We start from the raw sequence: 144,179 nt of genomic DNA on the forward strand, positions 1-144,179 counted from the left end.
GTGTTGTGCACAATGCCTAAGAACTTGTGAAATCACGCGAAGTCCATTGGCAGGCTGGTCGTGAAACAGTAACTCAAGGCCTCTTGGCAGGTTGAGATTATGTGATGTAAAAACATCGACCTCTGTAAAGTGCGGCGCGCAGTTAGGAATGCTGGACAGCAGCAGCATACAAGATGAAAGCAGGGTTTCTCTCTAATAGTCACTCTCTAATGGTGGAGAAGTGTGGCTCAATGGTTAGAGCGGCAGACCCTGCTGCAGAAATCTGGCCCGGGACCAGGGTTCAATTCCTGCCTTGGCGGGTCTTGGGGTCAATTTCCTCAGACCTGATAATTCTTGCATCGGTGCCTAATCTAATTCATGGGTCTAACTCTGGGCAATAGCTTGCTTAATCTCCACAACGGCCCCAACATCGCTGGGATGCCTGGCTTCACCTTGGAGGTTGTCCAGAAGTGGGCACCTCACAGGGAAACGCCAGGAGGGGTTCCACAGCGGTATGCGTACAGCGCCTTGAGACCCTAACGGGTGAGTAGTGCGCTATACAAGTACGAAGTTTACAGTTTATAGTCACAGAACCTACAAGGTTATTTGGGGTTATTTAGCCAACTGGATCGGTACTCGAATATTGGTATGACCATTAGTCTGGCACGTAGTATTAGGTGTCTCCAATTGTTGTTTAACTCCTGTTTAAAGTAAGGCTGCATCTTTGGTGATGAGTAGGAGTTTGTGATGTAGTGAACTTTAAGGCGTTACTGATTTTTTCCAAGTCAGAATTCCTGGATAGGGCCACCACCTGTTTTTTTAGAATGAGTTTAATAAAGTGGTGTGAAGTGATGGATGTCGGTGTCTCGAGGTCGACATGTAGCGCATTGGCCGAGGTGGTTAAATATGTTGGCCAGGCATTGCTTGAGGCCCTGAATTGTACAACAAGCACATTTTTAAGGTTCCAGAATTGGCTACAGCAAGTGAGTGGTAATAAGTTGACAAATTATGCCATTCATTTCAGGTCTTGCCTGTTCAGAACAAACTCAAGTCGCAGTAATGATTGCCACGTGTAGTTTAGCAGGTTCAAAATTCTTCTGTAGACTTTACACTGTAATTTATCAAGGATGGTGGAAAATTTCCAAGGGTAGGCTTGTTGGCTGAAGGAGATGGATGGCAACATTGCCTTTGTTACTTTTATGACTGCTTCAGCCGAGGGGCTCCAGAGATGATTATAAAGTTTACAAAGTGTGAATGTGACTGCTGCAGCTTTCTTTACCAAATGCTGTATATGAGTGTTGGCCTGGCAATTTTCTGTGAACCATATTCCTAGATAGTTGTGTTTAGGCGTGTTTTCAAATTTTTGGTGGCCAAGTCTCCATGACTGCTTGGATTTGTGCTTATATTTTCCAAAGACCAGGACCTTGGATTTCGTGGCATTTACAGTCAGCTTGCTACTTTGATTGTATAGAGTCAGCTGATCCATTGCACGTTGCTTACCAATTTTAGTGTAATCCAAAATAATCAGATTTTCTGCATATTAAAGGACTGGGAAGGCTGTAAGACTTGATCTTAGGTGGAACAGATCTGGCTTTGGTTATTGTTTTGTTAAGGTCTGCTCTGGAAAGGTTAAAATAAATAGGGGCTAACACACAAGTTTGTTTAAGGCCCTGTATGGTTGGTATTTGTGCTGTAGCCGCATTTCCGTTCCATAGTTTGATCCGAACTCATGTTGGAATAGAGGGAAATGATTGCTTTTAAAAGGGATTCAGCAATGCCTCATCATGCAAGCTTGGACCATAGTTTGTCACGGTCCAAGGAATCAAATGCAGCAGAATAATGTATGAAACAGGCAAAGATGGGTGGACTAACAATTTGGGAGGAGTGATGGACAAGATAGGATAAAGTGACTATGTTGTCTATGGTAGATTCATTTTGTCTGAAGCCTGTTTGGTAGTAGGGGATTACATTTTCGTGTGATGCCCATGCCTCTACTTCATGCAGGAGAATTGTTTCAGCCTTTTGTATGGATGGGACGCAGAATGGATTCTCTCCAGGACTGCAGGACTTGAGCTGCCTGAAAGAACAGGTTAAATAGCAAAGTAAGGATGTTAGACCTTAGTCTGGATCAGTCCTGAATATGGATCCTGGCCAGTCAATAAGGCCAGGAACACCATTCTCTATGATGTATTTCAAGACCTTGGCGACCACATTTTTGCAAAAGGGGCTTGGGTCCTTGCAAGAATAATTTTTTGGTGAGCACTCCAGGTTGTTTCTCCCATCTGAGTCCAGCTGATACAGACAGGGACAGCAGTTTGCCCCAGTTGGGGCACCAGCAACAGGCCTGGAGGCATGGGTGTTGGCTGTACAGTTTTCCAGGTTCTTGCAACCATCTAGTTGTGGGCTGTGCTCCTAACACACTTGCTCTTATATGAAAAACCTGTGTGAAATATGTCAAAGATAGTGAATGTGCGTAGGCATTGATCATGGGAAATGTAGCCCAGATTGGTCAAGGGAAATGTGTAGAGGTGTAGCTCAATGACGTAATGGTGTAAACTAATCGCTAGTGACACTATAATGCTGGATTACCTTCTGCAGTTAGTTGATGGTGTAATGTCTTCAAGTGTAATTTAGCACGATCACTGTTTTTACTATCCAGATCCATTGCCAGAAATAAAAGTGAGAAATTTAAATTTACCTCATGACTTCACTTACATCCCATGGCAAAATACATCTCCACTACGTATTTTTAAAACAGATTTAGTCATTCTTGACTTATTATGGCTTGAAAAAGGTAGATAGATAAATATAGGCCTTGGTCTGGTGGAGAGCTGCAGCTATAAACTTAAATAATAAATAGAAGACTAACGAAAACAGGGGTCATTCTGCCTCATTGTGATAAATAATGTCTCAGTTGCTAATATGTAGAATTTGTACTATGTAATGGTGTTGCATTTCTCTTGGTAAAAGTATGTTGAGTAATGAACAGTAATTGTCTTGGTTTGGCTTGCGTCACAGTAGCTGAGTCCAGCCTTGACTTAAACACTTTGACTTGCCAGTACCACCACCCAGAGTACGACAATGTTATTTCCATTTTGCATCCAAAAAAGCTTCCTAGAATATGTCACAATGTGCAAACACTTGACAGGCAGAGAATTTACAACAAATGTAATGTAAAGAGAGATCCCAAACTGGTCCATCTCCTTGAATTGTCCAGACTATCCTGAAATTGTCAAACAGGCAGATCACCACACAGCAACAAAAAAAAAAAATTAAATCTATGGTTTATTATTTTTACAAAAAATGGTAAGTGATAGATTTAAAAAATGATAAGTTTTAAAAGCAACAATCTTTCAGAATCTACACTGCAAAGCAGCTAAAATGTTTTTTAAGCTTACATGCCCGGATGCAGTGGTGTGTCGAGGTATCTAGTGAAGTATCTAAAATAAGTAACTTGATTTACAGTTAATTTTTCACAAAACATTTGATTTTTTTGCATTTCGATTTGGGATTAAAAAGGAGTTTACAGCAGGAGAGGCGAACTAAAAGAAATAATTCAGAAACAAGTCAAGGAAGAATAAGCAATTGAGTGTCAGGTGTGGCGAAATGCGTTGCACAGAGGATTTTAGGGGATGCTTGACATTTTAAAAAATACATTTAAAAATACTGAAAGAGCCACCATTAAAAAACACATATCTCCGAACACAGAAAATATGAAGTTACTGATTGTACCAAATTTATTGTAATTGTGACTAAATATTTCTCCTTAATAGATTCCGGTCACACGCATTACTTAATTTGTGTTATAGAGCTGTTCTTTCTCAACTAAGAAGAAAGGAGAGTAATGGGTCATTTAATTTAAAATGGCACAGACAAAAAACAGCTCTCATGCGAGACTATCGCAACTCAATTTCTTCCAAAGTCTACTCTGTCTGAGGTGTTTTACCAGACAGCTGGTAGATTTTTAAATAGGAAACTCAATTTTTTTTCTTTATTCTGGCATGTCTAAGAGGGGGTGGCTGCCTTGCGGCTGGACGAATGAGAATATAATTGATGTCAAACAACATGTGGAGCTGGGGTAGCAGTCACAAGCTTGTCTTTTTGTTCTAGAACCTCTTTTCGTGACAAGAGGAATTCAAAACAAATTTGATCCTTTGAATTTATACATGGAAGATTGCTTTTAGGCACGTTTGAGGTATCTCTTTTCCTTCAACCGTCTTCTTCGGAAGAACCATCCCTCAGTGTGCTGCCAAACAAAAGAAGATTGTAGTAGGTTTCTGGCCCAAATGAAGGATAATAGCCACTGTGGTAGAAAGGGAAGTAGGAACCATATTGAGGAATGTAGTATGGGACCTCGTGGTGCCTGATAGTTGGGATATAGCTTCTGAAAGGAACAAAAGGAGGCAAGTAGTAAAGCCTGGATTCCTCTTCTGTCACAGCTACCTGAGGCTTCTTCTTGGTTGTGGGAATTAATTTGATGTCAGTTGCTTCTCGCCTTGTGGTTGCTGCTTTGGTTGTGGTCCTGGCGGCTGCTTTAGTTGCTGGTGGAGCAATGACTGTGGGCATTGGAGAGGTAAGGTCAATGATTTGGCAGTTCACTTTAGTTGACTCAAAGCTGGTCAACCATGTGTCATAGGGGCTCGATCTTTTTCTCAATACTAGAAGACAGAAAAATATTGTTAAGAATCAACGAGTTAACATTCCCAGGTTTGCATTTGTATACTTTACAAAGGTCAACAAGATTGTATTAATGGGATTTAATTTTTTGTCCTGAGAAGCAAAACCTAATTGCAGTTTCCTTCTGATTTTGAGAACATACCTATGTACTCTTTGGTCAGATTTCAAAATCATCAATCTGAATTAGTCACAATGTGACCTACCTCCTTACTACTTATGAGATAGGCTTCAAATTGCAACTTACTCACATTGGAAACCATCACAGCGATTGTCGTCTGGTAGGGTCTGCAGATCACCATGCCTGCAATTGAATTTCAATATGTGTTGTTTAAGTAGCCCGTTTTCCTTAAAGTAAAGAGGGCTGCATTAAAAATGTTCTTAGAAAGTATGTTTGACAGTTGCAGGAGCCCCCTGCACCACTAACCACCCACTTACAAAGAAACTTTTTCTTGGAGCTCCTTCCCCTTTCCAAGTGGGTTGCCACCTCCTTTGACAAATCAGTCACCTGTCAATGGTTTGCAACCAAAACAGTAGTTGCAAACACTGAAACATATAATTCCAAATTGCAGTTTAGAAGATACACCCCAAACATGGCCCTTCCAAATTGCAATGTAGTATGCATTCCTAAACCCCAATTGTGATTCGAGAAGCACATACCAAGTCCCAAAATGGGTTTAATGCATACTAAAAAGCCATTTAGTGGTTTCAAAATTTGTGACCTAGTGAATCTTATGACTGCTAAATAGCTGCATACATCTAGATCCTTCTGCACCACATCTTTAAATTTGGAGAGACCTGCAAAATGTGCAAGCCTGATGATAGTTTCACTGCACAGCTGACATTTTTCGACCTAAATATTCTATTCATGTTCACTCTGAAATTAAAAGCTAGAAGCTAAAGCAGAAGTATATTTGTTTTATTTCCATATAGACTTAGATATATCTTGATAACAAAAAGAACCCAACAAAAATACATTTTAAGAAAGGAATAGTATGGCCATATTGTTTTACATCACAAATCTGTTTCCAACAGCTCAGTTACTGATTTTCCCTGAATTAAAACATCTTTTCAATGGCGGTTCATGTGATGAATCCCCCCCACCCCCCACACCCCCCTGGTGGACAAGATCAGATGGTCGATCCCACTCATATTTAGCCTATACCATTTGTAATGAACTCTTTCCTTTCATTGAAAAGTTCCTGATTTCCTCCCGGAGTGAGGGTGACCATCGTCCACAAATTGTATCCATCAAATCTAGATTTCCTGTACACGATGTCATGCGGGCAGTGGGTGGCAGTGTTTGCTCCGAGTCACTAAAGCATATAAAATAGAATGCTTCTATTGGCGGTATAGTATTGACTGAATGTATTAACTTTTTTGACTCTGAGGGATTGGGTTGTGTGTCCCAAACTAAGTTATGGGTTAAACTCTCTTGCTTTTTATAGTCAAGGCTCCATCAATCTGCGCATAACTGCGCCCCATCCCGGTCCTCTGTCATCCAGGGAAACGAGGAATCTAAAGAAAGCACGTAATAGGTTGGCACAGGGAATTAGAAAAAGCCCCGATTCTGAGTGTTTATTTACTGAATACAAACAACTGAGGAAAGATTATAGGAAGGCTGTTTACGATGACCATCAGACCTATCTTAACCAGTTTTGGGTTAAACTTTTAAGTGCAAGTAAGGTTCCAAATTCCACGAAATTTGGGTCCCTTATCAACAATCTCAATAGCAACCAAAGGGCCATTGGCGCTGTCATTATTTCAGGAGACTGGATGTCTTACTTGACTACCCACTTCTCCGCTAGCGAGCAGGATGTGAAACTGTTGGATGAGGGGGCCCATAGTTCTACTTCTGCTTTGTTTAAGACGTATTCCTTGTTTACAGGGTCTTCAATTCCCTCGCAGGGAGTGAAGAAGTTCTTTCAATTATGTCTCCCTCTGGCACTGTTCAAGCAGGATCCTCTTTTTTGGGCGTACCAACTCGCTCATCTGTTTGAGCACTGCCTCGTGACTTCAACAATTCCTGAGTCCTGACGTGGTGCCATTCGTCATCCTCTATATAAAAGTGGTTCAAGGTCAGACCCGCCAATTATAGGATGATAGCCCTGCTGGACAATGAGGCCAAGTACTATGCTAGCCTTTTGTTGCAAGATCTCTGTGCCTGGGCAGAATCAAAGGCTTTAATTCCCATTGTCCAAACAGGGTTTTCTGCTGGCTCAGGCACTTCAACTAATTTATTAGCACTTTCTATTCTGATTGACAGGGCGATTTTGTCAGGTATGATGCTTAATTGTTGTTTTGTGGATTTTAAGGTGGCATTTGATCAGATCCCACAGAGTGCCCTGTGGGCCAAACTAAAAAACTGGGGCATCCCTCCAGTACCCCTGGGTGCTATCATAGAACTCCATACAAACACCTGGGTCCGCATTAAGCTTGGTGATGGGTGCTCCCTCTCTAGAAAAATTCCCACCACCCGTGGTGTGAAACAGGGTTGTGTACTTGCTCCCCTTCTTTTTAATCTGTTCAATGCAGACATGTCAAGGTCTCTTGACGCTGTCAACTCCCATCCCCCCAAGATTGGTGGCTTTAGGCTCAGTCATCTGCTTTATGCCGACGATCTTGCATTATTTCGTTGCACTAAGATTGGCCTTCAACGGCTGCTTAACCAACTTGCATCTTATACTTCTGTGAATTAATTGGAAGTTAATTTTCTCCAAATTTTGGAGGAAAAAACACTTGGGCTTTAGCTGGTACTATAAAAGCTGTAAACTTGTTTCCGACCAGTGTTACAAATGTTTAGAGGTACACTTTGATTCCAGGGGCAGTTTTGTTAAACATAAGAAGGAAATTGAGCTCAAAGCTGTGACACTGCAGGTAGCTTTCTCTAAATTCTCTAAAGTTTTAAAGGGGCCGACCTGTCTTCCCTTAATGGAAGTTATGAGAGCAAAGTTTATCCTGTTGCTGGCCTATGGTCAAGAAATTTTAATTGGGTAAAGGCTCTTGCCTATTAAATAGGCTGGTCAATACAATCTACAAGAGAGTCTTTCATGTTCCGCGCCTGGCTTCACTCGCGCAGGTACGGTTGGAATTTGGGCTTTCGGATTTGGTGGCAGTTGGTGCTGGTGCTTTTTTGAAGCTTTGTTATAAATTGCTTCAGGCCACGGATGGTCATCTGGAGGCAGTCTTGTGGCACAAAATTAGTGAGTTGAAATCAAAGGTTACTAATTCTTATTTCATGGTTGAATGTAAACGGCGACTAGATGCTGGCGATCTTTGGCCAAGTAATCCCTCCTATTCTCTCTTTAAACTAGATGTAAAGAGGCTTATTCAACTGTATTCGTACCACTCTGACTGTTCCCTCCTCGTTCAACGGAAGCATGCCTGGGCAGTAATTGAATCCTTTAAGCCAGGTATGTCTTCTAGATTTTTCTCCTGCTCCTATGGGTTTTGGTTGAAAAAGGCCTTTATGGCCTTAAGGATGGGCAAATGTTTTTTTTTTTAAAACATCTACCCCAATGGCAGCTATCCTCAGGGGAAGGTGCGACATGCAGAGGCTGTAGTAATGCTGACACAACTATTGATCATGTGGTTTGCCTGTGCCCAGCTTTAATAAAGGAGCGTAGATTCTTGCTTCAGAGAAAATGGAATGAACTGGGAATTTGCTCCTATCGACAGGCTATCATCCAGTATTTGGACCCAGCCAATCCCATGCTAAATGTGTTATTAACTAAATTTATTAAAACTGCACAATCCAAATTCAGTGGCACTGCAAGCAATGTACAGGTATAATTGGAATTTCTTCTACGCTCTTGCCATATTGCCCGTTATTGGTCAGACCGTGGAGTTCCAAAAGCATATTTTGTATTTAATGTAATTACTATTTAATGCACCACGCACTTTAGGGTTGTGCCTTATGTGTTTAGTCTTTTTATGCATTATGCGGGGTTCTGAGCTGGGTGGTTTGTTTTATTTTCATATTTCAGGATTGTCTTACATTTCAGGAAGGAATGTCTTTTTTTTTAATGTGTCATGTGTGTTTAAATCAAGGCGTGTTTTTAGCATGAATTCAGTTTTTTATTGTATTTATTCTCGATTGCTTTTTTTGCTCGTTATTTGTATTAGATTTTATTATCTGTACAATAAATTATTCATTCATTCAACTCTTTTTCAGTGGGAAGCCAAACTAAACTTTAAATAGCAGCAGTTTTCTGATTACAAGCTCTACTTATCGTATATCTGTCAAATTCCATCCTTAAAAAAGCATGTGATTAAAGTTCTTGTTATCAATTATGTTTGACCAGTGCCTTGAAGTCACTCTGCAAATGTAAATTGGAAGTACCCATATTTGGCGATGCAAGGTCCACCATACTAGATATAGTTGGTGGAATAACGGTCATTGAGACTCTAAATAGGATAGCCATTCCTCTACTCCCACAGACGACACGTCCAATAAGGCCAAGTCTAGATAAGTCCCTTGTTTTAATAAAGTAAGATTGATGTTATTGCTGGCTGGTGAACTAAATGATAGAGCACAAAGGGAAGAGTGTGGGCAGACATAATAATGTCAATGTGTTTTCTAAGAATCTACGTGAGGAAAAGTCAGTGTTTATTAAGCAGTATCTGTGGGGGCTAGTAGTGTTTTACCACAGGTGCTCCATGACCTTCAGTACTACTGCTCTCCAACTGGATAACAACTTAAATAATTTTGTACAATTGATCATTTGATTCTCCAAGTGTGGCAAGGATGAGCAATCAAGGGATACACCAAGAGGTGCTAGTGGGATTTGGAACTGAGATGATGAATGGCACAATTAACATCCAATCAGAGCTAAACAACTGGAAAATACGTGGCCTTAAAATTACAGGTAAGGTACAATGACATTGAAACTTGTGAATTTAAAAAGCTGAGAGTCGTGGAGCAAATAGAAGGTCCAAGCACGTTCTGCAGCCCAGATACAATGCCAGCACAATTACTGTGGCTATGTGTTAAAGACCTGGGAAAACAAATAACACAGGTCTATGGGCAACTACATTACATTATGAAGGAATGATTATGTTTTAGGAACTAAAGAGCCAATACACACATTTCAAGTGTCTCAGTAGCCAGTGACGGGGAACATGAGATTCAGCAATTGGTTTCCAAGAAAGATACACATGTTGGTAACAAACTAGTTAAGAGCCAAACAGGTCTTGGAATTACAGTTCTGATGGAGGTGAGCTGTCCCACAGAGCATGCCGAAGAGGGTATCAATAAAATAAAGCGCTTGTATCTCAAAGGTATCGAGCTGCAATCCAAATATTTAGTTCATCTGGACACCCTCTAATGCCTGGGGTACCCACTTGATCCACCAAATCATCAGTTAGTCCTGATGGAACTATTAGAGCCCGACAATGACATCAAATAAGGAACCGTAACAGCTAGACCGAAGATACAAATGGTTCCTTCCAGAATCGGAGCAACTGACCATTTCCACTAAGTCACCGCCCTAAGCCTAGAAAAATGAGGAAAAATATTAGTATCCTCACGGGCTGGTAGACAGAAGATACAGACTTCACACAAAGTGGTAGCGGGGTAGGGAGCAGGGATGAAGTAGGCTGACCAAACCTACAGTCGTGGAATACTCCTTTCAGGTTCCTAATCTTCGTGATGGTACAGAAGTTCTTGGATAATGATAACACAGAAGTACTGGAACCCAACGGATACTCAGCCAAATTCTGGCGCTTCCTTTGCCCCTAAAATGGTCCTTTGTTACTGCACATGTTCAATGAGACCTAGGACCGAACTGAGCTGTCCCAAGATCTACGAGTGGCGGAGATAGTTGTGATGCTGAAATCCGGCCTGCCAGGCACCAAATGCGAAGAATACAGGCTACTATCTATGCTGAACACTGAGGCTCAGATCTGTCCTAAGATGCTGGTTACTCGGCTTGGGTAGTTTCTCAGTTAATTCAGCCTGACCAATCTGGATTTATGCCCCATCGGGCTACCAGGCATAACAAAGAGGGTTTACAATGCCCAACAGCTTAGCCAGAAACTGCCAGGTCACCAAGCACTATTCATGGTCGACTTTCAAAAAGCATTTAACACAGCCAACTGGGTTGATATGGGTTTGGCCCGCACTTCATTAGTTATATCCACCTGCTATATACAAACCTGATGGCACAGGTGCAGGTTGGAGGGACCATCTCCACTTGGTTTAACATCTAGAGGGGGACTTGCCAGGGCTGCCCCCTTTTCCCTATACTAATTGTGCTTCCCATAGAGCAATTGGCGGCCTAGGTGTTGGTGGACATTTTGTTTCAGGGATTCCAATGGGGGGTGAGTGACAAGATATCCCTCCAAGCAGACAATGTTCTGCTATTCCTGGGTAGGCCAGAGGAGTCGGCTCCTGCACCTTCCAAATACTGCAGACCTTTGGGGCCTACTCAGGTCTCTGTATGAATGAGGCCAAGTCAGCTTTGTTCCCTGTTGCTTCTTGCCCCGTCTGCACCCTGGGCACCCGGGTTGAGGATACTGCCAAATGGATTTAAGTACCTCAGAGTGTTTATTACACTAGATAGGATCAGTGCCTATAGGTTCGACTTACACTTGTTGATCCAAGGAATGGAGAAGGATACAAAATATTGGTCCACCCTGCCACTATCCCTGATGGGGAGCTGGGCCCTTTCTTTTCAAACTGGCAGCCAGGGGTGGGGAATTTATATCACCTGAGGCCCAAGCCATGTGGATTTCATTCATGGGCATGAAGTTTTAAAGTCTAGTTTGTTCTACAGGTAACTAGACATTAAATTACTGCAAGCAAACACAGAGCTATGGAAGCCTGATGCTCCCAGCTTCTCAGTGTTTCAGAAACAATTCCCAACCATGTGGGGGAATACTTGAGGGCCTGTGATTGGCCAGATGTGACGACTGTTCTCAAGTTGTAGACTGGGTGGAGGAACAATGTGCCCTCCCCCAGATAAAACATCTCCTGTTGCTAGAACTGCCTAGGAATAGGCTCACAGGGATCACTGAGCATTCTGTCCTCCTTTTACTCAGATATTGATGTGCTCCTACCCTGGATCCGGAAATCCTTGTAAAAACTGCAAGTAAGGGGAAGCCAATGCAGTGCCCTCCATTAGGGCTCCAGCATTGACATTTACATGTCTGGGGAGGGAATGTGGCCTCTCATCCCTGCCCTTCGAGTTCCTGCAATAAGCTGTTTTTTTTATTATACTTTAAATGCCAGCCCTGGGGCCATTTCTCATACCTTTGTGATTCCACGTTTTTCCTGCCCGTTGTATCTGGACACTACTCCATGCTTTTTGTTCGCCCTGGACCTCACATACCTCTCAGTGCCAATGACGCTTTCAGTCAGGCTGTACCACTCAGTCCAGCTGGTTTCAGCTACTTACTGTGCAACACTACTGTGGAACACTAGCGTTCTCAGATTTTTGTCCAGACATAGGCCCTCATTACAACCCTGGCGGTGTTAAAGCGGCAGTAATACCGCCAACAGGCCAGCGGCAAAAAAATGGGATTACGACCGTGGCGGAAACCGCCAACATAGACAGCCACTTTAACAATCCGACCGCCACGGCGGTACCAACAAACAGCGCGGCGGACACCGCCAACAGACAGGCGGGAGACAATGTACCGCCCACCCTATCACAACACGCCTATCCGCCACCTTTTCTGGGGTGGAACCAATACGAATAAAAACACGGCGGAAACAGTACAAAGAAGGGAAAACACTCACCTCTCCACACCCCACGAGGAACCAGGACGCCATGGAGCCCGAATTGCAGATACTGCCGGCGATGGTCTTCCTGCTTCTCTATCAGGAGCTCCAACGACAGCGGAGACGACCACGGTGAGTACTGCACCTACAACAGAGGGGAGGGAAAAGAGAGTGACACACACACGCAACAGCCCCACCCTCACCCACAACACCATACACACAAATACATGCTGCAACATTACATATACACCTCCCCCCCCCGGAAGAACTCAAGGACAATAGGAAATGATTGTAACCATTGTAATCAATAAAAATCCATTAGTCAAAAGTCAAAATCCAGTATATACAATTATGTACACCAACTACACAAGTCTGGATAGTGCAACAATCATTGTCCGTGGGCCACTGGGCCCAAAATGCATGGGCGAGGCCCACACATGATACCTAACTCCAAACGGAGAGAACACTGGAGGGACATCAGATAGAAAATATACAGACACCTCAGGGAGAGAGGGAATCTCAGCCTGATGAACGCACGACACCACTGCTCCACGAGGGGGCTCCATGCCCATTGATGTATCCTGGGGAGTGCAAAGCCGCAGTCTCTCAAGTGGATGCCTTTCTCCACTGGTTCTGGAGCTTTGTGCCCAGAGTGCTTCATCCTGCCAAGGACAGAGGTAGTGGATGAGATACTCCACTGGTTCTGGAGGAGGCTTTATGCCCAGAGTGCTCCACGTGCATTGTGGCCGAACAATACACTTGCCTGGGTGTGTGTGCCACGAGATTGCCGAGGTACAGGTAGCATGATACGCCATGGAGGCAGAGACATACACCACACTGCTGCGGCTTCGCATTCCATATGCAGGTGACAACTGTGATGACAGTGATGCTTCATGGAAGCTGCCCAGGGTCCTGTAACTCACCACCAGCCTCGGACGGCTGACCACTGGGGATGGTAGCCATGTCTGCGGTAGTGCCACTGTCTGAGGATGTCGCGGGCCGCTGGCGGTGCTTGCGGCGGTGTCAGTCGCGGCGGTGCTGGCTGCGGTGTCAGTCGCGGCGGAGCTGGCGGCGGGGTCTGCGGTGGCGGTGCTGGTGGCGGGGTCTGTGGTGGCGGCGGGGTCTGTAGCGGCGGTGCTGGCTGCGGGGTCTGTGGCGGCGGTTCTGGCTGAGGGATCTGTGCCGGCAGTGCTGGCTGGGTGGCCTGTGGCAGTGCAGGTGGCGGTGCAGGTGGCTGTGTTCTCCGCCGTACAGGTTGGCATTGACGTGGACAGAAGGTGTGACACTGGTACGGGTAGATGGAGGGGGTTTGGGAGTGGAGGTAGAGGTAGTGGTTGTAGGAGGTGTATGTCTGCTGAATTTGGGTGAAGGTGCATGGGCTGGAGACTGTTGTGAGGTGGATGGCTGTTGGGTGGGTGTGAGCCGCGTTTGTGTACTTTGGGAGGAAGGCTCACAGACACAATGGTAGAGGACACTGGAGATGTGTGAATGGTAGTGGGGTGGTGAGTGCACGTGAGCGGTGTGTGGTGATGGGTGTGCTGGTGATGGAGGTAGTGGCTGAGAATGTAGTGCATGCAGGTGTGAGTGGAGGCGAGATTGGGAGGGAGGAGGGAGACGTGGAGGAGGGGAACACAGTGGGGGAAGTGGATGTTGGTATGTGTGCATGGGTATGATGCTTGTGTGAGTGCCTGTGGGATGTGTGGTGCTAATATTTGCCTGAGGCACCCTTGTGTGTTGATGTGTGTGCATGCTGGTCTGATGGTGTGCTTGGGATAGGCTGAGGTACAGGAGATTGGGTCTGGGTGGAGGAAGTTGGAGGGGGGAGGCTGGACACAGGGACAATGGCTGCCATCAGTGCTGAGGCCAGAGCATGAAATGCCCTCTGTTGGGCTGCCTGCCCAGAATGAATGCCCCCAGGTATGCATTTGTTTTTTGCAAATGCCTCTTAACACCCTGGATGGCATTCAGAATGGTAGACTGCCCAACAATGAGGGATCTCAGGAGGTCAATAGCCTTCTTACTGAGGGCAGCAGGGCTGACTGGGGCAGGGCCTGAGGTGACTGGGGCGAAGGAGATGGCCACCCTCCTGGGTGAGCGGGCACGGGACACACGCTGAGGGGCTGCTGGGAGGGCGGTGCTGGTAGGGGGGTGGCAGCTGTGCCTGTTGATGCGGGGGCACAGAGGGGCCCGCCACCGCAAGGGAGCTCCCATCAGAGGAGGAGTCGCTGTCACTGCTGTCTGCTCCTGTCCCCGCCGTGGAGCTCCCCTCGCCCTCCGTCCCACTGGTGGCTTTAGACTCCGTTGTTTCACCCTCCAGGGCCAAGTGAGATGCAGCTCCCTCCTGCTCCGGTGCCAATGCTCCTCCACCTGATGATGCTATCGCACAGAAGAACAGGGAGACCACAAAAAGGGGGGGGGAAAGGCAGAAGAAAGACATGTTCAGTGCATGCAACACCACTACCGTTGGCGAACACTACAGACACAGAAGCCCTCTGCACTACGTCATGCACTTATAGTTCCTAGATTAATCACATACCCATGGGGTACAAGGCCTAAGCCCGATTGCTGCACACATGGAAGTCACAGGAGCCTGACTAGGTGTAGATGGCACTAACCACTAGTGGGGTTGGGGTGCCACTGAGCCTGCCTCACAAGGGACCTTGCCTACCAAGCTCGTCCTGGCCTAGAGGAACCCACTGCCCACCTCCCCCACCCAGACACCTCGTAATGCGTGAAGAGTCAGCTGATTGAGAGTGTACTCACCCCCTTGTGGCTGCTGTGATGCCCTCAAGCACCCATCCAACTCCAGATACACGACCGCCAGGATCCGGAACATCAGGGTGGTCATGGTGCGATGGGCACCCCTCCCACATTGGGAGGCAATCCCCAGCTGGGCCTCCGCCGTCTTATTGCTCCAGCTGCAACGGTCCTCCCATCTTTTACTGCAGTGGGTGCTCCGTCTGTGGTGGACCCCCAGGGTCCGGACGTCCTTGGCGATGGCACGCCAAATAGCCTTCTTCTGGTAGGCGCTGACCTAGAGGAATAGTACAGGGGAAAAGGAAAATCTTTATCCGTCCGGACCGTCATACTTATTGGCCCACGTTCCCACCCTTGCCCACTCACCGTCCGCACATGCGGGCCTCAGTCCCCCCCCCCCCCCCCCCATTTATCTTCCATCCACACCACTCCAAACAGGCATTGCCCATGCAACATGCTCACAGTGTACTCACCTGTTTGTCTGGAGGACCATACAGTTGTGTGTACTGGGGGAGGACCCCATCTACTAGTTTCTCTAACTCCTCCGAAGTGAAGGCAGGGGCCCTTTACCCAGACACATGAGCCATCGTCGCTTCCAGACTGAGGTCACAGCAGCACTTGCAGTGTAGGTCCTCTCCTGTCAGGTATCAAGTGAGTGAACAGACCGAAAATGGCAGTCACGTCCGCGGCAGTGCGTACCGTCACCCCCAGCGTACATCCTCATTGGTTCCTCAGACACTTAGGGTCCAATGTTAACCAATGCAGGATTGTGACGCGGTCTTCCACCGCCCACCGCAACCGTGTACAACGCCAGCGCAGTTACCTCATATCCCCTTGTCCCACCTTACAGGTCAGGCAGCCGTCATTTCAGGGGGCCACATGGCATTAATATTAACTGCGTCACACCAATGTAGGCCTTGAAGACACACAGTAACAGGCACATTGCGGATTAATAAATGTGTGCAAATAACATTTTGTGATACCTTTGTGTTGGCTGACTCTCTGCTAGCTGTTCTCGTCCTGGGGCAGAGGATGAGATGGCGGCATCCTCCGGTGTACAGAGCGCTGGTGGACCTGTCGACAATGGAAGAGAGACACGTAATAGTCACCTACAGACTTGATCGCGCAACAATCCATGAACTGTGTGCCCAATTGGAGCCAGACCTGATGTCAGCTATCCGCCATCCCACAGGAAACACCCCTCTAGTGCAGGTCCTGTCAGTACTCCATTTCCTGGCAAGTGGTTCCTTTCAAACAACAGTGGCCATTGCATCAGGGGTGTCCCAGGCAATGTTCTCTAACATGTTGTCTGCCCTGCTGAAACACATGCGCAGCTACATTGTGTTCCCTCAGGTGGAGGATTTGCTGCCCACAGTGAAAGGTGACTTCTATGCCCTGGGACATACCCCCAACATCATAAGTGCTATTGATGGAACACATGTGGCCTTGGTACCCCCCGACAGGAGTGAACAGGTGTACAGAAACCGTAAGAGCTACCATTCTATGACTGTGCAGATGGTGTGTTTGGCCGATCAGTACATCTCCCATGTGAATGCCAAATTTCCTGGCTCAGTGCATGACGCTTACATTCTGAGGAATAGCAGCATTCCTTATGTGATGGGGCAACTCCAGAGGCACCGTGTGTGGCTAATAGGTGAGGACAAGGACCCTATACAGTGTGATTAGTTGTCTGGGTATGGGGTTGCCCCTACGGGTTTGTGTGTGTGTCTAACAGTTCTCCCTCGAAATTTGCAGGTGACTCTGGTTACCCCAACCTGTCATGGCTACTGACCCCAGTGAGAAATCCCAGGACAAGGGCAGAGGAACGCTACAATGAGGCACATGGGCGAACTAGGAGGGTGCCTCCATATGACAGGTTGTTCTCTCTACTACTCACCAAAGAAGGTGTGCCAGATCATCGTGGCCTCTTGTATGCTGCACAACCTGGCTTTGCGACGGCAGGTGCCTTTTCTGCAGGAGGATGGTCCAGCTGGTGGTCTTGTGGCAGCTGTGGAGCCTGTGGACAGTGAAGAAGAGGAAGCAGAAGAAGAGGATATCGACAACAGAAACAACATAATCATGCAATACTTCCAGTGAGACACAGGTAAGAAGATGTCACTGCCTCCCACATCTCATACTATTGTTGGAGCTAGCATAAGTCTGTCATTTTCACTCAGTGTATGGACCCGGACTTGTCACTTTGGCTTTCCATTTCACAGATGTGGGTCACACTTTGTGCCCTCTGCTATATTTCCTCCAGCCCTACAGCTGTGTTACATCGGTATGTGAAGAATTAAATTGACATTGCTATATTCCATGGTTATTGCAATTACACGTTTGTGAAAGCACAGACTGACTCCAGATTGTTTTGTGATTGAAGTGTGTGTATTTTTGTGCAAATAGGTGGAGGGGGTTATAAAATGGGCAGGGGTGATGGTGGAGGAATTTCCATGGCAGAGTCCAGTCTATTTGTTTCACAGGTGCATTGTCCAAAGGGGCATAGGAAGTGGAGCAATGGCAGTTGAAGGAGGGACAGGGTGACAAAGTGGGACAGAAGGGTGACATTCAGGCGAGGTCTCATTTCCTGGCGGGGGTCTTGGCAATGTTCTCTGTCTTGTTCCTGGATCTCAGGGACCATTTGCGGGGTGGTTCTCCATCTGCAGGGGGTGGGGTGCTGGTGTCGTGTTCCAGTGGCGGTGCCACCTGTCCACTAGCGCCGGCGGAGGTGGAGGGCTGTTCATCGTCCAGGCTAGTGTCAGGGGCCCCATGTTGTGCCACAGTGTCCCTCCTGGTGTTGACAAAGTCTTGCAGCACCCCTGCAAAGGTGACCAGGGTGTTGTTAATGGACTTCAGTTCCTCCCTGATCCCCAGATAGTGTTCCTCCTGCAGCCGCTGGGTATCCTGAAACTTGGCCAGTACCGTTGCCATCGCCTCCTGGGAATGGTGGTTGGCTCCCATGATGTTGGAGCGGGCCTCGTGGAGAGTGGGTTCCCTGGGCCTGTCCTCCCCCAGTCACACAGCAGTCCTCCCAGTTTCCCTGTTTTCCTGAGCCTCTATCCCCTGAACCATGTGCCCACTGCCACTGCCCCCAGGTCCCTGATTTTCTTGGGTTGGTGGGTTTGCCTGGGTTCCCTGTAGTGGTGGACACACTGCTGACTGATGTGACCTGGGGACACAGGGATGGGCCCACTGGGTGGGTGCTGTGCTGGTGTTTCCTGAGGGGGGAGGCTCTGTGGTGGCTTGTGCCAGTGTCAGGGGAACCGACTGTCCCGAGTTCCCTGATGGGCCGGGCTGGTCATCTTGATCCAGTTGTGCAGAGCTGTCATCACTGTGGGTCTCTTCTGTGGGGGGACTGGATATGTCTGGTACCTCCTGTCCGGCGACGTTGGGTTGGGGTCCTGCAGGGATGTAAAGGCATGATTACTGCATCTGTGTGTGCCATTGTGTGCAATGGGTGAGTGACCCTGTACTCCAGTGCTTGCATTCTTGTCTTGGTCCTTGTGTGATATTTGGTTTGGGGTCTGTGTGGGTATCTGTAGTGGACATGCTTTGGTGAGGGGTGTCCATGCTGTGGTGTTGCATGCAGGGCTTGGTGTTGGGATGGGTGGGTTGTGATAGTGGGGCATATGTGAGGTGTTGGAGTGATGGGGGTGAGGGTGAGAGTGAGAGTGGGAGTATGTGACGGCATTCAGGTAGGGTGGGGAATATAATAGTAAAGCTTTGACTTACCAGAGTCCATTCCTCCTGCTACTCTTGCGAGGCCCTCAGGATGCATGATCGCCAAGACTTGCTCCTCCCATGTTGTTAGTTGTGGGGGAGGAGGTGGGTGTCCATCGCCAGTCCTCTGTACTGCTACCTGGTGTCTTGCAACCATGGAACGCACCTTCCCCCGTAGGTCGTTCCACCTCTTCCTGATGTCATCCCGTGTTCTGGGGTGCTGTCCCACTGCGTTGACCCTGTTGACGATTCTGGGCCATAGCTCCATCTTCCTTGCAATGGAGGTGTGCTGCACCTGTAATCCGAATAGCTGTGGCTCTACCTAGACGATTTCCTCCACCATGACCCTGAGCTCCTCCTCAGAGAACCTGGGGTGTCTTTGAGGTGCCATGATGTGGTGTGGGTGATGTGTGAGGTGGTGTGTGTTGTGATGTGTGAGGGGATGTGTTGTTGAGGGCGTGGATGTTGTGTAAGTGATGGTGTTGTGTGTCTGTGGATGCTGGTGTTTTTTATGGTGGTGTCTCTCTGGCGTGGTATCAGAATTCTGGTATTAAGGGTTTGTGGGTGATGTGGGTGGGTGTTTTATATTGGATTGGGTGTGTGGGTGTGGTGTGTGTATGTGTGTGTATTTCGAATTGTCCAATGTGGTTGTGTTTTGTAAATGTGTGTGTATTTTGAGCGCGGCTGTGTGTACCGCCAATGGAATACCGCGGTTGAAAGACTGCCACATGCATTAGTGGGTCGTGATCGTGTGGGCGTATTCCTGCTGGCGTGACGGTGGAGGTTTTGTTATTGCCAGTTTATCACTGACCTTTGGTGTGGCAGACTGGTGTGGGTGTCTGGATTATGGCGGATTCCGAGCTGTGTGTCGTAATAGCTGTAGCGGAATTCCACGGCCGCAGCGGTATGTTGGCTGTCTTCTGCGCGGCGGTATGTGGCATTTACCGCCAGGGTTGTATTGAGGGCCATAGCTCCTTTTTTACCAACGGTAATCGGCACTGGGGTTCAGCTGCAGAAAGAGGTGTGACTCTGAATGATGCGCTGTTGTGGACATTTATAGATTGAGAGTGCTGGCTTTGCCCACTATCCACGCCTTGACAACTTGTCTTGAAAGTGCCCAGGTGTCTTTACTGCCATTCCCCTCGGGAGCCCTCCATCATCCACAGTTCTATAGACATGTTATCATACCTCATTGATGCCTCTTGCCGTTTGTTCTCATGCTGGCCTCTGACCTCATGACAGCATTAACCAGTTATCTGCTCTGTTCGGGTGCTCCTTAAATAAATCTTGCTCTTTTGAAGACACAGTTACAGACCCTGCAACTGTTTACACTTAATCATCCTTGAGTTGGCCTACATGTTCCGTGGTAGCTGCGTCTGCATTGTTCCCTTGTCAGCAGCATGCCCCCCCCAGGTTGAAGATCAAGTATACCCTGCACCCCATGCCTCTTTCCTCTCCATTTCAGTCTCTCCGTCTACCTTAATCTACCTTTGCAACAGGTTGTTTGCTGTGGCATTGCTCTGCTTATGGCACTGTCTGCTGCATCAAAACTAGGTTTGTCTGCAATTTGTGTGCCTGTGTGGAGTGTGTGTGTACGCACACACTTGAGTCTCCTAGACAAGAGGCCTGTCAAGCATAAGAATGTGTGTTTGTTTTTAATGTGCGTCTGCAGGAGACTGTGTGTCTGCAAGTTGGATGTGTGTGCATGCCAGAAGAGGGTAAATTTGTCTTAGCAGGTTGTGGGTGTTCTAATGTACCTTTCCAGGAGGCTGTGTGTCTGCAGGTTAGAGGTGTGTGAATGTGAAAAGAGGGTACATTTGTATTTGTGTGTCTGTAAGAGGTGTATCTGCAGAGTGCTTTGTGTGCCTACTTCTTTGCAGAGTGTCTGTCTTAGCAGATGTTCTCGGAGCTGTCAGAAACTCTTCTGGGCCTCCAGTCTCTGGAGAGATATTTAGGATAAGTATCTCAAAAACAGCAGCTCTTGAAGTCATTCTGCTCTGCCTCTCGGTTCAATATTAAGGAGAGCATAAGATGGGAGAGCCAGAAAAGCAAAAAGAGACCAGAGAAGGGAAATAAACTGAGTAACAAAACAAAAAGGTAGTAGATAAAGTAGATTGTAGTTATAAGCAAATATATGAAAGAAATTATTCAGGAGGAACCAGGGCTCGAAAATATGTACAGGAAAGGGAAAAGAATGAACATTATTTATAAATGAAAATAAAGTTGAATTGCATATTGTGTGTTAAAAATGTGATCTAGGTGCCTCAAGAATGCATCACATGCAGAAATGATCTGTAAATTATTGGTCCCAGGTTCTAATCATCCTCCTTTATAAAAGTGGGTAATGCACATAATGCATGGATCTATCAGTGTTACCTTTGTATCACAAGTACCAATTGTAATAAAGTAGCACCATTACAACTGCAATCCCAGTAGGAGCTTTGTATTAGGGTAAAGGGGTTAAAATGAGCAAACTTGAAAAATAAATTAAAACGTATTGAATTGCACCATTTCACACCCAAGACCACCTCAAACTGTTCAAACTCAAGGCACGTTTTTGCTATTATAGAAAGCTATGAACTTGTCTGTTTTGGTCTAAGAGTTAGATAATTAGTGGGAAAAGTGTATTTCTCTAAAGGGCAAGTAGATTTCTGAATCATTTTGCCCTTTAGGCAGGCAGATTTGTAAAAGAACTGCACACCCCTGTGGTAGCTCTGCCAAAACTCTTATATTAGCTTCAGAACTTTCCATTTGGCTGCTCCTTCTTCGTGAAGTTTAATGCCTTTCTGCAATCCCTGTTGTGGGGGCCCCACAGGTTTCCCTGGCGAAGTGCTGTCGACCAACATTTAAAGGGGGGTTGGCCACGCCAGACATACTTCTTTACTACTGGGCAGCTCAGATCCTCGTATTGAATGATTGGTGGTATAGCTGATTGGATAATCTGGCTTATGCCATGGAGGGGTGGGTCATGGGTAGTGCTAATCTACTTCACTTACTCTATGGAAGGGCACACCCCTTTCCACTACTTTCCACCACACAGGCTGTGCTGAAGTCGTAGACAGATGCACTTAGATCAATGAGATGGGCTGCCCAACATACGCTGGAGACCACATTGTGGCAGGAGCCCAGGCTTCTACAGGTGGTGACCCTTCATGGTTTTTCCGCCTGGGACATGATTGGAATCTCAGTACAGGGGGATGTCCTACAAGAGGGGCTGTTGAAATCCTTTTCAAATAATACACAAATCAAATTTGAAGGTCCATATCTCCCATCCTTGTAAATGCCCAGTTCTTGATTATTAGGTGGGTTATCAATAGGGGTATCATTCAAAGATGGCACCCAACTAGAACGCCGAGTAACAAGCTCTATAGGATTTATCCTGAGACCCTTCCTATCTAACAAAATTGATTATTGGCATTTACCTAAGAATGGAAGCTCTATCATGAACACATCTTTGCCTTGAGAAAGCCCTGGGTGAATTAACCAGGAGGGGGTGAAACACGTATCAGCTGTTTTCTACACGGAACATGATTCCTAAAGACATCGAAGTTTCATTACCCTTAATAAATGCTCGTAAACTGAATACAAGGATCCAAAGCATCATTATTGACTTCAAATTGAGGCACTTTATTATTATTTGATATTCTATATGTGTGAGCTATCTACCATTTCTTTGAAATCCTTTTCTGCAAACAGAATACGACCTCCACCTCTCTCAATTGTTTGGCTACCTTCAAATCAGATATGCGCTTCTGCCATACCTAAAGCAGAGGGGTATATCCCCAAATACTCCCCCTTAGAGGCCAAAGTGCTCCTGGCTAACATTAAAGAACATAAACTGTCCAATATTTACTAAACGTGCCTGCCAACATTGCCGGAATGAAGGAGGCATGGGAAACTGACTTAGGCACACTATATGATGCAGACTGGATAAATGTGGTGGCTGCCCCGAGAGAGACGGCGATGGCCTCTCAAGTTAGATTGATACAGTTCAAACTGCTACATCTGACATACCTCGTCCGGACTTGGCTATGTAGAATGGGATTAATCCCCTGAGGCTCCTGCTTGTCCTATGGCCACCCTAGGGGAGGGGAAGAGGGGAGCTGATGCACACCTTTTGGCACTGCCCTGCTCTCACAGCTTATTGGGACTTCAGTTTGGATACCATGGGGGAGATATTGGAGTGGCCTGTCCCTCGGGACCCTAAATTAATTATGCTGCATGTCACAGAGGGCATTGAGGAGAACATATACCATAGGGCATTCTTATGGATGGGGCTGAAAGGGACATTGCGCAGGATTGGAAAGCAGAGTCAGCTCCATCCATTACTAAATGGGAAAAAGCATGGATCACTGTATTGCATTGGAACAGCCGATCTACCAAGCGCAAGGCTTCCCAAAAAGACACCAAAGGATTTGGCAGGGTTGGGCTGATCTCATAGGCATCATCTTAAAGCCATGCCAGATGCCGCCCAGGTCCCTACACGGGCACCCACAGTCCCGCACGGAAGAACATGGTAGAGCATCACTGGAACATTATTTTCTGGACCTCGCTGATGGGAACAAGGAGACACTTTTCAAATGGTTACACTATTGATGTGATGCATTGTGTATTCTGTGATGGAATACTAAATTATGTCTATAATACTTACATTGTATGTTGTGTGGGTATGGTTGGGGTGTTACAAAAAAATCAATAAAAAGTAAAAAAAAAACAATTATGACAACTTAGTTTCAAGTTCCTCTAAGCTCCAGCACTGCTCAGTCCCTCAAGACATAGGCTGAAGCTGTCTGGGTTTGCGTTCTGCATCGTTTTGGGGAGGGAGATGTGCCTCACCAAGCAAAATCACCTAATTTCCCATGGTTCAGAACCAAGACACTTCCAGATTCTAGGAGTGGTACTATCCATTGTAGAGTACAAGAAGTGGAATCCCTTCTCCGGCAAATATCTTTATAAGTTGGTGCAAAGTATTTGGATGGGGCCAGTATCCTCATTTGGGAGCACTGACGGAAGACATGGTTCCAGAAAAGCTGAAGTTGGACTGAGATCATCTTCTTGTGCATTTTACTTTAAGGAAGCCCAAGTTGAGCTATGGCAAAAGGTCACTTAGTCATTCACCAAAACTTGGCACACAGGTTTGTTGGTTGCAAGGCATCACACAAAACAACACAACACAACACAAAGGTGGACAGCCCCATTACTGTAACTGCAAAGATGCTGGTCCATCAGGAACTGAATGTGCTGACACCCATACTTGTATGGTAAAAAACTACATACAGTGCACATTGCTAGATTAGCTGGAGCCATCCAAACCAAAACAGCATTTTAAATTTTAAATACATTTTCTGTGTAAGAAAATAGCATTTTTAATTTAAAAAATATATATTTATAAGGCCTAAGATGTACAGCTATGCTAAATGTTTCCACATAGACATTGGTTAAATGTACTGTTGCATTGCTTTCTTTTCGGGCCATCATTTGCAGTACCCTATGAAGCAATGTTTCTGCATCTCTGTGCCTTCCTTACAAAATGTGTCATAGTTATATTTCCAAAAGCGAACTGTATCACTGTATCACAGAAGCCACTATGAGGGAGGACCTCATTTAGATGTTGGGGGTAATGGTCCTCCTATCGGTTTTTCTGACTGCAAACCTGCCCGCCGTCTTGGCATTCCACCTGCCAGATTTAGATGTTGGTGGTCCCATAGGTGCACCCCAGCCAAGTCTTGCTGATGCCCCCAAAGAATCCTATTCGCCATCAAAGGCACCATAGGAAATAGTGGCTGACGGCGGGACTCCAGCTACACTTACCACAAGCAGATTTAGATCTGTCTTTCTGCCAAGGTAAAAGTGGCAGTCCGACCTCCAAGTCTGAAGCTGGTGGACTGGGGGAAATGGGTGAAACCCCACTTTTTTTTCCCCATTCGACTTCTGTTTTCGACCCAATGACGCTGCTGCCACGGGACCACAGAGAAAACACGACCGTATGCCACTGGACATGAAGGTGGAGAACCTGCATTTGCTGTGTACATTGGGGGGGGGAAGAAACTGCACAGGTGCACGGGTCCACTACAGACACATACATGTGACAGTAATGTTTTAAAGTTACTCTCTCGTGTCTATGTCAGAGACACAAGTGGGTCAGACACGGTTGAGAACACACTGGTACACAACACATATCGCACACCTACACAACTGCCATTATGGTGCCAATGTTCATTGGCAAGTAAATGCTGGCACCACAATGAAGGTATATTCACATCTGTCAACTGTGTTCATATGTGCACAGTGCCAGGGGACCTCTACCTGTCATGTTTTGCTGCGAGTTGTGTGTGTGAGTCAGTATGTGTATGTGTGGGTGCGATGCAATTGGCTGGGTGAGGTGAATGGAGCTGGAGTGGGGGATGTGTTTGCGTCAGTATGTGTGCCACTTGCATATGGCATTGATTTGGTATATGATGTGTTGTGTTGCTGTGTGCAACATTCAAATGAGTAGTGTTCTGTGCTGGTCATTGTCGCGATGTGTGTAGTTGTGCTTGTATGTGCATGCATTTGTGTAGATGAGTGTGTATGTGTTGGTTGTTGTGGTTGTGTTCTGTGTGATGCAGGGGGACGCATGCGATACAGGTAAAGTGTGTGTGACTTACCTCTATTCCGTAGCCACTGCCATTGTCCACTGTCCTCTGGGTCCCGTGATGTCCTCCATCTGGCAGTACACTGCAGGTCTATAACATCTACATACAGCAGGCGAAGACTGTTGACTTGCCGGTCTTCTCGGGTCCGCCGCGGCATGGTGGTGGGACCACCAAGACCGAAATCAGGCCAAAGTATTTACAAACTAGGTACAGTAAGACCAACCTAGTTCATATACCTGAGGGACAGACTGTTTCTATAGTTTACAAGTTTCACATGTATTCTCCAGTTGAAGCATGTTTTTCTTCCATTGAAAAGATTTTTGCAGCTGTTCAAAGAGCTATCTTGAAGGAGCACCCCTTGGCAGAGGGGCAAATAATGATTGTGGTGTCTTCCATACTGGCACTAGAGGCAGCCACCAAGGGAAGCATTCCTAATGCTTGTGTCCTACACCCACTGTGGGTGCAGTGGGCCTCTTCCTTAATTTCTGTAGATGGAAAGTTTCAGATGATCCTACCCGTGTTGTTCATATTGGACAAAAGTCTGTGGACAAAGGGTGGGATAATCCAAAAGGATGTATTTTATATGGATGGCTCGGCTTAACCAGTGGTAGGAACAAAATATAAGTACTCCACAGCCTGTGTGGCAGTTCAAGGTGTAGTAAAAGATTGTGAATTACGTCTGTAGCACACCTACACTAAGATCTTGCCCAACAGCACAGCACAACATGCAGAACTTCATTACCTGTTACTTGAATTACAGAGGCTAATCCGCCAGATCCTACACTCATAGTGTTGAATTCATCCTTCTGTGTGCAAGAATACAAAGTTGATTTGCAACATTTGCACTTAAACAAATTAAAGTATTCATAAGGAAAGCGTATTAAATATAAACAACTCTGGGAACGGTAAACTGTCTTACAAGATAAGCTTCCATTGGCCCACGTGAGGCACACATTGGGCCATAAGAGTGATGGATTACATGGTAAAGGAAACAATGCTGCTGATTTTGCTGCCAAAGATGCAATTCACACTGCAACAGTAGCAGCCTTAACCAGATCCCAAATGAAGATTGACAGATATTTTAACAGCCATCCGTACCACCAAATAGGTTATAAAGCCTCCTGCAGGCTTTCCTCCTAAATATTCCTAAACGCTTTATTCAGGCAACACTCCTGTAGTCACTCTATCAGGCTTGGGGACCAGCTAATACCTAATGAGCTGTCCAGATTAGATCTAATTAATCCCCTGGGAGGGGAGTTGGCATCTGTCCATGCAGGGATTAATGCAACTGTAGCTGTGCTACATCAACGCTACTGATGGCCTTGTTTGTATAAACAAGCTAGAGACTATCTCAAGAAGTGTGACATTTGTCAACAGATAAAACCGTGTACTGTTCAGAGACCCCTGCCAACTTCCCTCGTGGACTCCAAAATCCTGAGCAGGGTAATTTGGACCATATTGTCCCAATAAATTCTATTAACATATTGCTAGCCTTTGATTTGTATTCTTGATCCCTATTGGTGTGGTCACAAAGAAGTGCAAGTGCTTCCACGGTTATAAAGGATTTTCAGTGTCTGGTAGCAATGGGAGCAGTACATTCATTTCACTCAAATAATGGTCCTGTGTTCACCTCCAAGGCCTACAGGGATACTATGTCTGTACTATGAGATTACATGCTATTCAGCAACCCATTTGGAGCCGAGTCCAGTGGGTTTGTTGAGCATGCGAACGTCATGATTAACAAACCTTAACTGCTAGGGTACTAAGTTCTTGGTTGGTACCAAAATCTGTAAGGAGTCCAGAGAGCATTAAATAAATTGCCTAGATGAGTATTTGGGGGAAACACTCCATACACGGTTCTCTTCAGAGCTCCTATGCATGTGCCTGAGCTAAATAATCTTGGGAAGTTGGCAGATGAAGAAACATTTGCCCTGGAAAAAAGTTTGTCTGTCTTAAAAGGTATCCAAGAGGTCAGAGACAAGTTGTCAAATGTGAAAATTCTGAAGCCGCCACCAGTGATGAGAAGGTTGTAACCATTGCTGACGAATTGATCACTGAAATAGGGGATGAGGTTTGTGAAAAGATCCACAACAAGCACATTTTTTAACAATATTATGGACCACCTGTTACACTCCTTGGGGTACAAGGCAAAGTAACTGACATTCTTCATCTATTTTCTGGTTCAAGCAAAAAATCAAGAACAAAACAGACAGGTTTTCCATTAACCAGGTGAAAATGCATTATGTGGCCGATTCCCTACAGCAGACCATCGCAGACACCAAGAAAGATTCAGAGTAGAGCTGTAGCCTCTCCCTACTCTGAACAACATCACTAGCTTGAGTTCCCATCCAGAGATATTTAAGAATACTGCTTTTCCAATGCCCAACGCATCAATGAACATCACCAACAAACCATATGCTGCCATCATCACAGTTGCTAATGTTTCACGCATCTCCATGTTTTTTTCCAAAGTACTAGCGGAATCTACATCAATTGAAATTATGCTTTTTCGGAAAACAACTATTTATGAGACAGACTTAGAACTTTGAACAGAGGACTTTGTATCTGACTCAAAAGTTACACTATGGCATAAGCTGCTTCTTGCCTATCATTGGTTCCATGACAGATAACTAATTCCTCCTTGAGCCAATGTTTGGATTACTCTAGTAATGTTTGTACTTATCACAGGGCTACCACCAATGATTACTGCTCTACTGCTACTAAATGGACATTACGTTCCAGAAAGATCAATTGCACTGCCTGTGGTTGGTGAACTACAGCCAAATCTTTCATCCTTCAGTGCTAGAAGCAATCTCTATGCTGCAAATATCACAGCTTATCCTGTCCCCGAGGGCATAGCTTGGGAGAAGGTTTCCTATCAAATAACGGGACCTACTATGACATTGTAATTACCATATGTTTTGAAAGTTTCAATGAATTTTATTGCCATTCCTGGATCCTTTTCAGATGATTGGGATGCAGACTGTGAAATGGATGTCTGATTTACAGGAATATCCCACTTTGAACAATGAAGATCCGTATCTGAATTCAATTACAAAGAAATGTAGTGTTATCGTGACTATGCACACCATTACGTATACAGAACTAGCTATCGTAGAGAAATCTACAATTAAACATAGTGGGAACATTGTGAAGCTCCTCCTCCTAATAGTCGCCTAAATTCCTTCAAGGCATTTCCTTGCATCCAGAGTGACAATACGCCACATTCTTCAGCCTTCTATTTTTCACAAATTCCAAAATTCAGAAGCTTCTAATGACCACCAACAAGCTGATATATTCCAATGATTTCAGTCAAAACCTGGCCATCTATGAATATGAACATTGGAAACAAAATGTTGACGAGAAAAGCATTTGGGGTACAAAATGTTGAACAAAACCATCCACCAGACCACCTGTCTAATTTGCTACCGATGATAGCTGACTGAAAATTAAAGTAAACAAAGACTGAAAGGTCATGTTAACAGTGAAGATAGACCATTTTCTAGAACGTTCTAAATAAGTATCATGCCTGCATCTGTGCAGAATCCTAAAACATGAACAAACAGCTGGGATTTTCTTTGGGAAAGGTGACAACCCAGTGACCATGAAAGCACAAACATTCTGAAATGTACGAAATTAGTAAGCCACAGCACATATTTTATTACTTACTTTTACTACCACACTTGGTGTTTGGTAATTGTGTGTTCCTCTGTACATATGTAATTTTGAATTTTCTGTTGTCCACAGTGCCAATGGAATTTGAATTTACTCCTAATAGAAAAGTAAACAGATCAGTAATTTGCTCAGTTTTATTCTTTTTCCTTTTTAAACTGTCTTATTTAGAAATGTGCATTCAAATGTGAATGCAGATCAAATACAGATGGATACATATGCCTAGATATCAAGTAACAGATCCCACCAATAATTACTTCCCTATGAAAGCAACTAACCAAATCAGTGTTTGACTGAATTAAGGGAACCTGAAAAGTCCAGCAGACGTAGCGGTATATTGCTTTTGAAAATCTAAAATGGCAGGAAAAAGTTACAGAGTAAAACGTGGAGAGAAATGGCCGGTTGTTCACCTCAATTTCAATATTTATTTTATTTTAGCTGTTATTTTCTGTAGGAAAACCTTGTAGGATCTACACAAATGACCCCTTGCTGAATTCCGATTTTTGTCTACTTTTCAGAAATGTTTAGCTCCCCGGGATCCAGCATTGGTTTCATACCCATTTCTGTCACTAACTGGAAGAAGGCTAAAAGCACAAAAAATTGTAAAAATAACCCAGTAAAATGCCAAAATTGTCTTGAAAAATTTGTTTTTTCTGATTCAAGTCTGCCTATTCCAGAAAGCTGGGAAGATGGTGATTTTAGCACCTTAAACCCTTTGCTGCTGCCATTTTGAGGGAAAAATCACAAGCCTTCTTCTGCAGCCCTTTTTCCCCATTTAAAAAAAATGAAATGATTTTTCGCTGTATTTTGGTGAATTTCTTGGTTTCCTTCGGGGGAACCCACAAACTCTGGGTACCTCTAGAATCCCTAGGATATTGGAAAAAAGGATGCAAATTTGGCATGGGTAGCTTAGGTGGACAAAAAGTTATGAGGGGCTAAGCGCGAACTGCCCCAAATAGCCAGAAAAAGGCATGGCACCCGAGGGGGGAAAGGCCTGGCAGCAAAGGGGTTAAAGGGAATCTGTTTTTCTAAACCCCATCTTCCCAATTACAATGCAATATGGGATATTAATTTGGTTTTACATTTGCTTATTTCATTGCCTGACAATGATGATCTATCTCTCAAGCATTTCTCTGCAAAATTGACTATGCTATTGTGTTTGGTTTCCCTCAAAAGTGTTTCTGATGTTAACGCATTTGATATGTCATCTTTTAACTATTCTCCCCTAGGAGTTTTTTTCATGTTTTTAGGCATACTATGACTAACTTGACATCAGTGCATTATCCTTTTTTCCCTTCACAACCCAAGTTATGTGTTGGCAATTGTTTGAAAACCTACGTTTCACGAACTGCAGATCTCAGAACTTCCTCCTGGTCCCAACTCTTTATTTCCTTTCGGAAACCCCTCAAGGCTGTCTCAGCTCCGACCTTGGCCCTTTGGGTTAGATGGATCATGTACTTAGCTGGCATCAGCACAGTTTATTTTGGCATCCCTTCAGTCAGAGGGGCTATGACCTCTAGGGCTTTCTGGCTGGGTGTGGGTTTACAGGATAGTCTCCGGTCTGCAGATTGGTCAAACATTGATACGTTTAGAACCTTTTTATTGTAAACGAATTACTCATCCGACTGGATCAGTTATTTCATTGCTTTGAACAAACATGTGAGCCTCCGGTCTTATAAAAAATTAGATTTTCCTAGCCTTGATGTCAGAAAGGCAAGATTTTATTGAAGACAAGGAGGCAAGTATTATCCCACCACTACTTTCTTGAGCCCTCTTTGGTCTTTATTTTCTGTAGGTCTGGTGCCCTTCAACCAGTTCCACTTCCTCAACCTAGCTCATTAAGAGCTACTCCTCCTTTGGATCCTGGTTGGTGGATTTCCTTTGACACTCCAGAATTTCAGAGCATGCTTCCTGTTTTCCTTTTGGATTTCCTCAAGGAGTTGGTGACTGTTCTACTAACTTTGAATTCTGTTCTAATTTTGTTCTCTGGTCCTCATCTGGATTGACTCTCACAAGAAAAGAGTTTGTTGCTCTCAGTCAGAATCATTATTGTAGCGCTCAATGTCCTATTCGTCTTTCATTATGCTGCAATGTTTGTAGTCATTTTCCCAGGCTTTTCTCAGTAATGTAGTTTTTTCTTCTTGGCTGCTCTGTAATAAATGCAAGAAAAGTTGTACTATAATACTCACCTCAGTGAATTCCACAATTCAGAAGCCTCTAATGACCACCAACAAGCTGATATATTCTAATGATTTCAGTCACAACCTGGCCATCTATGAATATGAACATTGGAAACAAAATGTTGACGAGAAAAGCATTTGGGGTACAAAATGTTGAACAAAACCATCCAGCAGACCACCCGTCTGTAATTTGCTCCTAATGATAGCGGACTGAAAATGAACGTAAACAAAGACTGAAAGGTCATGTTAACAGTGAAGATACACTATTTTCTATAACGTTCTAAATAAGTATAATGTCTGCATCTTTGCAGAATCCTAATACATGAACAAACAGCTGGAATTTTCTTTGGGAAAGGTGACAACCCAGTGACCATGAAAGCACAAACATTCTGAAATGTACGAAATCAGTAAGCCACAGCACATATTTTATTACTTACTTTTATTACCACACTTGGTGTTTGGTAATTGTGTGTTCTTCTGTACATGTGTAATTTTGAATTTTCTGTTGTCCACAGTGCCAATGGAATTTGAATTTACTCCTAATAGAAAAGTAAACAGATCAGTAATTTGCTCAGTTTTATTCTTTTTCATTTTTAAACTGTCTTATTTAGAAATGTGCATTCAAATGTGAATGCAGATCAAATAAAGATGGCTATATATGCCTAGATATCAAGTAACAGATCCCACCAATAATTATTTCCCTATGAAAGCAACCAACCAAATCAGTGTTTGACTGAATTAAGGGAACAACTCAATACAGTGGGGTGAATATGACATGAGGGGCCAACTGTTAGTCCGACCCCTCCAAAAATATGAATCATTGCTGAAGCTCTGCAAAGACAGCTTACCTCTTGAGATATTGTAATTGTGTAAATGCCAAAACAAATTACAAGTGGGCTAGTTGTGAATGAGTAGTCATCACAACACCTTTCTAACTTCCAAGGGGTCTCTTGGACAAGAGGTTGACATAATTGGGAATTATATTCATCTTTTTTTCCAAGCAAAAATAAAAGACATTACTCAAGACTTTTCTAAATCCATCTTTGTTGCCTCCTTAAATGTAATTTGAACTTTCCCTGTCCTGGTTATTCTTATGTAGCAAATAGCCCAAGACGCCCTTAAGCCTTGAGTGCAGCACTAAAATTGAAAAAAAAAACCTACTCCGGGGATCCATAAATTGGGATTCGAGGTGTGGTAGAGGAAAAGGGATAGAATCATGAGAGGGTAAGCTTGCAAAGCAGAGTCTGACAGTCATCTTATACATTTATTTAAAATAAATTCAGCTGCAAAGACATTGGCAAAAAGGACAACTTTGACAGTAAATCTGTCCTCACTTAATAATTAGTCACATAGAGGCTGCATTTTAAAATATTTTACAGGGTTATGACACATACTGCAGAGGTCTTGCGTGACCAGAAAGTTTGAGCGGATTACAATAGTGTTAAGGTAACTCTGGTAGTTAGTGCAGCTCTAGGCCAGTTCTTGTTTTGTCCAGTCACAGTTCTGACTCATAAAGGGTCAATGTGCTTTTTGCAACGCACACTGTGTAATGTAAGTTCACAGATTTGTATTTTATGTTGAGAGGTAAGAGAGCTACTGCTTTTGACACTGCAATAATTGTGTTACTTCCAGTCCATAGGCTGCAATCCTTCTCATATAGCACAGTGATCTACTTATCTTCATCAATGAGCTACATGCTAAATGCAAAGTCATGGGCTCAAATCTTTATTTTTATCAATCGATTGTTATTCTAAGATTTCATAGAAATCATGAGAAGTAATAAAGTCATGTTAGTAGATACTAATCCAATCACTGTGTTATGTTTTATATCCTGATTTTATGTTTCTCCCGATCATTCACTGCTAATATATAATGTCTATAGTAATAGACAATATGGGATTCCTACACCCTATAACCCTCACTGTCTTATGTAACATTTCCTATATATTGATCTTCTCACTTACATGATTTATTGTGCATCTGTGCATGATGTAAAGACCTCTTGCACCCTACACTTGGATGAGTAGCACTATAAAGGAATTAAATAAAAACTAAACTAGTAGGCGTCATTGAAATAATTATTTGTGTAATTACTATAAACACAAATAAATCTTGCATTCTTAAAGTGCATGCCTATCTCTTACATAGGAGGGTCGAACAACGCCAAAAACCCGCAGTCAAAGCATAGTTTATCTTAAGTACTTTTGAAGTGATAAGCTATGTGCTTTTGTTCCCCTCCATTTAATTAGCATCTAGGTATTAGGCTTCAGATGGCATCCAGCCAGGATGATACTTATACAAGAGAAGAGTCGAGGGCCCTTTAAGTTAGCCCTTTATTTCTGCTGGGTTGGGGGTGAAAATAATAAATGTCTTTTCTGCCTCTACGTTGCTGCACCAAACGTAATGCAGACAATGTAAGGGTGCTGGTGAATTATGTCCTGGTGTCGGAAAATGACACCAGGAGAAATTCAGCATGTTTCCTAGGCCAGGCAGATCCGAGGTCCGGACTGGAAATAGCTATCCGAACTAATATCCAGAAAAATCCTACTACTTTGCAGCACCGCTCAAAGAATATGATTATTTTCTGGCCAAAGCCATAGGCATCAAAATCACATTGCCTAATTCTCCTACAATAGCTCTATCTGGAATAACCACAATGTTCCTCAAAAGTGCTGGTCCGGCAGATCTCTCTCTTTCTGTTTCTCTGTCTCTCTCTCTGTTGACACTAAGCATTATACTTCAAAATAAGCAAAAAGAAGGTACCAATGTACATCTGGCAATGTGTCTTATAGCTCCCAGAAACCAAGACAATCAGAGTCTAAGCCCCTTCAATATCTTTCAGCATTCTGTATTTCTCGGAAAATGTGCAATAATTTATATTATTATTTTCCTAGTGTATTAGCTCACAATGCTTTATTCCTGACATATTTTATTCCTTAGTGTACACTTTAGTCTTGGCCTGCTTCTAAGTAGGAAGAGTCTGGAAATTTTAGAGCACCCCCTTCAGTCTTGGCCTGGACCATCTGAAACTGTCTTGTTCTCAATATTTGACTTAAGGTTGTATTTTTTGGGTTTGGTGATAATTTTAGAATCTGTTTATCCTTTTCCAAATTGTGATTTCCCACAGGATAGCTTCAATATTAAAATTAGCATTTTTAACCAAGAGATACAGGCTTGACGAATATGAGTTCCTCACATGGGGAAATCGGGTAAGCCATTAGCAAAGTGCATACTTCAAAAATTCTCAAAACTATACTTAGCTCCCTAATGAACTAGCAACAAGACAAAGTAGGTTTGCACTCCTCTGAATTACTTCTGCTCTTGACAGGTTGTTTCCGGAGAGGGAATATGAAGTGCAGAGGTGTGGCAATACTCAGAGATTGTTGTGCCCTTGAATCCTCACTTACTGCTCCTGACATAAGGTTTACTCAAGCACATAATAGCACTATCATTTAAGCAACCCCATTCATGGGATCATCTTACACATGACTAAATCAATTTGAATGCAGATTTCTATTTTGTCAGTTTCTATATTTGTACTTACTAGCCAAGCTCTTTACTCTTGTGGGCCAACTTATATGGGACAATGACATTGTGATTGGACCAAGATCAGTGGCTAATGGACAAAAGTGGAGCAAATGATTTATATTATCAAAATCAATTCAGCTTTCAGTTAGTCTTCCCAAGCATTTTGTTTAAGAGTACTGGATTACTGGCATATTGTAAATCTGGAAACTGGAAAACTGCTTACAAGTTGACCATGCCCGTGTCCAGTTCCGGTGCATAATTTGTAATAGAATTTTTTTTTTTTAAATGAGCGCTTGTGCCCCTTGATTGCTTAGGAGGCCGCTTCCCTGATCCCCTCTCTGACAATCACCAACTCCTTTCTTTCAGCACCCACTGCCTGCAAATAGAATGCCAAATCTAGATTGCAGTGAGCAAGCAAACCGAGAAAGGTAGTTTCCCATTAGGGGAGTTTTGAGTTGGAGTTCCCATGAAAAAAATGTTTTCCCTTAGTACTTTCCATATTTAAAATCCTGTGTAATTTCTTCACACACTTTCCCTTTGAATTGTAATTATAATTGGATTACAATGTAAAACCATCGCTTTGTGTGATCTTGATTGAGTGTGCCTGCCAGAGCGGTTCCTCTTTCGGGGAGGCTAGGGTGTTATCCACCTGCTGTGAGCCACCACATACAACCTCTTAAAATATCCCTTAACTATGATATAATGGCTTGCCATCTTGCTCGAGTGTCTTTGAGGGCAGGGCTGAGCCATTCCTTTTGAATGGCACAAGGGGACAACCAATGATCTAAAGTTTGAAGTGTGCAAATTAGACTGGATTGCTCTCTTGCAATGTCCAGCCTGACGTGCACTTGAGGCTTCTCCAACCCACACTGTATTATGCAGATGGGGGGGGGTGGGGGGGGAGGTGGGGGTGCTGGCTTTACCTGTTATACTTTACTATTATAAACAACATGAGAGCAGCATCTGGATTGGATATGGCCCACGAACATAAGGCAACGCAGGGGTGGAAGGAATAGTGCATGGCCAATTACTGCAGCTTTATTGTGAAGTCACACAGTGACTGGGCATGATTATGGAACTGCTTCTCTGCCATCAAATGCCTTTGCCCAGCACAACAGACGGCATTGTACGTGAGGGTGTGAGAGCACCGAGAGAGCAGTCTGCTTGTAGTGCAAGCATCTTCTGCTTACCAGGATGACAATGCAGGCAGTTTTAATGAAATTGCTGAAAGAAGATTTATCCAGACTGTATTGACTAATCAGCTTGTTGGACCAAACAGTGTTTTCAATGGTCAGCGATCGTGTATTCGCAGGGTAGTCTCAGTGAGGCAGTATGTATTCTCTCAGTTTACTGGTCCTGCCTTGGGAAAGTCTCTGACTAGCGCCAGTATTTTATTTGGCCAGTGGTTGGTTGCTGATCTTGCTGATGTACTCCACCAACACTCTTTCTGGTGAGGTTAAAAGTGACAACAAAGACTAGACACCAAGGTAGCAGCTGTTCAATGACTACTGTTGCGTCTTCACATTGCATTAAAAACAGATGGAGTAGGCATTTAGCAGTTTAGTTGTATAAAGGCGTGATGTCTCAAGAAGTAGAGAGAAGCTGTCTTATCAGACCTGGGATGCATATCCTTGTAAGCCGGTGAAAAGTGTATTGGACAGAGCAGTATCTGAGGCGATCAGCTGTGAAAGAGTACAGAGATGATTAATTGTTAGCTGGAGAACGATGCACCAAAGAGTGATCCTAGAAAGGGATGCAAAGTGTTTCCCTAGCCTTGAGCAGCCATCTCTATATATAACAACGAATCTTGGCGCCATGTGCACCTCACCCATTCTCACCTCTAGCCACAGCCACATATGTGCTCTTGGCCTCTTTCCTGGGCGATACAAGAGAATGTCAGCAGTTCCTTCCTACCTGTACCAAGGTGAATGAGAAACCTCATCTAATGAAAATCTGCCCAGTAGCGTTAATAAAGCTGAAAGGTTATCATAAGCATCCCTTTCTGAATCACAAGGTGATCACTTCTAGTTGAGCATTTCTTTCTTGTTCTGATGACTGTAACACTATTTTCTTGGTGGACAAAGCTGATTGAAAATAACATGCTGGCATATCCTCCCTAATGGGTAGACATAAGTAAGACCACCTCAAGTGCTTCTTTTGATCTAATGCCTTGTCAGAAAGCCAACTGAGCAAATAGCTTATTGTGGTTTTTGCCAGTATCACCTGGTATTAAATAATAAAAAATAATATAAGCAGCTGTCTCAGGCTTGCTTTAGGTTACTTTCCTTTGAACACAGATGTGCACCATATATTGATATAGAAACAGGGTGTGATGCGTCCTTGGTTTTACCTTTACATGATATAGACCTTATAATAGTTTTGATGTTTTCTAATTACAGCTATCCTGCCATTGCTCTTTCAAGTTTATCAAGTTTTAAAAGATTTCTAGAAATCCCATTCGGAATTCCCTTTCAGCATATTGCATTTTAACCAATTTCATCATCAAAATGTGCTGTAAAAGTCACCATTATGGCCTCTATATTGGAATGTTTTCTTATTGCAGTCATGCTCACAGGCTATGCTCACTCGTCCATCACACTTTTCAACAACCTTTACGCCCCATCACTTTTGAAATTTGCCACCTGCCACTGCATTAGTCACTTTCAAGTCAAATTATGCTGAAGAGCAAAGAGGGCAAATTTGCAGGCTAATCAAATAACGATTCGAAAACAGTGCAAATGTTATACCACTTTTATCATGGACATTCTTTAAATCTGTCTAAAGACCAATATATATATCCATAAAAGATACATATTCAGTTTGAACTTAAGGGTTAAATATCAGCATGACTTAACAGAAAATGGGTCTCAATAAGGGCTGTTAAATAGTCATCACGGAAAATCCATCAATCTCTTCCGCTTGGAGGATTATACTGCTGTCAAGTTTTGACTAATGAAACATCTTTGGGTCTTCATCAGGATCTCTGTCTTTGTAATAAACCTGCATGTGTCGAAATCAAATCCGGTGAGAAGACACAATCAGGAAATTTTAAGGTGGTAATTGTTGACACCTATTTTTGTATTTAGGGGGTCTATGCTCATATACTGTCGACTAACTTTCTGGGTGCATGGAGTAGTTACATCTGCTCAAGGACAAAAGTTTTGTGAACCCAGCCTTATATTTAGGACAACTGGTGTTCAAATTGCACGAATATGAATTTGCATTGACAATTATGACGTACTCTCTACACACGTTTTGGGAAACTGAATCCATGATGTGATTTACCATTGAAACATGTTTGTGCACTTGCAGTAAGGGACAAGAAAGAGGGGAAACAGCTGTAGATTTTAATGTCTATGGACCGCCAGCTATGAATTAAATTCACCTGTATAATTGTAGCTCAATCTCAATTTCTCTCATATTGTTCAAAACCAGTTTGACATGTTTGAGATCAAAACGGATTGGCCACATTTGTGACCAAAATGTTGTTCCACATTTTCTATATAACAAAATGTGTTTAATTGCAGAATATGCTGGAATTTCCATACAACATCAAAAAGGGAACACTGTTCCTAAGCAAAAAGTGTGTGGGCACAGGTTCAACTCTGGTACTCATAATGTTTAGGAATGCAGGCCCTCACGCATCCTTTGGATGTCATGCTTCATCATAGGGCCCGCTCCACGACAGACCGGCACTGCAATGTCTGACGGGCCCCCAAGAGGGGGCACTTAGCCGGAGATCTTCAGTAACAGCGTGTGCCAAAAACCAGGGTTAAGTAAGAATTCACACCCACCCTTGTAGAAAGTGAAAAGCAGAAGAAAAACAGAAGAAAATTGGCTCAAGGACCTGTAAACTATAAATTTTATTGCTATAAAGGGCCTTGGTCAAGATTAAAAACAAATCAGGAGTGGACATGGAATAAGGGTCCTCCACTCACTAGAAAAAAGTTTTATAGGAACCTTCTTCTCTATCACTTCAGTACATAATCATATATATGGTCAACATGTTTTGCACCCCTACGGATCGTGCAGCGCTTCGTCAGGACCAATAAATGCGACACTCTTTCTGCTGTGCCAAATGTCTTGGATGAATCATCTAAAGAATCAAAATTACTTACTTAAACACTACACTGTAAAATGCCTAAATAAGAGAACCCTCCCCTCCTCGGGAACAAGTTCCTTGGGATCAAACGAACCATAGGACTCACATGACTATTAGTTGTGCAGTCCAGCAGCCGGAAACCTACCTGGCAATCATTTGTCACGGAATTTTCATACACCCTGGCGCCCTTCTCTGTGAGATCCCAACCATGTTCAATGGATGTCTTAAGTGTCTGCATCAGCTGCTGCAACACGTAATACATGGGGAGGTAGTATACGCCCAAAAGACTGACATTTGGAATGGTGTGAGGTACATTCCAGCAATGGATATTTAGGATTCTGCAGGGTAACATGCTTACAGCGTATGTCTGGCAAATATATTTTGCCTACACAATGTATAGTCTGATTTCAAAGTGATCCCTTTCATTTTAAATGTATCCTGGACAGTCCCAAGGCTTCTGTGAGATACTGCCCACCGGAATTTAAATTTGTGATGTAGAGATATATGAACATCCCAAAAGTGGACGCATCAATCGACTGACGTATATTTAAAGCTATAAGCAAATCCCGAAAATTAAAATAATGGGCGCCTTAATCTACTGAGATACTGTAAACGCTAAAGCGGGTTCCACATTCAGACAGGAAAAGTAGGCATTTGGTAAGCTCGAAACGGCTTGGCATTTTAGAAAACTGTAAACAAATGTTTCAAAAAATATTCCACATGGAGTAAAATTATTGTACAAGTAATATTGACAAAGCAAACTCATCAGCACAAAGTATGCCTGGACATCGAAAATACTACTAAAGAACAACAGGACAACTACGGCAACATCATAAAGAACAAGAGGGATAGTGTTGTGTTTATGGATTTATAGGGTAGGGTATGTAGCTAGCGAACAACTGCAGTAATGCAACATAACAAGGCATCAGTGCAAAGCCAGTTGAGGCAGCCATGACTTTCACCTCCTCAGGTATACAAGGCATTGGGTTGGGTGAGTTATACCCAATGCTTATTTTTTGCCAGTGGCTGCCAATGGTAGGAACTCATTTTTGGGAAACACAACTTATTTTAGATCATGAAACTTTGACCCAGAGCAAGAGAGAAAAGGCAGAAAAGGAGAAAGGGTGAGGAAGCAAAAGAAAGAAAAGCAATGAGAAAGCGAGAAATCAGTGATTAAAGACCCTACAAGAGTTAGATAAAGGTCCCAGACGTCAGCTATGCACCTACGTGTCTCTAGTACCCCCTACATATGTTCGGATCTGTCTGGTCCCCCACCGATAGCCCAGCAAGGTCCAACTCTTCACTTCCCAGGTCGGCCTGAGGTTGTCACAGCACCCAGCAGGTCATGCCCATATAAGTGCCCTGCAACACTGTCTAAGAGCCTTTCACTCCGTGGCTCTCTGTGCTGTTGTGCCCCACTTCAAGTCCAGGTAGTACGTCAGAGCCAAAGGGAACATCTCCATCCCCATCGGATCTGTGAGGATGTCCACAAGCATCCTCCAGTTCAGACCCTTTCACACCCAGTCCCCTATTTCAGTGAACAGGAAAGTGGTCAGACAGAAATCTCGCCAGGTGCACAACCTCTCCACCCATGGAATCCCACTCGCCAGGATGCTGTACATATTATGGGTCAATGAGTGACGTGTAAACTTTGTGCATGGGATGATGGATGTGCCAGATGTCCAACAGGCCCATATTTAACATAACTGCTTTAAGTGTGTCCGTCATCTTGGATTTGGTGCCCTCCCTTGGAGATCTGTCCAGGCCTCTGTCTACCACGCAATTGAAATCTCCAATCCAGAGGAGGGGCGATTCTGCCTCCTGCACCACCAGGTATTGTATTGTCAGGAAGAAGGCAGGGTCATCAAGGTTAGGAGCATAAGTGTTAAGCACTGTCAACCGCCTCCCATTTATGGTACCATGCAGAAGGACATACCGACCTCCACGTCAGTCTCTAAGTAAGTTAGGGAGAAAGGCTTTTCAGGGCCCACCCATATCAGTACCCCCTTGGCATGTGTAGAATAGGTGTGGAAAACCTGGCCTGCCACTTCTTAGCTAGGCGAGAAGCACCTGTGTTGTCTAAATGAGTCTCCTGTAAACATGCAACATTAATTTTATGTCTCTTCAAGAAAGCTAATACTCTCGGTCTCTTTGTGTAGGAGCCCAGGCCCTGGACATGCCAAGTCAGTAATTTTTATGTCACCTCCCATTGGTTAGTCAGAGGAATGGTTGATGCATCCACTCTCCCCTCCAGACCCGCAACTCCCCACTGCATAGACATAACCTTGAACTTAATAATTCAAACATCCCCCACCCACGGACAAACATAGGGCCTGATTCTAACTTTGGAGGACGGTGTTAAACCGTCCCAAAAGTGGCGGATATACCACCTACCGTATTACGAGTTCCATAGGATATAATGGACTCGTAATACGGTAGGTGGTATATCCGCCACTTTTGGGACGGTTTAACACCGTCCTCCAAAGTTAGAATCAGGCCCATAGTGTCACATATTGACAACAGATGCCCACTCACTGCATGTGCCAGTACTTGCACAGTAACCCACCCAGTCCATCAGGGACTAGCAAATTCAAACAGTTTACCAGTGATGCCAGTGTGGGAAAAGAGGTGCAAACTCCTGTGGATACCTCCTGTGCCCCTCACCCTGCACCTGGATCATACCATCCTCGTGGATCGTCATCCTCTGTGAGACCGCGGGGCCAGCAGACCGCAGGCTCCCCATCAGGTAATCTCATGTTGAGCCCCCCTCAGCCTACCGCCCCTGTTCCTTGTCGACCCACCTCCAGGACATTGAGTTGTAGGCTCTAGCCAGTCCCAGACCTCTTCGGGATGACTGAAGAAGTGTGCTTTTCCCTGCAAAATCACTTTCAGCCATAAGGTGTATAGAAGCATGTCGTTCAATTGCATCGTTTTCAGATCAAGAAAGATTTGCGACAAACTTGTACCTTTTTGGTATAATCCAAGTATATGGCAATTTTATAATTCTCAAAAAGGGGCACCGCCTGCTCTTGAGCTGCACGCCACATGCAGTTACTGTTGTAGCAGTTGAGGATTTTGCCAATGAATGCCTGTGGCAGTTATCCCAAAGGCAGAGGGGGTACCAGGGCCCTCTGCACCCGCTCTATCACAAAGAGGTCTGACAGACCCTATAGCCAAAGCACCTTCCTCACCCAAATTTCACAGAAGCTTTCAGCTCAGGACCCTTCAACTCTCACTGGGAACCCCAACACTCTGAGACTGCTGTGCCAAGATCGTCCTTCAGCATCTTCCATGCATCGTTCACGCTCACCAGAGACTGTGGTCATCCGTGCCATCTGTTGCTCCAGAGAAGCAACCTCCCCCTATAGCACTTCAATGTTGCCTTCTGCCGTGGTGACCTTGTCTGACACTCTTCTGAGGTTGGCCCGGAGGAAGTTTAAGTCAATAGAGACAGTGTCTATTTTGTGCTTAGGTGCAGTCTTAGATCCCAGTATCGCCGCCAACAACTTCGCCCTGGTTGGTTCTTGCTCCCCCTTCTACGTGTACTCCAACATTGTCATTCTGCCCTGTTGTGTGAGTCTCTGACGCTGTTGACATGGAGTTGTGTACTGCGTAATGGTGTTCGTATTGTGCCAGCGTGCCTGCCTATCCTTACCCAAAGTTAGATCTGCCTGGTACAGGTAGGTACCTCCACGCCCTGTCACTAAGTCTGATGTGGGAAGGGTTTAGATATCCCTGGGCAAGCCGCAGCCTCTGGGTCGTGGCAAACAGGGAAGATTCAACCCCACCAAAATGTACCAGATTACACCAGCTACTGGCAGTCCACTCTCTTCGAGTTCCCAGGAGGGGTGGGAAGTCAGCCACCGCCAGTGCAGGACAGGTCCAATGTGCCAAGTCACGGCATCCATCACATACAACTCTGGTCCAGCTGAGAGGACTAATCGATGGGACACAGAAGGGCTATCACTGCACAGATTTAGCACTCAACAGCTTTGGGAAGGAGAGCCAGGAGCACACCTGCATGGTGGCGCTAGCCCATTGCACCATATAGGCAATCTTTTAATAGTGCATGCTGTTAAAGCAAAACTTTGATGGCGCCTTATCGGTGAGCAATGCCCCCTCTATAGTGTCCAAGTAGAAGGCAGCCAGCTGGGGGTACTCACAATTATGGGCATAGGAGATTCATTGAGTACCCTGCATAAGTGATCCGTCCACCCGTCCGCCACTCTGGGCCCCAGAGAGCCATCAGCCCCATCAATGTGCTTCATGTTGGGGACCAGAAACCCCACACCATGGCTAGCGCCGAGGGCAGGCACAATGCGGGTCACCTACGAAGCAGGGGGAGCCACTGCCATCCAGATATGGTCTGGTCACCCATTCAATGAGGGGGGCCGATTACAGTGCCGCCCCACACCTCAATCAGGCTCTAAGGTCTCCTCTGCCAGCGTGCCGCGTGTGGCAATCGTCGCGATTCTGTCATCCCAGTATGCACTTGGGCGAGGCGTCAGCCACATCGGTCCAGGCATCCGGTGGCCACAACACAAGCAGGAGCCATCCAGGCAAGCAATCAACGCCACCCGCCTTTGAGCCCAGGGCGGCAGTAAACACAATCCAGGCACGGGCCCCAGGTATCGTGGTCGTGGACAGCCTCGCTCCATCCAGCATCTGGGTATCGAGCCTCTGCTATTCAGCCTCCCTTACGCCGCTCCCAGGATCAGGGTCAAGCCAAGACAGGTCGTCTCTCACTGTGACTTTCCGCAGTCACCAGACATAGATGAGCAGACTCTCACCAGCATTGCGTAGGTCCTCACCTCCTGGTCTCCATATGTTCAGATCATCTATCTACAGGAGGAGTGCAAATTGGGCAACTTCCGGGTCAATCTCTCTCTGCAGCTCTGCAGTCAAAGTGGGGTGTGTTTTGGCACCGTGGCAAGCATGATTACAAAGGATTAGGCATGATTTTTCAGCTGGCCGGCCGGGAGCTCAGTGGCTCGCGTCCTGTCGGTCATGTGGCTAGGCCACGCTTGGAGAAAAGCAAAACCAGGACTAAAGTGCTTGTGCTCTCTACTTTAAACATGGTAAAATTGGCTTACACCCAATTGGCACATTTAATTTACTTTTAAGTCTCTAGTAAAGTGGCGCTACCTGAAATTAAATGCTACTAGCAGGCCTGCAGCACTTATAATGCCATCCAATTAAGCAGCCCTTAAGTAGCCCTTTAAGCATGTGTCAGGCCTGCCATCTCAGTCTGTGTATGCAGTTCAAACTGCCATTTTGATCTTTTGCCAGGCATAACCATTTATTTTTAATATATGCCACCACTAGGGTAGGCCCTAAACAGCCCATAGGCGAGAGTGCAGTGTATTAAAAAAGTTTGACATGCACTTTTATGTTTTACATGTCTTGGTAGTGAAAAATTCTCAAAATTCTCAAATGTGTTTTTTCACTATTGCAAGGCCTACCTCTCCCACAGGATAACATTGGGTTACCTTATTACATTTAATAAGTGATAACTTTTGATTGGGAGCAGGTTGAAAAGTTGTGTTTGGTGCCTGAGGAATGGTACTTTAAAATTATTTTTAATGGCAAAGTTGAATTTTAGGTCACAATTCTGACAATGCCACTTGTCCTAACTATTTGGTGCCTGTTGCTGGGTCACATGATTAGATGTAGTTGGCACTTGGCCTTTGTGTATTCCTTCCAAACATTATCACGATAGAAGGTGTTGGTGCTGGACAGAGCTTTCACCTACCACAATTGCATTTCAAAGCCACTGCCCCAACAAACACACAAAGGATTTCATACTAGCTGACTCTATCCCCAGACAGACTGGGACCAAGGCGGGGAAGTAGGAAGTTTCAGACACCTCTGTAGGGGAAATCCCCAGAAACGTCTTCCACTTCAAAGTGGGTACCAGGTATAAGATGGAGGCCCTCAGACCCATTCTTCAGTAAAGTCTTAGACATGTGGATGCTACAGAAGAAGGATGCCCTGTTGCCCTGGTTGCTGAGAAGGAAAATGGACCTGCACCCCTCATACCAGGCTTAAGTGACAATAATGGTCAGCTGATTGACCCCCTGTTCTGAGGTACAGGGACTTAACAAGCTCCAGAGCCCTCTTTGTAACTGCCCAGCTGACCTGCTGCAACTGGACCTGCAACCGGACCTGCCGAAGCCTTGATGTCCTCTGCAGAAGTGAGTTCCTGATCCCCAAGAGGTGGCTCCCAGGTCCTGAACCCTTGATGTGGCATCTGTTGAGCTCCTCCTTGAAGAAAAGGATAAATCCTGAAGATTCTGGCTCTTTGTGACCGCAAATGGGCTCCTTTGAGTCATGATATTGCCACCCGTGCTGACCTTCAACGCGTAGCTTCACTTCACACTACAGTCTTGACAGTCGGTGGTGACTGCCAATGTAAATCACCAGCAAAGACTGTCCATGGTACTGGACAGAATCTTTGTGCTATAGCAACGACTGTCTGTGATGCCTGGCCTGCTTTTCGAGCTTCAGTGATGCTCTTCCTCGCAGCCTTCTCCACTGTGAACGGAACTCTTCAGGCTGGACTTTAGAAGGTAATCTTTTCAGCAGAATCAACCTGGTCTCTGTATCTGGGCCTCTATCCCCATCAACCTATACTTGCAACTTTAATCTGGTTTCACAACACTAGATAACTGTGAGAGGCGCTTTGTGCTTTTAGGTGCTGCACCTACCTTAAACCTTTAAAATTGCATATCTTCGGTTGTACTGATTTGATTTTTGTTGTTTTGGTGTTAAATAATGAATTAAACTTTACTCAATTTTCCTAATTTGGTGTTTGATTTTTCTTGAGTTGTGTTTGTACTTTATTTCTATTTGAAGTGCTGCATAAATATTTTACTCATTGCCACTAAGTTAAGTCTAACTGCTTTCTGCCAAACTACCGGAGGGTTAAGCACAGATTAATTTGGGGTTTGCTTATTCTTAGAAATCGAGTCTCTAGTTGAAGGAGGTTTGCACTTGGTCCAAGTAGGAACCACAATCCTAGTTAGGGCAAGTAAGATAAAAACTAGAAGTTTACCTGTGCTCACCCTTTGGTAGCTTGGCACAAAGCAGGCACGCCAAACTAAAGAGGCAATGTATAAAGTATTTGTGCATACACAAATTAACACAGTGAAAACACCACAATAGGACGCCACATCAGTTTAGAAAGTTAGTCAATATTTATCTGAGGCAAACAGGACAAAAACGACACAAATTCAATATATACCTGTCAAGTATGAATTTGTAAAGGTTAAGTCAAAATGCAATGCTTAGAAGACAATGTCTGGTCGCGCTGGACCAGGGCAAATCCAAAAGTGCAGTCCAACCGTGATGGATTGCGTGTCGGGTACAGAGTCACGCAAACCCGCTGACAGTACCTTTGTTGCATTGATGCTCAGAGACAATACGTTGATCCATAGGAGGGTATGCGTCCCCTTAGCAAGTGATGCGCCATTACCTGATCGGGCAGCATCATTGAAGCATTGATGTTCAGAAGCTATGAGTACTGGTTCCGATGCATCGGTGCTGTGTCGGCTAAGCCAGGGCTAAGCCAGGGCTGCTTTGTAAGTTGGGGCCATTGCATCGTGCAGTCAGCGAGTGGCGTCCGCGGCTTTGGTGCAGGCAGCCGCAAAAGCAGCATTTTTGCAGCAGGATACGTCGGTTCCAAGTGATGCACCGGTGTCACTGCTTCTTTCTTGTGTTCCAGCACAAAACTCACCCCCAAGGGCCCAGGACTGGACTTGGCACCAGTTGGTAGAGTAGGACTCACAGCAGGATCCCAGGTCCTGGTAGCAAGATGCAAATGAAGTCTTTAATATCCCTGAGACTTCGGAAACAGGAGAGAAGCTCAGTCAGGCCCTTGGAGAAACTTTAGAATGCTGGATGTAGAGTTAGATCCAGTCCTCTCATTCCCAGGATAAAAGTAGCAGGCAGCAGGCCTACACAGCAGAGCAAACATCACAGCAATCCTTCTTCCTGTTAGAATGTACTCAATCCAGAAGTGTTCCTCATGTATGGTGTCAGATGCCTAGTAATGTGCCCTTGAAGTGGGGGAGACTTCAAAGAGTAGTTTTGGAATACCCCAGTTCCTGTGCATCCCAGTCCTGTCTTCCAGGATATCTGTGGGGAGATATCAGTTCTTTGTGTGGTGTCAGGCTACTACTAATACACAAAGGTAGCTGTCACCTAACCTTACACCGGCCAGATGCTGATTGGAGGCAGGCTTAGGCACAGAATGGCTAAAGTAAGAAAATGCCAACTTTATAAAAGTGGCATTTTCAGACCTGCAATTTAAAAAACATATTTACCAAAAGATATGTTTTTAAATTGAGAGTCCAGAGATGCCAAACTCAATTTTTCTGTCCTTTCCCAATTTGGAAATTACATTTAAAAGATGATTCAAGGCAATCCCCAAACTAGCCTATGGGAGAGATAGTCCTTGCAATAGTGAAAACAAATGTATGAGTGTTTCACTACCTGGACATGTTAAACTTAAAAGTACATGTCCAACTTTTTTTAAATACACTGCACCCTGCTCTTGTGGCTTACCAGGGCCTACCTTAGGGGTGTCTTACCTGTAATAAAAAGGAAGATATGGGCCTGTCAAGTGGGGACACTTGCCAGGTCGAACTGTCAGTTTAAAATGCATACCCAGGCTATACAATGGCAGGCCTGAGATATGTTTGAAAGGCTACAGTAGTGGGTGGATCAACCAGTGCTTCAGGCCCACAAGTAGCTTTTGACTTACAGGCCCTAGGCACACACATTGCACTTTACTAGAGACTTACAAGTAAATCAAATATACCAATCATGGAGAAACCAATGTTACCATGTTTTAGACACAGAGCACATGCACTTTAGGACTGGATAGCAGTGGTACACTGCACAGAGTCATAAAGCCAGAAAAAACTAAGTTCAGTATACAGTCAAAACAGGAGGTCAAAAAGCAAAAAGTTAGGGGAAACCATGCCATAAGATGCCAGGACTAACACTTACGTTCCACCCTGACAATAATGTGGTTGTTAACTTGTGTGGAGTTTCACCCCTCCTAAACCAATAACCCAACTTCTCACAAACATACTTACTGTTTTATGAAAACACATTGCAGGGAGTCCACAGTGCATGTATGCATAAGCAGGGTGACCATCTTGTAAAAGATTTTCTTATATTTTATGAAAAAGCATGACAAGATGGCCACAGTGCATGCATGTATATGCACTGGTGACTTTCAGTATTTTGAACAGGTGTAGCACCAAGGCCGAGATTGCACACAGCTTACTATGAGTGCATTCAAAACATTACATAGACAGTGGCTGGGCTGCTCCAAAGAAATCAATGACCTACCAGGTGGTGGCTACTCCTCAATAAGAGAAAAATCAAATAATCGACAAAAAACACAGGTCTCTAAATGACAACAGCAGGACTTTCCGAAAGGAAATGTACAAAATAACCTAAGTGAGAATACTGTTAGAACTCAGATATCTATTAACTCATTGAAGCATTCATTCCTTTCAGTGAGTTAAAGACCCATTCCAAATGGCCTATCTGTAATCGACAAGTCACTCATGTTTAGGGGCAGAACTTCAGGAGGGGTGTTTGGGGTGTTACAACACCCTAAAACATTTATTCTGTAGTACATAGTTGGGTACAAGTGCTTTCAGCCCCGATACGGTGCATAGCAAACAAGCCTGACCACTACAATGGGACTTGGGGGGTCTTCCCCGCTAGAAATTTTGGGAATAAAATGGCAAAAAAGGTGCATTCTACAAAACACATTTTGCAATATATATGTAATTGTATTCGTTTTTAAAGCTTAGTAAATGATGACCTTACAGTGCACCAGGATATGGCAATCTTTATTGGGGTTCTTCAATGATTCCCTCACCATCACCCTCTAACAGTACCTCTCATCTCTCCATAACCCCTCTCTCACATCAATCAATCAATTGCTGGTGGTTTTTCATCCTTTGCAAGAATCAGTGCTCAAAGAGGTCAGTGGATCTTTGGACCCTGCATAGGACCAAACAACAAATTAAATTAAATTACACAGTATGACCAACGTGGCCATGCAGGGAAAACTCCAGTCAGGAATAAAGTTAAGGGGTCTATTACAAACTTACCCTCAAAGATATGTAGACAATTCACCAGACAAAGTTATAAAGATACAGAATCATAAAGGGCTGTCCAAGGTGACAAAATAAGTTCGGGCAGACTAACATCAAGAGAACTAGGCACTCAACAAAGACAATACAAAACATCAGTAAGATAACTTGATGAATGGACAACAAGCATTGCTCCGTTTTAATAAACAGTAAGGTAGTTAAAATCGTCAAGTCAATTTAGCTGGGCAACAGGAAACCCTACAGTTTAGCTAATTAGAGAATAACAAGTGTGGGGCAGAACACATGTGGGAAAAAGACAAAAAGAGCAAAAGGGACAAAATAATTTGGAAGAAGGTAATCTCAGGCAACAGGTTACTAACTAAGATGGGCAAAAAGTTGAAAAAGAAAGGAATGCGTCGGCATATCAGAAGCTCGGTCAAGAGTCTTCTCCTCTTTGGGCTAGAGATAAAATATCTAAGTCTCAGCAAGGCATTTCAAAGGGATAAGGGCAGAGAGAAAGTTGCCTCTCCATGGGGCTCAGCAGTCAGGATATGGGGCAAGAGATTCTACTTGGTGGTTAAGGGATGATGAATTTGATGGGATCTGATCTGGGTCCCGCTGGGAATTGATATTTTAAAGTTCATAAAGGACACTGATTTGCCAATGTAACATTTCATTTCACGTTCAAGGATCAATAAAAATTGATCACATGACTCCAACTTAAAACATCCACATGCTTTCTTAGGTTTGTCATGAGAACAGCATCCATCTGTATAGCTCCAAGCACGATTGAAACAAAAGTCTAAATTGTCAGTCCACAGTCCAGTGGATGTTCTACATCCAAGGTCAGTTTCTTACAACTCTCTGTGTAAAACAATAGACATCTATTACCAAACTAGTCTTCTCATGGCAACAAAATCTGAAAGAAAGGGACAGGTTAGCAAAATGACTTGACATTTGCTGCACAGTCACGGAATACAGGGTCTAGCAGGCCTCACGTAAACTATTGTAAGTGAATTAAACAGCACATTAATATATTCTAATAAAACACATTGTAATGCACAAACTAGAAATTATGCATTCATAAATCTTCATTAGTGAATACATTTCAGTCATTGTGGTGTGGCACTGCATTTCACTGTTTTTGCACATGTAGTTAAAACATTTATTGTAAGAAATTCCTTATTGTTTCAATACAGACTGTTAGTTTAGACTCTAAAATATAACATATATTTTTCAATCAGGTAGTTCATTCTCAATACCACCTATGTTTCAATAACTAGTCTAAGACAAATGCACACTAACATAGCTCTTCAGTGGATCATTCTACATTCAAACTATTAGCACTTTGATTAACATAATGCATTAAGTGTCACATATAGATGATTTCTGGGACACAAGGTACAGTCATAAAATTTCTGCTACATCACGATCAAACAGGATTTATAGAGTGCGGTTAATCACCCACAAGTTTATCCAGGGGTTGAGAACAAAGCTGCTAAAGGGTTCAGTTGAACAGCCAGGTCTTGAGTCCTTTCCCGAATTCCAGAAGACAGGATGAGGTCCATAGGTGAAGGGGGAGGTTGTTTCAAGATTTCGCTATGAGGTAAGAGAAGAAGCGTCCTCCACTGTTGCTGCAGAAGATTCAGAGGTGTGTGCTAGGGAGAGGGAAGTGGAGTGCATATGTCTAGAGGGTTGGTGGAAGTTCAGGCAGTGTCTGATGCATGCTGCTCCTTGATTCTGAAGAGCCTTGTAAGTGTGGATCAGCATCTTAAATTGATAACTCTTCTGAATGCCAAGCCAGTGGAGCTCTTTGGGGCGGGGGTGGTGTGGGGACATTTGGGAACGTCGAGGATGAGTCTGGCTACTGAAATCTGTATGGTCTGTAGTCTCTTCTGGAAGTGCATGGGGATTCCTACGTAGAGTACATTGCTGTAGTTCAACCGGCTGGAGACTAGGGCTTGAGTGATGGTTAGGCTGGTGTTGATGAGGAGGCATTTGAAGATCTTACAGAGCATGCAAAGATTGAGGAAGCAGGCAGCACAGACTTCATTGATATGGTTTTCATGGTGAGCTTACTGTCCTGGATGATGCCAAAGTTGCAAGTGTGATCTGTCAGAGTGGGTGCTGGTCCTAGCTTGGTAGGCCACCAGGAGTCATTCCACAGGAAGGTGTTGCTCCCAAAGATCAGCACTTACATTTTGTCTGTGTTGAGTTTTAGGCAGTTATTATTTATCCAGGCAGCAATGCCTGTCATGCAACAGTGGAAGTTGGCCTTCATGGTGGAGGGGTCTTCTGATGGTGAGAGGTTGAGATGAGTGTCATCTGCATAGGATATGATGTTCATTCTGTGTGTTGTGACTATGTTGGCCAAGGAGGTCATGTAGATATTGAACAGTGTAGGGCTGAGGGATGAGGCTAGAGGGACGCCGCAGATGATGTTCTTGGGTTCCGAGATAAAAGGTGGTAAGCAGATTCTTTGGGTTTCTTCCAGTGAGCAAGGATGTGATCCATTTGAGAGCGTCTCCTTGGATTCTGATGTGATGAAGTATCTTGATAAGGGTGTGGTGGGATACAGTGTTGAATGCTGCTGAGAGGTAGAGGAGGATCAGGGCCACTATTTCTCCCTAAGCGAGGAGAGTTGTCAGTGGCAGTGATCAAAGTGGTTTTGGTGCTGTGGTTGGTGCAGAATATGGATTGGGAGGGATCCAGAAGATAGTTGATTTTCAGGTGTTCTTTGAGTTGGCAGTTGATGGCCTATCCGAGGACTTCAGTGGGAAAGGGGAGCAAAGAGATGGAATGGTAGTTCTTGGGTTACCTATGATCAGCAAATGGTTTTTTAAAAGGGGGTTTGACTTCTCTGTGTTTCCATACTTCAGGTAAGGTGGCTGTTGTATGGATGAGTTGAAGATGACAGTGAGCTCACTGATGATCATTGTGCTCATGAGGTTGAAAATGTGGTGCGGGCAGGGTCCGTGGGTGCTACTGAGTGGACAGAGTTCATGATGGCTGTGGTTTTTTGTGTGGTGAGCTGGCCTCAGACTCGGAACAGGTAGCCAGAGATAGCATTGGAGTTTGCAACCATAGGAGCGAGGCGGTTGCGGGTGTTGGCAGCAGTGGGTTGGGGTTCAAAGTTTTTGGAGATGGTGGAGATCTTGTCACGGAGGAAGTTCGCCAGGGTGTCGCAGAGTCCCTGAGAAGGGGTGATGATGTTTTCGGTGGCTGAGGGGTTGGAGAACTCTCTGACGATGTTGAAAAGTTCTCTGCTGTGGTTTGAGTTGGCTTTGATGTGGTTGGCCAGGGTGCTATTCCTCATCTATTTCAGTAGTTGGTGGTATTGGTTGAGGGACGACTTGAAGGTGGATCAGTCTGTGGGCTCCTTGCTTGTGCGGCATTTCCTTTCTAGTCGCTTGCAGTTGCATTTTGCAGTTCTCAGTTCCATGGTTACCAAATTGCCTGCTTGGTGGGTCTCTTCAATTTGGTGGGCTTGACTGGGGTAACTTTGTTGGCGCAATCGGTGATCCAGCCGGAGAAGTTCTTGACTTCCTGTTCTAGCTTGGTTGCAGTGTCAGGGTAGGAGGTGTTGAAGGCGTTGGTCCACTGGTTCTCTGATATTTTGTTTCAGCTGCAGTGTGAGATACTGGGAGGTTTGATAGCTGTGCCGGGGGATCCTGTGATGGTTAAGTGGCTGATGGCGTGGTCTGTCCAGGTGAGCTCGGTGACATGGCTGTACTTTACTCTGTCGCTGACCATGAAGATTGGGTAGTGTGTGTCTCCTGTGTAGCGTTGTTGTTCATGCTTTCGAGAAGGTTGCCAGTGTTGGTGTTGTTGAGGTGAAAATTGAGGTAATCAAGGAAGGTGTAGTGTTTGGAATCGATTTGAAGGTGGGCGGTAAATTTGGGGATGGTGTTGCAGAAACTGGGGTGTGGTTCTGGAGATCTGTAGGCAAGGTGCCTCTGATGGTGATATTTCATTTATTTTATAGCACCTCTCTTACCAGCATAGGGTGGTGGAGCATGTTACTTCACACACACATATAGAGATAATGAATCATACCTGTGCAAATAATTGTATAGAAAATGTTACAGAAGACAAAGGGACTACAACATGTAGGATTCACATGTCAGCCATACTGGCAGGCATTTTTTAGGAGTGCTTGGTCTGGGGAAGTATAAACTCAGGATTCAGAATGTAACACATTAAGGTTGATTTGACTAATAATTTATTTCAACCCTTTTTAGCACAATTAGGATAATCATAGACTCGGAAAAACATAACTTTCTAACCTGTAACATGTATTTTGCATGGCAGTTCATAGCTCACTGTGCTAGATTACGATTGTAACTTATGAACTGCACAGTAACAAAAGGATCTCTGTGACAAAAGCAGTATGCCACTTAGCTATGCACATAAAATACTGTTCTGTCATCTGCATAGTACATGATCTTTACAGCCGGTATAATAACCCTCTGCCCTACCTTAGATGAGCCAAAGCTGCCACTAAACAAAACTCCAATCTCTCACCAGCAGATACATTAATTACCAGTTATCTTGGCTCTTTTATTGTTGCTGGATATACACAGAACTCTGCAGTGCTTTTAAAACTGCTGCACTGCTACAACCCCTGTGTATTCCCCCCCCTCTCCCCCTCCGCAGCCTCCCAGGGAAACACCTGATGCCCTGTACGGCCAGTCCGGCCTTGATGTTGCCCTAGCTTATGAAAAAACAAAGGATACCAGTCCGATGTTTTTGTGAGACCCAGAGGAAAAACTAGTGGTGGTGCCCTTACCCAAACACCCTGCTTTAAATCCTGAATTCCCACCTTGATGAAACTGTTAGATACTGGACAATTATTTTTCTTCACTGAGTCTCCCCTCCATGATCATCACATTTCAGAGCTCCTTGTCATAATTTAGTTCATGGCATGCACTACTCAAAAATCTCTCTTGTATGAGGTTTAATAGACCATAGATTTTCTCCATCTAAAAACATGAAAACTTATAATATAGGACAAACAAGACAAATGGCTTGCCTTTGAGTCATGAATGAGATTATCAGGGCAAAAAAGGTGTGGTTCATTAATTCTAATAAAGGCCAATCAGTGCAGTGATATAATTTGATGTGGTAAAGCATACAAATCCAAAAGATACTTTTGTTTTATTTTAAGGGTTGTAACTCAGCTATAAGTAAAGCAACACTCAACACATGCAGTGGGGCAGGAGCTGCAGGATGAGCTAAGAGCTGTTTTCCTCAGCATCAGCCTCCACTAGCCTGCTTTTACAGACAGAATACAACAGAAGAAGGGCCGCAGTGAATTATGGGAAGTGGCCGTCACTGTCTCACTATCACTGCTGGTAGTGATGTTTACGGTACTTGGGTTTTAGGTGTGTTGCTTGCAGTCTCAAGGCCTTTTTGTTATCTGAAGTCCAAACCCAGCTGTGTGTCCGCTTAGTAGCATGGCCATGGTCTGTTTCACAGAGCAAGGTACATTTACAGTGACTCTCCCTGTGAAAAATACCATTTGTGCCCCCAGCCTTGCCATAACACAAGAGAGGCCTGGGGATATTTGCCCCATCTGCCCATCACATTCTGATGCTGGAGAAGATATCATATGATCCATGTACTATTGCACAGCATTTGATATGAAATACCTAGAGTCCTGAAGAAGACACCTGACCACTTAGGGGAAATATTTGAACACAAAGGGCCTGATCCACAAAGGTAAAGTTAGACCTGAGTCTAAGTTTACACCTGAAGATTAAACATACATTTATATGTTTTTGGGCCCACTTCACAAAGGTAAACTTAGACTTCAGGTGAAACTCAAACTCAAAAACATATATATGGAAAGAGAAGCAGCATCCGTTGCTTGGCCCTCTTATTTTTAATCTTGTGGTAAGTAACACTAATAAAAAAACGCCCACACAAAATTTTAATATAGGACTGGCAGTCTAATAAATGGAGAACAAAAATGTCTATATAAAGGATTTAACCTCACGGAAATGAGTGAACAATAGTACTCCCAGATGCTTCCAGTGGTGGCTCGCGGGAGGGAAAAGGGCCTGGGCGGAGCGGGCGGCACATGGTTTATTATCAATTTCGTGTAAAGGTTTTGCAGCTGCTGGTGGGGGTGATGCCCCTCTGCCATGGCAGAAGAGCCGTCCCTGGATGCTTTCTCTGCTAGGTGTGGAACCCACTGGTGAAGCATACCATACTAAGTAGGTGAGGGTTCATTATTCTTTATGAGTACATGAATGTATGGTAATTCCATAAGAGGTTTGTCTGTTTCTTTCAGGAGCTCTGTACTTCTTGTATATCTATGTGTGCTCACGGAAATCATACGACAATCCTTTAATGCCTCTTGCTCCCTCTTTAGTGTCTTAGCTACCTCTATTGTGCCTGTTCTATATGTGTGAGAGAATCGTGTGATCCAGCTATTATCATGTGTCCTTTAAGTATTCTTTGTGGTAGGTTGACCGTCTGATGTCCATGTTGTACCCTTACTGTGTTTTCTGAAGCTCGGTATAAAACTTTCCACAACATAAAAGGAAACAAAAATGATTCACATAGCTAATACTTGTTTTAGTGCATGTTGTGGGTGAAAAAATGAATCATCAAAACCTTTATGAACAGAGATTACTTTTGGTTTAACTAGGCAACATTGTAAAAATGGTTCAACATAGCTGATAAATGGATCCATGTCCTGTGAAACACATCAGTCAATTTTGGCATTTTAGCAAACAGCATTTTGTATGCTGGGATTTTGAGTCCATAATGTAAATCTTAAAAGCAAACTACAACAACCTTTTTTGAAGACTCGCCTCTACGTCTTTTCGTTTGCATATGGATTAACAGGAGAATTTATTGACCCATCTTGATGAACTATGAACTGTCTTTCTGTAGGAAACTGGACTTCTTTGAAGATGTGCTCCTGCTTTTTTGCCCCCTATACAGCTACTAGATGCTGTTTTTCAACTCTGACAGTGCATTGAGACCTGCTAATCAGACCTCAGTGACAGTGCTCTTTCCCCTAAAAGAAGAAAAGTGGCTTTAGCACCCCTGTAAGTCCCTAGTACACGGTACCCCTGGAATATACAGCATGGGTACTAAAGAGAATCCCTAAGGGCTGAATCATGTCTAAGCCACCCCAACGGACCCACACACAAAACTGCACGTAGACTGCCATCTCAGGCTGCGTGACATGGTGCAAACCATGTTTGAAAACATGACGTGGCATACTCCAGTGTGCTATGCCAAAGACACTGCATGGGCTATATGTAAGGCATCCCTACAGCAGGCCTTGGAGCCCTAAGGCAGGGTGCATTATGTTACATGTGTGGACATATCTGCATGAGAAGATTTGCCCCTGTGAAGTCTCTAAGTCAATTTGTAGACATTACAAGAGAATAGAGAAGCCACCTTAAGGTATATACTAGGCACTGGTCAAATCGAGTTTCCCTGCTACATAATGGCTTCACTGAAACCTATGGTTTTAGTATCAAACATCATGGAATAGTAAACCCACAGTGGGTCTAGTGATGTATTTATTAATATGTGCACCCAGAGGGTACCCCCTAAAACCTACTAGTTCTCGAAAGTGCTGGCTGACTGGTACAGTCCAGCCTCCCACCACATACAGGTTTCTGACCCTCTGCAGGTGAAAGCCTACACTCTGGGAGGCCAGAAACAATGCCTGCTCTCGAGGAAGGTGTTCACACGTCCTCCAGCAGGATGGCTAGTGATTTAGCATACCAGAACCAGGGACTTTAAAATCCCTGCCACCTTTGATATGCGACACTGGCTTACCCCAATCCTGGGAGATGGCAACCCCGCCATATGGCCCATTTGGCACCAGGACAGGTGGAAAATAGATATTCAGGAGGTGTGTTACACTCTAAGACAAGTCATGACCCTAGGGTGAAGTGAAGTGAACACGAAAACAGGAATTCCACCATCTCATGAGTGGTAGAATTAGGCACTCTATGGATAGGATTATGCCCACTTCCCACAGGTGTAGTGACCCCAGGGGTAAGTATCCTATTGACTATTACCCTTCATTCCCCTTAACACCCCAATATTCAGTATTTAAGTGGCCCCTGACACTAGGAACTCAGTTTCTATCGACCTAAGAAGAAGGACACCGACGAGCCATGAAAAGCAAGAACTGAGGAGAAGCAAATTACTTGGCCCCAATCCTCCCAACCTGCCTTCTGTCCTCGACAGTTGCATCAATGTCAACTCGTCCTACAGCTGCTCTACCTCCAAAAGCTTGGGAACACTGCCTGCAGTTCGAGGAACCACTAGCATCTCCTGTGAGGTAGTGAAGCAACTCCCCTGCACCCAGCAGTCACCAAAGAAGAACTGTGAAAACCCAACACCAAAATGCACCACTGCACCGAGCCCCCAAACCAGGGAAGAAGTGGGCAAATGGTGCTAACAAGGTCCTAAAACCCTCCTGAGCTGAACCACATCTTGCTTGGATTTGGCCAGATTGGTCCCGAGTTGCCGCCTGCATCCTCTTTTGTGCAGGAACCAAGAACCACGAGAAGTCTTCGCGACATGACTCCACCCAACAAAGCACTCCTGCACATGCACCCCGCAGCCAGAGTTGCAGTGGATGGATGGTAGCCCTGTGTGCCCAAGACCCTTGAGACCTAAGCCGCCCTTTGGGTTCAACCGGACTGTTCACCCAGTTCCCACTTGCAACCTCTTTTCCCATTAAAGTGAATGGGACACCCAACGCTGTAAAGCACCACTGCACGGGGACGCCCCAGTGCCTCCTGAAGTGACCTGTGGGTACTGCCTTGGACCTTGCCCCATACTTACCTTACCTCCAGAAGAACAGTCCTGTAAGTTGTTGCCAAGTACCTGTATGGAGTATATGTTTCTTTCCCAAAGGATAACATTGGGACACCCGACGCTGTAAAGCACCTCTGCACCAGGAGGCCCCAGTGCCTCCCAAAGTGACCTGTTGGTGCTGCCTTGGACCTTGCCCCATACTTACCTTAACTCCAGAAGAACAGTTCTGTAAATCATTTCCAAGTACCCGTGTGCAGTATAAGCTTATTTTCCCATAGGATAACATTACCGCATTAAAGGCAGTGCAAGTGTATTTGCTGTATACTTCAAAACAACTAACTTAAAAAGTATTTACCCAAAAACAAAGTTCTTGATGTGCTAAAAAATATATAAAAATACGTGCTATTTTTTAAAAATTGGTGTGGGTCTCCTTATTGGTTGTGTGTGTGCCATTTATTGACTGTGTGTATGAAGCAAATATCTAACACTCCCCTTTGATTACCCTAAGCTGCTCGACCACCCTTAAACAAATAGAGCGCTTGAGATTCTTAAAGAAAACCTTATCCACTTCTAAGTGGATGCCTGGACACTTTACACAGAATATCTCTTTTTGGTAAACCATATAAAGAGCCAGCTTCCTACACTTTTTGTTCTTAATATGGATACTATCACAATGCTCCAGTGATTATTTTGGCAGCACTCCCTGTTTCCATTTTTTTTTGTATCGTACAAAACAAGTGTCTTCTGTGATTTACTTTACAAAAATGGGCTAAGTCAAGAAAAAAAATGTTAACGCAGCAGGTTCACATTTACAAGCATCCTGTGATATATATTCTTTAGCATGAATATCTTCGAGCAATATGAGTCTAATGCACTTTTGGCAGTAGTGAGCAGTGCTTGCTAAGCAGAGAATCTGGAAGGCTAAACCGGTACTTAGCAGCTACAAGCTTTCAGACACCACATCACTGTAATTATGCACATATAAAGCATGTGTTTAATGTGAAAAAGCAGCTGAGTGGCGTTTCTTCTTGTGATATGTAACACGGATAGTCAGATGCCAAATGAAAATAGTTTTACAGTGGAAAGAACTTGATAAATCAATGCCCACTGCCCATACTTGGCAATGATTGAGAATGATGGTTGGTTTGGTGGAGGAGGTACAGAAGGGGCTAAGATAGAAGGGGAGGGGAGAGGGAGACAGATTGGGAACTCCCTTTCAGGGTCTGGAAGAACGTTTGAAGCGCCAATGTGCCTAGGTTAAAAATTCCAGCTCTTTCCTGAAATTAAAATGATGACGCTCTACTTTACAGTAGACATGTGCAAGTATTATGGGGCCCGCCTAGAGACTATTTAAAACAATTAGAGCAGGGCTGCACTGGAAGCCGAATTCTGCCCTGGCAAAAATGTTGAAATCACACTAAAGGAGGCCGCCAGTAAAATGGGGCAGTGGGGGCATAGTTGTGCCATGGTAGCTTTGAAAACAAGCTAAAGTCTACAGTCCTACTGGGGAAATGCCATTGGACAGAATGACCAGTCCGACCCTGACACAGAAAAACACTTTTGAAATACGGTTTCAGGGCAGTATACGGATTAACCCTATTGGTCAGGCTTTACTATTCGACTACTATTCGACATAATTGCAGATGACAATGATGCACAGTGAAGTTGTGTTTTTTAAGTTTAGGCCCTACATTTTTGTTGAAACATGCAAAATATGCAGGTGTTTAATTATGCCGCAAACGCGGTTGAATCCACGATTCGGGGACGTGTATCCTAGTATTTTAACTTCAGATTAAAAAGAAAATATCTTTCCCCCACTCGAAACATCAGCTACATACTATATTAGAGACGCTTAATCTACTTATAAATGTATTTAAGAATGTCAAACAAATTCGGATTTTACCAAAGTGAATTACTTAATCAACACACGACTAGCAAAGGACAAAGGGGATACGTGTGAAAACGGTGAACCCTGGCGTAGAAAATAGCAATCAATATTAACCTTACCTTGCTGTGCCAGGACCAGGAGCCAGAATGCAAGTACACAGCAGTAAAAGGAAGCCGAAGGTCTGCAGTCCTTTGTTTTCCAAGCGCTAAGACCCTTTAGAAGTGCACCCATTGCTGCACAGGAGAGCGCCTAAGTGAGGCACAGGCGCCGCCGCTACGCACGGCACCTGGCGCGCATTTGCATGAAGAACCACAGAGACAAGAAACCAGCCAATGGCGGGTTGGGTCTTAACAGAGGAAGCCACAAGCCTCTTCTGTGGTGCTGAAACTACAGCTCACTCATCCCGTTTTCAACAGTCCTCTAAGCCGGTTGCAGTTTCAAAAGCCCTGTCAAATAAACAGCAGTGCAACAAGTGCTTCTGCCTCACCCATTTGATGCGAGTAAAAGACACATATGGGAAAGACGGAGGAGAGAAAAACGAAAAAGCATCAGAAAGGGAGAAAGCAAAAAAGCTGCCAGAGTGAGCTGAAGGGACAGGGAGTAGCTTTAAATGGATTGAAGAGGCCCCTAGATGGTTTCAGGATTAGCTGCCTCAGTGGGGGCTTGGAGGGAGCAGAGGGCTTGCCCGGTCTTCCCCCGGGCTTATCGGGCGGCAGTGGGATAGTCCACAGAGGGAGTAAGAGATTGGTTGAGGTGTCCGGATGGGGCGGTGACTGCAGGGTGGGTTTATAAGGCAGGGGCAGGGTGTGGGCGGCCTCTTTGGCCATTGTCACACTCAGTAGGCATTACTGAATTCGTGGTAGGAGTTTAAGTGGTGTTTTTTGTAGGTGTATAGGCGGTATTGGAATTGTGGGGAAGAGTAGTTTAGATAGTGTTTTGTTGTGATTGTTAGTAGCTGTACGTTGGTCATGGAGCCCAGTAAAGGGGTGCAGGCTCTTAAAGTTTTCAAGGACGAAGGGAGGGAGGACCTGATCGGAGAGGGAGTGTTAGAGCAGGCCTGGGTGGGACTTAGAAGGCCTAAAAGGCTTTCGGCTGACGCCGTGACGGCTGCAATTATTGCATTCACATCACCCGGGAGAGCCCCCAAAAAATTTAAAAGGAAAAGTGTTATGGGGAGGAAAGTTGCGCGGTCGCCGGAACGGCTTTCTGAGGTTTTTGGGGCAGAGGCAGGGAACTTACCATCGGTCAGGCTCCATCGGCAGGGCAGTGGCAAGTTTCCGAGGCGTTCCGGCACCTCATTTCAACAGCGTGTAGCCGTGGGAGGGAGGGGGGGCCGGCTCCTCAAGTGTGGTGCGCGTGGTCAGCCACACGGGAGAGCGGGCCGTTGGAGCACACGCGCAGTAAAGTCAGTGCGCGTTTAAAATACAGAAACATGCTCTACCACCTCTGGGAAGCTATGGGGAGCTTGTGGGGAATACTTTAGAGGAAGGGCCATTAGGCGGCTCGCCCAATATGGCGGCGCCCTCTGATTCCTGCAAGGATTTTAGAGGAAAGACGTTGGGCGGGGCACGCAAGATGGCAGCACCCGTGTCTCATGTGTAAGACACTGTGATTATAAGTTCTGAGGATGAGGTGGAGGAGCAGGGGGGTCGGAGTAGCGTGGATTGTGGAAGGAAAGGTACTCTTGATGGTGTTTTTATATATAAAGAAGGTAAAATTATTTCTTGGGTGCCTAGAGTTGTTAAGCCCTATGCTGCATAAGGTACAGGGTTGGGAGGTGGATAATCAGGCAGTATTCAAGGTTGGTGAGAAGGTAGAGTTTGTGGATAGTAGTGGTTTGGTGCTTAGAGGTACTGTGTGTGGGGAAGCTAGTGGTGATGGGAAGGCAGGTAGGGCTCAGGTTATGCTTGATTTTTTGCAATCGGGCCAGGGGGAGGGCCTTGCTGGGTGTGACAGTCCCCATGTTTTGGGCGTACATGGGGATCATGCGGTGCATCAGCAGCTTGGGTGGCTGGCTGGTGTTCAGAGTTTGCCGGTGAGGGTCGGAGCACCTGTCAGACACCGGGCTGAAGGGAGGGTCAAACTCGGAGTGGTTTACCCCACATCGCAGGCGGCAGCTCGGCATGGAGTTCTGGGTCAGAGTGGTTTTTGTTGTGCAGCCATCTACTAGCCAGGGCGCTGGTGCCAATGTGGAGTACACAGAGGAAGAACTGCTTGATTATGACGAGGAAGTGGAAGCACATGTAGCGTCAGTGCCGAAGGGTGGTATGATGCAGACATCTAGAGTGGTCCAGAAGGTAGTCCAGCGCGATCATCTTGGGGGAAGTCGCCAGGAGCTGGTTGTTGGAAATTTACCGAGAGGTGAGGATTTGGGATTGGTTTCTGTTGAGCTTGGGGGCGGTAGGATGGGGCTGGGTGATGCAATACAAAATGCCAATAAGGTCATACGTGGTTTGGCAGGCAAAGAGCGAGGGAAGGGTAGTGTGGATTCTTCCATCCAGGTAGGTATCAATTCGGATGAAGTGTCAGGTAAGTCGGAGGTGAGTTTGGGGATGGGTTCCGAGGTTTTAGGTAAACCGGATATGGTTAAGGCAGGCGATGGGCAGGTTACACCAGGTACTGCGATGGGTGAGGGTTCAGTGAGTACTTCTAAGGCTAAGAGGTTATCTTATATGGGAGTGCCGATGCCTTTGGGGGCGCATCTCACTCAGAGTTTGAAGGAAAAGTGTCAACATCAGGGCAGTGCGCGCTCTACGGGTGACAAAAATGCAAAAACCCAGTCTTTATGCAAGAGCATAATTCATGCATTGTGTTTATATACAGTTTGTTAACCTTTTGCATTGCAGAGTTTTACGTTGAAACCACTGTTAATGATATTTGCAAATAATGTTCATTTGCAAGGAATTGCTACAGGCTTACAGAGTGTATCAGGGTGTGGTCCCTTTCTAGGACCTTCTAGAAGCTTTCCCTGCAGCATAACTGGGTGTGGTTTGTGGGCTGGGCCAGACTCTATATAAAGGGAGCCAGCCCAGCTCCACGTGATCACTATTCAGAGGTCCCGGTGCAGAGCAGCAGCATTTTTCTGAGCTCCTGTTCCGGAGGCCAACCTTGATGTTCCAGGCTGCCCCGCATTCTCTTGGTGATCCTTGAGCAGGGTGGTAAGACGGAGGTCGGGCTGGGGCCCCGACCCCGTTCTAAAAGACTTTCAGAGTACGCAAATCATTGCTCTGATGCAAACTTGGTGTTCAGATCGCTGAGAGGATGTGCGATCATTTCATGGCATTTGCATATTCTTGTTTGAATCGGCAGTGTGCGTGTTTCATTTCCCGCATTTAAACCTTGGTGTTCAGATCGCTGACAGAGTGTGCGATTATTTCATGGCATTTGCATATACTTGATGGAATCGGCAGTGTGCGCGATTCATTTCCTGCATTTAAACCTTGGTGTTCAGATTACTGTCAGAGTGCGTTATCATTTCATGGCAATCAAAACTTTGATGTGTAGTGTTTCTTGAAGTGCACACATTTATCCTGGGCCTTTTTGATTTTCTGCAAAGATGCTAAATTCTAGATGTTACATTCTTTTTGCATATTAAGTCCCTACTACAATTCCTATCGTTTTCCAGGGAATGTTTCAGATTGCTTTTTGTCCTCATGTAAAGATGCAATGTTTGTTCTGAAAAAAGAATTCTAGAAGGTTCTTGTATTTCTAGACTGTGTGTGATATTTAATGAAAAGCTCATATAAAACATTGCATTAATAATTCTTGATTTGTTCCAGGTACTCAGAGTTCTTTGAGGTCTAGTTAAAGTCACTTCTTAGATTACCCATGGTTATAGTAAGACAATGCTTAGGACCATGGTCTAGTGAAAGTCAATGTGATTATATTATGATATTGTGTTGTTTAACCTTTTGTTTCCAACAGGTCTCCTTCCCAGCTGTTCCCTTCCTAATTCCCTTTTCCCCACTTGGACTCTCCTAGGCTCTGAGATATTTCTATCAGAGTTTTGGAGCTGTCTTGTGGTGGGCATGTTGGGAGCATGCACAGGCCCGAGGATCTGGTCTCCCTGAAAAAAAGATACGGAAGGGTGAGTTTATTGACGTTTTTAAGTTGTTACATAGGGAGGTCCAGGCTAAAGAGGGTTCGAAAGAAGAGGAGTGGGAGCTAGCTCGTAGACCTAGAGTTCCTACCACAATTGAGAATTGGACATCAGCTTTCTTAATTTATGCAAGTGTATATTGCGAGCCCTATCCTGATAGTTGTGTGGCTCTGTTTAAAGACATGGACATTGTGCATCGCGCTCAGATGGATTATGGAGGTTTTGGTTGGTTTAGGTATGATGAGGAGTTTAGAGCGAGGAAGGCCATGGATGCAAATAAGGTTTGGGGTGAAATCGATAACGAGCTCTGGATGCAGTGGTTAAGGATGGCAAGGAATGCGCCTACGACCCATACGGCAAGTGGTTTACCTGGGCAGTATAAGCCCTTTCAGGGGCGTCCCACCCAGTTCGGGGTGGGTTTGGACACTGAGGGCAGTTCCCGCATAACAGGGCATGTTGGTAGTTCAATAGTGGGCTTTGTAGCAGGCAGCAGTGTAAGTTTCGACATGACTGCTCCAATTGTGGAGGCAGACACCCAGCCTATCAATGTTATGGTGGGCTCCAATGGGGCTGGCAAAGGTCACAGGCAAGAGGTCTTGAGAGAGGTAGGGGGCAGGTGCAGCAGTTGGGAAGTATAGGGCCCCAAACCTATTAAGTCGGATGTGGTGATTTATTGGTTGCGATTTTACCCCAGTGTGGAGGTGCGAAAATACTGTTTAGAGGTTTTCTGGAAGGTTTCAGGTTGTGTTACCAGGGCCCTAGGCTGCGTAGATGGGGTAATAATTTGAAGTCTGTGAAGGAATATCCTGACGTGGTGAGGGCTAAGTTGAGGAAGGAACTGGAATTGGGCAAAATTGTGGGCCCCTTTTCCGAGTGGCCTTTACCGAATTTGACTACCTCACCTTTAGGGGTGGGGCCCAAGAAAAAGCGAGGAGAGTTTCATTTAATTCCTTACCTGTCGTGGCCGGCAGGGGCCTCTGTTAATGACTTTATTGCCCCTGAGGATACGGTCGTGTATTATGCCTCGGTGGATGAGGCTATTTCGTTGGTGCAGAGGTGTGGACGGGGTGCAGAAATGCCAAAATCTGACATCCAGTCAGCTTTTAGACTTTTGCTGGTTCACCCAGAGGATTTCTCTTTGTTGGGCATGCAGTTTGATGATGCCATATACGTAGATAGGATGTTACCGATGGGTTGTTTGGTGTCATGTTCCTTGTTTGAGATGTTCAGCACTTTTTTGCAGTGTTTTTTTCAGTTTCAGTGTGGTTTCAAGCTTGTGACACATTATTTGGATGATTTTTTTCTTGGTTGGAAGGCCTGATTCAGATGAGTGTGGTAAGGCGTTGTTGGTGTTCGAGCAGATGAATACTCACTTTGGGGTTCCGTTGGCGCAAGAGAAGACGGAAGGGCCTTCAACATGTCTGAATTTTTTGGGTATTAATTTGGATTCTGTCAACATGGAGGTGCGATTACCACAGGATAAAGTGCAGCAGTTGGTTTCGATGTTGGAGGAGGCTGTGCGAAGACCTATGCTGGAATTGCGACGAGCTCAATCTTTTCTTGGTCATTTGAACTTTGCCTGCAAGGTGGTGAGAGTTGTCTGCGGTTACAATAGTGGGTAAGTTATCGGGGGTTTCATTCTACGGTAAGTATTTTTGGGGCTATGATCCTGCTGATGTGAAATTTGTAGGAGAATTTTGGCGGGCTGGGAAAGGTCGGGGGGTGATCGAGTGGATCGTAGGCACCCGATTTCATCTCAGCTCTTACGGGCATTATTGGGGGTTGTGGTTGAGGTGTGTTTTTCGATGTGGGAAGTTCGGTTGATGTTCGGTTGATGTCACTTTGCACGTCTTGGCTATTTCATGGTGCATTTCGGGTTTCTGAATTGCTGGAGTTAGAGGAAAAGAAGGTATTTCACATTTGGATGTTCAGGTAATGGGGGGGGATATTTGTATTTGGTTGCGTTCCTCTAAGATGGATCAGTTGGGAAGGGGCCAAGAGGTCATTTTAAGAGGAAAGGACTCTTGTGACTGTCCTTTTAAGCTTTGGATTTCCTTCGCCGGACTGTTGCCAGAAACATCCAGGTTGGTATTTGTTCACCCGGATGGTTCGCTTTTATCAGCTTCTCAATTGCTTGCGGTTTTGAAGATTGCATTTAGAAGGTTGGGGATGGATCCACAATGTTATGGGACACATTCATTTTGGATTGGTGCTGCCACAGAAGCGAAATGGTTGGGTAAACCAGATGAAGCTATTATGGATTTTGGGAGATGGAGGTCTCAATGTTTTCAGCATTATGTGAGGTTTTATAAATAAGGATTTGCTACTCTTTAATTTCTTCTTCCATTTTCCTATCCTATCGCGCTCGCCTCCCACCCCTCTTCCCACCCCCCTCCTTCCTCCTTTCGATACTTCTGTTATGCAAATGACTTAAGATTATGTTTTTTTGTAGGTTGTGTCGGGGCCTGGACAGAGCCTGTTCTGTGTGGATTGTGGGGCATTTGTTCATTCGTTGGGCAGAGATACAAGCATCATCAAGGCATTTTGGTCGGCAATTAGGTTTGGATGGGGCAAGGAACAAGATTAGTTGGGTGGGCAAGAGTGAAATGAGGTGGGGAGAATTGTTTTATGTACTTTCTAAAAGACTTGAGCAGGGGGTTTGCCCAGATTTGTTGGTTATTCATTTGAGAGAGAATGACTTGGTGCGTTGTCGGATATTGGTCTTTTGAAGGCTATGAAGTTGGATTTGGGGAGGATCAAGGAACCTTGGGCAGGTACCCATATTGCGTGGACTAGTTTGGTGCCTAGGAGAGATTGGAGAGGTGCAAATTCCTTTGTGGGCATAGAGAAACAGAGTAGGAAAGTTAATAGGGAGATGAGGAATTTTTGTAGGTCGCAAGGTTTTTTGTTTTTGATTCATGAGAACATAATTGGTTCGGATGTGGAGTTATTTCGGCAGGATGGGGTACATTTATCTTTTCTGGGTAACAAGCATTATCTGTTGGAGCTTCGGATGATGATTGCTGAGTTGTTGGGTGAGAGACTTTGGGATCGGTAGGTTTGGTCTTCGGGTGGGGCAGGTAAACGCCTATTGGGTTTTCCTGTGTGGCAGGGGTTTGTTCCCAGAAAGCCTTTGGGGGGGGGAAGGGGATGGATGCTAAAAGATGAGAGGGCAGGGAGTTTTCACAGGCAAGGGTAACTACAGAAGGTGGACAGCAGGACAGATGGGTAATGGATTGGTCGGGTCAATGTGGGGATGGGGTAAGGGGGTAGTAGTGAGGGGTAAGTTTAGGGGGAGGGGCTAGGAGGACATATTTGTATTAGTGAGGATTTATGTAGTTTTGTGAGGCTTTTATACCAAGGTTATTGTGTTATTGCCAGACCTGTTCTATTGAAGCGGCCTTTTACCCCTTAAAACAAGTGTTGTGGTCTTTACACTGTTTGGCCCGATATTCCGTGTACGCACATTTAAATGCAGTAGCCGCATTTTTAAGAGGAGGGCTTTGGGCAACAACACGTTTTTATTTACAAATTAAGCACTGAGTGCAACACAAGTAATATGGCGGGGAGTTAATTCTCCTTCGTGACCAGTGCTTTAAATGGGCCGGTACTGTCTGGTACCGAGTATCGACACTTTTTTATTTTGGGAGGTAGAGTACCTGCACTTCTTGGAAAGAAGCTTCTAAATTTTCCATTTTCAAGCACTGTTCATGACTAAATGTTGTAAGAAGTATAGCCGGTTAATGGATGGGGAGCCCCCACTGTGTTAATGTAAAGTGTGACTAGGCTAGGGCAGAATTTTCTTTACACCGACGGATCGCAAGTAATTTCCACTATTACGGATGAAACTCGTTAGGTGAAATGCATAAAATTATGTTATTATGCCACGTAATTTTTTGTCCGTTTGGGGAAAATTCATATTGTGGGAGTACGGGGACAAAGTAAACGAAAAGAACTCGAGCAGCTGCTGTTCACGTCATGTGCGATTTAGCTCTATTTGTTTGCGCAAAATGCGTCCAACGCATTTTGCGCTGAAAATATAAATATTTATAAATGCAATGTTTTGTGATTTGCGTGCTCTTCTCGAAAACGTGCACACTTTTAGAAAAGATTATTAAGTGAGTTTTTCACAGATCTATTTGTAACCACTCCTGCGGTTGCAATGCACTGACATTACTGACCGCTGAGGAGGACAAGATGCGACCATTCGCAAAATAGAAGCTGCCCGGGGGCTGCTTCCTCTGTATGTGTGAGCTCAGCTGGCAATGTGTAACTACGGAAGATAGCTGAAAAATAGCGGTTCCAGAGACTTTAGCCATCTCCGCTAGTTCACCTTTCCCAAGCTGTCTTTTTTTGGCAGGTCTCTGTGCCTTTCAGGGATAGGACTTGCAATGTCATATTTTTAAAGCAAAGTTTAGACAGATGTCTGCTTCCCCCTGTATCTCTCTATCACTTTAAATAGCCATTTACAAAGAGACTCACTTTTGATTCCCACACCAGTCGCAGAGCTGACCGATACTCAATTAATATTAATGAGGCAGACTCTGTCAAGGAATTCCACCCGCTGTCGACGGTGTCATAAGATATAGTGGCTGTCGGCAGGACTCCAGCTACAATTACCGCCACACAGATTTGGATCTGCCTTTCCACAAAATGAAAAAGTGGCAGTCCGACCTCCAAGTCTGAGTTGGCGATTGGGGAAAAAGGGCTGAAAACCCACCTTATTTCCACATTCCATTCTCATTTTCGACTGGACATGACCATCCGTCGCTGCTGACATGGGACCACGAGAAAACACAACCCCCGTTGCTGGACAAGAAGGTAGGGAACCCCATTTGCTTTGTACATGGGGGGTGTTAGAAATGGGGTCATTGGTTGGCAGTCAGGTTACCCTGTGTCCAAGCAAGGACCCTCACTCTAGTCAGGGCAAAAGAGAATCACCCTAAACTAACCCCTGCTTACCCTCTTGGTAGCTTGGCATAAGCAGTACGCTTAACTTCAGAGTGCTAGGTATACAGTATTTGTACCAACACCGACAGTAACTTAATGAAAACACTACTAAACGACACAACACAGGTTTAGAGAAATAGAAAATATTTATCTAAACAAAACAAGACCAAAATGACAAAAATCTGCAAAACACAAGTCAAGTTATCAATTAAAAAGCAAAAAGAGTCTTCATGTAGTTTTAAACACACACTAACACTGTTAGCGCGAAAAAGGTACCTTGGGTGCGTCAAAAATAAAGCGCATGGGTGAGTGTGCGTCAATAAGGCTTGCGATGCGTCAATATCACTCACGCATGAGACCTTGCTTTGTTTCTTCTTTTGTCGGGTTGGGCGCGTTGTTTCTTCTCTCCGCAGGACAGTGATGTGTCGATCCGGTAAGCACTCTTGGGTCCGGGCAGGCCTTGCGTCAGAAATCCAGCTGCATGATGATCCGAAAACCACACTGCATGGGTTGAGATCTCCCAGCCTCCGTCAGCGATGCTGCACGTCGTTTCTCCAGCTCCATGTGCCGATTCTTCGATCGCGTTGCAGACGAGCGTCGATTTTCAGCCGCGAAGCCAGCGGCACGTTGATTTTTCAGCCACAGATCGGAGTTGCGTCGATCTTTTCACTGCATGGCGTTCAGTGTGTGGATTTCTCCCTCTTAGGCTGCCAGCTTCTCCTTTCAGGGTCGCAGGAACTGGATGGGCACCACAGGGCAGAGTAGAAGTCTCAGCAGAGGCTCCAGGTGCTGGCAGAGAGAAGTCTTTGCTGTCCCTGAGACATCAAACAACAGGAGGCAAGCTCTAAATCAAGCCCTTAGAGAGTTCTTCACAAGATGGAAGGCACACAAAGTCCAGTCTTTGCCCTCTTACTCTAGCAGAAGCAGCAACTGCAGGATAGCTCTACAAAGCACAGTCACAGGCAGGGCAGCTCTTCTTCCTCAGCTCTCCAGCTCTTCTTGGTTTCCAGAAGTGTTCTAAAGTCTGAGGTTTTGGGAGCCCTTCATATACCCAATTTCTCCTTTGAAGTAGGCCTACTTCAAAGCAAAGTCTCTCTTGAATGTGAAATCCTGCCTTGCCCAGGCCAGGCCCCAGACACTCAACAGTTGGAGACTGCATTGTGTGAGGGCAGACGCAGCCCTTTCAGGTGTGTGTGAGTGACCACTTCTCCCCTCCCTCCTAGCACAGATGACTCATCAGGAAATGCAGACAACACCCCAGCTCCCTTTGTGTCCCTGTCTAGTGAGGTGCAACCAGCCCAACTGTTAAACTGGCCCAGACAGGGAATCCACAAACAGGCTGAGTCACAGAAATGGTATAAGCAAGAAAATGCTCACTTTCTAAAAGTGGCATTTTCAAACACACAATCTTAAAATCAACTTCACTATAAGATGTATTTTTAAATTGTGAGCTCAGAGACCCCAAACTCTATATGTCCCTCCGCTCCCAAAGGGAATCTACACTTTAATCAGATTTAAAGGTAGCCCCTGTGTTAACATATGAGACGGACAGGCCTTGCAACAGTGAAAAATGAATTAAGCAATATTTTACTGGCAGGACATATAAAACACATTACTATATGTCGTACTTTAACCATACACTGCACCCTGCCCTTGGGGCAACCTAGGGCCCACCTTAGGGGTGCCTTACATGTAAGAAACGGGAAGGTTAGGCCTGGCAAGTGGGTACACTTGCCAAGTCGAATTTACAGTTAAAACTGCATATGACACAGCACTCCACTCTACTGTATGAGATGCCACTCCAATTTACAACAGTTTCCTCAACTCTACGCTACACCACTTACATGTATGCCACTCTACTCTGCGCTCATCCGTTGTACCATACTCCACTCTGTGCAACTCCACTCTTGTACACTCCACTGCACAGTATTCCACTGTAATCTATTCCACTATATGCTGTTCCACTTTACGGTAGTCCACTCAACGCCACTACAGTGTACACCATTCCACTCAAAATTGCTCCATTGTATGACACTGTCCTCCACTCTATATATCTCCACTCTCTAAAAGTCTACCATACTTCATGACACCCTACGTCATTTTACCCCATTCTATTCCTGTACACTCTACTGTCCAACTCTAACTCCACTCTATGCCCGTACAATCCAATGTACAACACTCTGCTCCACTATACAACACTTTTCTATTCTACACTGCACTCTGCTCTACTGTACGTGACCTGCCTCCATATAACAGTTTACTACCTACGCTTTGCCAGTACACTCCACGCCACTCTACGACACACCAATACACTCTATTGTACTCTACTCAACTCTATGTTAAACCACTCCACTCGACTCTACTCCCCTGTGCAAGACCTTACCTCACTCAACGCTTCTATACAACACTCCACTCTACGCAGCTCCACTGTTTCACACACAACTGTACTCTATGCAACTACACTTTACAAGACTCTGCTACACTGTATGCCACTCTCTGAGACTTTACTCCTGTCTATACCCCTTCACTCCACTGTATAACACTACTATACTGTAGGCCACTGTGCAACACTCTAGTCTACACTACTCTATGATACTGTAGCCCTCTATACAACACTGTTTGCAATTGTTTGTATGGCACAGCACCCCACTGTGCTCCACACTCCTCTGACACAGTACTCCACTCTACATTACTACTTCACTGTACGTCACTTCGCTCTACACCACTCAATGCCATTGTACTCTTAACACTATACTCTAATCCACCATGCCACAATCTACAACACCGTACTGTACTGTACACTACTCCACTCTACAACAATCAACTAGACTGTATGCCACTCTACTGTAGTGGACATCACTTTCCAGTACTGTAGGCACCCCACTACACTCTTTTGTACAATACAGTACTCCAGTCTCTGATACTTTACTCTACTGTATGCTACGCATCTCCACTCTACTGCACTCCACGTCATTATAATCTATGATACACCACTCCACTCTTTGACACTTTACATCACTCTATACTACCCCACTCCAGTGTACTCCACGCCACTATACAACACTTCATCCCACTCTACGCCACTGTACTATGCTTTGCGCCACTCTGCTGTCCAACAATGTACTTCACTGTATGCAACTCTGCTGTACAACACTGTACTACGGTGTATGACACACAATGACACATCATTCAATTTCTGTCTACGATACATCCCTCCACTATATGACACTGCAGTCTACTCTATATCACTCCACTGTACTCTACGACACTCCACTTGATGATACTCTACTCTGACACTATGTCACACCACTGCGCTCTAAAACACTCTACTCCATTCTATGAAAGTCTACGACACCCTACTCTTCTGTTGAGCATGCCATTCGATTGTACAACTCGCTGCTCCAGTCTGCCATACTTAACTCCACTATATCAGACACTATGCCACTACGCTATATAACACTTTCCTACACTGTACAATACGCTCCTATACTCTACTCTACTCTACTCGATTCCAATCTACAGTATTCCAGTCTATAAAAATAGACTTTACAACACTCACCTCCACTCGTACTGTACGACACTCCATATACCAACTCTCATTTTTTGTGACATTTGGCTCTAAAATTTTAAAAACATTTTTATTAAATATAAAAAAAAACATTGAAATTCAATTAAAAAAACAAAGTTTAAAACATAGTTGTTAGGAAAATATATTTTTCCTATACAAACCAAGTTTAAACTACATAAACATAAAAAATTCCAAAGTTATAGTTATAACTTTAATTTACAATTTATCGACCACCTTCAAATGATTATAAATAGCCAACCTTGTTACACACTGTTTTCAGCTCGCTAACCAGACAACACTAGTTGTAACGTACCACTTTTCCATGCACGGTGTTCTCACAAATAATGCTACTATACTGTACAACACTACACTGTATGAGGCTCTCTGCCACTCTACTGCACGACACTACACCTGACAGTACTTTACACCACTCTCTGCCATTACACTCTACAACACTCAGCTACAATGTATGCCACTCTATGACACTCTACTCGACGACACTCAAGTCCACCACATTCCATTTCACTGCACTCCAGTCGACAACTCTCCACGCTACAACACTCAGCTCTACTGTTTGACATGCCACTCTACAGCACTCCACTCATTAATACAACACGCCACTCCACTGTATAACACCTTATTCCACTGTATGCTACGACACTCCACTCTACTTGACTCAACTCTATTCCACTCTACAATACTTCACTCTAGGACACTCAAATCTACGACACTCCTTCCCTGTACTGTACTACACTCCACTTTACGACACGTAAAAAACATTAAATTACAATGAACAAAATACAATTTAAGGATAATTTAAAGTTAGAAATTAATTATGTATTCTTTCTATTCAAACCCAACTTAAAATACACAAACATAAAAATTTGTAAATTATGACTTCAATTTATAATTTACGTACCACCTTCAAATTACTATTTCAGACACCTCCAGACATAGTCTTGCCATCTCGCTCGCCACACTTTATTAACTATAAGTCATACATTTTCCATGTGCTTTTTATACCCTTGCAAACTACATCAGTTATAGCATGTGAAATCATAGCACTTTTAACTTCTCAAATGGCATTATTTGTCACAACACAGTGCATGCTAGAGTGGCATGTTCTAGTTCATGTTGTCTAGTTAATAAGCTGAAAAGAGTGTGTAACGAGGTCCACTACTGAAGGTGGTGGATAAATTGCAAATGAGAGTTATACACACACCCACACAAAAAGGATGTAGGAAACTCTGGTTAGTTCTCAAGGTCCTTTGTATAAGACATATGGAACACTCTGCAACACCACAGGCACTCTAAAACTGCACACCTCAAACATTTTCTAGCAGTCTGTATGCATAGGATTAGCTAGTGTCATCTACACCAAGCAGAAAAATGACAGAAGCTCAATTCCAAGCATAGTATTGCATCTTTGGATTGGTAAAATACTATTCAAGTCATCCTGAAATGAATAAAAGCAACCCCTGACACATGTTTCATTCTTATAAGAGGGTTATAGCATTGTCCAGAAAAAGGAGCACCCAGTATAAGTCAAAGCAATTCCCTTTTAGGGTTAGAGTTCCACATAAACTATCTAAACAAGAACGTAGGTAACTCTTATATTTATTTACTGAAAAAACAAAAGTTATAGGGACATTATAGTTAGGATGATGTTTTACCCATACAAAACCATAGAAATTCAGCAGTTATAGTTATACCTATGTTAAGAAACTATAACTTGTTACCCAAAGTTACTTTCCGGCACGAGTTATAGTTTCTTCAGATACGTATAGCTGTAAGTAAAAGTTAAAGGGCTGTTCTCTGAGGGAGAAATGGCATTGCTGGACTCAATAGACGCCGTATAATCACAGTGGTTGTGGAATAGAGGTAAATCTCACACAAACACACTTTAACTTTGCCACATGTGTCCCCCTGCACCACACACACTGCAAACACGCATTGTCATACATCCATGACACAACATACACACAACATTGCCACTGCATACACATGACATAACCACAAAAACCAAAACACACATCCACACAAACACATGCACAACTACACACATTGCGACAATGACTGCCATACAACATCACTTACCTGAACGTTGCATGCAACAACAGACCACACAACACAACATACACAACATCGATGCCATATGGAAGTGGCACACATCTTGACACAACCACATCAGGCACTCCAGCTCCCTGTACCTCACCCAGCCAATCTCATCGACCGCACTCAGACACGTACTGACTCACACACACAACTCATGTGCTCGTATGCAGTGAATTCCTGTTAGACTTTTCATCCTTGGTGTGGTCTCCCTTAACTTTTTGCCTCTGTTTCCCAGGTTGTTGATGTGTGCTGGACTGCAGTGTTGGAAACTGTTATAAAGTGGAGAAGAGTGTTGTACAATAGGGTTTACAGGCATACAGTTGAAGGCAAATGTGGACAGTGGAGTGTACAGGGATAGAGTGGAGGAGAGTCTACTAAAGTAGCATAGAGTGTAGTAGAGTTTTGTCGAGTGTAGTTACACAGGGTGCAGAACAGTACACTGGAGTGGTGCAGATTGGAGTAGTTTATAGTGGAGTGGCATAATGTGCAATAGGGTAGTGTGGAGTAGAGTAGACTGGGGTGGCGTACAGTGGAGTGCCACAGAGTGAAACAGCATATACTGTAGTAGTGTACATTTGAGTGGTGTACAGTCAAGTGGTTTAAATTGGAGTGGTGTACTGTGGTGTGGGGTAGAGTGTAACAGCATACAGTGGAGGGATGTAGAGTGGAGTGGGGTAGAGTGGAATACCATACAGTAGTGGTGCAAATATGGAAGCTATGTGTAGTGCCATAGAGTAGAATGGAGTGGCATAGAATAGAATATCATAGACTGCAGTAGAGTGGAGAGGCATAACGTAGAATAGCGTAGAGTGGAATAACGTAAAGTAGAACAGAGTAGAGAGGAGTAGTATAGATTAGAGTAGTGTACAGTGGAGTGGGGTAGAGTGAAATAGCATATAGTGGAGTGGCGTAGAGTGGAGTGGTGGAGAGTGGAGTACACTGGAGTGGCGTAGAGTGGAGTAGCATATACTAAAGTGGTGTACAGTAGAGTTGCATAGACTGGGACAGCATATAGTGGAGTAGCGTACAGTGAAGGGATTTAGACTGGAGTGGTGTACACTGGAATGGGGTAGAGTGCAATAGCATAAAGTGGAGTGGCGTACAGGGGAGTAGTGCCCAATGAAATAGCATAGCATGGAGTGGGGTAGAGTGGAGTAGCATAAACTGGAGTGGCGTAGAGTGGAGTAGCATACAGTGGAATAGCGTAGAGTGGAATAGCATATGGTGGAGTGGCATACAGTGAAGTGGCGTACACTGAAAAGGCGTAGAATAGGGGTGCATACAGTGTAATAGAATAGAGTGGACTGGCATACTCGAGTTGTGTATAGTGTAATAGCATTGAGTGAAGTAGCGTAGAGCGGCGTGTTGAACAGTAGAGTGGCGTAGAATGTAATAGTGTATAGTGGAGTAGCGTACAGTGAAGTGGCATATAATGGAGTCAAGTATACTGGAGGGGTGTACAGTGGTGTAGGGTAGAGTATAGTAGTATATGGAGGAGTGCCGAACATTGGAGGGAGTGGGGTCCAATCGAATAGCATTGAAAGAAGTGGGGTACAGTGGACTGCCAGGCACTGAAGTGGCATAGAGTGGAGTAGTGTACACTGGATTGGCAAACAGTGGAATAGAGTACTGTGGAGGGTTGTACAGTGGAGTGGCATACAGTGGAACAGAGTAGAGTGGAGTGGCATACAGAGGAGTGACATAGACTGGAGTGTCATACAGTGGAAAGGTATACAGTAGAGTGGCGCTGAGTGGCATAGTGTATAGTGGAGTGGCTGCATTGATATGGCATACCAAAGTATGTGAAATTTAGCAGCAATGTAGATTATGCTGTGCAGAGTAACGTAAAACGGCAAATTGCGCTGCCTTGCGTTTCTCCAGATTTCCTAATCAACACAGGCCCATGCATAGTAGCCTTGCATTCCTTTGTAAATCTGACTATAGTACTGCATGGCCCATGTGACACTGTGAGTGACGCAAGTGTACTGCAATCCAATAATACAGCTAAGCCGTAGTTATATTTTGGGCCATGGTATACTGTGATAACTTTGCAGTATATTGTGGTACATGGCGATGACAAGCTAGTATATCATTGGGTAATGTTTTTTTTTTAGAATGAAAAGGCAGCCATGTTCCTTTTACTACACTTTGGCTGTGTTCAGTGTGAGGGCCTTAGATATAGGTAAGTAGTATATTCCAATTAACTTTAGGGCCATGTAGTGGGGCCAGTCTCACAAAATGTAGTGATTCCATTCAAAAGTACAGCAGGGACACATGTCATTACGTTTAAATGCCTTATAACAAAAAAATACCCTCCTAAATTGCAGTACCCAAAAAACATCACCTCTACACCATAATGTATAATCCTGCCAAATTTCGGGTATATCCATTCAGCCGCTTTTATGCTATGTCAAGTACAATAGTATGTGTAATATGCATTGGTGGAAAAACGCATTTTGCGACTCTCTTTTATCTTTGCAGTCCCGTAACGATTCACCACAAAAATCTACATCATCTCAAATGTAGAACATGTTATAGGTGTGGAAAGGTCTGTTCTCATTCGTCAAGTGGGCGGAAAGTTATTAGGGAGGTAATAGCCAAGGAATTCCTATTTTTGGGAATACTAACTGCGACTGTAGAATGGCAATCAGACTTAATGTGATTTTTTTCTTTTCATCTATTGTATTTGTTATGTAATTGTCTTTTGGTTTAGATAATCATGTGTCCATAAATGTGTCTTTTACTTGTTCATGTGGTAATTATGAAACTTTACATAGGCAGACTAGTTTATTCTTTAGGCATCTTTGCTAATTTTAGTAGGATTGTGCTACATATGAAGGCCAAAGTGAATCAAAGGCAATAATTCAAATTGTTATAGAAAATTAGACTATTTTTTTTCATAGTGGCCAATTCTATGTCAGGACCAAAGGCGAGGATTATGCATTACTTTCTTCATGTTATCAATACAAAGGATTTAAAGAAATAAAATGTTTTATTAATTCTGCAAACTAAGTAATATTGTTATTGTTTTTCTATCATAGCGCAGTAGGCTTCTGCCCAAGTGCTTATTTTCTTTCACATCGGACAAGGGTGCCCGTGCCCGCCGTTCGATGACCTGTCAGGTGCATCAGCAGCCTCTGAAGCGGCTTTCTGCGAGCGCTTCAGCTGACTGCTACACATGTTTTGGGGAAAGCCTGTAAGGAAATTCTTCAAATTCCTGTCAGTTACTTCATCTATCCTCAAACCAGCCCTCATTTCGTTATGCCGGTTGGAGTATTTCTAATGCAATAGCACCACCTAGCAGTGTTTTATTCAAATTTGCTTTTCAAAGTGAATTTATTTAGGAGCACCAGCGAGGGGGGCTACCCATATAAAAAAAAGTGGGTGAATAAATAGTATATATATTTGTTCTTTTTTCTAAAAATATTTTTAAAAACTATAACATATATTTTACAATTTTAAACAAATTATTGTTATAACTTTTGTGCTCCCACCCTCATAATGGACCATAATATTGGTAATGAAAATTCATCCTTTCAGGATGCAGAACAAGAGTGGCCTCAACGTCTTCCCCCAAAGGTGAATCAAGTGCTTTCTAGCACCATTGCAAAGGCGCTGGGGCCTCTTCGGGAACAAATTGGCAAGTTCTCTAAGAGCATTCCACGGATTTTAGTGATCCCGCACAACCTAAACCTGGCCCTACTGTCTTAAATCAGGGGCAAAGAAGGCCACTAAGCGTGACACGGGGCTCATAGAAGGTTTTGACAAACTTACTGAGACCATCCATAAGAGTGTGCGCACGCTTAAACATTTGCCCTACCAGGAGGAAGATCAACCTAGAGAAATGAGCGACTTCATTGCAAAAAATGCAGACCCTTTCTCTGGGTTCCCCCATGGAGAAGAGGGGGTATTGGATGCTGAAAATTACTCTGATGAGGACCAAGAGATAAATAGACCCTCACATCCTAGCTCTGTTTCCCCTGATTCTCCAGAGGAAGAATCTGACATGTTTAACCCGTCAGAAATGTATCACCTCGGATCCTCAGAATGGGTCCTAAGGTAGCTGATTATGTGGCCAATAAAATGTGCCAGCCTTTAGAAAAAGAAGTCAGGGCAAAACTTTGGGCAGAATGCCCCAGACCTTCCCTTCCCGGCAACATAGCTATTATACCAGACACTGATCCGAAGTTATGTACCTTTTTTAGTAAATACATTAAAGACCCGAAAAAGGAGATTGATAGATCTTGGAGGAGTTGCCAAGAATTGGCCCTCTGACACAGATCATACAGTTAGCTGAACAGGCTAAACAAACCAGAATACCATTACCATTGGACATTTTAGCTGGTTGTGCACAAAGGGCCATTTGCCTCCTGGGGAATGCGAACTGCACTTTGGCAGCAGAATGCATAAGATCCCTTCTCATTAAAATAGACCCCAAACTCGCAGAACTGGCAACTTCAGAAGCAGGGGCGATTGCCCAGGGCAGTCTTTTTGGGGATATTTTTGTTAAAGAACTAAGGGAAGTTCGTTACAACCTTGGACAAGGCTCAAACTTCTATAAAAAAGATTTTCTGTGCCAAGGTTTTTGCTGGGGCCGGACGAGGAAAGGGGCGCTCCTCCTGCCATCTTTACCACCAAGGCTCTCAAGACTATACCCAAAAAGGAACAACGGCTAGAATGACAGTCGTCAGGGAACCTTCTATCCATCCCGAGGTTCCGGCAGAGCAAGAAACAGCTGTGTCAGAGGAGGAGCTAATGCACCAGGAGGAAATTCCGGTAAGCATTACCAGTTTTTTCCCTCAAGATCTTGGGGGAAGATTTCAGAAATTTGCTCACAACTGGGAAATTATATCAAAGGATCCCTGGATCCTTCAAACCGTTTGGGGTTTTCACATAGAGTTTTATGGATCTTCAATCCAACAGACTCAACCCAGACCTTTAGTTTTCTCAACACAAGAAATTAATCTTATAGATTCAGAAGTGCAGGATCTGCTGAAGACATGGGCCATTTGCAGGCCAGTACTTCACCCAAACAGTTTTCTAAGCAATATTTTTCTAGTAGAGGAGAAGGACAAACGCTTTTGCCCTGTCATAAACTTAAAAGAATTCAATGAATGGATAATTTATCGTCACTTCAAGATGGAAGGTATCTATCTATTGAGAGACATGCTTCTCCCGAAAGATTGAATGATCAGGTTGGATCTCAAAGATGCATATCTTTCAGTTCCCATTTTTCATCCTCACTGGAGATTTTTTCAGTTTGCATGGAGAGGGCATATATACAAATTCAAAGCTCTCCCTTTCGTCTATCTTCAGCCCCTTGGTGTTTCACCAAACTCCTAAGTCCAATAGTAGAATTCCTCCATACCAGAGGAATAAGGGTGATGATTTATCAAGATGACATTCTCCTGATGGATCAATCCTTAGTTCAGCTCAGATTCAATCTGAATATGACTATTGCGCTCCGTCAAAATCTCGGCTTTGTAATAAACATAAAAATCAGAACTTATTCCAACTCAACAGATTGTATTCCTGGGAGTTCCTCATAAACTCAGTCATGACATTTCTCAGCCTTCGGCTAACGAAACTTACCAAGAATCAGAAAGAACTCAAGAAGGTTCTCAGAAGAGAAAAGTTATATCGCCGCCAACTGGCCAGAAAAGTGGGACTTCTATCCTTGTCAGTTCAGGCCATCTTCCCAGGTCCCCCTCACTACAGAGAGTAAAATTGTCTCATCTCCGGAGGGGATTAACTTGCTCAGAGATAATCTCCTTATCTCCGGAAGCCAAGACAGCACTCCAGTGGTGGATAGACCACATGGAAGCTTGGAATGGCACAGCAATATTCAGCACGCCACAAGACATGGTAATAGAATCAGATGCCCGTCATCTGGGATGGGGAGCCAGATGCGGGGTGATATCCATTGGAAAAAACACAACTGGGAGTACGGGGTTCTTGTAACGGGGGTGGATTAGTAGTGTATCAATTAAAACACTAGGCCCTTCGTGATCCTCAACTAGAAGCGAGACATGGGTGGACTGAGGTGTATGGTGTGGGAGGGGAATTTCCTTTACGGACTAGGTGGTCTCACACACTCTATGGTGTCGTGCTTCATCATATGACCACCTATTCCCACCCAGGTAGGACAATGAAACCTGGGCGGACTCAACCTCACTGTTAAAGGAACAGGAGGGAGTGCTTAAATCAATTCTGGTTTTGGAAAAGGTATCCAGCTAGACTAAGAAATAAAAAAACCTAAACAGATACCCGTGAAAGTTTTTTAATAGGAGGTTCCGTTTGATGTGATTAAAAAGAGGACTGGGACACCAATGTGATAGCAATGGCTCACTGGGTCTCCTATCTAAAAGGAAGAAGCCGACATGTTTCTGCCCTCAAAAATGAGCTCTGGAAGGTCTCGGGGCATTCATCAGGGCGAAGGATCCCTGCTATTCATGCTCAGTGAGCGTTGAATCAATAATAACAATACAGTGGGAATAATAAGTGAGTGATACCCGAGTGGGCGGTGGGGCCTACCTTGCCAAGGAAATACCTGGGGAGGACCTAAAGGAAATAAAACAGATCAGACCGATACTAAGGGTGACACAGTGACACAGCAATACACAGCAATCCACAACACACGTGAAAGAATTCATGCAAGACGCAGCAGTACTGGGTGCATAAGGCATAAATCACATAAGTAATGATATGGCACGTCATGGCGTGAAGGACAATAAGAAGAGGGAGAAATTCTTACCCTATCACAAGAGGCTACTAGCCTCCGTTGTCCAGGAGAGGGAGCGTCCTCTTATAGTCAGAAGAATTAGTAAGAAGGGTTATTGGGGGGGGGGGGGAGGGAAGGGGGGAAAAAGACCAAAGGAAGGAGTAAGGAAACAATAGAGATTAATAATAATAAAAGTAAAGACAAAAATTCACCAAACACAATACCACAAGAAGGAAGCAAGAGAAAGATGGAGTGGGGAAAAATAAATGAGGCAGCCTTGGGTGGGGAAGAAGTGAAGGAGAGGTAAAAGAGGGAGAGAGGAGAGAGTTCTTATCTGTGCGTCCAATGGTGGCCGGCTCACTCACTGCATCAAAGGCGGGCGCTCTCTATGCACCTAAACCGACCTCTCTCAGGACCGCTTGGATAAAGTGGCCTGAGAGCGACGGGTAGATATAGTGTCATCGATGGTCGGAAATGAGACTCAGCTGTGGTGCTCACCGTCGCGGCCTGCGGTCTGGGCCGTGATTGGATGCGGCGGGAGGAAGTGCATCCGGCGGACCCGCGCCTCAACACTGTGAGGACGGGTGCCCGGAAGGGAAGAGGCCGGCCTCGTGGTGCTCGCACTCGGGGCGGCCTAACAACTAGAGAAGAAACGCCCTCGCGTAGGACCGCGTCACGGAAGGACGCGGTCCCCGCGGGGGCAGCTGGGAATTGTAGTTCCCGGTGTCGGAGAACGGGGACTATCCCCGGTAACCTCTCGCCTGAAAAATGGGCGGAGGCACGAACCAGGGGGAGAGGGGGAGAAGCAGGGAACCAGAGAATGGACCAAGAAGGTAGAAGGGGGGAGGAAAGGAAGAAGGGAGGGGGAAAGGGGGGTGGGGCAGGGGAGGTGTGAGGAGGCAAAGGGGGTTAGAGAGGAGGAGAAGCAGTAAGGGTAAAAGAAGGGAACCAGAGAATTGACCCATGAAGGAAGAAGGAGGGGAGGAAAGAAAGAGGGGAGGGGGAAGGGAGGGTGGGGCAGGGGAGGTGTGAGGAGGCAAAGTGAGAGTGGAGATGGGAGGGAGGGGGAAATTAGGGAACCAAGAGAGTAGGAGCAGAGAGGAGGGGGGGGAGGAGGAGAGGGAAGAAAAAGGAAAAAGAAAGAAGAAAAAAGAGAAAAAGGAAAGGAGGAAAAAGGAAGAAGAAAGAAGGGAGAAAAAGGAAGAAAAACAAGAGGACGAGGCATCGCAAAACACGGAGAGAGACAAGGGGTGGAACGAAGGGGATAAAGAAGGGACAGGAAGGGGGCAGGGGGTGCAAGACCAAAGGGAGGGGATATAAGTAGCAGTACTAGGGAAAGGAGAAGAGGAGAAAAGAGAAGAAGAAAGGCATGCGCAGAGGGGAAGGGGCCTGGAGGGCGAAGGACTAAAGGAGTATGTAGGTCATATGGAGGGGTCTAATATTGGAGAAAAAAACAAGGTATTCTCATCGTTTAGACCGGCTGTGTCGGTGTGTAGCCTCCAAATCCAGCGTTGTTCAGCCCGAAACAGTTTTTGCGACATGTTGGGGGTTGTAAGAGGAAACTGTTCGAGAACCGTCCATGACATGTCATCCGGAGAGTGCTTTTTTAACAAGAAATGGCTGGTAAGTTTTGTTGCGTCGCGTTTGCACCGAATCGTGCTTCTGTGCTCACAGATTCTGGTGCTGACCTTTCTGGTGGTCATACCCACATATTTGAGTGGGCTCGGGCAAATGATTAGATAAACTATGTTCTTACTGTTACAATTCGTAAGTGACTTTTGAACCCATGGGGTTTTGAGGTCAAGGTTAATGGTGGTGGATCTACGTGTGAGACAACACACGCTACAGTTGCCACACGGATAGTGGCCTGTAGGGGGTGCGGTCTGCCAAAGCGTAGTCTGTTTTGTACGAAGCTTATCTTTAGGTCTTGTATGGACCACAATGTCGCGTATATTGGTTGCTCTTTTATACGCATGTAGTGGCAGTTCGAAGGGTAGGCCACCTGATGTAAGAATCTTCCAGTTGTCTTTTATGATCTTCTGAATTGTGTTGGATAGAGGGTTGAACGTGGTGAGACACACAATCTTCTCAAGGTCTGGTTTTGATGCTCGGGGTTGCAATAACTGGTCCCTGTTATTGTTGCGTGCTCTTTTTCGAGCTCTACTGACCAAGTGTGGGGGGTAGTCCTTTGTGTGTAACTTGGTGGTTAACTTATCAGCGTGTTTTCGGTAATCAGCCACGGACGAGCAGTTCCGTCTTAGGTGTAGGAACTGGCCAACTGGGAGGTTATCTCTTAGGGCTCGTGGATGGAAGCTCTGGTATTGTAGCAAATTGTTACAGTCAGTCAGTTTGTAGTACACTTCAGTGGACAAACCACCATTGTGTTCATAGATGAGTAGGTCAAGGAACGGTAGTTTTTTATCACCTATGTTCATGGTGAAGGTAAGGAAGGGATTAGCCCCGTTGAGCCAAACAGCGAACGCGAGGGCCTCTTCCTTACTACCAGTCCATATCAGCAGTACGTCATCAATGTATCACTTCCAGAGTTTTATCTGGTCTCGGTAGGGGTTATCATCGTTGAGGACCACAAGTTTCTCAAAATTGTCGACGTACAAGCATGCCAAACTAGGGGCAAAAGTGCTGCCCATAGATGTCCCTTGTGTCTGTAGGAAGAAGCTCTCTTCAAATTTGAAGTAGTTTCTTGTTAGAGCAAGGTGCGCTAGGTCCAGTAAGAAACCCAGGGGTTTTTTGGATTCATCCATATTTGCTTGTAGAAGGTTGCTTATCACTTCCAGAGTGGCCTCTTGGGGGATGTTTGTATATAGCGATTCCACATCAAGATTGATCAGGAGTTCCTTTGTCTTGTCAAAGGATAAAGATTCTAGTAGCAGTAGGACATGGGTGGTGTCCTTGAGGTAAGTCGGGATTCTTTTGACCAACGGTTGTAGGAAGAAATCCACAAACTTAGACAGGGGCTCTAACCAGTGTTAGAGACCCTGGATCAGATACTATAGGTCTGCCGGGGGGTGGAATCTGTTCTTTATGTACTTTTGGCAAGATATAGAAGTACAGGATTTTCGGATTAGTTTGTATTAGGAAGGCTGCCTCGTGTTCTGTGAGCCAGTTATTCTCCATCCCTTTGGTCACTAGGAAGGCAATTTCTTCTTGGATATCTATGTGATTTATGCCTTATGCACCCAGTACTGCTGCGTCTTGCATGAACTCTTTCACGTGTGTTGTGTATTGCTGTGTATTGCTGTGTCACTGTGTCACCCTTAGTATCGGTCTGATCTGTTTTATTTCCTTTAGGTCCTCCCCAGGTATTTCCTTGGCAAGGTAGGCCCCACCGCCCACTCGGGTATCACTCACTTATTATTCCCACTGTACTATTATTATTGATTCAACGCTCACTGAGCATGAATAGCAGGGATCCTTCGCCCTGATGAATGCCCCGAGACCTTCCAGAGCTCATTTTTGAGAGCAGAAACATGTCGGCTTCTTCCTTTTTGATAGGAGACCCAGTGAGTCATTGCTCTCACATTGGTGTCCCAGTCTTCTTTTTAATCACATCAAACGGAACCTCCTATTAAAAAACCTTCACAGCTATCTGTTTAGGTGTTTTTATTTCTTAGTCTAGCTGGATCCCTTTTCCAGAACCAGAATTGATTTACGCACTCCCTCCTGTTCCTTTAACAGTGAGGTTGAGTCCGCCCAGGTGGCATTGTCCTACCTTGGTGGGGCTAGGTGGTCATATGATGAAGCATGACACTATAGAGTGTGTGAGACCACCTAGTCTGTGAAGGAAATTCCCCTCCCACACCATACACCTCAGTCCACCCATGTCTCGCCTCTAGTTGAGGATCACGAAGGGCCTAGTGTTTTAATTGATACAGTACAAATCCACCCCCGTTACAAGAACCCCGTACTCCCAGTTGTGTTTTTTGTATTGGTCGTTGGGAGCTGAGTACGGTTGCGTTCTCCGTTTACCCCCTACTCCCACATTTTCTCTCTCTCTGTGTTTTGATATCCATTGGAGAAAGATGGTCGGGTGAAGAACTCTCTCTTCATATCAATGGCATGGAACTACTGGCAGGATCTTTTGCAATCAAATCTCTCACCAGGGACACAGTATGTTGTTCCATTCTCCTGAGAATGGACAACATATCAGCAGTCCAGTACATCAATCGCCTGGGGGGTACTCGATTGAAAGCCCTCTCAGAAATAGCAAACGATTTTTGGCATTATTGCCTTCAGAAACTGATCTTGGTAACTGCAGAATATATCCCAGTGATCAAAAATATTGTTGCAGACTGGAACTCCAGGAACTTTGCAGACAACACAGACTGGAAACTGGATCGGAACATTTTTCTAGCCCTAATGAAAATATTGGGTCCTTGCAATCTAGATCTTTTTGCTTCTCGACCGACTCACCAACTGACAAGATATGTCAGATAGAGACCAGACACGGAAGCAATAGCGATAGACGCCTTTCTCCAAGATTGGTCCAAGGGTCTTCCATATGCATTCCCTCCATTTATAATGATTCCCAGAGTAGCAGCTCAGCTAAGACGTCAAATTGCATATTTGCTGTTAGTGACTCAGATATGGAAATCTCAAGCATAGTTCCCAACACTGATGGAACCATCTTGGGATCCCCAATAAAACTACTGTCATTCCCTTCAATACTTATAGACCATCAAGCCTCTGCTCACCCGTTAGTTCTCCAAGGCCATCTTTCCCTCATGGCCTTGAGCATTTCCGGGGACGTTGGAAAAATGAGCATCTATCAAAAGAAGCTATTAATTTCATTCAACAAGCTTGGCCTACAAGTACCACCAAGGCATACAGATCGGCCTGGAATAGATGGAATTGTTGGTGTATGGACAAACATCTCGATCCCTTGGCGGCAGAACTTATTTACATCCTGAACTTCTAGCTAAACTTGCCCAATCGGGTCTGGCTTTTCGTACAATCAACTCCTTTAGGTCAGCCATTTCTGCTGGACATATCTTTATTGACAGAAAACCAGTCGGCAAGCATCCGTGGGTATGTAAGGTAATGAAAGGCATTCACCTTTCTAAACCCCCAAGAACCCATATATTCAGGACGTTAACGTAGTCTTAACTTTTCTCTCTCAATGGCAAGATAATAATTTCTTATCTCAAAAACAACTATCAGCTAAATTAGCTATCCTTTTATGCCTCATATCCTGCAAAAGACTTTCTGATGTTAGAACCCTAGATTTATCAGCTAGGGTCTTCACTTCAGAAGGCGTTACTTTTTACCTTTTCCAGAAGGACCTGAACTTATATCAGGTTAGTATCTTATCCAGCTTTCCCAAATCATCCTAAATCATGTGTAGTCAGATGTATCAAGGCATACGAAGACATGACACTTGATATCAGACCAATAGGTGAGAATCAACTTCTCATTACATTACAGAAACCTTTTAAAGCAGTTTCATCTCCTTCTATTGCTAGATGGGTTTGATGGATCATGACAGAGACAGGTATTGACATTCGTAGGTTTGGGACACATTCCACAAGAGGGACAATGACATCTAAAGCCATCCAGGTAGTTGGTAGATTGGAGGACATCATGAATTCAGCGGATTGGTCATCGGAATCCACTTTCAAAGAATTCCATTTTAAACCAATATTAAAGGCTGCAACTCTGGTTGTCAGTAAGCTTTAAACATGTATAATCCTTGCCTCTGGTCCTGACATAGAATGAAAAATGTCCTAGTTAACAAAGAAAGAAAGTTTCAATTCTATTAAGGACAAGGAGGTGAGGATTATCCCACCCAGACACCTTCTTTCTTCATAAGGAGCCTTCCCCTTCCATGGATAAAAATACCTATGATTTTTCAGTATGTAATTGAAAATATATTTGTGTCATTTTATCCATAAAGTTAAGCTTCTTTTTTCATGCATAGCTATAATGTTTTATTTAAAAGAAATAAATCATTATCTTTCATCATTATGGTTTTTACTCTAATACATCCTGTTACTTGAAGAACTTGATAACGCGGTTCAAATATTTTTTCAATCTACGCAGGGAACAACCAAGGACAGGATTAGAATTATCATCAGCATTAAATTCCTCGAGTGAAGAAGAGGATCAGGAAGGGACGTCATATGTTTATATATGTTGGACTGGGCTCTGATTGGACTGTGTTTGGACCCTGATACCAGGAGCCTCATGGGACATGTAGTCTTCATGGAGTTTTTTTTTAATTTCTTTAAATCTGCTGTATTAATAGAGTGAAGAAAGTAATGCATAATCGTCGCCTCCTTGTTCTTACTAGAATTTAAACTTTCCTTCTCGTTAGCTAGGAAATTTTTCATTACCATGTCCTCCAAATAGCTGTTTGTGTTGCTCGCTGCTAGAGCGATTTTTCATTTTGTCACACAGGGGTGCATAAGCAAGATGTTTTTTGTTTGGCTTGTTGGGCCAGAGAGCATGCAAAGAAAACTTATGTAGATTAAGGTGTATCCTATTTGTTTAGAATTTTCTATAGGTTTCCATTCGCATGGGACCGTAAATGGGTCTTTCAGTTGTTCATGTAGTAAACATGAAACTTTTCATATGCAGTATAGTCCGTTTTTTGGGCTTCCTAGCTACTTTTAGTAGTATTGTGCTACAAGATATCACTAAGTTGAAAACCTTTATAACGGGGGCGTGGCCGGGCCACGAAGCAAGATGGCCGTCTAGAGCAAGAGCTCCGTGTTGCAGCGATCCTGGGGGGGCCCGGGGGTCGCAGAGGCAGCTGGAGAACACGCTACAACCGGCGCAATTTATCCTAACAACTGTCGTGCCTCGGACCAGCGCCCGGAGACACCGTGGAGGCGAGCCAGGAGACCGAAGAACCGTGACTTGCCCGTGACTCGCTCTCGGCGGAGAGGGCCTGGCCGGAGGGGTGGAGTCGCGTCATATGAGAGCCGCGGCTGGTGTGGTCACAGCGACCGCGGAACAAACTGGAGGGCCGTAGGAGCTGCGAAGAGCTGCTCGCGCACAGTGCCTCGATCCCCCGGACCCCAACCAAGAGACTCGCTGAGGCACCAAGAACCTTCCGACTTCCCGAAGGCTGCGGTGGGGGTAAAGGTTCTGCCGGAAAGACGGGACGCGCCTCTCTAACTCACGGCAGAGAGACGCATCCAGAAAGGGAGGATCGGCGGAGGTGGAGGTACAGCCCCTCCCTCACCCCCCATCCTCCCCAAAGCAGAAAAACATTGGACTATTGGACTATTCTACAGATTTCCCCCCACTGCGATATCAAACCCAACTCTCCCTCCTCCTCCCTTCATACAGTAAATAATATCAGTCGGATAAAAGGAGAAGGGGGAGATACAAGAGAGAAGAAAGGAGGGGGGGCACAAAGGAGCAGAGGGCGGCGGAGGGGAGAGGGGAGAAAGGGAAAGAGGAAGAAGAAGGGACAGAGAGACGGAGGGGGGGACTGAAAGGAGCAAAGAGAGCGAGAAGAGAACAGAAAAAACAGACAGGAGAGCAGGGAAGCGCAGAAGAAAACAGGGAAAACATACTGCACCCAAACATCTTATGCTCCTCTCCCCATAGCACACACTGGAGAAAGACGAGGAAAGAAGGGGTACAATGACACCAACATAAACCTGAATTGGAAAAGAAAGGGGTACATAGAGATAAGATTGAAAAGGAGGAAAATAGATAAATAAGAAAGGATCAGTGGACAATGGAAGAATACCCCCAAAGGAAAATAAATCCCCAAAGCCAAAGCGGAACCTCATCAAAAGTAAGGCAAGGTGAAAAAAAAACGAAAACGACACGAAAAGATACACAGTAAAGACAACTATACAGGGGACAAGTGATCTAAGTTAGAAATCTCAGGAGAGCCTCAACATCGCTTGTCCCTCCCCCCCCTCCACCCAGATCACTTGGGTTCGAGGGCAGGAGTGAACGCCCTCCACCCCAACTCATATATCCCAAGGAAACGCCGATGACAACTGGCAGAGAACACAGCCACACACAACCCTAATCAAACTAGACGACTGGCAAAAGACCTGGAGCTATCCATACCCACCTTTTTCCTCCCTCAACACTCCCTGCATTCAATCCCAATCACAAGAGAGCCTGGCACAGGGAATATAGGACATAACTTTTCAATACTCTGGGCTATAGCAGTTCCTACACCAACTCCATCACAGGGGAATCACTATGGGTATAACCTCCCTCCCGATCAGAAGACAATGCTAGGTAGATACAACTCGTAATAGTCGCTAGGGAGAGACATGTATACATAAATAAAAGGGGGAAAAAGAAAAGGAAAGAAAGTGGAGAACAACGAATAGGTGAAACGGTTACTGGAGGGAAGGAAAAAACAAAAAAAAGAGGAAGGTCAGAATAGAAACAAGAAACGACTGGCACAGAAAGGCCACACCTCTACCGGATCTAGAGGAAGGAAAACCGGACACTAAGTAGACAATCTTTGTGGACCAATGAGGCGATGCCCGGTAACAAACCGAACCATAAATCTGTCAGTAAACCCGCACAACAGCTATTATTTTCGGAAGCGCTTCAACACAAACGCTCAACTCCCACCATGACAAGCCCTCAAACATCGCCACCCCCAACTGAGCTCACCAGAATGGCGGACAAGGGCCACCCCACAACTATGGACCAGATATTGCAGGAAATTACCACTGTCAGTCGCTGTATAGAGGGGATGGACGCCTCTATAACTTCATTAACACTAGAGACCAAATCCATGCGATCTGAAATCGCAAGCTTCCAATCCAGAGTTACGGGATTGGAGCAAGGCAAGGGATTAGTAGAGGCACAGGCCACTGTGTCTCGGGACCGAGACCAAGACCTCCTCCATCTAAGGAGTAAACTAACGGCATGGAGGATAGGAGTCGGAGAGACAACATCCGTCTACACGTGATCCCGGAAAACGAAAAAGGAGCGGATATGCAGGCCTTCTTATGCTCTAACCTCCCAAAACTGACCTCACTGGACTTCGACCCACAGACAGAATTTCAACGGGCACACAGAATAGGCCCAAAACGCTCCGACAATCCCTCAAGACCCCGACCAATCATTGCATGCTTGCTACGGCATAACCAGACCCGTCAAATACTTCAAGCGGCGCGCAATCATGGACCCTTCCGAATAGACCAGCATGACATCCGAATAACTGCTGATTACTCCAAGGAAGCCAATGAATGCAGAAAGGCCTTCTTAGCTCTACGACCCCGGCTTCGCCAACTAGAGATAAAATACGGCCTCTTCGATCCTGCAAGAATGTGGGTTACCAAAAATGGAGTATCTAAGGACTTTTACAACCCCGTAGAACTGAGACTCTTCCTTGATTCCTTCCAACCTCAATCTATGGACTCTACCAGCATAAACTGTTCGCCTGACAACGCAGGAGACAATGAAGGAACTGGAAATTTCCCCTCAGGACAGGAAAAAACGAACGTGGCCCTATGTGACACTGAAGCCGGCCAAAGAGGCAGAGACATAGGGGGTTATTACAACTTTGGAGGAGGTGTTAATCCGTCCCAAAAGTGACGGTAAAGTGACGGATATACCACCAGCCGTATTATGAGTCCATTATATCCTATGGCACTCATAATACGGCTGGTGGTATTTCCGTCACTTTATCGTCACTTTTGGGACGGATTAACACCTCCTCCAAAGTTTTAATAACCCCCATAGAGCGATTGTCCAGATCACATGATGATAGAGGTCAGGTCTTACACGCAGTAGTAACCCACACCCAACTATCGGAAAGGGACAAATCTCGTTCCCCTTTAAAACCAGCGACTATACCCCCTTGAGAGGAAGACACGATACTGCACACAAGAAAGACAATGACCTGAAAACAAGAATACTGCAGCAGCTGTCGACCCCGTGGATGGATGAGTACCCATTCAGACCATATATAAGTGCCTGCATTATAATTGTCTAAGATTGTTAGTGCTGTTGTCAAAACCAGTTACTTTAAAAGCACATGTTCACTGTAACCCAATATAAGGCCTTACAATGGGTAAATATCCAGTAAATTAGAATCTGTCCCTAGGGTAAGACAGAGCACACACACCAATGCAAGGACTAGATTTACCACCTTCCTGTAGGCTATATAGGAGCCCAGACTCGGCCTTACAACATAGTACAAAGGGTATCAAATACCGGACAACCACCACAGAAATTGACAAGCTCCCATTGTGCTACAGAATACCCCACAGCAGCAAGCACCATAACATAACCCAATCCTACCCCGGCACACAACACATAAGCCTAATAGCGACGCCAGAACTATTTAATCTTCACAGATATCCCAGGGGCCAAGATTGGGGCAAACCAGGATAAACTAATCTATCCCCTGAGACGCACACAATACAATATGACCCATTGTAAACCAATATCCCCCACAAATATCATAAACTAAAATTATGCAAGATGACGCAATATACCATACCATAATATAACAATATGGTGTCCCATACCAAGGCATTACAATATAAATAGCCAATTACCCCCTCTTGAACGTACAAACCCACACGCAGATTACTAACCACCCATACCCGTGAGCCCATCCAGGATAGGACGATCATGAGGATAGTATGTGCCACGCTAATAAACTGACAATATCCGAATACATACTTTCCTATAATAGCATTATGAGGCAATAATACGCGACAAAGCACCAGTAAGGGGGTAGACCACACATTTTCCCCACGCAATATGGGACTCCGTAGCACTCACTGTTTACTCTATGATAAAGAGCCCGATGCCCAGATTAACAGTTCATAATATAACAAGGTAATAAGGTAATAGGACGTATTATGTTAACAAGAATTAATAGGTTATAGGAATGTTGAAGTAGGCGCTAATGTGATGTTACAGCTGAAAAGTAATACTCAGAATGTACTGTATACTTACATCTCTAGGTATCTTTATCCACACTAGCACTATATAGTCCAGTTCGCCCCCTCTCCTTCCCCGCTTGAATATCCCCTTCTCTCCATATACTCTGCCCTTACCCTGCAATATCACCTTAGGATTCCCCATCATACACAGACACCTCCATTCCCCCATCCCCGGTAACATCAGATATCACGCAACATGCCTCAAGCCTCATTCTGCATTGCTCCCTCTGCCCCCCTCCTCATCTTATCGTCGACTCTCCCACACGACCAATAACATCTCTCGACAGCACCACCCAGGCATGATGACAACCAACTACCCTTCCTGCTCCTAAAAATACAAGCTCCAGCTATATACATGGCTAAACACTATAACTATCACCATCCGCTCTCTTGATTCTCGATACATAACCATGAATCCTATACCTCTCCCTGCCATCAACATATAGATAGCCGGCTGCCTGCTGCTCCCCCTGCTCCCCCCGACAAAGACCACCCCGACGACACGCAAGTCCCGAGAGGAACCGGACCCGCCTCTTACAGATCTAGTTAAGGAGGCAGGATCTCCAGCCTCCTTCCCCTCTCTTCCTTATCCCCTTACCCCCCCCTAGTATTTTTTCCCGTCATTCTTTTAATTTTAAATATATATACCGATTTTTAAATCCCTCCACTTTCCTTTTCTTATCCCCTTTTTTTTCCTTTTTCCTTTTTCTTCCTCTGTTTCTCCTCCTCTATAGCTCTCCTCGGCTTTCTCTCCATCTATCCTATTTTTTTTCTTTTTTCTCTCCCCTCTCTCCCACCTCCACCTTCCCTCTCTCACCCTTTTTCTAGAGAGCACTTCCGCCAGCTGCACTCCCCCTCCCATAACCCACTGCATTACACCAAGTATAATTTCCACTTGAACAAACGAGATAGTAGCCTCCTCATTCTCCCCCGTTAGTGCTAACACCGGAACAAGCGAGATCCTATATACTTGTTCAGGATGCCAAGAAGAGCCATCCCTCAAGAGATACGACCATTGCGTATCCTCTCCTGGAACGTACATTATATGACAAGCTATGTTAAGCGGAAAAAAATATTGTCCTGTCTTCAATCCAAAAAAGCAGATATCGCTTTGGTACAGGAGACCCACCTCGACACTCTGGAATCCAGTAAACTTAAACGGGACTGGATAGGGAGGGCTGTATTCAGTTGCTGCCCAGCAAACCAAGAACCTGGAAGCAGCGCACCCCGCAAGTGTGGGGTGGCGATCTTAATGCGAAAATCCCTCCCGATCACAATCATTTAAACATGGAGCGACGCAGACGGAAGATATATATTTGCCAAACTAAAAATAGGGAATACCTTCTTATGTGTGGGCTCCGTCTATGCACCAACCGGCCCAAAGTGCACATTCCTCCTACAACTAAATTGTCTCCTGACAGAAATCGGGACTGCCCGATATATAATCGGGGGCGACTGGAATCTTGCCCAAGACGCCATACTGGATAGGACAGGCCCCATTGATGTAGGCAACAACCACGATAGAGCACTCTTGACAGACATAACTACGGACGTCGGCCTAGAAGATTGTTAGAGAATACAACACCCGAAAGATAAGAAATATACTTTTATATCGGCCGTCCATGGCTCCCAATCGCGCCTGGACTACTTTCTGGTATCACACACTGTAATTCCCCACATGCTGGACACCTGCATCCTAGACAGTTGTCTTTCAGACCACTCTCCAACGCTAATCCTGATCAAGGTAGGCCTGTCTCCCCCAGGCCGAAAACCATGGCGCCTCGCTGTACGCAGATACCGCTCCCCCCAAGGGAAGGAGCAACTAAGAGCACACGTATCTACATACATGACCGAGAACACAGGCACTGTGATCTCCAAAAGGGTTTTATGGGCAGCGGCAAAAGCAACACTGAGAGGGAATATGATGCGAGACGCAGCATTGGCCAACAAAGACAGAATAGCCCGCCAAGCCACCTTAGAGACCACAATCCAGAACCTCACCAAACAGTATACCGCCCAACCGTCCCCTAGGCTACGCTGCTCCTTAGAACAAGCCCGCATGGAACACAATGAACTCTACACGTCTCAAGCGGAATATGCACTGCAGAAATTGCAAGACCGTCATTATGAACAAGAAGAAAAAGCAGGACGCCTCCTAGCGGCCCAGCTCCGACAAAGAGAGGCTGCTTCTGCCATCTCTGCTATAACATCTTCTTCAGGAGCGGTGTTGACTCGTCCGCAAGATATTGTGAACGAGTTTGCCAAGTACTATCGACATCTCTATACCCCGGAAACGACAACTGATCAGGCACAGATAGAGGTATTCTTTAACACGGCCAATCTGCCTCGTTTGTCGGAGGCTGGCAGAGCCCTCATGGACGGCAATATAAACAAGGAAGAGATAACACAAGTTATAACAAACCTCCCCTACCATAAATCTCTGGGAGAGGACGGATTCCCTGCAGAATTCTATAAATGGGCCGGGGAAGAGGCAATCACTGCATTGCATGAAGCACTAACGGAAGCATATCAGGAAGGCTCTCTGGGCGCTTTATCCAACAGGGCTACAATTGTCATTCTGCCTAAGCCAGGGAAAGATCCCCTCCTCTGTGGCAGCTATCGCCCTATTTCCCTCCTGAACGGAGACGTCAAACTCCTAGCCAGCGTTTTAGCAGCACGCCTACGCAAAGTGATACCATCTCTGAACCATAACACCCAAGTGGGGTTTGTACCGGGCCGCATTTCCAGAAACCACATGCGTACTCTCTACCATACACTGCTGGAAGCTCTACATATGCCCGAAGAGGCCCTAGCTTTATCCCTAGATGCAGAGAAAGCATTAGACCGCATCGAATGGTCCTATTTATTCATTACCATGAAGCACTTCGGCCTGGGGGAACAATTTATCTCTAAAGTACGTTTATTACATGACCACCCCACAGCACAGGTTAACTGCGGGGGCTTCTTATCAGACCCCTTCCCTATTGGAAGAGGCACACGCCAGGGCTGCCCCCTGTCACCGCTTCTATTCCTATTGGCCATGGAACCCCTGGCAGCTACCGTACGGAACTCCCAACAGATAAAAGACATTTAAATAACCGGGGGCTTATCCAAAATCTATCTCTACGCAGACAACAGCTTATTAACCTTGTCAGACCTAGAAACTTCCCTGCCCGCACTGCTCTCTACCATAGAGGAATTTGCACCTCTATACGGATACCGGGTAAACTGGGACAAAAGCGAAGCACTACCTCTATCCCGCATAACGACGAGAGCAGCGGTACATGGCCTTCCATTCCAATGGACACCGGCCCGTCTCAAATACCTAGGAACGTTTATTAACCGAGGCTTGGAACACATAGTTCAGGACAACCTAGATCCCCTCATATCTAAAATGAAACAGGATTTTGCCAAGTGGTCACTATTGGGCCTGTCCATGTGGGGAAGGACACAGGCTGTCAGAATGACTACACTACCACGCTTTACATATGTGCTAGGCATGCTTCCCCTACAGGTACCCCTCCCTTTACTCCGCTCAATTGATGCATCCATAAGGACCTTCGTCTGGGGCTCCCTATGCCCCAGACTTAAACCTGCAACGATCCTGGTGCGACAACACTATGGAGGCTTAGGCTTACCCTTGGTAGAACAATATTCACTAGCCTTACAACTATCACAGTTAGCATACACACTCCCAGGCACACCCGATCCACCGCAATGGGTAGCCACAGAGAGTCTCCTAAGAGGACAACACACAGAGATGGGAGGGATATATGCTGACCACCCCTCCCTGCCCAACCCCATTCTCAAGGCTACCGACACAGCGTGGCGCAGAGCCCACTGCTTGCTAGGTATACACCCTTCCCTACATGCCCAGGCCCTATAGCAGGGAACAAAAACATAAAAACAGGAGGAAATCTCCTCATGTGGCCCCAATGGCTTGAGGCAGATATTCATAATATATTGTAATTGTATTGTAATCGTATTTATATAGCGCTTACTACCCCTGACGAGGCGTCGAAGCGCTTTTCGATGAGTAGCACGCTACTCCGGTACCCAACAAGAATTAGTGATGGATTAGTATAATTTAAATAAGGAGTACAGTTTTAGTATTATTATGAGTTAATTTGAGTTGCGGATATGAGAGTTTGTTAGTTAGATTGACTGGAGTAATGGAGGGGTGGAGGAGGAAAGAAATCCAGAAGTGTTAGTTGGGAGTTTATCCTTCATTTATTCAATCCAAAGGCTTGAGATGAATAAAAGGGGAGCGGAGGAGAAAGAGGATGTGGAAGGGTTAGGGAGAGCATAGTAGCAGGGTGAGATGAATGCAGGAGAATTTAGTAGGGTTGTGTGGGAGGTCACAGAGGTAGAGTGAGGTTTGGTGAGTTAGATGTGGAGGTGGAGGGAAGAGCTAAGGCAGAGATATTTAGGAGATGAAAGTGGTCGAAGGGATTTGGGATGAGTCCGAGTGAGAATGGAGGATAGTTTGATAGAGACATGACATAAGAGTGATGAGTAGATAAGTGTGATAAAAAGAGAGCAGAAATTCATAGATATCTAGTATAACAACCCATGCAATGATCCACAAACATGCCAGGCACAGAAACAACATATACACATACATACACATATATATATATATATATTTATACACACACACACATGAATACACACACATATGCACATACAATACATAATTAGAATCATGGGTAAAAAATACTTAGTCAGACAGGTTTAAAAGAGTGTGTGTGTATTTTATTGTTATTGGTTTAGTTTCTGTAAAATGAGCATCGTGGCATACCCAACCGGAGTATTTTCTACGAGTATGTCAGTAAGCGTTACCTAGCATGTTTTATATGCCCCGTTTATATTGTACACTAAGGGTACGTGATGGGCCACGGGGTAAGCGTCTCCAGCAACCTTGTGTGCCTTTGGCAATGTGATTGTTACTAGTGCGTCTTTGTGGAGATGTCCTTGTGCTTCTGAGCATCAACAACGCACCACCGGAATCGGCGGTAAACGCATTGGGGTCGTTTTGGAAAGCTGTCCATCATCCTGGTAAAAGGTGGGAATTCCTTTACCTACTTCGAGGGTGGACGGGGCGTGGCTCAGCGGGCGGAGCTTACAGGTGCTTTATAAAGGGAGAACCTTCTACTCTGTGTCTCCAGCAGAGGAAGATAGAACCCGAGCGTCACAGTCAGATACAGATTACGCTACAGTACATCATCAGTTCACCTCCAGGAAGGATTCTAGATCTTTTCTGCTATGGGATCTCTGAGCGTACAGCCTTGCTTTATCTTTGCCAAGCCCAAGAGTTAGGGTGGCTTGTCCTTTCCAGAGGCTGAGCTTCAACTGCGGCACCTGCTACGTTTATATTTCTAAGTGCTTCCTGTTGAGGTTTAGTTTCTGTAAAATGAGCATCGTGGTCTACCCAACCGGAGTATTTTCTACGAGTATGTCAGTAATCGTTACCTATCATGTTTTATACGCCCTGTTTATATTGTACACTAGGGGTACGTATATCCCATATAATGGATGGAAATAATTTTCGAACCTTTGCCTCTCTCCAGGAGGAGTTCAGCATTCATAGTAACCAAGAATGGCGATACATACAGCTTAAACACTGTATGCGCAAAACATTAGGGACTCCCCCATGGACGTTTAAAACTTCACCCATTGTTACCTACCTCCAGAAATGGGGCCGACATAAAAGCGTTATGGCTGGCCTTCATGCCGAGTTAACAAATCATCTTTATTCACAACCCCTTCTGGAACGACTACGCCTAAAATGGCAGGATAGATTGGAGATTACCTATACGGATAAAGAGTGGTCAGACATACTGGAAGCCCTTGATAGGGGAGTACGCGAAGCCCGCCTGAAATTCTGCTTATTCAAAGTTCTCCAAGATTGGTACTGGACCCCCGTTAAACTTCTCAGGGCAGGCCTTCTACTGCATGCAAAATGTTGGAGGTGCATAGAACTCCACTGCGACCTACTTCACATCCTATGTCATTGTCTGACGATAGAGCCTTTATGGGATGCGGTAGGCCACGCCCTGCTGGACTTCATACAGATTCCAAATCCGACCCCGCCACCACTAATTTTCTTACATGATATACACCCATACCCCTTCCTAACACGAGCCCCAAAAAGGTTACTACACACAGCACTCGCCACGGCCAAAATATGCATACTCCGGCACTGGAGGGCTAGTACCGCCCCCCACGCCGACAGAATGGATGACTGCCATGTACCAAACAGCCACCCATGAACGAGTGATATATAACTTACAGGACCAAGCGGCACTATTCGAGGAAGTCTGGCGCCCATTTTTGACAAAGTCATGAAGCAGCTGGCAGATGGTCAACGAACAACGATAGGTGAGAAACAACTGCTCTCTCAAACTCTTTCTCTTTCCTATTTTCCTCCCCCCCTGTTCTTCCCTTCTTCTCCCCCTGCTATTTTCTCTATCCTCTCTTCCCCTCTCCCTCCTCCCAGCTGCCCCACTTAGACAAATGCACCAGACCCTGGACTGAGCAACCTGACATCTCCCCCAGTCCTTTCACATAATCTATGTCTGGGAAATTAACATGCACAAGAAGAACCCATTCTTTCAAGGACCTCATAACAATGAACAAGTCACTGCTGACGACCTCTTTACTTTGTTTTTTTTTTCATACTCACCCCTCCTTTGACATTATTCTACAACAGAGGTTTGGAACTCCTACCCTCACCATATGGGAAATCATGGAACAACTTACACTTAGGTCTTGCCAACCTCGATACGGGGTCTATGGCTTCCCTTATTCACCCACTCGTCACCCCACCTAGTAGCCCCTCCCCCCAACTTCCCCCCCTTCTTCACCCCACCTCCTTCAATCCCCAAGACATCCTTATCTTTCCCTTATTATAAGATCAACACTTTATGCTGTCCTTCTATCCCCCCACACCTGTCCCTTCCCAAGAGTGTGTTTATAATTTTTCAATTATCCAGCCAGGAATACCTGTCAGATTGTATACGTTTGTATATCTATTGCAGAAACATCTATTGTAAAAAGGAAAAAGTTTTGAAAAGTATATTTCTATATATTTTGTATCACCTTATATCTTTAATAAAACATTTCAAACTTTAAAAAAAAGAAGACAAAAAAAAAGAAAACCTTTATAACTTAATATTAACCTAATTTTCTTACCAGCAGCACCCCACAGAATAATCTGCACCTCTAATATGTAATACTGCCAAATTTCTTAAACATCCAGCTGACAATTTTTTGCTTTGCGAAATACAAAAGTCTATGGAAAATACATTGGAATTAAAGCCCGTTTTGGTCCCCCACTTTTTTTTCTTTGCACCCCCTTGATCAAACAATGCAAAAACCTTCAGTCCTCTCAAAATGAAATGGGGGCTTCAGGCCTGCAAAGTATAACACACATTTGTCAAATGGGTGCAAAGTTATAAAGGGACAAAAATCAGAAAAATCCCAATATCTGGCGACCTCAGCTATAATTACAGAGTAGCAATTGGAACTATGCAATACGGGTATGTATGTATATATATATATATATATATATATATATATATGTGTATTGTAGGAAGTTGGCTCTGTATGTGCTATTTCAAAGTAAGGAATAGCATGCACAGAGTCCAAGGGTTCCCCTTAGAGGTAAAATAGTGGTAAAAATAGATAATACTAATGCTCTATTTTGTGGTAGTGTGGTCGAGCAGTAGGCTTATCCAAGGAGTAGTGTTAAGCATTTGTTGTACATACACACAGACAATAAATGAGGTACACACACTCAGAGACAAATCCAGCCAATAGGTTTTGTTATAGAAAAATATATTTTCTTAGTTTATTTTAAGAACCACAGGTTCAAATTTAACATGTAATATCTTGTTTGAAAGGTATTGCGGGTAAGTACATTAGGAACTTTGAATCATTTCAATTGCATGTATACTTTTCAAGTTATTCACAAATAGCTATTTTAAAAGTGGACACAGTGCAATTTTCACAGTTCCTGGGGGAGGTAAGTTTTTGTTAGTTTTACCAGGTAAGTAAGACACTTACAGGGTTCAGTTCTTGGTCCAAGGTAGCCCACCGTTGGGGGTTCAGAGCAACCCCAAAGTTACCACACCAGCAGCCCAGGGCCGGTCAGGTGCAGAGTTCAAAGTGGTGCCCAAAACGCATAGGCTCCAATGGAGAGAAGGGGGTGCCCCGGTTCCAGTCTGCCAGCAGGTAAGTACCCGCGTCTTCGGAGGGCAGACCAGGGGGGTTTTGTAGGGCACCGGGGGGGACACAAGCCCACACAGAAATTTCACCCTCAGCGGCACGGGGGCGGCCGGGTGCAGTGTTAGAACAAGCGTCGGGTTCGCAATGGAAGTCAATGAGAGATCAAGGGATCTCTTCAGCGCTGCAGGCAGGCAAGGGGGGGCTTCCTCGGGGAAACCTCCACTTGGGCAAGGGAGAGGGACTCCTGGGGGTCACTTCTGCAGTGAAAGTCCGGTCCTTCAGGTCCTGGGGGCTGCGGGTGCAGGGTCTTTTCCAGGCGTCGGGACTTAGGTCTCAGAGAGTCGCGGTCAGGGGAAGCCTCGGGATTCCCTCTGCAGGCGGCGCTGTGGGGGGTCAGGGGGGACAGGTTTTGGTACTCACAGTCGTAGAGTAGTCCGGGGGTCCTCCCTGAGGTGTTGGTTCTCCACCAGCCGAGTCGGGGTCGCCGGGTGCAGTGTTGCAAGTCTCACGCTTCTTGCGGGGAGATTGCAGGGTTCTTTAAAGCTGCTCCTTTGGATAAAGTTGCAGTCTTTTTGGAGCAGGTCCGCTGTCCTCGGGAGTTCCTTGTCGTCGTCGAAGCAGGGCAGTCCTCAGAGGATTCAGAGGTCGCTGGTCCCTTTGGAAGGCGTCGCTGGAGCAGAGTTTCTTTGGAAGGCAGGAGACAGGCCGGTGAGTTTCTGGAGCCAAGGCAGTTGTTGTCTTCTGGTCTTCCTCTGCAGGGGTTTTCAGCTAGGCAGTCCTTCTTCTTGTTGTAGCAGGAATCTAATTTTCTAGGGTTCAGGGTAGCCCTTAAATACTAAATTTAAGGGCGTGTTTAGGTCTGGGGGGTTAGTAGCCAATGGCTACTAGCCCTGAGGGTGGGTACACCCTCTTTGTGCCTCCTCCCAAGGGGAGGGGGTCACAATCCTAACCCTACTGGGGGAATCCTCCATCTGCAAGATGGAGGATTTCTAAAAGTTAGAGTCACCTCAGCTCAGGACACCTTAGGGGCTGTCCTGACTGGCCAGTGACTCCTCCTTGTTATTCTCATTATTTTCTCCGGCCTTGCCGCCAAAAGTGGGGGCCGGGGCCGGAGGGGGCGGGCAACCCCACTAGCTGGAGTGTCCTGCGGTGCTGTGACAAAGGGGTGAGCCTTTGAGGCTCACCGCCAGGTGTTACAGCTCCTGCCTGGGGGAGGTGTTAGCATCTCCACCCAGTGCAGGCTTTGTTACTGGCCTCAGAGTGACAAAGGCACTCTCCCCATGGGGCCAGCAACATGTCTCTAGTGTGGCAGGCTGCTGGAAATAGTCAGCCTACACAGACAGTCGGTTAAGTTTCAGGGGGCACCTCTAAGGTGCCCTCTGTGGTGTATTTTACAATAAAATGTACACTGGCATCAGTGTGCATTTATTGTGCTGAGAAGTTTGATACCAAACTTCCCAGTTTTCAGTGTAGCCATTATGGTGCTGTGGAGTTCGTGTAAAACAGACTCCCAGACCATATACTCTTATGGCTACCCTGCACTTACAATGTCTAAGGTTTTGCTTAGACACTGTAGGGGCACAGTGCTCATGCACTGGTACCCTCACCTATGGTATAGTGCACCCTGCCTTAGGGCTGTAAGGCCTACTAGAGGGGTGTCTTACCTATACTGCATAGGCAGTGAGAGGCTGGCATGGCACCCTGAGGGGAGTGCCATGTGACCTACTCATTTTGTTCTCACTAGCACACACAGGCTTGTAAGCAGTGTGTCTGTGCTGAGTGAGGGGTCTCTAGGGTGGCATAATACATGCTGCAGCCCTTAGAGACCTTCCCTGGCATCAGGGCCCTTGGTACCAGAGGTACCAGTTACAAGGGACTTATCTGGATGCCAGGGTGTGCCAATTGTGGAAACAATGGTACATTTTAGGTGAAAGAACACTGGTGCTGGGGCCTGGTTAGCAGGGTCCCAGCACACTTCTCAGTCAAGTCAGCATCAGTATCAGGCAAAAAGTGGGGGGTAACTGCAACAGGGAGCCATTTCTTTACACAAGCCCCCCTCAGCCCACAGGCCAGGAGACTCAGCCAAAGCTGGGAGAGTCTTCCTAGTCTGTCAGGCGAGGAAGGGTAGAGGAAATAGGCTGGTTTGTTGCAGGGCCTACTCTGCCTTACATCCTCCTGTTCAGGTCATTCCCTCTGGGGAACTGACCCACTTCCACAGTGATAGGACCTAGTCTGAACTGCCTCTTGTCTGTGCTTTTTATGTCTTCACCCATTCTCTCTATTTTGGGGTTAGAGGTATCCACCTCTGCTAATCTTATCTTAGCCAGGGTCACCCCTAGCTTACCCAAAGAGGTTACCCAGAGCTGGAGTAACCCCACCATGACCAACAGGGTCAGGGGGCCTAACTTGTTATTTGGCATGGGGTCAGACCACCATGCCAAGGATAGTGCAGCCATAAAGGCTAACACCCAGCAGAGGCCACTGACAGCTGTCAGTGCCCAGAACCACACCTTTAGCTCTTCACCTACAAGGGAAGGGGCTAAGTTACAGGCTTCTTTGGGTTCAGGGTGCCTGTCTGCTGTATTAGAGTGGGGGGTTACCACATCTTGTAGTAAACACCCTTCTTCCACTCTTTCTTCTGTTAGCTGAGGAGCCACCCACTCAGGCTTAACAGTTGCCTGACTAGCCAGGACTTCTTGTGGGTCAGGTTGGACTTTATCAGAGCCACTTTTGGAGTTCTCCTCTACTGGGGCAGAATCTCCTTGGCTTGCTGGAACCTTGGCTAAAGGTTGTCCACCTTTCCTACTCTGTTTCCTTTTCTTTTTCTTCTGGGGCCTACTTGCATTTACTGCAGAGGCAGGCACTCCAGAATCCTTGGGAGAGGACTGGCCCTGGACCAGTTCTTCTCTTAGGCTCTGACTAACCTCTGGGTAGTCATTTCCAAGGAGACAATCAAGGGGGAGGTCTGTACTGACTACCACCCTTCTCCAGGTAAATGTTCCACCCACTTCTATGGGCACAAAAGCCACAGGCCTATTAGTGACCCTGTCTGGGCTAACTCTTACTCTGGCCATCTCACCTGGGATGTACTGGTTTGAGAGCACCAGCCTGTCATGCACAATAGTGTGACTGGCACAAGTGTCTCTCAGGGCAGTGGCTGGGATTCCATTCACCTGTAGGTGGTGGAAGTGTCTACTTCCCTCTGGAATCTCCAACTCACCTGTTGGGCCCTTTCTCCAGTTGAAGGCTATGAAGACCTCCTCATCTGAGGAGTCATCCCCAATGGCTACACTGGTCACCCCTGGGATTTTGCTAGGGGGTTTGTTTTTGGGACAAGAAGTGTCCTTGGTGTGGTGCCCTGTCTGTTTACAGTTATGGCACCATGCCTTAGTGGCATCCCAGCTCTTACCCTGGTACCCACCTTTGTTTTGGGTTGTGTCTCTGGGCCCACCCACCTGGTCTGGTTTTTGGGGGCCTACAGGGGACTCTTTTTCTTTGTTTCTAGTGTCACCCACTTTCTCCTGGGGAGGCTTTGTAACCCCTTTCTTTTGGTCACCCCCAGTGGAAGTTTTGGTTACCCTAGTCTTGACCCAGTGGTCTGCCTTCTTTCCCAATTCTTGGGGAGAAATTGGACCTAGGTCTACCAGATACTGATGCAACTTTTCATTGAAGCAGTTACTTAAAATGTGTTCTTTCATAAACAAATTATAAAGCCCAACATAGTCATACACTTCATTTCCAGTTACCCAACCATCCAGTGTTTTCACTGAGTAGTCAACATAATCAACCCAGGTCTGGCTGGAGGATTTTTGAGCCCCCCTGAATCTAATTCTATACTCCTCAGTGGAGAATCCAAAGCCCTCAATCAGGGTACCCTTCATGAGGTCATAGGATTCTGCATCTTTTCCAGAGAGTGTGAGGAGTCTATCCCTACACTTTCCAGTGAACATTTCCCAAAGGAGAGCACCCCAGTGAGATTTGTTCACTTTTCTGGTTACACAAGCCCTCTCAAAAGCTGTGAACCATTTGGTGATGTCATCACCATCTTCATATTTAGTTACAATCCCTTTAGGGATTTTCAACATGTCAGGAGAATCTCTGACCCTATTTATGTTGCTGCCACCATTGATGGGTCCTAGGCCCATCTCTTGTCTTTCCCTTTCTATGGCTAGGATCTTTTTTTCCAAAGCCAATCTTTTGGCCATCCTGGCTAACTGGATGTCCTCTTCACTGGAGTTACCTTCAGTGATTTCAGAGAGGCTGGACCCTCCTGTGAGGGAGCCAGCATTTCTGACTACTATTTTTGGAGTCAGGGCTTGAGAGGCCCTGCCTTCCCTAGATAGGACTGGTAGGGGGGAATCACCCTCCAAGTCACTATACTCATCCTCTGTGTTGCCATCCTCAGAGGGGTTGGCCTTTTCAAACTCTGCCAACAGCTCCTGGAGCTGTAGTTTGGAAGGTCTGGGGCCCATTACTATTTTCTTTATTTTACAGAGTGACCTTAGCTCCCTCATCTTAAGATGGAGGTAAGGTGTGGTGTCGAGTTCCACCACATTCATCTCTGCACTAGACATTATGCTTCTAAAAGTTGGAATACTTTTTAAGAATCTAAAACTAGTTCTAGAATCTAATTCAAACTTTTACCAAACTTTTAAACTCTAAAAGGAAATGCTAACAGGGACTAACCCAAGGCCCTAGCAGGACTTTAAAGAATTTAGAAAACTTTTCAAATTGCAAAAATCAATTTCTAATGACAATTTTGGAATTTGTCGAGTGATCAGGTATTGGCTGAGTAGTCCAGCAAATGCAAAGTCTTGTACCCCACCGCTGATCCACCAATGTAGGAAGTTGGCTCTGTATGTGCTATTTCAAAGTAAGGAATAGCATGCACAGAGTCCAAGGGTTCCCCTTAGAGGTAAAATAGTGGTAAAAATAGATAATACTAATGCTCTATTTTGTGGTAGTGTGGTCGAGCAGTAGGCTTATCCAAGGAGTAGTGTTAAGCATTTGTTGTACATACACACAGACAATAAATGAGGTACACACACTCAGAGACAAATCCAGCCAATAGGTTTTGTTATAGAAAAATATATTTTCTTAGTTTATTTTAAGAACCACAGGTTCAAATTTAACATGTAATATCTTGTTTGAAAGGTATTGCAGGTAAGTACATTAGGAACTTTGAATCATTTCAATTGCATGTATACTTTTCAAGTTATTCACAAATAGCTATTTTAAAAGTGGACACACTGCAATTTTCACAGTTCCTGGGGGAGGTAAGTTTTTGTTAGTTTTACCAGGTAAGTAAGACACTTACAGGGTTCAGTTCTTGGTCCAAGGTAGCCCACCGTTGGGGGTTCAGAGCAACCCCAAAGTTACCACACCAGCAGCCCAGGGCCGGTCAGGTGCAGAGTTCAAAGTGGTGCCCAAAACACATAGGCTCCAATGGAGAGAAGGGGGTGCCCCGGTTCCAGTCTGCCAGCAGGTAAGTACCCGCGTCTTCGGAGGGCAGACCAGGGGGGGTTTGTAGGGCACCGGGGGGGACACAAGCCCACACAGAAATGTCACCCTCAGCGGCGCGGGGGCGGCCGGGTGCAGTGTTAGAACAAGCGTCGGGTTCGCAATGGAAGTCAATGAGAGATCAAGGGATCCCTTCAGCGCTGCAGGCAGGCAAGGGGGGGCTTCCTCGGGGAAACCTCCACTTGGGCAAGGGAGAGGGACTCCTGGGGGTCACTTCTGCAGTGAAAGTCCAGTCCTTCAGGTCCTGGGGGCTGCGGGTGCAGGGTCTTTTCCAGGCGTCGGGACTTAGGTCTCAGAGAGTCGCGGTCAGGGGAAGCCTCGGGATTCCCTCTGCAGGCGGCGCTGTGGGGGGTCAGGGGGGACAGGTTTTGGTACTCACAGTCGTAGAGTAGTCCGGGGGTCCTCCCTGAGGTGTTGGTTCTCCACCAGCCGAGTCGGGGTCGCCGGGTGCAGTGTTGCAAGTCTCACGCTTCTTGCGGGGAGATTGCAGGGTTCTTTAAAGCTGCTCCTTTGGATAAAGTTGCAGTCTTTTTGGAGCAGGTCCGCTGTCCTCGGGAGTTCCTTGTCGTCGTCGAAGCAGGGCAGTCCTCAGAGGATTCAGAGGTCGCTGGTCCCTTTGGAAGGCGTCGCTGGAGCAGAGTTTCTTTGGAAGGCAGGAGACAGGCCGGTGAGTTTCTGGAGCCAAGGCAGTTGTTGTCTTCTGGTCTTCCTCCGCAGGGGTTTTCAGCTAGGCAGTCCTTCTTCTTGTTGTAGCAGGAATCTAATTTTCTAGGGTTCAGGGTAGCCCTTAAATACTAAATTTAAGGGCGTGTTTAGGTCTGGGGGGTTAGTAGCCAATGGCTACTAGCCCTGAGGGTGGGTACACCCTCTTTGTGCCTCCTCCCAAGGGGAGGGGGTCACAATCCTAACCCTATTGGGGGAATCCTCCATCTGCAAGATGGAGGATTTCTAAAAGTTAGAGTCACCTCAGCTCAGGACACCTTAGGGGCTGTCCTGACTGGCCAGTGACTCCTCCTTGTTATTCTCATTATTTTCTCCGGCCTTGCCGCCAAAAGTGGGGGCCGGGGCCGGAGGGGGCGGGCAACTCCACTAGCTGGAGTGTCCTGCGGTGCTGTGACAAAGGGGTGAGCCTTTGAGGCTCACCGCCAGGTGTTACAGCTCCTGCCTGGGGGAGGTGTTAGCATCTCCACCCAGTGCAGGCTTTGTTACTGGCCTCAGAGTGACAAAGGCACTCTCCCCATGGGGCCAGCAACATGTCTCTAGTGTGGCAGGCTGCTGGAACTAGTCAGCCTACACAGACAGTCGGTTAAGTTTCAGGGGGCACCTCTAAGGTGCCCTCTGTGGTGTATTTTACAATAAAATGTACACTGGCATCAGTGTGCATTTATTGTGCTGAGAAGTTTGATACCAAACTTCCCAGTTTTCAGTGTAGCCATTATGGTGCTGTGGAGTTCGTGTAAAACAGACTCCCAGACCATATACTCTTATGGCTACCCTGCACTTACAATGTCTAAGGTTTTGCTTAGACACTGTAGGGGCACAGTGCTCATGCACTGGTACCCTCACCTATGGTATAGTGCACCCTGCCTTAGGGCTGTAAGGCCTGCTAGAGGGGTGTCTTACCTATACTGCATAGGCAGTGAGAGGCTGGCATGGCACCCTGAGGGGAGTGCCATGTCGACTTACTCATTTTGTTCTCACTAGCACACACAGGCTTGTAAGCAGTGTGTCTGTGCTGAGTGAGGGGTCTCTAGGGTGGCATAATACATGCTGCAGCCCTTAGAGACCTTCCCTGGCATCAGGGCCCTTGGTACCAGAGGTACCAGTTACAAGGGACTTATCTGGATGCCAGGGTGTGCCAATTGTGGAAACAATGGTACATTTTAGGTGAAAGAACACTGGTGCTGGGGCCTGGTTAGCAGGGTCCCAGCACACTTCTCAGTCAAGTCAGCATCAGTATCAGGCAAAAAGTGGGGGGTAACTGCAACAGGGAGCCATTTCTTTACATGTATATATATATATATATATATATATATATATAATTACTGAAAAAAGCAAAGGTTACAGGATTGTTATAGTTAGGAAATCGAATTAAAAAAAACGTACAAATTCACCTAAAATACCAAAGGTTACAGAGACATTATAGTTAGGCTCACGTTTACCTCATACAAAACCATTGAAATTCAGCACTGCATCAAATGCAAGGCAATACTGAGTGTTGGGGAGCAGCCGATCTCAACTATAATTAATAGTATCAATACTCGTAAGTGTTAGGTTTTTTCTTTTCGGTTCATGGAAGGTTTGTGCTCTGTGTTTAGTAGCACTATATTGTAATCTTTTGTTTTAAAAAAAATAAAACACCAACAAAAAACAACAAAAATTTTGAAAACACACATTTTTTAAAAAAGTTAAAAGAAAACAGTTCTTGTTAGAACCACTTATTCTGGTAAAAAAAAGAAAAAATATATGTTTTATGGTTGTTCGAAATTGTCAAAATACATGTTACATGTCTTGTAGGTGTATGGGTGACTGACTGCAATATTTCCTGTATGGGTGAGATACTGGGGACATATGAGTGAGTGGGTGAAAGGGTAATTGTATGAGTGAATGACGGGCTGCATGAGTGGCTGTACAGGGTGAGTGATAGGGTGCATTTGTGGCTGTATAACTGAGTGAGTGGGTGTGTGAGTGGCTGTGTGGGTGACTCATAGGGAACATGAGAGCCTGTATGTGTGAGTGACTGCGTGCTCGAGTTGCTGTTTCAGAGACTGAGTGGATGCATGAGTGGCCATATGGGTGAGTGAATGGTCACATGAGTGGAGTGGCTGTATGGGTGAGTGAGTGGGTGTATGAGTGAGTGATAGGGTAGATAAGTTTCTGTATGAGTGAATGAATGGGTGCATGATTGGCTGTATGGGTGAGTGAATGGGTGCATGAGTGACTGTATTGGTGAGTGACTGGGTGCATGAGTGACTGGGTGTGCGAGTGGCTGATTGGGTGAGTAATAGTGTGTATGAGTGCTTGAATGCATGAGTGAGTTGTGTCAGTGGCTGTATTGGTCAGTGACTGGGTGCATGAGTGGTTGTATTGGTGAGTGAGCGGGTGCATGAGTGGCTGTATGGATGAGTGACTGGGTGCATGAGTGGCTGTATGGGTAAGTGAATGGGTGTGTGAGTGGCTGGATTTTTGAGGGACTTGGTGTGTGAGTGGCTGATTGGGGGAGTGATAGTGTGTATGAGTGCTTGCATGCAGGAGTGAGTGGTTGTCTCAGTGGCTGCATTGGTCAGTGACTGGGTGCAGGAGTGGTTGTATGGGTGAGTGAGTGGGTGAATGATTGGCTGTGTGGATGAGTGATAGCGCGCACGAGTGGCTGTATGGGTGACTGAATGGGTGCATGAGTGGCTGAATGGGTAAGTGACTGGGTGCATGAGTGACTGTGTGCGTAAACTGTTGTATGCGTGAGTGATAGGGTGCATGAGTGCCTGAATGCATGAGTGACTGAGCATCTAAGTGTCTGTATGGGTGAGTGACTGGGTGCATGAGCGGCTGTACGGGTGAGTGATAGCCTGCATGAGTGCCTGTATGCGTGTGAGTAGGTGTGTGGGTGGCTGTATGGGTAAATGCCTGAGTGTGTGAGTAGTTGTATGGGTGAGTGATAGGGTACATGAGTGCCTGTTTGTGGGAGTGACTGGGTGTGTGAGTGCTGCATGGGTGAGTGACTGGGTGCAACAGTGGCTGTATGAATGAGTGACTGAGTGCATGAGTGGCTGTTTTGATGAGTGATAAGGTATATGAGTTCCTGTATGGGTGAGTGAAAGGGTGCATGAGTAGCTATATAGGCGAGTGAATGGGTGCATAAATAACTGTATAGTTGAGAGACTGGGTGCGTGAGTGGTTGTATGTGTAAATGAGAGGGTGCATGAGTGGCTGTAATGGTAAGTGATAGACCGCATGAGTGGCTGCCCTGGGTAAGTCAATGAGTGCATGAGTGGCTGTATGGGTGAGTGATAAGGTGCATGTGTCAGTGACTGTGTGTATGAGTAGCTGTATGGGTGACTAAGTGGGTGCATAAGTGGTTGTATGGATGAGTGATAGGGTGCATCAGTAGCTGTATGTGTGAGTGACTGGGTGCATAAGTGGCTGAATGGGTAAGTGACTGGGTGCATAAGTGGGATTATGGGTGAGTGAGAGGGTGCATAAGTGACTGTATGAGTGAGTGGCTGTTTTGATGAGTGATAGGGTATTTGAGTGCCTGTATGGGAGAGTGAAAGGGTGCATGAGTAGCTGTATATGCGAGTTAATGGGTGCATAAATAACTGTATGGTTGAGAGACTGGGTGCGTGAGTGATTGTATGGGTGAGTGACTGGGTACATAAGTGGTTGTATGTGTGAATGAGAGGGTGCATGAGTGGCTGTATGGATAACTGATAGGCTGCATAAGTGGCTGCCCTGGGAAAGTTAATGGGTGCATGGGTGACTGTATGGCTGAGTCAGTGCATGAGTGTGTTTATGGGTGAGTGACTGGGTGCATGAGTGCCTGTATGGGTGACTAATAGGATGCATCAGTTGTTGTATGCATGAATGACCGGGTCCATAACTGGTTGTTTAGGTGAGTGAATTAGTGTATATGTGATTTTATATGGGAATGATAGGGTATAGTAGTTGCTGTATGGCTAAGTAAATGGGTGCATGAGTGGGTCTATGTGTGAATAAGTGCATGACTAGAATATGAGTAAGTGGGTGTACCAGTGATGTATGGATGACTTAATGACTGTATGAGTGGTGTATGAGTGAGTGAGTGATAGTATATCTGTTTGAATCAGTGAGTAAATGTAGGAGGCTGGCTCTCTATATAGTCTATGAAAAAGACTTGCAGAGAGTCCAAGCAGCCCCACTTTGGTATCCAGAGATAAAAAGCAGACCACCTAAATCTCTGTGTTTGTGGTATTGTGGGCAAACAGTTAGGCTAATGAGGGAGATGTGCTAAGCATTTTTTTGTATTCACAGTATCATAAAATGTGGACACACACTTGTATGAATAACTGAAGACCAGTTTACAAAAATAGTTCTGATTTTTATAATATTTCTAAGACCAAGATCACTTCAGGTTTCCAGGCAACACCTCAGCGATGATGATCGAGTCATTGGAGCAGCAGGCAGGGTTTGGAGCCTTTTTCTTTGTGCAGCAGGGCTTCAGTTATTGTGCCTTGGGTCGTCTTTGTCCTGGTCTTCTTTGTGTCCATCGAATCTGAGGTCTTGGTCAGGGGTTGCCCTCTAAATACTGTATTTAGGGAGCGTTAGGGGGAGTACCTGGTAGCGGCCAATGGGCCACCTACCTTAGGGTGGCTACACCAAACTAAGTGACCACTTCCCTTGGGAAAGGGACACATCCCTGACCCTGATTGGCTATTTTTCCTACCATCCAAGAAAGAGAAAAATGAAATGGAGTGGTTACCTCGCCTGTCACCCCTGAGGGATGGTGCAGGCTGAAGGTGGCCACCCTTCCTATTCTTGCTAGGTGTCCCGAAGGTTTTACCACCTAAAGTGGAGTTAAAACCATTGGGCAGCCATCTGCTGCTAGCAGCAGAGGCGCGGTCGGATTCCAAAGGCAGTAAAGCCTTTGAAGCTGACCGCTGGTGCAGGGTGCCTTCCTGGGGGTGGAAGTGTGACATCTCCACCCAGGAAAGGCTTTGTGCTCTGGTTTCTGAGAGCAGAAGCTCTCACCCAAGGAGACCAGAATTGTGTCTGATGGTGGCAGGCTGGATAAAGCCAGTCAGCAACCATGCCAGGACTGTAAGGTTTTTGTAAGGGGACACCTCTAAGGTGCCATCTGGGTACATTTTATAATAAATCCTGCACTGGCATCAGTGTGGGTTTATTACTCTGAGTTGTTTGATACTGAACAACCCAGGGTTCAGAGAGAACATCATGTAGCTGGGGAACTCGTAATGACCAGTGTCCAGCACGTGCATTTGCCCTGGCTTCTTTGTATACTTACTATGTCTAAGAATTGGCAAATACAGAATAGGGGCATATTTGCTCATGCACATGTATGCCCTCACATGTATTACAGTGCATCCTGCCTTAGGGCTGTAAGGCCTGCCAGAGGGGTGACTTTACTATACTGCATGCAGTGTTAGTGGACAAGTTTGCCACTTTGGATACACCTTGTCATGCACTTGCAATGACAGTCTGCATGAGACTGGGATGGGGACTCTCAGAGCGGCACAACTGGTGCTGCAGCTCTTGGGGGCCCTCTTCAGAACCTATGCCCTATGTACCAGGGGGACCATTTACTAGAGACTTACACGGGTGCCTGAAGTGGCGAATGTAGTACGTATTTGGGGACAGAGAGCTGGCCCTGGGAACCTGTTTAGCAGGAGCCCAGGGCACTTACAGTTCAAACCCACAATATTTTGCTGGCAAGGGGGAGGGGTTAACTATGTCAAAAGAGTCCTTTTCTCACAGACATCTTTTTCAAGACATAACCCCTGATAGGCTGAATGATATATTAGGCAGTAATGATCAACATAGAAGATTGTATCTCCTATTTCTTTCCACAAATCCTTCTTAAACCTTTGGCTGAAGAAATAATAAGTAAGCATTAGGAAGTACGAAAGGTAGTTTTTGTTTGAATTGCAGACTACTGTCATTACACTCTGTCCATCCAGGTTGAAGGCTTCATTACGGGCCTGGCGGACTGAAACCCGGACTGCCAGAACCATGGGAAGGAGACTGCAGCAAGGTTGGCAGGCTCCCTCCCAGCCCTATCACAAGGTTTCCACTGGGCTGAATGGCAGAAATTTCTGAAATCGGAGGTTTCTGCTGATCAGCCCAGTGGAAAGAGTGCAGCAGCACTGTTCTCAGCTCCTCATGGAGCCAAGGCCAATGCTGTCCCACAGAGGGTGCCCCTAGATCCCTCCTTGCCATAGCAGACAGTGCGCATTTCGAGGGTGCTTGGCAGGAGCCCTTTGCACTGCCCGCGACAAGGTCATGGGCAGTGCATGGGCCCCCCCATGGGCCCCAGCGCTGGCTTTCTGCCAGCCTTTTCGAAGCATGGACCCCACCATGAAAAGGCTGGCAGAAAGTGGACTTGTGATCAGAACGGTGGCACTGGAACTCAGAGCCTCTATGGCTGACCACGAATCCACCGCCGCTACCCTGTTGGGAACCATGTTCCTGGCGGTGGCGGCGGTACCCTGGTGGTCTGACCACAAGGTTCGTAATCTGGCGGTCGGACCGCCAGGAGTGCGGTGGTCAACTGCCACCACAAGTCTGGTGGTGGTAATGAGGCCCTGAGTCTTTGAGCATACAGTTTAATGTCCAGATGAATTATTAAGGCCTTTATGGAAGATAATAGCCAAAGTACAGTATGTTCTCCCAGAAATAGATATTTGTCCTGCTTTAAAGTTTGTAATCTCAGTGTCCAATTTTGATTCATCTGCTCTGTATCGTTGAAATATTGCTATAATGTATTTACCACTTCTCTGTATATGCAATCTAGATGATGCTTTTAATTCACAAGTTGGACAAGTCATGTTTTGGTCTCTCTTTTTTATTAGTTTATGAAAAGATACACTTTTGCAGTCTGGCAGAGTTAAGTAGAGAAATCATTCAGATTGGATTTCAATGGTTGATCAGAAAGAGCAATGTTCACACTCATGGCTCCATATATAACGTAGTCCAAATATTTCATCAATATTTACATCTTCTTCTTCTAAAACTCCAAGAACACTATAGTAAATTCCTGTGTATCTTGACAAGTGTTTAGAGTAAATACTACAGATCCCCTATATTTGTCAACTAGTTCTCGAATCCCTGAAGCAGAATGTATTACAGTCCTGTCACAAGATAAGTGTTGAAGGCAATGAAATAGTGCTGTGCACAATGTGTTCTGTAGTTTTTCTTGGATTGCATTTACAGTATGTGGGAGGTGGAAGAGAACAATGAGAAGAGCATTGGCTTAGACGTTTACACCATTAGTTCTATCCAACTGGTAACCTGCAATATCGCCATCATTCTCCAATTTTCGTTTTTTGACAACTTCTTGTTTAGCCATCTTTTCTGTCTTTTCTGTAAATTTCTTTGATTATTTTGCCAGTTTCAGCTTAGGAAATAATACTCATTTTTCATAAACAGCATAATGTCCTAAATGAGGAATATTTTTACTTCTTAAATTATTGTACTCTCTACACAATTTGCATCTGCACTAGGCTTCTTCTCATCAAAATGAACCAGAAACAAACCAGATAATATTCACACTTGTGACAATGCTACATATGACATTCCTTCTTTAAAAACTGTACTTCCAATATTAGTAGATGCAGTACCAACACATAAACCTTAAAACATGTGAATAGTTACCGAATATGCAAGCCAGACTGGAAACTGTTTTCATCGGACATACAAATATTCCACGAGCAAGAGACTTACAACACATTGTCCAATTTGCTTAATGCCATCAACCTGATCAAACTTTATAGCTAAGAATCCAACCTCTTTGTGGTTAGAAAATCTTATGAAATCAACAACTTTACCCATGGCACCATTTACCAATCCTTCTTCAACATTTAAATTACATCTGAAAATTACTCTAAAGTTCCTGCAGACACGTAAACATTTCTCTAGTCCAGCAGCCCTGGATAAAGATTTCTCCAAAGAGTTCAATTTATCTTGTAATTTCTCACTAAATAGTACAGTTACTCCTTAGTGTTCCATTTTGTCAATAGCAGTAATCTCCAAAATGCCTTCATTCTTCAGTTGAAGCTATTCTTTATTAAATTCAGCACACTCTTTAAGTGTAGGCATTAAAGAATCTATGGGTTTCCTTTCTTCACAAAGGTTATACATTAGCTCTGCAGGCGTCCTCTTATAGGAAAACAGTTTCTTAAGTCACCTTTCCAACATCAGTTTTCCCTCCTCTGTCAGAACTCTACTGTCCTTTAGAATGTTTCTATACTCATGTCATGTCAGAGGCTTGACATATAGTTTTCACAAGTTCCTTGTATTTAAAATACTGTCAAATGTTTACATTGCAATACTTCCCAATGAGTTTTGAGTCTCTTTGTGTGAAAGAGTTTTGAAAACAGGCTGTCCTTTTACAGGAGTAAGGTGTAGTAGATCTCCAAAAACAATCAAATGCTTTCACAGGACATTGTATTAAGTTTTATATATCTGTTGCATTCTCAGGTGAACAAAGGCAAGCATTAGATTTGAGACCATGCTTACCTCATCAATAATTAAAAGTTACATGTTCTTCAAAACTCTTCCCACCTCATGGCAAGCTTCACCAGATAAATTCTGGCATTCCAGTTTATTGTCATGTTCAACCGGTAGCATACATAGTCAATATTAAAGTTACTCCTTTAACAATATTGTGTGCAGCTAATCCAGCAGGCACCGTTAGAAGACACAATAAGTTTGAATCTGTAGTTTTCTTTAGGTAAGTAGAGATAACTTTGATTAAAAAGCTTTTTCTGGTACGGTACCAGCTTGACCATTAAGATAATAGTATTGGCTTGAATGATGAACAATTGCATTCTTTCTTCTCATGAAGAAATCCATGTTCTATTTTGTCTTTTACTTCAATATAAATGTATTTCTGTTTGTTGCTGAGTTGTCCAACTAACTGTTCCAGATCTACAGATTCCTGCCCAGCTTGCTCCATTGCAGTTTCCACTTCATTCATAGCTATTGCAGCTTCATTTTCAATAAAAGGTTGTCCAAGAAGATCCTGACTTATAACTGCTGAACCTTGGCTGCTTTGAGAACTATCCTTAGCAACGTTGGCAGCAATAATTTATTCCTATTGTATCTCACCATTTAACATTTGTAAATAGTTTTTGAACAGTACTATCTTTAACAGCATTAAAAGAATCTTCATAGCAATCATAATCTCCAAGTAATTCTAATTCAGTATGCCAAGGTTTGAATAGTTGAAGAAAAGCTAAATAGAAAAAAACTATTTTCTTAGGAGTTTGGGAGCTAAGTTTTTGGTGGTTAATAACATTTTGTTTTTCATGTTTCACTAAACAAAAGTCACATCCTCATACTGCATATTTCCCTTCTTCTCTGTTTTCACTTACATTACTTCTATATCTGTAGCTTTGAATAATTTCATAAAGGCACTTGTCTTCTAGATGCAGACCTCTTCCTGGATAGTATGTATCCAACATATTTGATTTTACAATGTCTGTACTTTCTGGTTCAAATGCTGCTAGGTACTGATTTTCAGGGAAATACTTTAACACTCCGTTTCTTGAATTAGCTAGACCAAGGCTTACCCAGACAATTCCTTTGACTTTGAGAACTCAACCTGTCACAGGCTTCACAGGACCCCATTTCCCTATGGGAAAGCATTTTCAAGCTTAAGGAATACAATTTCTTGCTAAATGTGTCTTTTCTGCAGAAAGCTCCTCCCACACCTCCTTCATCCCTATTTTTTCAGATTTTGTAATGTACAATGTGACATATCTAGTCACAATGGAGTTGTCTGCAACAAATTGTAAGTTGATATTAGCATTCCACATTTTTAAAATCACAGAATTATAGTCATTAATATATTTGGCAGCTTTGGTTCTTTTTAGGTTATATGTGTTCTTTGATAATTTCTGTGTCAGTGTATGTTTGACTGAAGACTAAAAGCTGTTTACTCTTCCTTTTGAAATGACATTTTGTGGAAATCCAAATTGACATCTTAGGTAAACATTTCCTTTCAATCTGTATCCACAACGACAGTACTTCCCATATTTATGTGTTTGAAAATGCAAAACTTGTTCTCAGAGACCTTTTTCAGCAGTGTGTTTTGGTATTGTACATGTCACATACTGTTCTATAAGAGACAACCCAGACTCATCACTATCTGCTCCAAATGTGGGTGCATCTTTTATCCATAGTAGCATGGGAATATGAGTAGCACCTCTTGCCTGATACTTTTTCTGCCAAAAGAAGTCACTTTTGCAGATAAAAGCAAGCATGGCTTGAAACCCATGGTTGACATATCCACAAACCTTACCTTGAGGTAATGAGCAAAGTTCTGCAGCTGTCTTTACATTGATGACTTTCAGGATAGAGTTTGCTTCTCTCGAGAATTGAAGAAAGTCATCCCATGTATATTCAACGCGACTGAGTGTGAGAAATCACATTGGTGCACCCACGTTTCTCAGCATACACCTCAGTTCTCTGTGACGACAGAAAGAATATTTGTTGGTGCCACGTTGGCACACCATTAAATTAATCAAGTTGTATTCTAAGTTCTCGTCCTTTTCATGTAGTTTGTTCACAAAATCTCTATCAGAGATATTTTGTAGATTAACTCCTGTTTTTAGAATGTGAGCTTTACTGTATACGAAGGTCTGGACAAGTCACTCTCAAATAAAAGGTGAAATATTAATGTAATACACTATCTGGATACTGGATCCCATGAATACAACTGTGTTGATCGGTATTCGGCTGCTAGTATTTATATGGGCCAGTCATCATATCGACCTCCTCCTCCAGTGGGAAACAAGTGGGGAAACAGCGAGTCTCTAAACTTGTTTCCCCACTCACTCATGGGAGCCCCTTTAGCTTGCTTTATTTGGAAAAGGTCAAAAGCATCACCAATTACTTTTTTGGAATGTAACGGATGGATGCTGTGGTTCTCATAAATTTTTTCTTATCGGGATCAATCCACTTTTTACATTTGTCCACTCGCTGGTAAACTGTCATCTTCAACATCTGGTACATCAGGTTCAATATCAACATTTTTGTAATACATATTATTTTGTACCAGATATAATGTTGCTTGTTTAACTTTATTAACATCATCTAACGCTTGCCAAATTGTTTTATTCTTAGTTGGCACACCATTTACCAGAATAATAAGTGGCTCTTAATTGTCTTTGTCTATTCCTATAGTTTTATAATTTTTTGTAAAGTCTACTCTTCCTTTATGGCCGTTCAGTAACTCTGTTTATGGTTACAGTTGTATAATCGCTTGAAATGGATGTACAGATTGTATATCGATTGATTCATATACATTTAAGTCTGGTAGTTCTTCAGGAATAGTGACAAGGTCTAACCTGTTATATACTGCCCTAGCTGGTGTTTTCTGATCCTGCAACTTGTCATAGCAGTTCTTACATATAACTTACTACATGGACAAGCCAACCGCTCCTCTACAAATAAATAAACAGCAAATTCTTGCCACTTTTCTATGTTTTCCCCTTCAGTTTTGGAAAATACATCTACATTTTGTGTTTGACTTTTGTAGTGAGTGCGTCTACAACAAATGAAAACATGGTTCGGTTTTATTGAACAAGTTGTGTTAAACTTTATAATCTCTTGTTCAAAATTCTCAGTACTAATATTGGTGCTCTGTTCCTTAATACCTGTGCTTACAAATTCCTCATTCTCCCTAGAATCCTCTTCAGAACCAAAGAAAACTGCATATCATCACAAACTTTTTCTACTTCTCATATAGTACCATGTGAAAGTAATCTATGAATTTCTCCTAAACATAACGCTGGTGTCTTCACATAGTAAAGTCTCCTAACTGAGCTTCATATTTTTGAGTGGTGAACTGCCACACATGCTTTGGCACACTTATTTGATAAACATGCTGATAAATGACCTTGTAAATTACTATACTTTCTTACTTTGCATTGTTCTAATCCTTGCAAAATGTTTTTTTTTTGCTTCACATGTCTACATGGAAAGTCATGTACAGAAGTTTGTCATAAATCAATATATTGCTGCAGAATACTACAAATATTGCTACAGTTCTATTTGTAAAGAGGGCCATGTCTACGCCTTCCCTGAATCTCTTCAGCTATCATCGCTTCCATATTTCTAGGAACAATCTCCTCTTTATCAATGGGACTGCCATCCTTCATCTCATAACATTGACCGGTTAAATCAACTGCATGTACTAATGTGTTCTCTTGCAAATAACCTTCTTCATTAAAGAAAGGTTCTGTACTTTATGCTTCCATTCACCACTAAACATTTTACAAAAATTACTTTTATTAACATGTCTTTTTCTTTGGATGCATCTCTTCATACCCAGCACTGTTTTATCCAATGTTCTCATTCTACTGATAATAAAAAATAAAAAGCTTCCTCTTCAAGGCTAACACCTTATCAACTACAGCCTCAACATGTTCTTTTTGTTTCACTACTTCTCTTCTCCTTTTGTATTGCCTCATAGTTTTAATACGATTCTGAATTACCCTGACCTGAAACATTCTGACTCTATTTTTTTAACTGTTGCTGTCTTCTGATTAATCTATCTGCTTTCTTCATTGATTTCTTGCTTTTAATCTGACATGTTTTTCCTTTGTTTTGCTAATTTAAAAGTCTCATTTTTATGTTCTTAATTTTGCGAACATTTCAGTTTCCCACACACAGATTTTAAAACTTTTTTGGTTTTCTTACCGGCAGCTCCTTTCTCTTTTGTGACATTGTTCATGTGTTGTTCTTTTTGTTTCTCTGTTGTAAGTAGCTAGTATATTTTTCTCAATTTCTTTTTTGTTTGTTTTTTTTTCTGGCATTTTAGATATCTCTTATAATGCAGAATTAGAGCTCTGCAATTAAAGAAACAGAGAAATGTATACATTGGTATCATATACTGTTCAATTATAAATCATAAGCATTTAAATGTAATACAATCACACCACTATGTTCTTACACTCTACATGTGTTAGTTTTCATATTTAAAGAAGAGTATGCCTTTCTCTGTTATCATAGGCATGATTGTCTGAATCAATGTTTCACTTTATCCATGAATGTGTGCTTGGCTGCGTTATGGTACATATTAGAGTATGCTTGGGTATCTTATTAGATGCATCAGTGTTTCTCTAAGTACATTAGTCTATAAATAAGTGTGACTCTGGGTGTGTCAGCTTATGTGTCCATCTATGCCTGGGTGTGTAATTGCATACATAAGTGTATGCCTCTTTGTGTTACTGTATGGATTTATATATGACTCGGTATGTCAGTGTACACCTGAGAGACTGCCTGGGTGTGTCAGAGTATGCATCAGTGTGTTGATAGGTGTCTCAGTGTACCCAACAGTGTGTTCCTGGATGTGTGAGGATATGTATAAAAGGGTGCCTGGGTATGGCAGTGTATGTATCTGAATTTGCCAGAGCGTGTCATTATTTCCAAGAGTCTCCCTGGGGATGTGAGAGTATGTGTCAATGTGTTTGTAGATTTGTCAGTGTATACATGAGTGTATGTGTGGGTATCACAGTGTATGTACGAGTGTGTGTGTGTGTTTGTTAGCATATGCATCAGTATTTTCCTGTGTGTTCCAGTGTATGTATTAATCTGTGCTTCACTATATGAATGTATGTATGTGTGTGTCAGTGTATTCATGAGTGTGTGCTTTGGTTCTCTCACTGTATGCAAATAAATGACACTAATGTGGAGAAAGAGGGTGCTAGGGGCTCTTAAATCTGCCCCAGAGTGTTTCTGAGCAACTTCAAACCCTGCATCCGCTCTTATGTGTACTAATCATATACACACAATAAACACAAAGGCTCTTTATTGAGCCACCCTATATCACAAACCCTATTTGAATTTGAAAGAAAATCTGATTTTTTTAAAGACAAATTCAGAGTTGTGACTCCATTGTGGATTCGCAAACCAAAAGCACAAATTCAATGCACAACACCCAACATATTATACATATGTCTTTGTTTCACTCTCTTCATGTAGTAATATATTTCTGAATACCTCAGTGTAAGACTAATGCGGTATGTAAATAGGTGCAAGAGTGAGTAAGTGGATATGTGAGTGGGTGTGTGAGAGTATGAGCGGGTGTGTGAATAGGTACATGAGTGTGAGTGACTGAGTGGGTGTGCGAGTGTCTAAGTAAGTCTGTAAGTGGGTGCATGAGTGCGTCTATGCGTGTGTAAGTGTATAGGTGGGTCTATCGGTGGGTGTGTGAGAGTTAGAGTGTGTCTGTGAGTGGGTGCATGAGCATGTGAGTGGGTGTCTGACGGGGTGTGTAAATATCTAAGTGTGTCTGTGAGTAGATGCAGAAGTGTGAGGGGGTCTGTCAGTTTGGTATGTAACTGTGTGAATGGGTCTGTGAGAGAGTGCATGTGTACGTAATTGTGTGTCTGAGTGGGTGTGTGAGTGTCTGAGCGGGTCTTTGAGTGGTTGTATAAGAGTCAGTGTGTCTGTGAGTGGATGCATGACTGTATAACTGCGTCTGTGAGTTGGTGCATGAGCAGGTCTTGAAGTGGATGCTGAAGTATCTGTGTACATCAGTGAGTTGACATATTAGTGTCAGTGTGCCTGTGAGTGGGTCTATGGCAGTCTGAGTTCTTCTTTCAGTGGTTGTATGAGCCTCAGTGGGTCTGTAAGTAGGTGCTTGAGTGTGTTAATGGGTGTATGAGTGGGTGTGTGAGTGTCTGAGTGGGTCTTTCAGTGGATGTATGACTGTCAGTGTGCCTATCAGTGGGTGCATGAGTCTGTGACTAGGTCTGTAAGTGTGTGAGTGGGTGTACCAGTGTCTGTGTGCACCTATGAGTAGATATATCAGGGCCAGTGTGTCTGTGAGTGGGTTAAGAGAGTCTGAGTGGGTGTATCAATGTCAGTGCATATGTAAGTGGGTGCTCCACTGTCTGAGTGGGTCTGAGTGGGTGCATAAGTTTGTAAGTGGGTCTCTCTGCAGATATGCAAATGTTTGACTGTGTCTTTCACTGTGTATGAGTGTCAGTAGGTCTGTTAATGGGTTTGTGTATCTCAGTGGGTCTGTGAGTGGGTGTATGAGTGACAGAGTATGTCTCTGAGTGGGTGTACAAGCGTGTGAGTGGGCCTGTCAGTGGGTGTCTGAGTGTCTGAATGAGTCTTTGAGTGGGTGTATGAGGGTCAGTGTGTCTGTCAGTGGGTGTATGAGTGTCTGTGTGGGTCTATGAGTGGGTGTGTGAGAGTGTGAGTGGGACTGTGAGTGGGTGTCTGAGTATCTGAATGGGTCTCTGAGTGGGTGTGTGAGTGTCAGTACATATGTCAGTGGGTGCATAAATGTCTGAGTGAGTGTATGAGTGTCTGAGTGGGTATTTGAGTGGGTGTATGAGTGTCACTGTCTCTGTGAACGGGTGCATAAGTTTGTCAGTGGGTCTTTGAGTGGGTGTATGAGTGATTGAGTGGGTCTGTGAGTGGGTGCATACGTGTCTGAATGGGTCTGTCAGTGGGTGTCTGAGTGTCTGAATGGGTTGTTGAGTGGGTATATTAGGGTCAGTGCGTTTGTCAGTGGGTCTCTGTGTATAAGTGTCAGTGGGCCTGTTAATAGGTGCTTGCGTATCTCAGTGGGTCTATGAGTGTGCATATAAGTGACAGAGTGTGTCTCTGAGTGGGTGTACAAGCGTCTAGTCTGAGTGGATCTGTCAGTGAGTTTCTGAATGAGTCTCTGAGTGGGTGTTTGAGGGTCGGTCTGTCTGTCAGTGGGTGCATGAGTGTCTGTGTGGGTCAGTGAGTGGGTGTGAGAGAGTGTCAGTGGGTCAGTGAATGGGTGTCTGAGTATCTGAATGGGTCTTTGAGTGAGCGTATGAGTATCTGAGTGGGTATTTGAGTGGGTGTATGAGTGGCACTGTGTCTGTGAATGGGTGCGTGAGCGTGTCAGTGGGTCTCTGACTCAGTGCAAAAGTGTCTAAGTGGGTCTGTGAGTGGGTTTCTGAGTGTATAAATGTGTCTGAGTGGGTGCGTCTGTCAGTGGGTCTGTGAGTAGGTGTGTGAGCGGGTCTGTGAGTGGTTGTCTGAAAAAGTCTTCGAGTGGGTGTGTGAGTGTCTGAGTGGGTATTTGAGTGGGTGTATGAGTGTCACTGTGTCTGTGAGTGGGTGCATGAGTGTGCAAGTGGGTCTGTGAGTGGGTGCAAGAGTGTGTAAGTGGGTCTGTGAGTGGGTGTATGAGTGACTGAGTGGATCTCTGAGTGAGTGTACAAGTGTCTGTCTGGGTCTGTGAGTGAGTGTTTGAGTGACTGAGTAGGTCTGTGAGTGGGTGTCTGAGTGTCTAAATGGGTCTTTCAGTGGGTGTGTGAGGGTCAGTGCATCTGTCAGTGGGTGCATGAGTGTCTGGGTCTGTGAGTGGGTGGGTGAGAGTGTGAGTGGTACTGTCAGTAGGTGTCAGTGTCTGCATAGGTCTTTGAGTGGGGTATGAGTGTCTGAGAGGGCATTTGAGTGGGTGATGAGTGTCAATGTGTCTGTGTGTGGGTGCATGAGTGTGTCAGTGGGCCTGTGAGTGGGTGTATGAGTGACTGAGTGAATCTCTGAGTGAATGTACATGTATCTGTCTGGGTCTGTGAGTGTCTGAGTGGGTCTGACAGTGCATGCATTAGTGTGTAATTTCACGACTCATGCTACCCCATGATCATGACCAAAAAAAGGGTTTTAACCTTTTTAGCCTAATAAGGTGTCCCTGAGACACCCAATAATAAGCCTCATGAGTTCAGAGTACCTTCCCTGAACCCTTCTATAGTTTTCAGCCTCTAATTCCATCCCCTGGGACTGTGCCCTGGTTTATAAAATGGCAGCCACAACTTTCTGCACAGGCTGTGGCCAGGCAATCACATTACTGCTTCTGGCACGTGGAGTTGCGACACTCCACGCAGGAATCATGATGGATCCACGTCCCCATATATACAAATTTGTTTTTCTCTTCATTACAAGAAAACCACTAAACGGATTCACATCAAATCACAAAAAAGTTACTTTCTGGACCGGACCCTAGCTTTCTGACAACTTTGGTGCAACTCAGTCCAGTGATTCAGGCACTATCGCTGTTCAAAATCCAAATGGAAAAATTAATAGGGCAAAAGTGTTTTGGGACCCCCCCTTTTTCTCAGGCCACGTTTGACAGATCACCCCAAAATTTTCCAGACAGCAGCTCACATGAGTGTTGAATTCTTTGGGATAATTATGTGAAGATTCATCAACTGGCACCAAAGATATAGGCAAGTAAAAAAAAAACACTTCTTCTATAGAAACCTGGGGCCCGATGTATCAAAAAAGTGGTTTGCGATTTTCTAATAGCGAATCCTTGCGATTAGCTATTAGGAAATTGCAAACTGGGATGTACAACAGTGTGTTTTTCCATAGAAAAAAACATTTTTTTTTTCTTGCCTATATCTTTGGTACCATTTGACAAATCTTCAGGAAATATAACTACCTAGTGGCGATCGGCGATCCCCACCAGGAAATATATATATATACATATTTTACCTAGTGGGGGGGGGTCGCCACTAGGTAGTTATAGTTAGGACCGTGTTTCCAAAGAAAAAGCGTTTTTTCACTTACCTATATCTTTGGCACCGTTTGACGAATCTTCATGAAATGTTCCAAAAATAGTGTGCTGGTGATTCTTGTTGCGCATGGGAAGTTTTGGGGTGATCCGTCAAGCAGGGGAGGGAAAAAGGGAGGCTCATGTTAATTCCCATTAGAGTTTTACACACGACAACAGCCCAAACTGCTTGTTGGAAAATTTGCCAGAAAGATAGCTTTCGGTACACAGCTTACTCTCATTTATTTGGTGTAAAGCGGTTCAGTAGTTTTTGACATATTAAAGACAAAATACATTTGTGGATTTGAGGTTGCGACGACTTTACAAATAATAACGAGCTCGTGCAGGGTAACGCAGAGCTCTGCTAGGCTGCCAACACTTCAGGCAGGAAGTGTTGGCAGCCATCTTGACCAAGTCCTAGAAAAAAAGTGAGAAAAAAACAAAAGGGGTCAGGGTAGGGACACCCTGACCCCTTAGCTTTGGTGCTTGGGTCACAGAGCATGCCTGCCAGGGTACTTTTTAAGAAACATATTTGCAGTGAATTTGCGATGTTGCACTTTCACAGCAAACATTTTTTATGAAGCAAGCGCTGGTTACTGTGCTTGTTTTTATGGTGCCTCCAACTGGGTCAGGTCCTGGGGGCATTTTGAAATAAAAAAGGGGGTGCACAGAGCCCCCTTCTAGAGAATTTTGATGCGCAGGGGACCGCCACCTCCTCGGTTATGGCATTCAACCCACAGATTTTGAGGGAAAAAAGACTTCAATGTTCCATCACTAGGAATGTTTAACAGTGAAAACACTAAAAAATAAACAGTCACACTGCCAAGCAATACTAGGATTTGAACCTTCAGTAACAATAAATGGTGCCCTAAGCTAATTATAACTCGTGCTTTCGCCATGCACTGCTAATTACCCCACATTACGGCCCTCATGACCTCTTTGATAACATCCTTGATAATACCAACAAAACATTTGCAGTAAATTTTTTGATGAAAAAACTGCATGACAGAGTTATATTTACCTTATGGCACGAGTTGCAGTTACTTGAGATAACTCTAACAGGTGAATTTCTATGGTTTTGTACGTTTAAAATGTGCAGTTTATGTTCTCTGGTCTATGTGAGGTAAAGATTGCTTATCAATCTGTAATATCTACACTTATGTATAAGCTTAATATAGGTGCTGCAGTAAGGCACCTTCACAGAAGGGAATCTTTACAAAGAAAGAAAAGGTAGGTTAAACATTGTGCTGACACACAGTGGTGTGGAGGAGATGCATTTCAGCATTTTAGTTCTCTTTTTTGACTCACGCAGTCGTTTCCCATATGCTAAAGCACTATGATAAAATTAAGAAAGATGTTATATTTTTGTAAATAACGTGTAATCAATATATATTTGAGACATAATGAAAATATAAGCATTTACTCGTTCGAACCGTTAGTAAATGGAGGAGTCCTGCAGAGTGTAGTTAAAAATATGATAAACCCATTAAAATGTTGCATCAACGTATTTTATTTGTAGTTTATTGTCCTTATACTCAATGTATAAGAAGAATGCACAAAAACTGAACCAGTGTTTACAGGGAGATGTAAAGTTTGGCAAAAACATATTTTTATTCAATTGGAAAAGCAAAGAGTTAATATCTTTAGATACGAATGAAATTGTGGGCTATTCGCTGATCTTCATAGGAAGGAAAAATTGGAAAGCAGCAAGTGTTTACATTTTTATGGTGTTTATATTTGTTTTGCACAAATGCTTGCGGTATATAAACTAGATAAAGCAATTTGTAAATATTAATGACTTTTTTGTCATTGGTATACAACTGATTTGAAGTATTTTGAAAACACGTTTTAATTTCTAACCAGAAAAAGATATGGTGTACAGCGTTGTTAGTTACAATTTGTGCTGTGGGTGAGATACTACTATCTCCTATTTTAGATATATATAAACCACCCCCCATCCTAGCTTTCATTGCTGTTGTCATCTGCCAAAGCAGTACACGTATCATTTGAAACCATGACACACTTCTCTGGCTAGGGATTCTTTGTTCAGAAGCATCAAAATTCAGGGCAGCAATTTTAAACTCTAATGCTATGGGGATAGAAGAATGTTAAAGCACTTGAACAAGGCAGTCATTCCTGTTGCCTTTACCGTGCTGCATTGACCAACAATGGTGTATAAGTACCGGCTTCTCAACCAGTAGTCATTTTTCTGAACACCAGGAACCCTAAACACAAGTGCAGAAAGAAGACACAAGACCAAGAGTGGAGTCTGTGCCTCTGAGAGCACACAAAACAGATCCAAGGTGCAGATAACTGAAATATCTGCTTGGAGAGCACCTTAATAGACTTACATTACTCATAAAATCCAAACAGTACAGCTGGCCAGAAAAGGCAAAAATACTTCTTGAGTCTTGAAGCTGCAGAGTCAACTTGCATCGCATGCACTGGTGACCCTCTACCATACCCATCTCACCATAACATGTGTCCACAGCGCTCTTCTCTTTCATTCTCAGTCTTAGATGAACCAGGAGGCAATCAGCAACCACTCCTCAAGGTAGCATCTGTTCATTTTGCTCCTGAGACAAAAACCTGATCTTCTGAGTACGATTTTCCTCCCCTCGCTATCCATCAAAATGTTGTCTCAATTTCTAAGTTCCATTACACCTCCAGGTATGAGACCACTTTGAGGTACGTCCATTGGAACATGGGTGTTGCAGTTGCTTCCTTGTCCTTCTTTATATAGGTGTGTGAAAAACGTGCTGGGATATAGCTGGGCACTTTCAGTAAACCATGTGCATGCCTGAATCTTTATACATTTGTGCCCCTGTAACTCTTCTGGTGTTAGCAGTTATCCAGTGAGGATGTTTATACCATGCTTGCTTATTAGGATATATAGGGGGTCATTCCAACCCTGGGTGGAGGACCACGGAAGCACCGCCAACAAGCTGGCGGTGCTTCCCTGCCCATTCTGACCGCGGCGGTAAAGCCGCGGTCAGAAAAGGGGATCCTGCGGTTTCCCGCCGGATTTCCCCTGTCTGGGCTGAATCTCCATGGCGGCGCTGCAAGCAGCGCCGCCATGGAGATTCCGACCCCCTTCCCGCCACCCTGTTTCTGGCGGTGTTTACCGCCAGGAACAGGATGGCGGGAACGGGTGTCGTGGGGCCCCTGGGGGCCCCTGCACTGCCCATGCCACTGGCATGGGCAGTGCAGGGGCCCCCTAACAGGGCCCCAGCATGATTTTCACTGTCTGCATAGCAGACAGTAAAAATCGCGACGGGTGCAACTGCACCCGTCGCACCCCTGCAACACCGCCAGCTCCATTAGGAGCCGGCTTCCATGTTGCAGGGCCTTTCCCGCTGGGCCGGCGGGCGCTCCTTTGGCGGGCGCCCGCCGGCCTAGCGGGAAAGCCAGAATGGCCTCCGCGGTCTTTTGACCGTGGAGCAGCCAAATGAATGACCGCCATAATCTATCAAAGGTGTGCATGAGCATGACATAACTGATTTGTCAAATTGCCTCATGTAGGCATGCAGTGGTGTTACGTTATACTCAACCCAGCACTATGGTCCTTCCTTTTGGATAGTGGGTTATTGGAGTTTAGGTGTTTTTGATAGTAAGATCTTGATTTCAATTGTTTTTTGGGCAGATACATCAAAACAGTTACATGCTCTTTTTATTGGTGTGGTTCTTGATTTGGTCATTGTGGAACTCTCACACTTCTAGAATTGTTATTTAGGGGGTCATTCCGACCCTGGCGGTCATGGACCGCCAGGGCCGGGGACGGAGGAAGCACCACCAACAGGCTGGCGGTGCTTCTGGGGCAATTCTGACCGCGGCGGTAAAGCCGCGGTCAGAAAAGGGGAACCGGCGGTTTCCCGCCGGTTTTCCCCTGCCCCAGGGAATCCTCCACGGCGGCGCTGCTTGTGGGGATTCTGACCCCCTTCCCGCCAGCCTGTTCCTGGCGGTTTACACCGCCAGGAAGAGGCTGGCGGGAACGGGAGTCATGGGGCCCCTGGGTGCCACTGCAGTGCCCATGTCACTGGCATGGGCACTGCAGGGGCCTCCTAACAGGGCCCCATTCAGATTTTCAGTGTCTGCAAAGCAGACACTGAAAATCGCGACGGGTGCCACTGCACCCGTCGCACACCAGCAACTCCGCCGGCTCCATTCGGAGCCGGCTTCATCGTTGCTGGGGCTTTCCCGCTGAGCGGGCGGGCGGCCTTTTGGCGGTCGCCCGCCCGCCCAGCGGGAAAGTCAGAATGACCGCCGCGGTCATTTGACCGCGGTGTGGTCTTCTGGCGGTCTCCGCCCGGCGGGCGGCGCCCGCCGCCCGCCAGGGTCGGAATGACCCCCTTAGTGTGTTAGAGGTGCTTCCTAGGATCTCCTGGGTTTGGTTCAAGTTCTTTGTGGCATGTGGTACCTGATGTTACCTTCTTCTGGGTTGCCGCGCTGGGGGACATGATCCTGCACTAATTTTTAGTTTGATCTGTGTCACTTTTCTCAGGTCAAATACCTGCAGTAATCTGAGAGCGTTTTAATGTTTTCAACGTATTTTGTGTCACTTTTGGGTATGTTGTGCCAGTCTCTCAAAGGTCTTTTTCTTCCAGTTTGTTTCATCATTTTGATGTGACTTGCTTTCAGGTCTTATGACATGTGCCTGGAATTCTGGTTTAGGGGCATAGTCCATGTTTTGGCACTCCCGTGGATTGGATCAGTACTTCCAAGCTGGGATAATTGTGTCTGTATAGTTGTAAACCTTTGCCCTCTGGAACTTTGGTGCTCTTTCAGTGATACTGTTCTTCGAAGGGTGGAAGGCTTGATGGGCCCATTATTTAAACTTAGAGTGACATTCTTCTGTGATAACTGGCTTGTCAGTCACTTACATTACTAAGTAGTGATTTGGAAACAGTGCTCCTCTAAGGGTTTTGAGAGGTACCTGGCTTGCAGGTAACTTGTAAGGAGTGTTAGTCAAGGACTTAGCAGTGCTTGTACATGCTCATAGTGTGATGGATGCGATGAAAAAGAGTGTGAAGTAGTACTACTCTGATTACTCATGATGCAATCCTCATTACAAAGAGACTTGATTTTCCTCATCACAGTTCTACAGGTCTTCTAGGATACTTCTTCCATCCAGTTCCATGCTCTGTCTTGAGATGTTGTGACACTACCGGTGTATTCTCAAAAGGACGTCCAGGTAACAGTTAAGTATTTACATTGTCACAGCAAGGAAAAGAGCAAACAATGTTGAAAAACTGTAAAGTGCTAGCACAATTGCCGGTTTCCTGAAAATGACCCACTGTCATAAAAGCAGTACTCAGTGATGAGAATTACTGGTGAGCAGAGAAACCGGTCCCAGGATGCTAGATTCTGGTCCAGGGAGAACCTGGTCTGGCAGTTCGGGCGGGACAGTTCCTATATGACTGGGTCCAAACTGGTGTGGTGTGGTGGGCAAATAAACAATGGATTAAACCAAGATCTCTGTGACTGGGGGTGAATGTTTGCATTGTTCAACGTTTTGTCCATCATCTGTTCTTTTTGCATTTGTTGCCCTAAGTAGGATGGGTATGCACAGACGTGGGACCCATGTTCACTGCGCCATTGGATTCAAGCTAGCCTGGCTAATGAGGGGTAATACCCCAAAACTGGTCCCAGGATGCTTGTTTTTGATCCAGGTAGTGCCTGACCTGGCAGTTCAGGCTGGATTGTTCCCATGGGGAACAGCATCAAGACTGATTTGCATATGGTTGGGCCCAACTGGGGTGGCGTGGAAGGCAAAAAAAATATGTATTAAACCTAGATCTCTGTGACTTGGGAGGATGTTTGCATTGTCCAGCATTCCGTCCATCATCTGTTCTTTTTGCGTGTGTCACCCTAAGTGGGAAGGGTATGCCCAGACGTTGTTCTTGTGCTCACTGCGCCACTGGATTCAAGCTAGCCTGGCGAATGGGGGTAATACCTGAAAACTGGTCCCAGGATGCTTGTTTCTGGTCCAGGGAGGAAATGGCCTTGCAGTTCGGGCTGGACTGTTTCCATGGGGAACAGGGTCAAGACAGATTTGCATAGGTTGGGTCCAAACTGGGGTGGCGTGGTGGGCAAAAAAATTATGGATTAAACCCAGATCTCTGTGACTGGGGGTGAATGTTTGCATTGTTCAGCATTACGTCCATCATCTGTTCTCTTAGTATCATTCTAAACTAGAACATCTGAATGAAGTCATACAGTGGGCCAAAACAAAAACAGTACCAGTTCACCCATCAAGTGAATGCTCCTCATTAATTAATATATTAAAAACTCTTTCAAAGATCTTAAAAGTCTTAGTTTCTGGAAAAAATGATTGATATCAATAAGAAAGCTATTATCACAACCAAATCGTGGAGAATATCAAACCAAATGGCCCTCAAGCACTGGCTCAGAACCCAAAGACCTTAACATTTCTGAACAAGACCCCATCTGCACAGTCAATAAAATATGAAAAAGGGCACTCACAGTCCTCACACACGGATGGTGGCCCAGCATACGGTTTTCTTCCATAATACCTTGACAATTGCAGAGCTTCCTTTATTAAAAGCACCCACAAATATTTTTTCCTTAGAGACCAGCAAAGAAAGCAATAAAACTTTCTCACACACACCACAAATACTTCCATGTAAACCATTAACGAAAAATGAATACAAAAAATAGAAAGAAAAAAACAATAAAAAAAGCTGGGATAGTACCAGTAAATTGATGCCGAAATCCTACATCTTGCAAATTGTTCCTTATTTTTAATCCTCCATTGAACAAATATCTCTTGTCGGAAAATGAGATGGCTACTCAGGACAATTATGCCACCAAAAATCAAATAGCGAAGGTCTGAGGTCCCATGAGATCATCAGAAATAATTCCTGTGGACAGTATGTCTAACAAAAAAATGCAGTTAAATACAAACAACACATAGCAAGAAAATGAGATCAGTGACACAAAACTTTCTATGACAAGCATTATAATTGTGAATTACAAATGACTGTCATAAATAGTGTGAATACTTCACAATTACAAAGCGGAAGAAGCACTGAGATCACATCTCAAAAACTATAGGACAAAAATACATCTGAAACTAGTATTAATTACTTTGCAAATTCCGGACTAATTTCTAAGGCGCTACATAGCCCAAATGCAAAGGTTGAACCTAATCTGCTGTGCCCTACTGATTCTTCAAATATAAAAAAAGGCCCGGAAAACCAAAGACTATCTTAAATTGTCTTGGGTCTAAGGTCATTAACCACAAATAAACTGTTTTTGCTCCCCCAAATAGAAATCAAAGAGCAACTTCAAAATCCTAAACAGAGGAAATATCCTCAAACTCTTGGGAACAATAAAAGAGTTAGCCTATATAAAATCATCTCACATAACATCAACAGAATTGCAGTGTTCAGCATGGGCATCTACTGAGGTAGCAAACCAAGTTTTCTTATACATAAATTACTTTATTAACTAAGGAATAACTATCACTAAATTTCGAATGGCCCATTTCCCAGAACTTTTGCGACCTGTTCCGCAATACACAACATCTCAAACCCAACCCATGTGCATAGAAGTGAGATCTGATTTCACCCCCGCACACCAATTCCTAGGGCCTCCTAGGTTTAGAAGAGTCAACGTTTTTTAAAAGTAGTGAAAAACTAAGATTGAAATTATCATACCATCCCGCAATTGGAGCTGATTGTCCTCTGTCTCTTCAATTCTAGTAAAAGTTGAAACAAGACCGCAACTTACCCCCTCCATGTAAACTTCAAGTTTGTTCGCAGAACATTATGGAGTTGTCCTGAATAGTCATCGATGAAACATACAAATTTTAGGCGGTAGTTTGACATCTTGCTCTTCCAAGAAACCTGGAGTTAGTAAACCTTACCACTGGAAGGATATATTGAGTACCAACTGCAGTCTGCACCACTGCCGGATAAAGATCGACCAAGAAGGGGACTATCAGCATATATCACGTCAAGCCTTAACCTCGAAACTGTGATGGTAGAATTCGAGAGTCTCTGGCTGTGAGGCAGATATTCCAAACCCAGTAGTCACACAGAATGGAAAACATTTGTTATGGTTATTTTATATGTAACTCCTCAATTTATACAAAAATAAGAGTTCAGAAAATTGGAAGAAACTATTGCCAATGTCAGAATGACATATCAGTCTGCCTATGGGGTACTAACAGGTGTTTTAATATGTACCTAATGAATGGCGTGGAGGAACCTGAGTCAGCAACTTATGAAGGCTGCCAGTAGAATAGTCCACACCAAGAAACATTCACTTGGAAGATAGATAAGATGGACGAAACCCTTCTCTCTTGTCTGTAATCAGGGCGCATGACAGTACTTAATCACCACTTTAACAGATCAGCCTGATGCCCCACCACATATTATTTACGCTACTGAATCGATTTCAGACTACATGTTAACAGATTTGCCATGATTTCAGGCTATAAAAAAGTGTAAGAATGAAATAAGGTCTGAGAGTGACCACTTTCGCTGAGTTACATTCGTGGCTTTAAACAGACATTAAAAACACTATGAACATCGAATCAAGCTATTTGTTGGAATGGCTAAGCTACAGAGAGAACCTGAAGATAAAGGCCCTCATTACAACCCTGGCGGTCAAAGACCGCCAGGGCTGTTTTATAGATTGCACCGCCAACAGGCTGGCGGTGCAATCCTGCGTGGTTTACCGCCACGTTGGTCCCGGCGGTTTACCGCCACGTTGGTCCCGGTGGTTGTAATTCCCCAGGGCAGCGCTGCTTGCAGCGCTGCCCAGGGAATTACGAGCCCCCGTCCCGCCAGCCTTTTCATGCAGGCAGCCGCACAGCAGTTACAACTTGGCGGGCGGCGGTTGCCGCCCGCTAATGTTGTAGTGAGGGATAAAGGGCCAGATGTAGCAAAGGTTTGCGAGTCGCAAACGGGCCGAATCGCTATTTGCGACAGTGCAAAATCGGAAATGGGATGCAAAAAGCCCATTTCCGACTCGCAAAAAGCGATGGGACCCGTTTGCGAGTCGCATCCGTTGCGACCCCATTTTGCGACCCGCAAATACCAAGTCGCAATTTGCGAGTCGCAAACATTATGCAATTGCAACTCGCAAATTGCAACTAGTCGCAAAAAGCCCATTTTGCATGTCCCATTTACCACTAACTCAGAGCAGGTGGTAACCATTACCAAAGTATAAAAGGAGACCCAGAAGGCATCTGGGTTACACAAGATGGCGGAGATATACCTGATAGCAGTGAGAAGGAGAGTCCACGCAGCACAGCAGAGGAGGAGGAGGGGCCACAGACAGGAGAAGATATATAGAACAAGGCAGACTCTTTTTCAGCAAACTGAGGAAGAGATCTATGACAAATACCGCCTTATACAACTGATTTGAAGTATTTTGAAAACACGTTTTAATTTCTAACCAGAAAAAGATATGGTGTACAGCGTTGTTAGTTACAATTTGTGCTGTGGGTGAGATACTACTATCTCCTATTTTAGATATATATAAACCACCCCCCATCCTAGCTTTCATTGCTGTTGTCATCTGCCAAAGCAGTACACGTATCATTTGAAACCATGACACACTTCTCTGGCTAGGGATTCTTTGTTCAGAAGCATCAAAATTCAGGGCAGCAATTTTAAACTCTAATGCTATGGGGATAGAAGAATGTTAAAGCACTTGAACAAGGCAGTCATTCCTGTTGCCTTTACCGTGCTGTATTGACCAACAATGGTGTATAAGTACCGGCTTCTCAACCAGTAGTCATTTTTCTGAACACCAGGAACCCTAAACACAAGTGCAGAAAGAAGACACAAGACCAAGAGTGGAGTCTGTGCCTCTGAGAGCACACAAAACAGATCCAAGGTGCAGATAACTGAAATATCTGCTTGGAGAGCACCTTAATAGACTTACATTACTCATAAAATCCAAACAGTACAGCTGGCCAGAAAAGGCAAAAATACTTCTTGAGTCTTGAAGCTGCAGAGTCAACTTGCATCGCATGCACTGGTGACCCTCTACCATACCCATCTCACCATAACATGTGTCCACAGCGCTCTTCTCTTTCATTCTCAGTCTTAGATGAACCAGGAGGCAATCAGCAACCACTCCTCAAGGTAGCATCTGTTCATTTTGCTCCTGAGACAAAAACCTGATCTTCTGAGTACGATTTTCCTCCCCTCGCTATCCATCAAAATGTTGTCTCAATTTCTAAGTTCCATTACACCTCCAGGTATGAGACCACTTTGAGGTACGTCCATTGGAACATGGGTGTTGCAGTTGCTTCCTTGTCCTTCTTTATATAGGTGTGTGAAAAACGTGCTGGGATATAGCTGGGCACTTTCAGTAGACCATGTGCATGCCTGAATCTTTATACATTTGTGCCCCTGTAACTCTTCTGGTGTTAGCAGTTATCCAGTGAGGATGTTTATACCATGCTTGCTTATTAGGATATATAGGGGGTCATTCCAACCCTGGGTGGAGGACCACGGAAGCACCGCCAACAAGCTGGCGGTGCTTCCCTGCCCATTCTGACCGCGGCGGTAAAGCCGCGGTCAGAAAAGGGGATCCTGCGGTTTCCCGCCGGATTTCCCCTGTCTGGGCTGAATCTCCATGGCGGCGCTGCTTGAGATTCCGACCCCCTTCCCGCCACCCTGTTTCTGGCGGTGTTTACCGCCAGGAACAGGATGGCGGGAACGGGTGTCGTGGGGCCCCTGGGGGCCCCTGCACTGCCCATGCCACTGGCATGGGCAGTGCAGGGGCCCCCTAACAGGGCCCCAGCATGATTTTCACTGTCTGCATAGCAGACAGTAAAAATCGCGACGGGTGCAAATGCACCCGTCGCACCCCTGCAACACCGCCAGCTCCATTAGGAGCCGGCTTCCATGTTGCAGGGCCTTTCCCGCTGGGCCGGCGGGCGCTCCTTTGGCGGGCGCCCGCCGGCCTAGCGGGAAAGCCAGAATGGCCTCCGCGGTCTTTTGACCGTGGAGCAGCCAAATGAATGACCGCCATAATCTATCAAAGGTGTGCATGAGCATGACATAACTGATTTGTCAAATTGCCTCATGTAGGCATGCAGTGGTGTTACGTTATACTCAACCCAGCACTATGGTCCTTCCTTTTGGATAGTGGGTTATTGGAGTTTAGGTGTTTTTGATAGTAAGATCTTGATTTCAATTGTTTTTTGGGCAGATACATCAAAACAGTTACATGCTCTTTTTATTGGTGTGGTTCTTGATTTGGTCATTGTGGAACTCTCACACTTCTAGAATTGTTATTTAGGGGGTCATTCCGACCCTGGCGGTCATGGACCGCCAGGGCCGGGGACGGAGGAAGCACCGCCAACAGGCTGGCGGTGCTTCTGGGGCAATTCTGACCGCGGCGGTAAAGCCGCGGTCAGAAAAGGGGAACCGGCGGTTTCCCGCCGGTTTTCCCCTGCCCCAGGGAATCCTCCACGGCGGCGCTGCTTGTGGGGATTCTGACCCCCTTCCCGCCAGCCTGTTCCTGGCGGTTTACACCTCCAGGAAGAGGCTGGCGGGAACGGGAGTCATGGGGCCCCTGGGTGCCACTGCAGTGCCCATGCCACTGGCATGGGCACTGCAGGGGCCTCCTAACAGGGCCCCATTCAGATTTTCAGTGTCTGCAAAGCAGACACTGAAAATCGCGACGGGTGCCACTGCACCCGTCGCACACCAGCAACTCCGCCGGCTCCATTCGGAGCCGGCTTCATCGTTGCTGGGGCTTTCCCGCTGAGCGGGCGGGCGGCCTTTTGGCGGTCGCCCGCCCGCCCAGCGGGAAAGTCAGAATGACCGCCGCGGTCATTTGACCGCGGTGTGGTCTTCTGGCGGTCTCCGCCCGGCGGGCGGCGCCCGCCGCCCGCCAGGGTCGGAATGACCCCCTTAGTGTGTTAGAGGTGCTTCCTAGGATCTCCTGGGTTTGGTTCAAGTTCTTTGTGGCATGTGGTACCTGATGTTACCTTCTTCTGGGTTGCCGCGCTGGGGGACATGATCCTGCACTAATTTTTAGTTTGATCTGTGTCACTTTTCTCAGGTCAAATACCTGCAGTAATCTGAGAGCGTTTTAATGTTTTCAACGTATTTTGTGTCACTTTTGGGTATGTTGTGCCAGTCTCTCAAAGGTCTTTTTCTTCCAGTTTGTTTCATCATTTTGATGTGACTTGCTTTCAGGTCTTATGACATGTGCCTGGAATTCTGGTTTAGGGGCATAGTCCATGTTTTGGCACTCCCGTGGATTGGATCAGTACTTCCAAGCTGGGATAATTGTGTCTGTATAGTTGTAAACCTTTGCCCTCTGGAACTTTGGTGCTCTTTCAGTGATACTGTTCTTCGAAGGGTGGAAGGCTTGATGGGCCCATTATTTAAACTTAGAGTGACATTCTTCTGTGATAACTGGCTTGTCAGTCACTTACATTACTAAGTAGTGATTTGGAAACAGTGCTCCTCTAAGGGTTTTGAGAGGTACCTGGCTTGCAGGTAACTTGTAAGGAGTGTTAGTCAAGGACTTAGCAGTGCTTGTACATGCTCATAGTGTGATGGATGCGATGAAAAAGAGTGTGAAGTAGTACTACTCTGATTACTCATGATGCAATCCTCATTACAAAGAGACTTGATTTTCCTCATCACAGTTCTACAGGTCTTCTAGGATACTTCTTCCATCCAGTTCCATGCTCTGTCTTGAGATGTTGTGACACTACCGGTGTATTCTCAAAAGGACGTCCAGGTAACAGTTAAGTATTTACATTGTCACAGCAAGGAAAAGAGCAAACAATGTTGAAAAACTGTAAAGTGCTAGCACAATTGCCGGTTTCCTGAAAACGACCCACTGTCATAAAAGCAGTACTCAGTGATGAGAATTACTGGTGAGCAGAGAAACCGGTCCCAGGATGCTAGATTCTGGTCCAGGGAGAACCTGGTCTGGCAGTTCGGGCGGGACAGTTCCTATATGACTGGGTCCAAACTGGTGTGGTGTGGTGGGCAAATAAACAATGGATTAAACCAAGATCTCTGTGACTGGGGGTGAATGTTTGCATTGTTCAACGTTTTGTCCATCATCTGTTCTTTTTGCATTTGTTGCCCTAAGTAGGATGGGTATGCACAGACGTGGGACCCATGTTCACTGCGCCATTGGATTCAAGCTAGCCTGGCTAATGAGGGGTAATACCCCAAAACTGGTCCCAGGATGCTTGTTTTTGATCCAGGGAGTGCCTGACCTGGCAGTTCAGGCTGGATTGTTCCCATGGGGAACAGCATCAAGACTGATTTGCATATGGTTGGGCCCAACTGGGGTGGCGTGGAAGGCAAAAAAAATATGTATTAAACCTAGATCTCTGTGACTTGGGAGGATGTTTGCATTGTCCAGCATTCCGTCCATCATCTGTTCTTTTTGCGTGTGTCACCCTAAGTGGGAAGGGTATGCCCAGACGTTGTTCTTGTGCTCACTGCGCCACTGGATTCAAGCTAGCCTGGCGAATGGGGGTAATACCTGAAAACTGGTCCCAGGATGCTTGTTTCTGGTCCAGGGAGGAAATGGCCTTGCAGTTCGGGCTGGACTGTTTCCATGGGGAACAGGGTCAAGACAGATTTGCATAGGTTGGGTCCAAACTGGGGTGGCGTGGTGGGCAAAAAAATTATGGATTAAACCCAGATCTCTGTGACTGGGGGTGAATGTTTGCATTGTTCAGCATTACGTCCATCATCTGTTCTCTTAGTATCATTCTAAACTAGAACATCTGAATGAAGTCATACAGTGGGCCAAAACAAAAACAGTACCAGTTCACCCATCAAGTGAATGCTCCTCATTAATTAATATATTAAAAACTCTTTCAAAGATCTTAAAAGTCTTAGTTTCTGGAAAAAATGATTGATATCAATAAGAAAGCTATTATCACAACCAAATCGTGGAGAATATCAAACCAAATGGCCCTCAAGCACTGGCTCAGAACCCAAAGACCTTAACATTTCTGAACAAGACCCCATCTGCACAGTCAATAAAATATGAAAAAGGGCACTCACAGTCCTCACACACGGATGGTGGCCCAGCATACGGTTTTCTTCCATAATACCTTGACAATTGCAGAGCTTCCTTTATTAAAAGCACCCACAAATATTTTTTCCTTAGAGACCAGCAAAGAAAGCAATAAAACTTTCTCACACACACTACAAATACTTCCATGTAAACCATTAACGAAAAATGAATACAAAAAATAGAAAGAAAAAAACAATAAAAAAAGCTGGGATAGTACCAGTAAATTGATGCCGAAATCCTACATCTTGCAAATTGTTCCTTATTTTTAATCCTCCATTGAACAAATATCTCTTGTCGGAAAATGAGATGGCTACTCAGGACAATTATGCCACCAAAAATCAAATAGCGAAGGTCTGAGGTCCCATGAGATCATCAGAAATAATTCCTGTGGACAGTATGTCTAACAAAAAAATGCAGTTAAATACAAACAACACATAGCAAGAAAATGAGATCAGTGACACAAAACTTTCTATGACAAGCATTATAATTGTGAATTACAAATGACTGTCATAAATAGTGTGAATACTTCACAATTACAAAGCGGAAGAAGCACTGAGATCACATCTCAAAAACTATAGGACAAAAATACATCTGAAACTAGTATTAATTACTTTGCAAATTCCGGACTAATTTCTAAGGCGCTACATAGCCCAAATGCAAAGGTTGAACCTAATCTGCTGTGCCCTACTGATTCTTCAAATATAAAAAAAGGCCCGGAAAACCAAAGACTATCTTAAATTGTCTTGGGTCTAAGGTCATTAACCACAAATAAACTGTTTTTGCTCCCCCAAATAGAAATCAAAGAGCAACTTCAAAATCCTAAACAGAGGAAATATCCTCAAACTCTTGGGAACAATAAAAGAGTTATCCTATATAAAATCATCTCACATAACATCAACAGAATTGCAGTGTTCAGCATGGGCATCTACTGAGGTAGCAAACCAAGTTTTCTTATACATAAATTACTTTATTAACTAAGGAATAACTATCACTAAATTTCGAATGGCCCATTTCCCAGAACTTTTGCGACCTGTTCCGCAATACACAACATCTCAAACCCAACCCATGTGCATAGAAGTGAGATCTGATTTCACCCCCGCACACCAATTCCTAGGGCCTCCTAGGTTTAGAAGAGTCAACGTTTTTTAAAAGTAGTGAAAAACTAAGATTGAAATTATCATACCATCCCGCAATTGGAGCTGATTGTCCTCTGTCTCTTCAATTCTAGTAAAAGTTGAAACAAGACCGCAACTTACCCCCTCCATGTAAACTTCAAGTTTGTTCGCAGAACATTATGGAGTTGTCCTGAATAGTCATCGATGAAACATACAAATTTTAGGCGGTAGTTTGACATCTTGCTCTTCCAAGAAACCTGGAGTTAGTAAACCTTACCACTGGAAGGATATATTGAGTACCAACTGCAGTCTGCACCACTGCCGGATAAAGATCGACCAAGAAGGGGACTATCAGCATATATCACGTCAAGCCTTAACCTCGAAACTGTGATGGTAGAATTCGAGAGTCTCTGGCTGTGAGGCAGATATTCCAAACCCAGTAGTCACACAGAATGGAAAACATTTGTTATGGTTATTTTATATGTAACTCCTCAATTTATACAAAAATAAGAGTTCAGAAAATTGGAAGAAACTATTGCCAATGTCAGAATGACATATCAGTCTGCCTATGGGGTACTAACAGGTGTTTTAATATGTACCTAATGAATGGCGTGGAGGAACCTGAGTCAGCAACTTATGAAGGCTGCCAGTAGAATAGTCCACACCAAGAAACATTCACTTGGAAGATAGATAAGATGGACGAAACCCTTCTCTCTTGTCTGTAATCAGGGCGCATGACAGTACTTAATCACCACTTTAACAGATCAGCCTGATGCCCCACCACATATTATTTACGCTACTGAATCGATTTCAGACTACATGTTAACAGATTTGCCATGATTTCAGGCTATAAAAAAGTGTAAGAATGAAATAAGGTCTGAGAGTGACCACTTTCGCTGAGTTACATTCGTGGCTTTAAACAGACATTAAAAACACTATGAACATCGAATCAAGCTATTTGTTGGAATGGCTAAGCTACAGAGAGAACCTGAAGATAAAGGCCCTCATTACAACCCTGGCGGTCAAAGACCGCCAGGGCTGTTTTATAGATTGCACCGCCAACAGGCTGGCGGTGCAATCCTGCGTGGTTTACCGCCACGTTGGTCCCGGCGGTTTACCGCCACGTTGGTCCCGGTGGTTGTAATTCCCCAGGGCAGCGCTGCCCAGGGAATTACGAGCCCCCGTCCCGCCAGCCTTTTCATGCAGGCAGCCGCACAGCAGTTACAACTTGGCGGGCGGCGGTTGCCGCCCGCTAATGTTGTAGTGAGGGATAAAGGGCCAGATGTAGCAAAGGTTTGCGAGTCGCAAACGGGCCGAATCGCTATTTGCGACAGTGCAAAATCGGAAATGGGATGCAAAAAGCCCATTTCCGACTCGCAAAAAGCGATGGGACCCGTTTGCGAGTCGCATCCGTTGCGACCCCATTTTGCGACCCGCAAATACCAAGTCGCAATTTGCGAGTCGCAAACATTATGCAATTGCAACTCGCAAATTGCAACTAGTCGCAAAAAGCCCATTTTGCATGTCCCATTTACCACTAACTCAGAGCAGGTGGTAACCATTACCAAAGTATAAAAGGAGACCCAGAAGGCATCTGGGTTACACAAGATGGCAGAGATATACCTGATAGCAGTGAGAAGGAGAGTCCACGCAGCACAGCAGAGGAGGAGGAGGGGCCACAGACAGGAGAAGATATATAGAACAAGGCAGACTCTTTTTCAGCAAACTGAGGAAGAGATCTATGACAAATACCGCCTTAGCAGCGCAGCCATACTAGAATTAATTGATTTACTCAAACCACAGCTAGAACACCAGACTCTGCGTGGCTGCGCCATCCCTACGCATGTGCAAGTGCTATGCTCACTGCACCTCTTGGCCTCAGGGAGCTATCAGGGGGTCATTGCTGTGGCAGGTGGGGTATCCCAAAGTGCAGTGTCAAGGTTCCTCAGGGCCTTCCTAGATGCCTTAGTCACGCACATGTCCCACTTCATATACTTACCAAGGAATGAGGCAGAAATGAACAGCACCAAGCTGGACTTTTACCGCATTGCCCACTTTCCCCATGTCATAGGGTGTGTAGATGGGACACACATTCAAATATGCCCCCCTGCTAATCTAGAACACCTTTTCCGCAACAGAAAGTGTACCCACTCACTCAATATTCAGGTTGTTTGTGACGCCCATTATGTCATCACTGACATTGTAGCTAAGTTTCCAGGCGGTACCCATGACTCATACATTTTTAGGCATAGTGGGATACATCAACGCCTGGAACGTGGGGAATTCGGAGACGGTTACCTCCTAGGTAGAGCCACAGACACTTGCAGACATACACACAGGTCACTGTGCACGACAATCTGGACTTCCTAACAGTGTACTTTTGTGCCCAACAGGTGACAGTGCATATGCTCTCAGGCCTTGGATCATGACTCCGTTTTTAACACCCAGCAATGATTCAGAGAGGCAATACAACAGTGCACATAAGAGGACCAGGAACCTCATCGAGCGCACCTTCGGACTCCTGAAGGCAAGATTCAGATGCCTCCACCGCAGTGGCGGTGCCCTCCAATACACCCCCATTACCGCATTCAAAATTGTGGTTGCATGCGCCATCCTCCACAACATAGCCACCCGACGTGGGCTACCTCTCACCCCTGCAGACCCAGATCCTGATGATGAAGAGCAAGAACAACCACATCGCCATCATGGGGATAGGAGTATGGCAAATCAAGGCAGACTGAGACGGGAACACATTGCAACACAATATTTTGGACGGTACGTGTCAACTCCCACCATACTCACCTATTAACCAAAAACTCCATTTGTTAAGTGGATCAAAAATAACTGATTTATTAGTGCATTAATGAAACTATTCACAAGTAAAGATTGTCCATGGGCAGAAAAATGCTAACCAGGCATGTGGCACATTAACGTCATGTGCCACATTTTATGGTCCAGGGTGATCTCTAAGACCTTCTGCCCCTCCTGCCAGCCTGGCTGGTCCATGGTGCTTCCGTGGTGCTCTGCCTGCCACTCCTGAGAACCCTGCTGTCAGTGACAGAGACACTGCTCACCGTTGAGCCCTCCTCACTGTCCTGGGGTGTTTCCCCTGTGGCCCTCGACATTTCCCGTGTCTCCATCATTTCTATAATGTGGGTCAGACGTCCCAGGCCCCTAGCCACATCCCCAGCGAAATGGCCCATCTCCACTTGCAGCCCAACTGTCCTCCTCGACAGGCCTGTGGTGTTCATGGCGAGCCTGCCGATGGATGTGGCCATCCTGTCCAGTCTGTGCAGGAGCTGCCGATCCCTGCGCCGCCCACCCTCGACCTGGGCTAGTAGTCCTCCCGCCAGTTCCTTCATGGCAAGGGCAAGGTCCCCAGTGTTACTGCAGATCATGTCCATCCGTGTGTTGAGGTGCTGCATGCTGGCATGGTTGTTGCGCACAAAGCGGTGCAGCACACCACTAATTCTCCCCAAAATTCTATTCTGTAGGCGCTGACCACGAAGCAGATGTGCCTCACTGGTGCTGGGAGGAAGTAGCCCGGATGCAGACTGCATCTGCAGTATGGACCTGCGACGCCTGCGCAGCGGTGGCTGCCCTGTGCTTCAACCTGTCTCATCCCTGCCTGTTGCTGGGGCAGCCTCTTGTGGAATTGTTGCAGCAGGTGTGGCTACTGCAGGGATGCTGCTGACCGTGCAGGTGGGGGTGCTGGCGGGTCCTGGGGTGTCCTCATGGGCCTGGCTGCTTGGAGTGTTGGTGGTGTCTTGCTGGAGACCTGTGGGACATGGGGAACAGACTGTCAGTGTCTACTATCTATTGCACACTTCATAATAAACATTTGCCTATGAACTGCCTACTTGACTACATTTCCCATAATGCATCATTCTGGCATTTGCTACCCTGAAATGGAGCTATCTTGGTTGTGCATGCCCCTGTGTACATGGTGGGTGGGGGTATGGCATTGATAGGGGTACAGGCATATCACATGGTACTCACCGGTTGATGTGCTGGGCTCTGAGGTGTCCAGGTCCCCAAATCCAGACACTGCTTCCTGCTCCAAGGTTTCTTCCACCCTTTCTTCCAGGGGTGTGGGTGGTGGCACATACGATGGTCCCCCTCCTGTGCCTCTCATCTCCCGGAGCCTTTCAGCCACCCTCTCCTTGGTCCGGGAGCGGAGGTCATACCACCTTTTCTTGATGTCGTCGATGGTCCTATGGCTCACCCCCAGGGAATTAATCTTGTCCTGTATGTCCTGCCACAGCTGTTTCTTGGTGGCTTCAGGAACATTGAGGGCTGATCTCCCAAACAAGTCATCATAGTGCTGACAGCATTCCTCTGTCAGCACCTCCAGCTCCCTCTCAGAGAATTTCAGCTTCCTCTTTCTTGGTGTTCCCTCCATGGCAGCTGCTGTTTGTCCTGTGTGAAATTCGGCAGTTATAAAAGGGTGTGGTCCTGCCTCCTCCCAGGTGTATTTGTAAACTTCCTGGCTGTGATGTCATCATCATGTGCCAGGAAGTGTTTCCAGAGTGTTCTGGAGTGGTTTCTGGAGTGTTCTGCTGCACCTGTAATCAATTTTCAAGGTAATCGCAATTTGCGACATCTACTCGCTAATTGCGAGTTCGTTTTTTGCACACTCGCAAAAAGCGACCTTGCAATCTGCGGACTCGCACACTGCGTTGCGAGTCCGGGTGCGAGTAGCTATTTCGGCACGGTTTTTTTCCTTGCATTCCGAATTGCGACTCGCATTTTGCGAGTCGCATCAACTCGCAAAATGCGAGTCGCAATTTTTTGTTTTGCTACATCTGGCCCAAAATGTCCAATCTCCATCCACTTTCAGAATGGGGAGCCAATCCTATGAAGCGAGTG

The 144,179-nt window shown here is 44.9% G+C and overlaps 1 protein-coding gene across 3 annotated transcripts; it reads right to left on the reverse strand.

The window, feature by feature from the left end:
• Positions 1-3,264: 3,264 nt before the first annotated feature.
• Positions 3,265-119,442, reverse strand: LOC138287324 (uncharacterized). 3 transcript variants are annotated; one of them, XR_011202216.1, is made up of 5 exons: positions 119,298-119,442; positions 116,896-117,062; positions 31,775-31,876; positions 29,155-29,256; positions 3,265-4,637 (listed from the first exon to the last, which is right to left on the reverse strand). XR_011202216.1 is itself a non-coding variant. In XM_069227793.1 (4 exons), exons 1-4 carry the CDS (start codon positions 119,329-119,331, stop codon positions 4,189-4,191), a joined length of 687 nt encoding a protein of 228 aa, XP_069083894.1. In that variant the 5' UTR covers positions 119,332-119,442; the 3' UTR covers positions 3,265-4,188. The 3 variants fall into 3 exon arrangements, 2 of the variants coding, with proteins under 2 accessions (XP_069083894.1, XP_069083812.1); XM_069227793.1 differs by lacking the exon at positions 116,896-117,062; XM_069227711.1 differs by lacking the exons at positions 116,896-117,062; positions 119,298-119,442 and adding an exon at positions 59,892-60,057.
• Between the last annotated feature and the right edge of the window lie 24,737 nt (positions 119,443-144,179).

Source organism: Pleurodeles waltl, chromosome 1_1 (genome assembly GCF_031143425.1).
Source record: "Pleurodeles waltl isolate 20211129_DDA chromosome 1_1, aPleWal1.hap1.20221129, whole genome shotgun sequence".
NCBI classification, from domain to species: domain Eukaryota; kingdom Metazoa; phylum Chordata; class Amphibia; order Caudata; family Salamandridae; genus Pleurodeles; species Pleurodeles waltl.

Excerpts from the sequence above, each read along its gene's own strand:
- LOC138287324 (XM_069227711.1), bottom strand. The coding sequence starts at position 60,003 with ATGGGTGCACTTCTAAAGGGTCTTAGCGCTTGGAAAACAAAGGACTGC. Across the intron at positions 31,877-59,891 it reads CCTGGTCCTGGCACAGCAAG|GAGTAAATTCAAATTCCATT; the intron begins GTAAGGTTAATA and ends CTTTTCTATTAG. Across the intron at positions 4,638-29,154 it reads CACCAAGTGTGGTAGTAAAA|TATTGAGAAAAAGATCGAGC; the intron begins GTAAGTAATAAA and ends TCTGTCTTCTAG.